Source organism: Mirounga leonina, unplaced genomic scaffold, assembly GCF_011800145.1.
Source record: "Mirounga leonina isolate KUSES-001 unplaced genomic scaffold, KU_Mleo_1.0 Mir_99, whole genome shotgun sequence".
Classification (NCBI taxonomy): domain Eukaryota; kingdom Metazoa; phylum Chordata; class Mammalia; order Carnivora; family Phocidae; genus Mirounga; species Mirounga leonina.
This window is the reverse complement of record NW_023270971.1, coordinates 6,748,127-6,892,305: the sequence shown is the minus strand read 5'-3', so window position 1 is coordinate 6,892,305 and position 144,179 is coordinate 6,748,127. Positions and strand designations below refer to the sequence as shown.

At 43.9% G+C, this 144,179-nt stretch overlaps 4 protein-coding genes and 2 pseudogenes across 8 annotated transcripts in view; 2 read left to right on the top strand and 4 right to left on the bottom strand.

Moving 5' to 3' along the window:
• The window catches only part of LOC118006793 (proton-coupled amino acid transporter 1), a 63,229-nt gene extending 56,518 nt beyond the window's left edge, over window positions 1-6,711 (bottom strand). For all 4 annotated transcript variants that reach the window (XM_034999561.1, XM_034999563.1, XM_034999564.1 and 1 more), the window contains exon 1: window positions 6,585-6,711. The gene's annotated coding sequence lies outside the window, so the exon portion shown is untranslated. The remainder of the gene's footprint in view (window positions 1-6,584) is intronic.
• A 52,857-nt stretch (window positions 6,712-59,568) lies between these two features.
• SLC36A2 (solute carrier family 36 member 2) lies at window positions 59,569-86,212 on the top strand. The gene is made up of 11 exons (XM_034999510.1): window positions 59,569-59,613; window positions 60,213-60,419; window positions 63,420-63,510; window positions 64,079-64,167; window positions 64,689-64,784; window positions 70,141-70,225; window positions 73,035-73,253; window positions 74,844-74,942; window positions 79,906-80,072; window positions 82,027-82,196; window positions 85,301-86,212. The coding sequence occupies exons 2-11, from the start codon at window positions 60,256-60,258 to the stop codon at window positions 85,570-85,572; spliced, it is 1,452 nt and encodes a 483-aa protein (XP_034855401.1). The 5' UTR covers window positions 59,569-59,613; window positions 60,213-60,255; the 3' UTR covers window positions 85,573-86,212.
• LOC118006745 lies at window positions 65,284-67,235 on the bottom strand (annotated as a pseudogene). Its single transcript, XR_004678177.1, has one exon. The product of XR_004678177.1 is annotated as a DAZ-associated protein 2-like (transcript).
• A 4,579-nt stretch (window positions 86,213-90,791) lies between the features above and the next one.
• On the top strand, window positions 90,792-114,799 carry SLC36A3 (solute carrier family 36 member 3). Its single transcript, XM_034999542.1, has 10 exons — window positions 90,792-90,931; window positions 93,971-94,061; window positions 96,466-96,554; window positions 99,402-99,497; window positions 104,292-104,376; window positions 105,318-105,536; window positions 107,824-107,922; window positions 108,302-108,468; window positions 111,255-111,424; window positions 114,531-114,799. The coding sequence occupies exons 1-10, from the start codon at window positions 90,792-90,794 to the stop codon at window positions 114,797-114,799; spliced, it is 1,425 nt and encodes a 474-aa protein (XP_034855433.1).
• LOC118006826 lies at window positions 99,813-104,077 on the bottom strand (annotated as a pseudogene).
• Window positions 114,800-118,463: 3,664 nt separating the features above from the next.
• Window positions 118,464-140,340, bottom strand: LOC118006823 (ganglioside GM2 activator-like). The gene is made up of 5 exons (XM_034999640.1): window positions 140,057-140,340; window positions 134,678-134,830; window positions 128,537-128,719; window positions 127,999-128,183; window positions 118,464-118,757 (listed from the first exon to the last, which is right to left on the bottom strand). The coding sequence occupies exons 1-4, from the start codon at window positions 140,144-140,146 to the stop codon at window positions 128,028-128,030; spliced, it is 582 nt and encodes a 193-aa protein (XP_034855531.1). The 5' UTR covers window positions 140,147-140,340; the 3' UTR covers window positions 118,464-118,757; window positions 127,999-128,027.
• Between the last annotated feature and the right edge of the window lie 3,839 nt (window positions 140,341-144,179).

Below are 144,179 nucleotides of genomic sequence, written 5' to 3'. Positions count from 1 at the left end.
TGCGTGGGATGAGTGGGGGAAGATGCAGACAGGTGCTTCCAGGAAGCCTTCTCTGTGTCTTTGGTTGGGAGTAACTATCCCCTCCTTTGAGCTGATTTCTTTGAACACTGAACAACAGTTATATTGTATCTATGCCCATCTTCCCCAGGAGTCAAGCTCTCAGAGGATGAGAACCTGACTAGTCCTCACCACATCTTACTTTTCTCCTGCATGCATTAGAAAAAGGACCTTGTTGCATTCAAAAAATCCCCTCCAAATCATCCAATTCTGCTCAGATTCCCCATCAGGTTCCAGAGCCAAGAGATGACTTCCTCTCTCTCTCTCCACCATGACCTCTGGCCCATCCTGTACTCTTTGGAGGTCACCAGTGACCCTCTTCCCTGACCCCAGGACTCTTATCTTGCAATAAGCCAGAATTGCAAGCAGCTCAAAGAGCAGGAGCATGAGAGGGCTCACCACTGGCCCTCATTTCAATCCTTCCCCTCCAGACTCTTCTTTTTTATTTTTATGGATTTGCCAACTTTGTAAAGATGGTGAAAGAAGAAACCCTTTCTGTTGTGTGCTGGGGAAGGATGGTGAGGGTATTGTCTCCAGGGTGGACTTTCTCAGTAATGTTACTACAGAAAAGAGAAGAACAACTTCTCTGAGCCACATGATAAGGATACATTTTGGGAGGTCTGTAAGCTCCCAGAATCCTAGACACTATTACTAAAAGAGCCTTCAGAGGTCACTCGAAACTGATCATTTTACAAATAAAGAATCAACCCCCAAAATGATGAAGGAACCTGCTCTGCTACAGGCAGGTAGCAGCAAAGCAGTAAACATAGATCCTGCTGCCCTGCCTGAACCTGGAAACATCTACTAAAGGCACTGCCACTTGCAATGAGGGAATATTGTAACGAGAGAGAGCCAACTTCCTACCCTCCAAGAATCTGCAATCAAGGGAGGAAAGCAAAGTACATGTATCTTAAAAATTACCAAAAAAGTCCTCCTGACACTTGGCAGACGGGCACAACTGCCTGCCTATAAGCAGGCTCTCTCTCCCCCAGCATGCAGCTGAAGCCCACCATAAATCTGCTGCGCTGTCTCAAATACCTGGTGAGGAGACAGGATCTCTGTGGGTCATCACAATCCTGCCCAACCCCCAACACTAGCTGCCAGAGGATAGCTCTGTGCTGAAGGCTCCCATGGGTCAAGTCCCAGGGGATTCTTTGGAAACTGGCCCTACTCTGGCCCCTAAGTGATCCAGGGTATCTCATTTTCCCCCACCAACCATAATGAAGAGTGGACCCACATAATCCCACAGGGAAAGTGCCTGGCAGAAAGCCAGTAAAGGCTCTGGAAGTCCCAGAGAGGATGCTGCCCAGCTTCACTACCAGAGTGACTTTGCTAAATATCTAAAAGGGCATCATTTACTCACATGCTGGAAGGATTCAAAGAAGTCATCTAGTTCTGGGGGAATTAAACTCATAAGACGGCTAGGGGGAAAATATCTATAAAGTACCTTAATATGAACAGTTGAAAGCTGCTATCCAAGCAAAGCTAATAGGTCAGCATCTATGTATGTCAGAAGGCCTGGGTTCTGAGGCTGACTCTATCGCCAGTTTCTTTAGTAACAGGGAATAATTCTATTTACCCCAAATGTGCAGCAAGGGGTAAGGGACAATAAACTGAAAGACCTCTCAGCATCTCTCTAGTGCTAATATTCCAGGAATCAACTAATGTAATCATCTATGCAAACAACAGCTAATTTCTAGTATTTTCCAACATAGCAAAGTGTCTGAGGAATAGAGCCTTCCAGGTGAATCCTGCATATTACTGAGGGAGAAGGGACAGGATACAGGGACTGACAAATTCCCCTCCCCCTCCCCAACAACAAAGAAGCCACTCTATTGCTTACTTGGCCCAGGCACTCAATTTATTTCAAATACTGCAAAGAGGCTTCTTTACGTTGTGTATAAAAATTGAAGTTACCCCCAGCAGAATATTGCTAAGAAACTGCTCAAACAGAAGCTAAAATCTATAGATCCAAGGTCTGAGAAACAACTGCAGGATCCGGCAAATGTGGCTTGGCAACTGTATGCATGTTGAAAAGAAATAACAGTATTTATGAATGTTAGCTGATGATAAGCTCGACAGAAGTCAATGATTTAGTAACAGATACCAAATCAGCTAATTCTAGGTTGCACGAGGATGAGAACCACAGGTAGAATGACAGCACCGTTTGTTTTGCTCTGCATTATATTCTGTTCCAGTCAGTATACTATTAAGGGGATAATAAACTGTGGTGTAGCCAGGGCTCAGCACCAGCCTGAGGAGGGATGACTAGAGGCACTGAGAAGGTTCAAACTGGAGAACTGGCAACTTGGCAGGTATAAAAACTGCTTTTAAAAGCTGTCCTATGGATAAGACTTGTCCTGTGGGATGGCGAAGATGAGTCAGAAATAGGATCAGTAGGTGGAAAGTAGAGAGAGGCAGGTCTTTGGCTAGACATAGGAAACAGAGTAGTAGTTGCCTAGGGCTTGGGGTACGGAGTTAAAAAGAATTAGCAGGGGACACCTAAGGAATAGTTTCTTTTGGGGTGGTGAAAAGGTTCTAAAATTGATTGTGGTGATAGTTGCACATCTCTGTGAGTATACTAAAAGCCACTGAATTGTACATTTTAAATGGTTGAACTGTATGCCATGCCATGTGAATTATATCTCAATAAAACTGCTTTAAAAAACCAAACAGATTTCTCAGCCCAATCTGATTCAACCTAAGCATTTTTATTTTTAACCATCTTCCTAAATGATCTTGATTACAGGTGGATTTATAGGCACTAGAAAAATACATATGATCTTATTATGATAGGTACACCCCAGGCCTCATCTCCTACCAGAGTTCATGGATAGGTGATATTTGCAGACTGCAAGTGCCACCCATTATTCTGAAACAATTACACTGGGTTAGACTTTGGAACCCAAGGAAACAGCAAATTCTCTAGATGCATTTTTGTCTATCGCTGGAATTCCAAAGTCATGAACAAGGACACAGACTGTGTTGCTATGTGTGGTCTACAAGGAGGAAAGTGAAAATTTCTAACTTCCACATGATTTGTTTTTAAAGGGCATCAGATAAAAATCCATTTAACCTACCACAGAAGTACATTCCATAATTTGACTCCTGCCTAAAAGAGTCTGGTGAGAGGGCAGCCGCAAAGCAGCTGCTGATCTCAGCAGGCTCTGCACAGGAGGTGCTGACAAGACAAACACGCTCACTTTTTACACACAATCCTAAAACCCACTAAAATGTTAGTACCATGCATGACTTACAGAAGATCTAAAGCCCCAGCTTCTCATCAAAGGCGAGAAAACCAAGGCCCCAGCTGTTAAAGACATGGGATTAGAATACAACATACAAGATTCTCAGTCCATGCTTCTATCACACCATAAATTATCGATCCTCCCTGCAATCTCCCTTGGAACAAAACAGGGGCAAGATTAGGTGTGCAGGGGGAATTCCGCATGACAAAAAGTACATGAGTTCAGAGCTAGATGCAATTATCACTATAGAGAAGTTCAAGAGCAGGAAGTCAGAAAGTTCACTATGCGAGTGTGCAATTCTGCAGTTCTTCTCCATTTTATCACTCTGGAGAGCTGAGCCAGGTCCTCATCTTGGAAATGGTGGTCTATGTGCCATGAGCATCCCAGGAACACAGATAGATTCCTGACTTCACGGAATAGGGAAGCACAGAAGAGTATTTCGTACTATAGAGGGTCATTGAGAACTGGCCCTGGGTGTCAAGGCTTCCAAGAGAAATGTTTGGGAGAGAAAAGAAGAGATGGCACCAAATGCAACATCATGAGGTTTCTATTTTGGCACATTTAGAATGTCTCATCCATGGAACCCCACACCCATAAAACAGAGCTAGCTTTGTGTGCTTAGACCCAGTAAGGCCTAGCTGAAGGAGGGAGACTCAGGATTCCTCCAAGGTTTGGGTTGAGGTAAAAAGACTCTGTGTGAGTTTCCTCTGCGGAACAAAGAGAAAAGCTAGGCTAGATGTTAGTGGTCAGTCAGTCACACACTTCTGGAAGGGGTTATCAGAGCCAGGCCAGCCAAAGTAGAAACCAAAGTCCATTCACTCAGCCCAGTTCTAGGACCTTGCTTTCAGGTCAAGGTGGAAAGAAGAAATGTATCATTAACAGCACAATGACTCTTCAGCATCTGATCTTGGAAGAGATAGCAAGCATTTAAAGAATTGAAACACTCCCTGGGGAGGGGAGGAGGAATTAAAAAAACCACACACACAAGAGAAAGTAGTTGTCTGAGGCAAGGGGAAAAAATAAAGCAGTCACAAAAGTGGACACCCACTCTACTTGACATTCTACATGCTAACAAGTCCAGTCCTAGAATTTCACAAGAACCCTGAGTTGGAAGAAAACCTCAAACTTTATCTAGTCCAAAGCTTTACCCAACACAATAAACATAACCTATAACATTCCCAGATGTAATTGTCCAGTGACAATTACCTCCAGTGACAGGTTGTGTGCTGCAACATGAAAGAGCTCTTATTCTTTGAAAGTTCTTACGCTCACCCAAAAACTACTTCCCTTTGGCACTTGCATCCACTGGTCCTAGTTGTAGTCTCAGGAATACTGCAGAAGAAATGGAATCCGCCTTTAAAATAGACAAAGACAGCTCTGAGCAACTTCAAGCTGCCAGAGAGATGGGGCTGAATGAACAGCTACATGGTTTAAAGGGAAAATAAGAAATCAACAGCAGGCCATTATAACAGCATGGCACAATCAGAAAACAAAGGAAGAGAGACTTAATACCGGCAAAATAGCAGCCTCTTCTTCATACAGCCTCCACCCCACAGTCTCAAACTCAGAGCAAAAGACTGTCTTTTGTGTCCCCTTTACTTCCTCCACAAAAACATCTTTAAAGAAAACATACTCTAAATGTACAAGTTAATTACTGTAGACTAGGCTCTCAACAAGAGTCAAAGAGGGCCTTGATCGTGGTTAAAGTAATTAAAGACAGTCAAAATCATTTTCAGCTGTCAACATTTAGATTGGAATTAATACAGTGATAAGACGGAGGAGGATTTCATGGTAACCTAGAAATAAGTGAAGTAGGGAGGCTGCTTCCTGGACAACTGGATTAACCCTTGTCGAAAGGCGACAGTAATGTACACGGGGGGAAGCCCACTCGGATTAGAAGACAGAGCTAGAGGCACAGAATGTCAGAGCAGGAGAGGTCCTGAGGGATTCAACTCCATCATTGTACAGGCTGGGAAACCCAAACCCACTCGAGGATGGGAGTCACCCAAGGTTGCAAAGCAAGTGTCAGAGTTAGAACAAAATCTCCCAGTTCCCCAGTCTCGGTTCTTTCCATTACACCATGCCGCTATCTCATTTCAGCAAGCCTCAAATGACTGCATCCAAATAACCAATATTCCCCAAATGAGACAAGCAAGCTACAGAAAAACTAAAGCCCAGGGCTTGGGGCGCCTGGGTGGCTCAGTCGTTGGGCGTCTGCCTTCACTTCGGCTCAAGTCATGATCCCAGGGTCCTGGGATCGAGCCCCGCATCGGGCTCCCCGCTCAGCGGGAAGCCTGCTTCTCCCTCTCCCACTCCCCCTGCTTGTGTTCCCTCTCTTGCTGTGTCTCTCTCTGTCAAATAAATAAATAAATAATCTTTTAAAAATAAATAAATAAAGCCCAGGTCTTTACATTCTTCAGGTCAATGCCAGGGCTCTCCACAACTCCTGCTGGGAGCCACCTACCCTCCCAGGAGCATAATCCAATTCTTATTGCATATTTCAGCACCATTTACACAAAATAGCAGGGCGTTAGAAGCAAAACCTGCAGAGTGATGAGGCTGCAGAAAAAATCGTGAACATTGGAACAGGGAACCACACCCAGAGCCGAGCCAATCTGGGAGATGGAGAAAGCAGAGCTGAAAGAGGAAGCGCCAGAAGAGGAGAGGACGGGAAAAGGCTGCCTTTTCACATGTCAAGTTGTCCGCAGGAGGCAGTGTGCTGAAAAGCAAACAGCTGCTGGAGCTTGGGGAGACTTGGATTCTAGTCGCCCGGCTGCCACTAACTCACTGGGTGACCTTAGGCAAGCCCCGAGCCTCGATTTCCCCAACTGTCCTAGAAGGGGGTTGCACCAGGTGATTTCCCGGGAAGGGTCCCAGTTCTGGTGTTCTATGACCCAAAGACCCACTATTCGCAAGTCCCCAGCAGGGCTCCCCAGAGGGCGGGTGACTTGCCCGAGACGACTGGGCCCCTTTGGGAAGCGTGGAAGAAGCCTGGCTGGTCGTCTGGGTGACCTTCCCCATCTCGGTACCTCAGTTTCCCCACCTGTCAAACGGCGAGGAGAGCTCAAGGGAGACAGTGACTCCAGTTCGCCTCATCCCCGGAGGGGTGTCCGCATCTTACCGCGGCTGAGGCGGGGAAGCCGAGGAGACTCGGGCCCGCACCCCGAGCCGGTCAGTGCCTGCCCCGGAGCATCCGCTGCGCCCCACAGAAAGGCGACGTGGGTCCTGCCTGAGGCGGTGACTCGCCGCCAGCCCCGGCCCGTCAGCGCGAGGACTCACCGCTCGAGCTCCGGCTTGGGCTCCGCTCCGGCTCCGGCTCCCGCGGCAGCGCAGCCCACCGATCCTCGCCTCAGCGCGGAGCCCCAGCCATCCCCCTTAGCGGCCGGGGCCCGCGGCTTCCGGGCCCCGTCACGTGATCCCGTCGCCCCAGCCAGAGACCGGGTCACGTGTCCCCGCGCGCGCGGCAGCTCCCCTCCTGTCACGAAGCTCCGGAGCCCGGCGCCACAGCACCACCTGGCGACCTGCTGCTGCCACTGCAAGGCAGGGCCCTGCTCCGGGGACCCGGGACCTGGGGCCTGGGACAACTGAGCGCGGCCGGCGAGTCCCTTTAGCTCTGTCCCTCGAGCCCTGGGCTCCTATCTACACACGTCGTGTTTTCCTTAACACGTCGCGGGGAGCATATGTTGCTTTTATAATTTAAAAAAATACGTCTTTAAAAAATCACCTAGTCAGGTTTTTCGAAGCTTGCACGAACTCATTTGTGGTTGCTCCTGGAAATGGGACTGTGTGAGGTAAGGCAACATTATCTTTTTAATGCATTTAAAAATTTAAGTAACACTTTAAAATGGATGGCAACATTTCAGTATGTTTGAGGCGTATGTGTTATCTAGCCTTCTCTTGCTTCCTTCTCCCTGAATTTTCCCTTGAAAAATTATGTAACTAAAAAATAAATAAATAAAATAAAAATGATGTAATGGCTCACCCCCCAAAAAGAATAAACTACTGATACAGCTACAAAATGGATAAATCTTAAAATAATTATGCTGAGTAAAAGAAGTCAGAAAACATATTCCATTTAATTTCATATTCTAGAAGATGTTAAATAATCTTCAGTGACAGAAAACATATCAGTGGTGGCCTGGGAGTGGGTGGGGAGGTCAGGAGAGGAGAGATTATGAAAGGTCATAAGGAAACTTTACAAGTGACAAATATTTTCACTGCCTTGATTGTGGTGATGGTTTCACAAGTGAATATAGATTTTAAGTTATCAAATTATACACATTCAATACATGCAGTTTAAATAAATAAATAAAAATTTTAAAATATGCGTTAGTTTATTGTATATCAACTATACCTCCATAAAGCTGTTAAGATAATAAAAATTATATAATACATTAATATATTCTTAGTATTAGAGATGTTAGACAATATGTAAGTATATAAATAGTGAAAAATTCCCTTCTCCCAAATTCACTCTCTTCTCCAAAGAATTACAGTTACCAGCATATGAGTATTACTCTCCATACCCTATATTATGTATTTATAGAAATGTTTGTATATAGAGACATACAGAGATTTGTGGTGTTAAAATCTAGAATTATGAATAACAGTACTTACTGTTTTGCTTAAGACTTTTACTCTTCACTGTCCATACAGTCTAAATTATTTTATAAACAGACATTACTTTATATACATACATTTAAAATCTTTATATGTTCTATAACCTATGCATATGTTTTTAAAAATATACCCCAGTTGGTTCATTTCACCAAGGAAAGAGAAAAGAACGCAGGTTCATGCTCAGTTTAAAATAGGAAGGGCAGGGGCGCCTGGGTGGCTCAGTCGTTAAGCGTCTGCCTTCGGCTCAGGTCATGATCCCAGGGTCCTGGGATCGAGCCCCACATTGGGCTCCAGGCTTCGCGGGAAGCCTGCTTCTCCCTCTCCCACTCCCCCTGCTTGTGTTCCCTCTCTCTCTGTGTCTCTGTCAAAAAAATGAATAAAATCTTTAAAAAAAATAAAAATAAAAAAATAAAATAGGAAGGGCAGTGAGCTCATCCCATCCCTGGAAGAACCCACCAGTTCATTGCTAAGTGCCAGGAACTGTGCTTGGAATGCTTCTGAGCACATATCACCTCCAGGCCTTGAATTTCATTGATTCTATGGCTCTTTCTAAAATCTTAGTAAAGAAAGCCAAATCTTATGAGAACCACAGAACTCCCTGTTGGAATTACTGATGCAAGTGGGAATTTGCCTTCCCCAATTTGCTCCTGGGGTGCATTGACTATAATAAGGATTTTTTCTTATACCTGGTCACCACACTCTTACTGGAGATACCCTTGAAAAAAGGTTGCATCATTTTCAGATACTGTTTAGATTCTATCAACCTTATCATTATGCAGTCCTAATTGGAAATTAACACAATTTTATCTCCTTCCAACTATACAAATCTCCACCTCTGCTTCCACAGTTTACTCAGAAATACAAATAAAGATTTTCTATTCAATATGGATACAAAAATAAGCACTTTGACTCTTTTACTCTTAGAAAACTATGCAAAAGCAAAAAGGAAAAACTTTGAAAACTCTATTTTCAGCAAAGGTAGAAGATAGAATCCACAGGTACCAAAACACGTGTAAGGGCTAAAAAAAGCAGCTGAGATCAGATAGAAGCTATGAAGGAGAATGGAAAAGAAACTCAAAGAGAAGTAAAGGGACCCAGTGGGGGCAGATCTCAGAAACGTTCCAGTGAAAACACTCTTCCTGAAGACAAAGAGCTCACTTAGAGCTGCGTGGCTGTATTTTTTTGTTTACAACAATGCACATGGAAACAGTTCAGCAAAAGCTCTCCTGAATCTGGTTTGGATTAGGGAAGCCAAGAAGATGAGGATGACAAGAATCACAGGGATGAGCCATATTTACAAGAAGTAATTGTTCTGTGGCACCAGAACATAAAAGACTGGAAATACACTTGCTGGTGAGGATGTAAAGCAACTGGAAGTCTCATCAGCTGCTGGTGGGAGTGTACAATGATGCAACCACTTTGGAAGACTGTTTGACAGTTTTCTTTTTTCATGAAGTTAAACACATAACTCTCCTGTGATCCAGCAATTCCACTCCTAGGTATTCACCCAGGAAAAATCAAGATGTTTGTCCACACCAGGGCCATGGACTAGGGTGAGGCAAGCAAAATGCTTCAAGTGGGAAATTTAATGAGGCACTCACTTTCAGGGTTCTACAAGTGCAGGGTTGGCACTTACATGAACCCAAGAGTGAGTGCCTCCTTAAATTTTGTGACCTCGGCTTCTTGGCTTGCCTCACCTTCATCCAGGCTGTTGTCCATACAGACTTGTATTTTCACAGCAGACAGCTCAATAAAGCTAAATTAGTAACAACCCATATATTTACCAATAGGTGAATTGATAAACAAACGATGGCATATAGAGCAGAAAGGAACCATTGATATACGCAAAAATGTGGATGAATCTCATTATGTTAAATGGAAGAAGCCAGACACAAAAAACTGCACACTATATGATTCGATTTATATAAATTTATAGAATGAGCAAAACCGAGTCCAGTGACAGAAAGTTGAACAATGGTTGCTTGGGATGTGTCAGGTGGGGATTGGCTGCAAAGAGACACAGAGAGCTTTCTGGAGTGATGCTAATATTCTATATATTGACTGGGATGCTGGTTATGTGGGTTTATACACATGTCAAAAGCCATTACCTGGAATATTAAATATGTTAACTTGATTGTAAATAAATTGTACCCCTTAAGGTTAATTTTAAAATGTTAAAGAGATTATCAGACATCCAAGGAAAGTCTCTAAGATATAATTATCAAATGCGCAAACCCATGAAGCACTTTGGAGGAGACTGTGCAAAAAACAAACGCACAACCAAATACCCTCAGAAAGATAAGACGGTGCAATCATGACATAAGAACAACAGCAAAAAATGTTGCTTTTAAAAAATATTCTGAGGGGAAAAAACAGCTCTTGGAAGTTAAAAATGTAATGACAAAAATGAAGAATCAAGTGGAAGAGTAAGAACATAAGGATAAGGAATTTTGTTATTTTTCATTAATAAATATTTATTATCTATATGCCGGGCAGCGGGAATAGAACAGTGAACAAAAGAGACAAAAATCCCTGCCCTTGTGAAGCTTACATTTGAGTGAGTGGAGATAGACAACACAAATAAATAAGTAATATGCATATCGTGTCAGCAGGTGTATCTGTTATGGAGAAAAATCAGGAAAGTGGGAGAGGGAGTCTGGGGGCAGAGAGGGGGGATTGCAGTCTCTTTAAACAGTCAGGGAAGATACCCCTGAGAGGTGGTACCTAAACAAAGTCCTAAAGTAGGTGAGGAAACAAACCCTGTGCATTTCTTGAGAAGAGCATTCTGGGCAGAGAGAATAGCATGTGCTAAGGCCCCAGGAGGGAATGTGCCTAGCCTATTTGAAAAATTAAAAGGAGGTCAGTGTGCATGATACTATATATAGAAAACCCTAAAGCTTCCACCAAAAAACTACTAGAACTGATAAATGAATTCAGTAAGGTCACAGGACACAAAATCAATATACAGAAATCTGTTGTATTTCTATACACTAATAATAAGTAGCAAAAAGAGGGGCGCCTGGGTGGCTCAGTCGTTAAGCGTCTGCCTTCGGCTCAGGTCATGATCCCAGGGTCTTGGGATCGAGCCCCGCATCGGGCTCCCTGCTCGGCGGGAAGCCTGCTCTCCCTCTCCCGCTCCCCCTGCTTCTCCCTCTCCCACTCCCCCTGCTGTGTTCCTTCTCTCGCTTTGTCTGTCTCTGTCAAATAAATAAATAAAATTCTTAAAAAAAAAAATAAGTAGCAAAAAGAGAAATTAAGAAAATGATCCCATTTACAATAGCACCAAAAAGAATAAAATACCTAGTAATAAACTTAACCAAGGAGATGAAAGACCTTTACTCTGAAAACTATAAAACATTGGTGAAAGATATTAAAGACGACACCAAGAAACAGAAAACCATTCCATGCTCATGGATTGGGAGAACAAATATCGCTATTTGTTCCTATAAAAATACCAACAGTATTTTTCACAGAACTAGAACAAAAAATCCTAAAACCCAAGACTTGCATGGAATCACAAAAGATCTCAAATAGCCAGAATAATCTTAAAAGGAAGAACAAAACTGGAGGTATCACAATCCCAGTCTTCAAGATGTACTACAAAGCTGTAGTAATTAAGACAGTTGGTACCGGCACAGACACATCATTCAATGGAACAGAATAAAGAGCCCAGAAATATACCCAAGATTATATGGTCAACTAATCTATGACAAAGGAGGCAAGAATATCCAATGGGGAAAAGATAGACTCTTCAACAAGTGGTGCTGGAAAACTGGACAGCTACACGTAAAAGAATGAAACTGGACTGCTTTCTTACACAAACATAAACTCAAACTGGATTAACGACCTAAATGTGAGACCTGAAACCATAAAAATCCTAGACGAGAGCACAGGCAGTCATTTCTGACATCGGCTGTAGCAATATTTTTCCAGTTATGTCTCCTGATGTGAGAGAAATAAAAGCAAAAATCAACTATTAGGACTACATCAAAATAAAAAACTTCTGCACAGCATGGGAAACAGTCAACAGAACTAAAAGATGACCTACTGAATGGGAGAAGATATTTGCAAATGATATGTTCAATAAGGGGTTAGTATCTGAAATATATAAAGAACTTAATCAGCTCAACACCATTTTAAAAATCCAATTTAAAAATGGGCAGAAAACATGAACAGACAAATCTCCAAAGAAGACATACAGATGGCCCACAGACACATGAAAATATGCTCAACATCACTCATCATCAGGGAAATGCAAATCAAAACCACAATGAGATATCACCTCACAGTGGTCAGAAAGGCCCAAATCAAAAACACAAGAAACAACTATTGGCGAGAATGTGGGGAAAGTGGAACCCTCGTGTGCTGTTGTTAGGAATGCAAACTGGTGCATCCATTGTGGAAAGTCTCCTCAAAAATTAAAAATAGAATTACCGTGTGATCCAGTAATTCCACTATGGGTATTTACCCAAAGAATACAAAAACACTAATTTGAAAAGACATATGCAGCCCTATGTTTATTACAACATAATTTCCAGCAGCCAAATTGTGGTAGCAGCCCAAGTGTCCATTGACAGATGAACGGATAAAGAAGGTGTGATATATATGTGGAATATAATATGGAATATTACTCAGCCATGAAAAAGAATGAAATCTTGCCATTTGTGGCAACGTGGATGGATCTAGAGGATATAATGCTAAGTGAAATAAGCCAGAGAAAGACAGGCACCATTATGATGATTTCACTCATATGTGCAATTTAAGAAACAAAACAAATGAACAAAGAAAAAAAAAAAGAGAGGCAAACCAAGAATTTTTAACAACAGAGAACAAACTGATAGTTACCAGAGGGGAGGTAGGTGAGGTCATGTGTGAAATAGGTGAAGGGTATTAAGAGTACACTTACCATGATGAGCACTGAGTCATGTGTGCAAGTGTTGAATCTCTACACTGTATACCTGAGCCTAATAATGTACTCAGTGTACATTAAATATACTGGAATTAAATAAATACAAGGGGGTCAGTGTGGCTGTAGCAGAGTATGCTGTCGGAAAAGAAGTAAATTATGTAAGAACAAGAACAGTGGGTGAAAACTCTGTAGAGCTCTGTGAGCCATTTTAAGGACTTCGGCTTTTACTCTGAGTGGGATGGGAAGATATTAGAGGAGTCTGAGCAGAGGAATGCTGTGCTCTGACTTGGGTTTAGAAGGACGCTCTGTCTACTGGGCTGATATAGGCAAGGGCAGAAAGGGGAGACCAGTCAGGAGGCAGTTGCTATAATCCGGAACAAGAGTATGATGATTTAACAAGAATAACCACAGTGGAGGAGGTGAGAAGTGGTCAGTTTCTGAAAATATTTTTATGGTAGATTGGAAAAGCCAAATGTCGATGGATAGGAAATGGAGTATGAGAGAGGGGAGACAAATACTTTGGCCTGAGCCACAGGAAGAATGGAGCCGCCTTCTACCAGACCAGGAAGATAATAGCAAGAGCAGGCCTCTAGGGATCAGTGAGTCCAGTCCTTCATCCTTTGGTGGAGAAACTGAGGCCCAGAGAGAAGAAAGATACACCCAGAGTCACACACACGTCATGTGTCTCTTCACTCCAGCTTCCGAGCCCTTGGCCCCCTGTATGAGCCCTTGTATGAGGTATACAAGAGGGAAAAAATAACAGAGAATGATCACGTTTTGTTAAGAAAAATAAAACAGGGTGCATATATACACAACGCAGTCTGTATGCAAATCTGAATTACATGAATTTAAGATAGTGGGATGTAAAAATAGTAGTAAAGTTCCACTTCATATGCAGAATTTACAACATTAGTATCCCACCCAAATCTAATATTTCACAAAGTATCTCATAATAGCCAGACTAATGCTCAGAAGGAAGCTATGAAGTGCATTATGCTATTACTACTACACACTGGCCACTTTGGCTGACACACAGAGGTGCCCACCCACTTCTGTGAAATCCACAGAGAAATGCCACTGGTCACATGGAACCTCTGTGGGTGGTGTGGGTAATTATTAGCTGTAGTATAAGCATTCATCATCAGTGTAATTTAAAATATTCTGTAAGCCATAACAATACAATTCAAGGATTCATTAAGTGGCACAAGTGCTGAAAATTAATTTTAAAATCCTTAATTTGGGTATGGATATTAGAAGAGATAAAATTCCTATAACAGAGGCCAAACACCATCATGACATGATATGCTGATGACTAAGGAGAGTGCATCCCCTAAAGTAAAGGAGGAACAGAGCGGAAATGAGAAGCAGCAATTAAAGCAAGGACCCTGCTAAGGAAACAAATATCAGCTCAAGTACATAGGAAAAGTGCTGGTGCCTGATCGACACACTGTAATATGCCTCTTGGCCAAGCTATTATGCTTTTTTTTTTTGTCTTAATGATCTGAAAGGCAGGAATGATGATAAGATGTTTACCCCTAATATTTCTGTGGTAAGCCAAGTATGTTTAAAGAAGAAAAATATGCCACAAAGCTAAAAGACTTATGTACTCTGGAGTCCCAGAGAAAAATTGTGTGAGCTCGTCAGAAGCCCCTCCTGTGAAGCCAACACAGCAAATTCTGCCGGCACGGAACTGGGAGTTATATGTGAAAAGATGGCAAGGGGTACATCAGTCTGACAACCTGAATTAACCAGCGGGATTACAATGGCAGAAGCATCAATCACGTGAGTGAGCCCCAGCTATATTCATTGCAGCCAAATGCTGCTCACACAGGAGGGCATCACAGGAATAGACTTTAAACTAATTGTCTTAATGTAAGGAAGACTTTCCCAATGGTGTGCGATGGCCAGTGGGTACCGTAAGTGGGTTATATGGTGCTGAGATACTGATCCTCTTGCCCCTTGAAGCAACCAGGCAGGTCCTAAGGCCGCTGGAGCTCCTGAGACAGTTACCTCTAGCTATAAGCAGGCTTGTTCTTTTATCCTGAGGATCTATAAAACGCTATCATTTTTTACATGTGTTATGATATAAAAAAGATTGGGAAACCCTGGTGAAGTAGGGTGTTGATATCATTTGAAATGGAGACACTTTTGAGAATGAAAGGGGCTGTATTCATATTTGTATCAGGACAGTAGGCATATAGTGGGACTATTCCAGAGAAACTGGGATGTATGGTGGAGTGGGCGGAATAATGGCCCCCAGACATGTCCACATCCTCATCTGCACAACCTGAGAATATATGACCTTGGATAGCAAAAAGGACTTTGCTGATGAGATTAAATTAAGGATCTGGAGGTGAGGAGATTATCCTGGATTGTCTGGGTGGATCTAGTGTAATTACAAGGGTTCTTAAAGGAGGGAGGCAGGAAGGTCAGAGAAGAGAGAAGATGCTATTCTAATGGCTTTGGAGATGGAGGAAGGAGCTACAGGCCAAGGGAATGTGGGAGGCCTCTAGAAGCTGGGAAAACAAGGAAGCGGACTCTTCCTGGAGCCTCCAGAAAGAACAGAGCCTTGCCAACATTGATTTTAGGACTTCTGTCCTCCAGAACTATATGAGAAGAAGTTTATGTTGTTTTAATCCGCTGTGTTTGTGATAATTTGTTGCAACAGCAAAAGGAAGCCAATACAAATATTTATAATTTACAATACGTTTATATTTATGTTTATATAATTTTAAGTTACAAAGGTAAGTAATAACTAAAACAGGTATAAATTTTCATCTAACATCATATTGATAAGTTGAAAAATATCATTAAAGTATATTGCATAGAGAGATGGAAAACTAAAGAACTGGAACAAAAAAACTGATTTAAAAAAGTTTAGCCCCAGAAAGAGGGACTCTGCATGGAGAGGGTTAGATATGGAGACTCTAGTTTTTTATTATAAATCTTTTGGTTAAAAAATTAACAGTTTAACCCCGGGCATGTATATTTTATTTTGAGTATTAGTTTGTTTTTTTTTTTAAGATTTTATTTATTTATTTGAGACAGAGAGAATGAGAGACAGAGAGCATGAGAGGGAGGAGGGTCAGAGGGAGAAGCAGACTCCCTGCCGAGCAGGGAGCCCGATGCGGGACTCGATCCAGGGACTTGATCCAGGGACTCCAGGATCATGACCTGAGCCGAAGGCAGTCACTTAACCAACTGAGCCACCCAGGCGCCCCTTGAGTATTAGTTTTTAAAGTAAGACTGTGTTGGGGGAAGCCTCCAAGAGCTTATTGGGCTCAGGTTCTCCAAAGCTATAGCCCCCACCCTTACCTGCTTACAGATTCCACCTCACCCACAGACCCTCCCCTAACCTTTTACTCAGCCAACAGCTTCCTTGGCACAAGACAGGGCCAACTGGTAGGTTCTCCTGAAATAAGGCAGGAGAAAGCACTGCTGGATGAGGAATGTTCCCAGGCCCAAGCACTTTAAGAGATTTGGAGCAAACCCTCAAGCCCCATCTGTAGGGCAGGCAGACCTTGGGTTTACCTCACAATGCTAACAAAGGACCTGGGAGAGCTTAGAAAAGAGAAGGGTGTCCTGTTGCCACTGAAAAAGCACTGATGTAGGAGCCCAAAGGAAAAGGCTGAGGCCAGCTCTGCCATTGACTAGCAAGTCCCTTTCGGTCTGGGCTTCAGCTTCTCACTAATGAAATGAATAGGGGAAGGAAATTCATCTCCTAAATCCTCCAGCTTGTGAGTCCTTTACCCTGCTTCAGTTGTCTTCCACCTTCCAAAGATGACTGGGCGGGTCCTAAGTCGGCCACAGAATCATCATATATCACACCTCAGAGTTTCAGAGTTCTTTGAGATGGTCTGCTGCAACCCACTCATTTTACACATGGGAAATCAGCCCCAGAGAGACAAAGTTATTTATTCATGGTTACACTTGGTAACAAGTGTGAGAACCTCTAGGTTCTCCTATGACTCCTCACTTGTACCCTAGGGTTCCATGGTTATCATTTGCCATATGAAGGCACAGAATGGTACCTGTTTAATATGCAAACAAATTGTATCTGAGTTTTTAAAAAAATCCCATATAAGATGCCATTATGGAAAAAAACATAGCAATAACTGTATATAAAAGATGAGTGGTTATATTAGTTTTCTGTTGCTGTGTAGTAAATTACCACAAGCTTAGTGGCTTAAAATAACATACATTTATTGTCTCATGGTTCTGTGGGTCAGGAGTTCATGCATGGCTTAACTGGGTCCTCTGCTTACAGGGATCACATGGCTGCAGGCAGGTGTTAGCTGGGCTGCATTTTCTTTTTTTTTTAAAGATTTTATTTATTTATTTGACAGAGAGAGACACAGCGAGAGAGGGAACACAAGCAGGGGGAGTGGGAGAGGGAGAAGCAGGCTTCCCACCGAGCAGGGAGCCCGATGCAGAAGGCAGACGCTTAATGACTGAGCCACCCAGGTGCCCCATGGGCTGCATTTTCATCTGGAGGCACAACTGGAAATGATTCTTCCTCCAAGCTCACTCAGGTTGTTGGCACATTTAATTTACTTGCTATTATAGGACTGAAGGCCCCAGCCTCTCATTGGCCATTAGCTTCTTGCTGGCCCTCAGCACCTAGCCACCTAGCCACTCCTAACATTGCCACTTCCCTGAAGCCAGCTAGACTTTGAGGCCTCTAGAGAGAGTCTGCTAGTAAGAGAAAAATCATATATGACATAATGTAATCATGAAAGTGACATTCCATCACCTTTGCCACATTCTATTGGTCAGAAGCAAGCACAGGTCCCACCCACACTCAAGAGGAGATACACAAGAGCACAAATACCGTATCAAGAGAGGTGGCACCTTAGAGTTTATCCACCAGATAGATAAGTGTAAAGAGGACTGAAATTTCTACTTCTACTTAAATTAAGTGTAAAAAGAACTGAAATTTTAACTCCTGCTAAGACAAAAAGAGAACTAAGGTTGAGCCATTGGATTTTGGAACAGGAGGTATTGTTACCCTTGACAAGAATAGTTTCAGTGAGTAATAAGGACCAAAGCTTGCCACAGTAGATTCAGGAGAATGGAAAATGAGAAATTGGAAAATGAGTAGAGAGAACTTTTTCAAGGAGTTTTGCTATGAAAGAGAACAGAGAGATGAGAGAAAAGTTACTCTATTATGTTTATATGTTCATTGGAACAATGCAATAGGAAGGGGAATTTTAATGGTCCGAGAGAGGGAAGGATCATGGCAAGAGCAAACCTCTTGGGTAAGTAAGGGAAAGGGGATGAGATCAGTGTTCAAGGTAAAGAGACTTAAGACAGATGAGGACGGCTCTTCTATTTTCAAAAAAAGCCTGGTAGACCCTCAACTCTATGGTCAACTAATCTTTGACAAAGCAGGAAAGAATGTCCAATGGAAAAAAGACAGTCTCTTCAACAAATGGTGTTGGGAAAATTGGACAGCCACATGCAGAAGAGTGAAACTGGACCATTTCCTTACACCACACACAAAAATAGACCAAAATGGTTGAAAGACCTAAATGTGAGACAGGAGTCCATCAAAATCCTAAAGGAGAACACAGGCAGCAACCTCTTTGACCTCAGCCGCAGCAACTTCTTCCTAGAAACATCGCCAAAGGCAAGGGAAGCAAGGGCAAAAATGAACTATTAGGACTTCATCAAGATAAAAAGCTTTTGCACAGCAAAAGAAACAGTCAAAAAAAACAAAAGACAACTGACAGAATGGGAGAAGATATTTGCAAATATCAGATAAAGGGCTAGTATCCAAAATCTATAAAGAACTTATCAAACTCAACACCCAAAGAACAAAGAATCCAATCAAGAAATGGGCAGAAGACATGAACAGACATTTTTCCAAAGAAGACATCCAAATGGCCAACAGACACATGAAAAAGTGCTCAACATCTCTTGGCATCAGGGAAATCCAAATCAAAACCTCAATGAGATACCACCTCACACCAGTCAGAACAGCTAAAATTAACAAGTCAGGAAACAACAGATGTTGGTGGGGATGCGGAGAAAGGGGAACCCTCCTACACTGTTGGTGGGAATGCAAGCTGGTGCAACCACTCTGGAAAACGGTATGGAGATTCCTCAAAAAGTTGAAAATAGAGCTACCCTACGACCTAGCAATTGCACTACTGGGTATTTAGCCCAAAGATACAAATGTAGGGATTCAAAGGGGTACATGCACCCCGATGTTTATAGCAGCAATGTCCACAGTAGTCAAACTGTGGAAAGAGCCAATATGTCCATCGATAGATGAATGAATAAAGAAGATGTGATATATATATACAATGGAATATTATGCAGCCATCAAAAGGAATGAGATCTTCCATTTGCAATGATGTGGATGGAACTGGAGGGTGTTATGCTGAGCGAAATAAGTCAATCAGAGAAAGACATGTATCATATGACCTCACTGATATGAGGAATTCTTAATCTCAGGAAACAAACTGAGGGTTGCTGGAGTCGGGGGTGGGTGGGAGGGATGGTGTGGCTGGGTGATAGACATTGGGGAGGGTATGTGCTATGGTGACTGCTGTGAATTGTGCAGGACTGTTGAATCACAGATCTGTACCTCTGAAACAAATAATGCGATATATGTTAAGAAAAAAGAAAAGGAAGAAGAAGATAGCAGGAAGGGAAGAATTGGGGGGGAATCGGAGGGGGAGACAAACCATGAGAGACAATGGACCCTGAAAAACAAACTGAGGGTTCTAGAGGGGAGAGGGGTGGGAGGATGGGTTAGCCTGGTGATGGGTATTAGAGAGGGCACATTCCGCATGGAGCACTGGGTGTTATGCACAAACAATGAATCATGGAACACTACATCAAAAACTAATGATGTAATGTATGGTGATTAACATAACAATAAAAAATTAAAAAAAAAAAAGCCTGGTATATGGAGTCAGAAATAGGTCAGTGGTTAGATTTAACAGCCAGAGGATAAGGAAGTTTTTTTCTGATTGTTTCTATTTCCTCAATGAAGTAAGAACAATGTCAACACCTGAGAGTCATGGAGGTTTGAATCAAGAGAAGAGAAATAGTCTTCCTGAAGAATGGGAGAGCAACATGAACAAGACAAGTTATAGATTTGCCCAGCGGTGCTAGGACCCACCTGAGGCTTGTGTTCATAAATTTAAGATGCAACCAGTTGTCAAATCTGTGTATTTTTCTCTTGACACATTCAACTGCTTGGGTACAGTCTCAAAGTAGAGACAAAGGTGCATCTAACCAGTGTTAGATGTGTTATGGCTTTGAAAGTTAGGCACAATACAAAGAGAGGGACAAGAGGGGTGTGAGAGTATAGCAGAAGTGACAGAAGTGACTGTCTAATCACTGGATAAAAATGGGAGTGAGGATACGAGGGGCCGAGCTGCAGATAGGTAGCAGAACAGTCCTGGTACACTAGAGGCCCTGATAATAAAGATCTGGTACAGTCTGCAAACTAGTGGACAGAAGATGGACCAATAGGAGTTTGTAAGCCACCCAGAGAACAGGATGCTTGCAGTAGAAATTTTGAAGGTGGTGAAATCTTTGGTGATGACAAAGTCTAGGGTATGATGAGGGCAGTGGGTGTCTAAGGCAGGGTGGAAGGTAAACTATTTAGAAGCAGTGACCTGCAGAGGAAGTAGTGACCTCAGGAGAGCCACATTTTAATTAGAGCAAAGAGGTGAAAAGAACACTGCCACGCAGGGGACTTCCCTCTTCCTCAGGAAAACCTTTGCTGACCCCTTTGCAAGAGTATCTGCTTTATTACATATAAGTCTTCAGAGCACTGACTATAGTTGAAATTTTTTACTTATTTATGAGAAGCCCTGATAAATATTCATGATGTCCAACTAAGCTCATGGAAAGCAGGCACCACACTCCCTGGAACAAGTGGGTGCTCAGCATCAAGCAAAGTGCCTGGCACATGCGTACTCAACCAGTATTGGTGGCAGGAAGGAAGAAGGAAAAGAACATACTCTTAGAGCAACTGTGAGGATTCTCTGTATGAGTGGAAGAGCAGTGTATTCATCCACCCATTCATGTCTTTGGTCTTTTGTTCTTCCTAAGGAGCAGAGAGCCTGCATCACTCCAGGCCATGGGGATGGAGCTGTATTTAGGTTCCTGAGGCTGCTAAGTCTCAAGCAGCCAAAAGCTGGGTCTTGCTGCTCCTACATGCCAAAGCTGTTCTTGCTCAAGCTTCTGCCAAAGTCATGGAGGCTCCTAACCCCACACCCACAACAGTGTTTGGAGCTAAAGAGTGAGGTGTTCACCTACCTGGGGCTGGGGGCACTTCCACCAGCAGCCAGTCCCTGAATGGTGCAGCCCAAGGAATGCCCCTGGGGCTCCCAGGCAGGGCTCAGCAACTCTCCCACCAGGGCCCCTGTTGTCTGGAGGAGGTCAATAGGATCTTGTAAGTGTCTTTCCTCCCCAACAGGAGCTCTTGGGGCTAGGATCTTGTACCTTGAGACTTTTGTGGGAATTCTTTCCTTCTTTTCAGTAGTTCAAAGAATCTAAATCTGAGCTCTTCTCCATTTCTGACAGGCAAAGAGAGATGTAGAGAAGTTGTGTTAGGAGCAAAGATAATGTACCTTGATGATAATGCTTCTAATTATAAGCATAACTTTTTAAGGATCCTTTCATTCAACATTATTGAGGACCCAGGCATCGTGGGGTTACAACAATGAACATGAGACACTATTATGTCCCTGCCTCTAAGGCTCTCAGAGTTCACGGAGAAAGACATAGCTGAAATCCCAGAGAGAATGGCATGAGTGAAGTCGGTGTTCTACAAGGGTTCAGAAGAGAAAGGTATTCTTTCCATATGGTGAAAACAGGGAAGTTTTGTGTTAGAGGTAGCATCTAAGGTACTCTTTGGAGAAATGGTGTTGCCAGGGAGGACACTGAAGAAGACAGACCAAGCCTTTGTCAGCAGAATCAAAGAATCTCAGGTTTGACTTTGATCTGAGTCTGTAGAACATTGTGGAAATGAGCACCAGTTTTGGAGTCAGAAAAAACTTACTCCAAATCCCAGCTCTGCCACTTACTAGCTGTGTAACCTGGGACAAGTTACTAAACCTGTCTTAGCCTCAACTTTCTGATCTGTCAAATGGGGATAACAATAGTTTCTACTTCAGATGATTGTTGTTAAGGCCCAGTTAAGTTGAGCCATGCAAAGCACTTAACACAGTGCCTGGCACATAGTAATTGTTTGCTGAAAAGGTTAGGTAATTGTAGCATGGGTCTGACTGGCTGCCCAGACAGTGAGCAGCCTAAGGAGAGTGACCAGGCCTCAATTACTTCTGAATCCTCCCAATCTTATTACTGGGCACAAGGAGCCAGTAAAGATTTGTAAAATGAATGATGGGACAGAGGAGACATCCTCTTTATCAATCTCTTAAATTGCAGGTGAGGGAAGGTTGTTAGGGGAATGAGTATGGTTGAGTCTTAGAAGGAGTTTTAAAGAAGACTGTGTTCGTGCCAAAGATTTTTTAAGAAGATAAAATATCATCTGTCCTTTAAGGCACTGGTCTGCCTGAGGTTTGTCTCTAGTAGGGTTTGAGCATTGGCTGTAGTAGGAACAATTCAGGCATTTTATGTGAGGGAAGAGAATGTTGAGCGAGATGACCTCTAAGGTTGCCAGACGACCTGTGCTAAGACCACAGAAAAATGCGTTCACTCCCTTCCCAGCTCTGCTATTCCCACAGTAGCTGTGTGACCTTGGGCAAGCTCTTGTGAGAATAAATCCTATTGCTTTTGCAGTTGTTGAACAGATACATGACGCATTGGATATAAAGCATTGTGTGGGTAGCACTTACACCTGGGATTTCTCCCTCAGATCCTGTGCAGGACAGGTCTGAGTCTGGTGCTGGCTTCCCATGGGTCTTCTGTCACAACTTGACCCATTTTTATGAGATCACAAGGAAGGTGGAGGAAATGTTCTTTATCACTTGTCCCCAGAACACCCCAAGTCAAGATCAGGCCTCCTGTCCTGGAACCCTGAGTACAATTAGATCCAGAGTCAGCCTCTGTGCCAAGGAAACAAGAATGAACAATGGATCCAGGAGAGTCACTGCACATCAAACTCACGTCTGCTTGTGCCAGCCAGGGCCTGGAGACATAGCCTAGAGAGTGAGGTAGGAGCTAGGCCACCCCCTGCTCCCACCAGCATCACCTCACCTGACTCAGGAAACCGGAGGCAGTGCCAGGTAGAGACCAGGCACTGAGTTCCCAACACAAGGTCTGTTCTATTGGCCCACAAGCTGCACAGGGTGGGGTGGGTTACAAATCCTAGCCTCATCTCCCACTTTTTTTTTTTTTTTACAATGGTTAGCTTAATTTTATTTGCAGTTATCAGAAGCACAAATATATATAGCCATCTGGTATTTTATGAGTTTCCAGTGTTCTGATGGAGCCCATGACAGAAGGGGTTAGGCCCCTTCTTTATCCTATTCCTCCTTTCCTCCTGGCCACTTAACTGCTCCAGCTCTGGTCTACTCTCTGTAGTGTCTTATTTCGGTCCACATGAGACTGACTAGTTATATACTCATATCAATAATAATATCAAACTGCAGAATTCATAATCCCTCTGTATACATTTCTTAAATATGCAGGCTTTTTGTTTTGTTTTATTTTGTTTTAATAGACTTTATTTTTTTACAGCGGTTTTAAGCTCATAGCAGTATTGAGCAGAAAGTACAGAGTTCCTCTATAACCCCACCACAACAGATTCTCAGTCTCTCCGCTGTCAGCATCCCCCACCAGAGTTACCATGTGTTACAATGGATGAATCCACATTGACCCATCATTGTCACCCCAAATCCATAGATTACATTAGGGTTCACTCTTGGTGTTGTATGTTCTATGGGTTTGAACAAATGTATGACAGGTGTCCAACACTGTGTTGTCTCACAGAATAATATCACTGTGTTAGAAACCCTCTGTGCTCTACCTAACCCTCCCTCCCCTCACCCCTAGCAAACAATGATCTTTTTATTGTCCCCTTAGTTTTACCTTTTCCAGAATGTCATATAGTTGGAATCATACAGTAACTAACCTTCTCATGTTGGCTTATTTCACTTAGTAATATACATTTAAGTTTCTCCCATGTCTTTTATGGTTTGATAGCTCATTTCTTTTAAAGATTTATTTATTTTTTAGAGAGAGAGTGCACAAGCAGGGGGCGGGGCAGAGGGAGAGAATCCCAAGCAGACTCCCTGCTAAGTGGGGAGCCTGATGTGGGCTTAATCCCAGGACCCTGAGATCATGATCTGAGCTGAAATTACTAGCCAGATGCTTAACCGACTGAGCTACCCAGGTGCCCCAATAGCTCATTTCTTAATAGTGCTGAATAATTTTCCATTATCTGTATATACCACAGTTTATCTATTCACCTATTGGAGGACATCATGGTTGCTTCCAAGTTTTGGCAATTATGAATAAAGCTGCTATAAGTATCCATGTATAGATCTTCGTGTTGACATAAATTGCAACTCATTTGAGTAAATACCAAGAAACATGATTGCTGAATCATATGTTAAGAATATGTTTAGTTTTAATGAATCATGGAACACCACATCAAAAACTAATGATGTGCTGTATGGTGACTAACATAACATAATAAAACTCAAAACTGAAAAAAGCATAAAAAGCAAATACCAAAAAAAAAAAAAAAGAATATGTTTAGTTTTGTGAGAAACTGCCAAACTGCATTCCAAAGTGGCTGTACTGCTTTGCACTCCCACCAGCAATGAGTGAGAGTTCCTATTTTCCACATCCTTGCTAACATTTGATGTTGTCAGTGTTCTGGATTTTGACCATTCTAATAGGGGTGCAGTGGTATCTCCATGTTGTTTAAATTTGCAGTTCCTTGATGATATAAGATGTGGAGCATCTTTTGTTTGCTCATTTGCCTGCTGTGTATGTTTCTTGGTGGAGGTGTCTGTTCAGGTCTTTTGCCCATTTTTTAATTGGGTGGTTCTTTTTGTTGTTGTTGAGTTTTTTTAAAAGATTTTTTATTTATTTATCTGAGAGAGAGAATGGGAGACAGAGAGCATGAGAGGGGGAGGATCAGAGGGAGAAGCAGACTCCCCGCTGAGCAGGGAGTCCGACGCGGGACTCGATCCCGGGACTCCAGGATCATGACCTGAGCCGAAGGCAGTTGCTTAACCAACTGAGCCACCCAGGTGCCCCTTGTTGTTGAGTTTTAATGGAGGTAACAGTCCTTTTTCCATTATATCTTTTGCAAATATTTTCTCCCAATCTGTGGCTTGTCTTCCCATTCTCTTGACAAATCCACTTTGGGGGTACTTCAGTGGCTCAGTCAGTCAAGTGTTCAACTCTTGATTTCAACTTAGATCATGATCTCAGTGTTGTGAGATCAAGCCCCATTTTAGGCTCCATGCTGGGCATGGAGCCGGCTTAGGATTGTCTCTCTCCTTCTCCCTCTGCCCCTTCCCACCCACACATGCTCTCTCTCTCAAAAAAAAAAAAAAAAAAAAAAAATCCATTTTTGTCCTGTGTTTTCATCCTAACATACCTACTCAACTCTATTCCTTCTGTTCACACCCCCATCTCCAGCTAGGTCCTGTCAGCCTGCTAGTGATAGGCCTCGTGGCCATGCACTGCAGTGGGTGTCCTGGCAACCGTGCCCACCACTTCTGCCACAAGTGAGAGCCTTCAAACCTCCTCGTGAACAAGACTTCCTTTGCTTTAGTTCCACTGCCATGTTTTGCCCAGTGTCCTGCCACCTTTCTTTATGTGCATTCCAGAACAAGGCCACTCAATCATGCCCCACCAGCCAGGAACTTACTCAGTTTTTCTCTTTGCAGTTCTATCACAAAAGTAGTGTCCTTTTTTTCACTTTCCACACACAATTTTAAAAATAATACTAAGTATGCTGTTTAAACTCATTTTTAAAAACCTATTTATACATATAACATTTATAAATTATTGTATATAATGTTTACAAATACATAGAAAAGGTCTGGGTTTGAGCACACCAAACTGTTACAAGTAGCTACTTTTGAGGAAAGAAGTAAGGAGAATTAAATTGGGATGAGGCAGGGGAGGATATGAATAGGGATGTTCCTTTTTTCTTTACATATTTCTATTCTATTTAACCTTTTTATAATAGGCATTCATCACTGCTGTATTTTTTAATTAAATGGAAAGCCAGTCGTATTCCTTGTTATAGTTCCCTGAAATTCTGATAAGCCCATAGGAGTATGAGCCCCTGTACTCCTGGTAAAAATCATTGCACCAAGGGGTAGCATGCATGAGCATCTTCATCACTAGCACAAAGACCAGCAATTTGTGTGCTCTCAAGGAAGCAGCAGGGCATAAAAGGAAATCACTGTGGTGGGAGCCAGGACACATGAGGTCAGGTCTTGACGCTGCCCCAGCTCACTGTGTGACTTTGGACATGTGCCCTGCCCCCTCTGGGACTAAGTGTCCCCATGCATTCAGTGAGCACATGTGACTCATCAATCCACTTGGCCAACAGCTCCAGGAGGATGGCGCCCTGTGTCTCTTATTCGACAACATGTACCCTAGTGCCTTGCACAGCTGCAAACACTCAGTGGCTACTCACTAAATGTTTAGTGAGTTGTAAATGATTTTTGGAACCCTTCAGGGAAAACGAGGAGGCAGAGTGGGCACCAGTGGGTGTTGGTACCCATCATTTCTGCCATACATCTACCATTCATCTTTCCATTCAGCTTTGTGCTAAAGAAAGACCTGCCTTGCTTTCTTCCCACAATATACTTCTGAACCCAACAAAGACCCATTTCCTGTGCTCTCTCCCTTAGACTTAATGAGCCCTTTATGAACCATGGGGGTATGATGAGGCGGCACTGGCGGCCAGCCTCTGTATCTGACTCTGGGACCATGGCCCCTGGGGGAGGTACCTTGTCTTTTCCTTGCCTGGAATGGGGTAGGATGGTGAGTCCCATTGAGGTCCCAGAGAGCTTCTGGCCCAATGTTGATATCTGTCCCTCTGGAAACATATACCTAATTAATATCAACACTTTGGGATGTCCTAAAGCAGTTCTCAAAGTTGGTCCCCAATCCAGCTGCTGCATCAGTGTCACCTGGAAACTTGTTAGAAATGCACATTTTTTTGGCCCCATCCCAGACCTACTAGTCAGAAACTCTGGGGATGGGGCCCAGCAATTTATTTTAACAAGACCTTCAGATACTTCTGATGCACGTGAAATTTTGAGAAACTCAGCCCTAAAGAAATGACTGTGCTGTGTTGACTGTAGAAAGCTTCTAGGAGCAAATTAATATATAAAAAATTGACATTTCCCGTGTTTAACTGGAGAATTTTCTTCAATCCTAAAAGGAAGATAGCAATGGAACAATAACCAAGACTCAAGGCTTGCACATGGGTCCAGATGGATTCTTATAGGTTCCGAGCCAGGAGCTTCTAGAACCCAGTCCCCTAAAAGTACAGATGGAGAAACTGAACCTTCAAGACAGGGAACAACTTGCCCAAGGGTACACAGTGAATCATAACAGACTGAAAACCACAACTCTAGGCAAACGTGTTATATATAAATGCTGTCAGCTCTTAGTGCTCCCAGGAAAAAGAATAACTGCTAATTACTCTGAGTGTAGATGAACTGATTCTTGGTGGCTAGAGTTTGGAGTCACCTGTCTTGGCAGCGAGGGAACATTCTGAGAGCAGAGCTATATTGCCTTTGCCAGCTTTTCTTCCTCCCCCTCATCCCACTGCCCACTATTCCATAGTCATTGGAATTCAAAAGTTTAAATGATGAAGCTGTTGGATACTGCTTTCACAGTGTGAAATAAATCACTCTCAATTCAGTGGATGTTATGCTGGTGTAAAACCTTTACTGGCAATCATTTGTAAGAAATACATTTTGATATCCCATTTTGATGTAATTGTGATTTGGGGTACTCTGTGAACTTCTTTATTCAATGCTATTGGTTCTGTAAATCGGGAACTTGGATAAACAGAAAGAGCACGGGTGCAAGGCAAGCTGGGACCAGGGTGTAGGATATGGGTGGTTGGAGACCCTCCATCTCCAATGGCTGCAGTAACCAGGGCTCAGAAACTAGAAGGTGCATGTAAGCAGAAAGGGGTCAGGCTGAGGAGGCCTTGGGCGAGTCTGAGATGGCTCATGACCCTGAACATCAGGGGATGCCAGCCAGCACACAATGACTCAAAGCCAGATGGACTCCATCTACTTTCTAGAAGGTAAGTCCATTCACTGAGAAATCAGGGTCCCATTCACTCATTAATTCATTCACTCACTCACTGAACAAGTATCAGCTGAGTACCCACTCTAGACCCAGGCACCATGCTAGGTGCTAAGGAGACAAGGGTGAATAATACAGCTATGATCCCTACATTGATGGAGTTTTATGATCTATCAGTAGAGATTGAAAATAAATAAGAAAAGAAGTATAATTATGAATTAGGATAAGAGTTATAGGGGGTTGGGGAAAACCTGTCTAAAGAGGTGAGGTTTAAGCTAAGATCTAAAGCACAAGTAAAAGCAACCACTTGAAGAGGTGTGGGAAGAGCTTCCTTAGGGAATGGTATTGCGAATGGCCATGAAGTGGGAAGAGCTCAGAGTCCAGAAGCTGGCGAAGCATTCCGAGGAGGAAGAGATATAGAAGGAAAGAATAGAAAGGCAGTCAGGAGCCACTCATGTGTCAGAATGTTATTTCAAGAGCAGAGAAAAGCCCCATCTTTAAGCAGAGGGGCATGATAGAACCAATAAATTTTGCGGGGGAAGATTTTATTTATTTATTTGTCAGGGAGCATGTGCACAATCAGGGGGAGTGGCAGGCAGAGGGAGAAGCAGGCTCCCCACTGAGCAAGGAGCCCAATGTGGGACTCGATCCCAGGACTCTGGGATCATGACCTGAGCCGAAGGCAGATGCTGAAACAATTGAGCCACCCAGGTATCCCTAGAATCAATAAATTTTTAAAAGACCACTGGAGCTGCTGTGTGGAGCACAGATTGGAGGGATAAAGTGGAAGCAGATTCATTCCATGGGAGAAGGGATGGCCCATACTGAGCAAGTGTTCAGTGTCCAAGTCAAGTCAGTTGGAATTTGCAGGGGGACAGAGACTTCCTTCTCCAAGCACATGAGATTGGATAGCAGGTTTTGGGATAGGGAGGCCAAGGCAGGTCCTCTTGACTCCATAACTATGTGGACACAAAGGTTCTGGCTGAAAACATACCTGGACACAGGTGTAATGAGCCTGCCAGGGTCATTCCTGTCCCTTCTGGAGCTGGAGGAGGTTTGAGGCTGCTGCAAGACTTCCTTGCCATGGCTGTAGGGAAGCAAGGGCTCCCACGTAGGAGAGGTGAGGCAGGGGCGGATAACACAGCACATTAGGTGGCCCCATATTCTCTCTGCCTTCCTTCTTTTTATAACAAATAATCTCCTCCCAACACCCGGGTACATCGTGTTCTTCTTCCTGGTTGTGGATCACCTGGGCTTCTGTGCTTTCCTTCTGTTTCTGACAGATAACTGTAAGCAGGCAGAGCCCTGGAACAGAAACACAGATGGCAAGAGATAGCCCAGCTTAAGTTTGAGCAGCTTTCTCCAAATCAACCAAGTTAGTGAAAGCTTCAACAATTCAGCCTTTGCTTTGGAATTTCCAGGTCCCTACCTCAGAGCAGCGACAGATAAAACCAAGCACACCTTGAAAATATTCAAGGTCGTTCTCTTGGGGAGGATATTTTTCTAAACACCTTAATCTGGCTCACAAGACTCTGGGTCACCTGGCACTCACCTACCCTCCAGCCTGATCTTCCACTTCTCTTCTATATGTGCCGTATGCTCCAACACAGCTGTGCTATCTACTGTTCCCAAATATATCCTGTCTTTTCCCACCCCTGAGTCTTTACTTATGCTATTCTTCCCACATGCAATGTCCTTCCTCCTCCACACATCTCCAGGCATCTTAATCACACCCATCCTCCTCTGGGTATCAGTCCCTGATCCACACAGCAGAATTGCTACCTTATTTTTCCCTTCTCATTTCAACTATATACATCTATATATATAGATATGTATATAGCTTCCCTTAAATATAGTTCTCTGTCCACATTCCTTTTTTTTTTTTTAAGATTTTATTTATTTATTTATTTGAGACAGAGAGAATGAGAGAGAGAGAGCACATGAGAGGGGGGAGGGTCAGAGGCAGAAGCAGGCTCCCTGCCGAGCAGGGAGCCCGATGCGGGACTCGATCCCGGGACTCCAGGATCATGACCTGAGCCAAAGGCAGTCGCTTAACCAACTGAGCCACCCAGGCGCCCTCCACATTCCTTTTTTATAACTAGCTTGTGAGTTCACTGAGATTAGGATATTTCCTCTGGAACTATTAAAACAAAGTATCTGCTCATAAATATTTGTTAGGTGTGTATTTTCAGTACATAGTTCTTCAGGCCCTAGTGGTGAAACAAACTCAAGTGATATAGCTTGCCATAATGGCAGGCTACAAGGTACTGTGTACATTTAGGTCTCACTTTTGTAAATATCTATGTCTGCCTGTGTATATCTACAAATGTCTAACTATATGTAGTATCTACTCTAAAATAGTAACAGCAGTCACCTCTCTGAGATGAACCTACAGGTGTATCTCTTATCTTCATTTTTATATTTTTAAAGATTTTATTCATTTATTTGTTAGAGACACAGAGAGAGAGAACACAAGCAGGGGGAGCGGCAGGCAGAGGGAGAAGCAGGATCCCCACTGAGCAAGGAGCCCGATGATTCGGGACTCGATCCCAGGACCCCGGGATCATGACCCAAGCTGAAGGCAAACGCTTAACCAACTGAGCCACTCAGGCATCCCTTATCTTCATTTTTAAAACATTATGATTGATTTTATCCCGTCAGAACACAAAACCAGCACAGCTCTTTCGTAAACAAAATCAAACCATAATATAAACATTATTGAATTAAAGATCCCTATAAATCTCTCCCCTGCAAAAACACACCATTAAAAGTTATATGAATTGTTTTTCAAGTTTTTTTATGAATATTCAAATATCCTATGTAGTAATCATTCTTTTCAAACTATGATATTGATCTGCCATTTACTTTTCTTTCTTGCTTAATGATACATCCTAAATTCATCACAGATGGTTTATTTACCAAGTCCTTATTGACATTTGGGTTATGTCTATTTTAGTTTATGTTACTATAAACAAGACAGAATCTCTAGAGATAATTTTGCTTTCTTTGTTTTCTAAATTTTTAACCACAAGTATTTTCTATCATCATAAAACAAAACCTTTGTTTAAAAAAATGAAGTATCTGGGCCACCTCTCTGTCTCTGTTCAGAATTTCATTAAATGCTCTCTTTCAATTCATTCATTCAACAAATAGGTATTGACTATCAACCATGGGCTGGTCACTGTGCTGACAACACAGCCCTGAGCAAACTGGACACCTACCTTCTAGTGGGGGAAGATCAACATTTAGCCATACTAAGCCAGTGTAAAATCACAGCTTGTGATAAACCCCATTGAGGAAATGGGCTAGGGGCTCTCATCTAGTTGAGAGGCCTGATCTAGTTTGCCGAGCATTGTGTCTGAAGGCCGAGCGATCACTAAGAGAAGGTTGAGAGAGAAGGGAAATGTTCTACAAAGGAAACCTCCTCCAGGGGCTTGGCCCTTCCGAGGGCTGAAGATTGGCAGGAAAGGCCGGAGGGCGTGGGGGCGGGGACTGGCAGGTCTAGCTGAGGTTTACGTCATCCTTTCTTATCTGTAGGCTATCCAACAGCCAATCGGACCACAAGCGACTACGGGACACTGCGCCGGAGCTTCCCACGCCCACCGTGGACGCCCGCATCTGCGCAGTGGGGGCACTCCCTTCTCCCGGCGCTGCAGGTGTTCGTCCAGAACTTCCCTGGCCTTCGGACCTTCTCGGTGCTGGCCAACGTTCTCATACTTGGAATCCTTCTCCTCATCTTCCAGCACCTCTCCCAGGCAGGTTCCCCAGCCCAGGCCTTCCTCTTGCTAGATGTGTCTTGTGGGGGTGGGGGTGTGGGCGTGCGCACATGCAGGTGCACACACAGGTGTGTGTGGAACAAAAGTCTGGAAACACCGTCCAGACTATAAATGATTTCCTCTGCAGGAGGAAATTTCAGGTTGGGATGTGTTTTTTGTGTCTGCACTGTTTGCCATGTATACAGGATCGTCTCTTAGAACATTTTTTCCACTGTTTTCTTAAGAAAACTCCTCTTAATTTTTTTTTAAGCCCAAACTGCACAGAACGAATGCATTTCTCTGCTCCAACTTTTCTGTACTCTGTTTATATAGGTAACATTTACATTTATGTCCCCAAACTCAATATAACAGATTTAACCAAACAATCTGTGAGAAAAGTCTTGAGGCATTTCTTATGGTGTTTTATATTGCAGACACAATCAAATGTTAGAATCCCACACAGCTCAAAAAGCAGAACAAGTGTCCACAAAGAGGATATGGAAGATGCTACTGTAAATAAAGCAACTTTCTGTAACAGCCACATTAGTTTGTGCTGAATATCACATTGTAAGCATTTATAGCCATAGTTTATTGCTTACATATAAACATTTTACTGAGTTTTACTTATATTTCAAAAATTGGTTGTGTGTTTGGCGCCGATGTGTCATGTGACATAAATTTTCCCATTCAAAATAATAGGAACTTGATCATCAGCATGTTTGCACAGAACATGAAATTTTAGGAGCAGATTACTGATACCAGAAAGGGTGTCTCCACCCCCACCCCCCCACAGCAAATAGGCATTTTGTCATCAGGGAGAAACTGTAATAAGGACTCTTATTCAACTCAACTAAAAGTAATTGGGGGGAAAGGAGAGTATAGGAGAAAGATCCTACAGGGAACTTCCATGGAACAGCCAGGCCCCAAGAAAGATCCCAAGGCAGTCATGCTTTGGGAGTAGCACAAACCCAGGAGTCAGGCCACATCAGGGCTTCTGATGCCTCTGCTCAGGTTGGCTCTGTGTATTGGCTTTCTTTCTCTTGATGTGAACCAGCTCTGTCCACAGATCTTAAATTATAGATTTTACCATTTTGGGCACCAGAAGGAAACAAATCTGAGTTCTAGCTGATCCCAAAAATCCAGGGGAGGAATTCACTGGTCAGCTTGGGTCAGGCGCCACCCCTGAACCTATTAACTGTAGTGGGGGGAAGCACTCATAGAAACTATAACTGATACAAAGGGTTCAGGCCACTTCAGAATGTGGAAGGAGGGTTGCTGAACAGATATCCCATAGATACCTTTGACAACCTTGAAGAAAGAAAAAGGAAATGAAGAATAAAGATTGAGTATAGTCCATCCCTAGCCTTCAACTTTGCTCATCCACAAGGCATAAAACCTTCCCCCAGACATCCAGCATGTGTAGGGCCAATCAAGGAATGGCCTGAAATGTGGATTTGAGTCCTAGCTTTGCAACTCACAAGCCATGTGACCCTGAAGAAGTCATGCTTTAAAATCAAGCTAATAGTTCTTACCTTGTTAGGCTCCTGTGTAAAGCTACTTTGTGAAAACCCAGTGGTTCTCAGACAGGCAACAGAGCAAGTTTAGAGGGTTCAGGTATAGACTCTAGAGCAGCGGTTCTTAAGCAGGGGCAATTTGCCCCCCAGGGGACATTTGGCAACTCACGGAGACATTTTTGGATGTCACAACTGGGACGGTTCTGTCTACTGGCAGCTAGTAGATAGAAACCAGGGATGCTGTTAAACATCTGGCAGTGCTCAGGACAAGTGACCTGAATTCTATTTATAGCTCCCCCATTTCAACTTTGACAAGTTATCTCACTTTTTTGTGCCTCAGTTTTTCCATCTGGGAAATGGGACTGATACTAGTAGCCATTCTCCTAAGGATGTTCTGAGGGTCAAACAGATTAAGAGATGTGAAGAGCTTGGGCCCCTGTCTGGAACTTAGTAAGTACCACTAAAAATGTAAGCTGTTACCTCCCCCAAACCTGGCTAAGCAGCAGAATCACCTTGCAGTCTTGTTTAATTACAGATTCCCAGGCCCTCCTTTAGTTGTAGTGGATCTGAATCTTTGGAATTAGAGCCCAGGAATCTTTGGGGTTTTTGGTTTTTGTTTTTTGTTTTTAATTACCCAGCTGATTTTGATGATGGGCCAAGCATTGGGGTGACTGCTCTGAAGCATTGCTATGCCCAGTTGGGACCAGAAGCATCAGCAGCCTCTCAGAGCAGGGCCGCGCAAACTCCAGTGTGCATACAAACCACCTGGGGACCTTGTTACAGTGCAGGTTCTGATTCAGGAGATCTGAGTGGGGCCTGAGACTCCGTAGTCCTAACAAGCTCCCAGGTGGGGAGGTGAGGCCAATGCTGCCGGTCCTCTGACCACACTCTGAGTCACAAAGCTCCAAAGCACTTTATATACATGCATGTTATGGTGTCTGAGCCCTATAGTAGACTCAAAGCCTGTCGAATTCCAATCAGGACTGAGCTCAGATAGCTGCCACTGTTTCTTTTTTTCAGTAGCCAAAAGCAAGGTAAGGAAAGGATACTGCACGTGAACTCCAGATGGTCTCTATCTCCTGTGGAACACCCCCACTCCCCAAGCCTGAACAACAGTGGAAGCCCCTACTCACCTCTTCAGGTCACCCTGGCTGGAAGGTCTCTCTGTTTCCAGAAAGAATAAAGTACCTTCAGAGGTTCCTGGAGACCATTTGCTGTAAATAACCTAGAGATCATCTTGTTTATAAGTGGATTTTTAAGGTGTTCCTTTTCATGGCTGGTGTCTCTTGAAGAACATTGTTCTTAAGCTGTCAGGCCTCACCAGACTCTAGGATTCTGTGTTCTTACAGAGTCAGAGATAGGACTGGACTGAATGATCATTTAATTCATTGGTTTTTCTTTCTTTTTTTTTTAAAGATTTTATTTATTTATTTGAGAGAGAGAATGAGAGAGAGAGAACACATGAGAGGGGGGAGGGTCAGAGGGAGAAGCAGACCCCCCGCTGAGCAAGGAGCCCGATACGGGACCCGATCCCGGGACTCCAGGATCATGACCCGAGCCGAAGGCAGTCACCCAACCAACTGAGCCACCCAGGTGCCCTCTTTTTTTTTTTTTTTTAATTTTATTTATTTATTTGAGAGAGAGAGAATGAGAGAGAGCACATGAGAGGGGTTAGGGTCAGAGGGAAAAGCAGATTCCCTGCCGAGCGGGGAGCCCGATGCGGGACTCGATCCAGGGACTCCAGGATCATGACCTGAGCCGAAGGCAGTCGCTTAACCAACTGAGCCACCCAGGCGCCCTAATTCATTGTTTTTTCAAAACATGTTTCCATACCTCTGGTGTTGTATGTGTCATGAGTTTAGCGGGGAGAGGGTTAGGTGATATTTGTTCTCTTCTACTTAAAGCAATGTAGAATTGCATTATAATACTTCTTTTTAAAACCAATTTTGTTTTAAAACATTGACTTACTGAGAAAAATTATATAGGTGGAGCACACATATGATAAATGACTGAAGACATGCTGTTTTATTTCAACTTCCTTGCTTTATGGAAGGAGAAACCAAAGCTAGAGAGGTCCCAAGCCTGGATTTTCTTATCCTTAAAATGAAGATAATAATCCCTACTCTGTAGGGTCATGGTGAGAATTAAACAGTACATTTAAAGAATTTAGCCCCATACCTGGCCCCTCATAAAGACTTGAGAAATATTAGCGGCTCACATATGTGTTAGAGAGGTACCTTCTTCATAGGAGCACTTCTCGGAGCCTCAGGCTCACCGTCTGTATAATTAAGGCATCAGATCAGAGGGCTTGGCATCTATGGCTTCCCAACTCCCTCGTTCTCTCACTGACCCCAGGTTATTGGTTCCAGAGAATGGCTGAGGGCAGAAGGCCAACCTCTACCCCCACTCCACCCAGTTCCCCAGCACACTTTACACATGTAGATAATGAGGCCCACACACTAGCCTGGTGATTTCTGTCCTAGAACTCCGCCTCCCCCACTTACTCTCAATTCTTCCTGAGTTTCCTACTGCCTCTGTCCTCTTAAAGTCCATCCGCCAAGGATTTGGGTCAGCAGAAGGTTGAACACACTGTAGAACTTTGCAGGCTGGCTCTCTGTGTGCTGGATTTCCATTGTGTTTTCTCAAGGCTGGTTTGATCATAACCATTATCATTCCCCCTGCCCCTCCTGGGTTTCTCTGTCAGGAAATCCCAGATCCCTAGTGGCAATCTGGAAGACCTACCCTTTGTTCTTCAGGACAGCCATCTTTGTTTTCGAAGGTATTGGGGTGGTAAGGTTGGAGATGGCATGAGGATCCCCACCCCCAATGAGAGTGAGGAAGCAGGGTAGTCCAGGTGAAGGGTACTGGCTATGGAGCTGACAGACATGGGTTTGAGACTGGCTTCATCTTTTCAAGCTGTATGATCCTGGACAAGCTATTTAATACCTCTGTGAGCCTCAGTATCCTCATCTGTAAAATGGGTTTATAATACCTACGAAGCAAGGATGTTGTAAGGGCTCAATGACATAATGTAGGTAAAATAGCATGTTGTTGGTACAAAGTAAGTCACTATCATTATTTTGTTTCACCAGTCCTTCACCAAGTGTGGGTGAGAGAATACTAACATGCTAGAGAAAAATATTTGACAGAAAGCTGTGGAATGTTAGGCAAATCTTCTCTTTTCAATGAGCCTTGTTTTACCCATCTGTAAAATAGGAGAACTGGAAACCTCTTTATGACAATCCCAGCCAACAAGTCACCCTACTTAAACACATGGTCTTCATATTAAAAATTTACTATTTACTTTGCTATGTCCTTCATCCTCACTTTGGGTCCTGGAGATATTTTAATACAGCCTGAGAAAAATTACTAAAAAAACCAGCACTACAAGGAATTTAGCAATGGTATTCAAATATATTTTTTATCCTGAGAACCCTGTGAATGAAATCACAAGAGGAACACAGTATTTAATACAAACCAGTTACCTCACATACCTCAGAAAAAAATTATACACATACACGCATACTTATATCCATGTGTGGGGATATATATGTCCCACATCCGCATATAGAGAGAAGTAAATAGTAAATGTGCTAAACTTTGGGGCATCTGGTGAAGATTTATATGGGTAGGGTATAAGGCTATATTCTTGCAACTTTTCCACAAGCCTAAAATACTTCCAAATAAGTAAAGAGACAGATCAGAATTTTATCCCCAGCTTGAAGTGGTGCTCACATCCATACACAGGTCATGAAACCAGGGACTAGAAGCGATGAGGCTTGTCTGAGCACATAAGGCTCTGAAATTCCAAAGCCAAGGCTCAAGCCCTCACCTTCCAGCCTACAGATCAATGCATTTCTCCTCTCAGATGCTGCTTCTGATCTTCCTCTTTTCAAACAGTTTCCCTGTTAGTTCTCCTTTGACAGGAGTGTCACTGGGTCTCCCTGCCGCCGACTCCGCCACCGTTCCCTCCCTCCCTACACACACACACACACACACACACACACGAGTAAGACTTCCTGAGCTGATGTCCCCATGTTACTACTCGGAGACACAGAATCACAGATCACAGACAGCTGGAGCTGGATTAAAGCATGACTGTGTATAGATTTTTCTAGACGCTAACACCACAAATTAGGAAACATTTCCTCAGTACAATCTGTATTCTTTTTCTATCCTTCGGTCAGGAGTTGTTGCATATTATGGTGTGTAAGGTAGTCTCCCCTCTACACTCCAAGCAAAAGGAATCCAAAATTATCCTGCAGGCCATACACCTGTTCTTGCTGGAAGGTCACCTTCCAGATGTGAAATTAGGGATGGTGCTCCCCCTGGTGGGCTGTGTGCAGAAGCACAACTCCCGCAAAGACACCAGCTCCTGTATTGTGAGGTTTTCAGTAATGGCAATCATCATCATCATCATCCATGGGCCACAAAGCTGCTCAGAGGTGGAGCCTTTCCTGAGTATGAAAGAGGACACTCAAGTATGGATGGCTGGACTAGAAGACATTTAAGGTCTTTTCAGTAACTGATACTGTTATAATTCAGTAGTTCCTTGTACGTAGTGGTGCCATGTCTTTGAGTTTGTTTTTCTCTCTCAAGCTTTATGATGGCTGAGATGAAGGAATTTAGAATAATAAACAGTGGTAAATGGGGTCTCTACATAAATGGGGACCACTGTGCAATTATGGCCCCTCTGTTCACAGGTTTTGTCTCTGGAAAACAAGATGCAGAACCATGCTCAGTTTCCATTCATCCTATATGGAGGGATGTTCGAGATCACCACCCTGGACAAAAGCCTAGGGGCCTTGGGCTACCTCAAGTTTGGGGCCACCACCCAGGCAAGCATCACCCTCAATCTCTCCAACTGCCGGTGAGTGAGTTTAGGCTTCAGAGCCAAAAGGATGATGTGCAGGGTGGGACTGGCCTAGTTTCCCCTTATCAGAGGGGAGTAGCAAGAGCATGAATGTGGATTGGGTCTTCAGTGTGGAGAAGAGATGCCAGGAAACTGCACCGTGGAGAGAGGTGGACTGGGTTCTGGATTATGGTGTGTAGATCTGGATTCTGAATTCTTGTCCAGCGCAGCCATTAATTCTCCTATGTTCTGGACAGGATATTTTCCTCTTCCTATATACTCCAGTTTCCCCATCTACCCAACACAGGGATTAGACTAAATGCTTTCTAAGTGTCCTCCCAACTTTGACCGATGTATTAACCAGATCTCTTTCATTTGCAAGTGGTTGAAAACCAATCCAGTCTGGCCTAAGTTTTAAAAAAAGAAAAGAGAAGTCCATGCATATATCTAACTTTAGGCACAGCTAGATCCAGCTGTTTAAGTAGCATCAGCAGGACTTTGTCTTCATCTCTCAGTTTGTGTTCCTCTGCATGGACTTTATCAAATAGACTTTTCAATGCAGTATACAGTGGCAGATAACTGCTGACAGCCTCTCGGTGACAGGCCATTCTCCCATCAGCCCCATGTAAAGAGAATTTCTCTTTTCCAAAAGGGCCATAAAATCCTTGGAATGAATTCTGATCCCTGCAGCTGGTGTCATATGTCCATTCTGAACCAATGCTATGGCCGGTAGATGAAATTTGCTAATTGGCTGGCCGGGATCCTGTGCCTTGCTGGAGTGGGGTCAGGAGCACCCTGAACCTAGCGGACTGAGAGTGAGGACGAGGTAACCCCTGCTTACTGATGGGGTGCTGGCTGCTGGGTCAGTTAATCCAACCGAGGCGCATTAACACAGATCAGAATTGTGGTCAAATCTGAGGACCATAGATTATTTGATAGACATTCTTACAACTTCTTAGTAAGCCAGAGAAGGTATCATTACAAAGTTGGTAAATGGGATATCACTAGAGGGTGGTTAACAGCTTCTTTTCCATTTTGCTCACCATCTTGACTTCCCGGAAGTACTCAGGTTCTCAGGTACATAGACCCCCTCTTGGATTCTGCTCCCTGCTTTATATCCTTACATTGACATCCTCAGGAATATTCTATGTAAGTTTAAATAAAGAGCTTAGCACAGTGATGGTCACATAGAAGCGACTCAATAAATTTTCATTATTATCTTCCCCTGTAAATACAATCCCATACATGAGATTCCCTTTAAAAAAAAAAAATCTAGAGGCGCCTGGGTGGCTCAGTCGTTAAGCATCTGCCTTCGGCTCAGGTCATGATCCCAGGGTCCTGGGATCGAGCCCCGCATCGGGCTTCCTGCTTGGCAGGAAGCCTGCTTCTCCCTCTCCCACTCCCCCTGCTTGTGTTCCCTCTCTCGCTGTGTCTCTCTCTGTCAAATAAATAAATAAAATATTAAAAAAAAAACCTAAACCAAGATACATTTTTTTCCCTTGTGTGTGACCTCTTAATTGACTTTTGGCTACTGTAAGTTACGGGCCTAAAGAACAGAAATTAAGGGATGCCTGGGTGGCTCAGTCAGTTAAGCGTCCAACTATTGATTTCAGCTCAGGTCATTATCTCAGGGTCTTGAGATCAAGCCCACCCCCAGCCCCCTGCTCTGTGCTGGGTGTGGAGCCTGCTTAAAATTTTCTCCCTCTCCCTCTGCCCCCACCCTCGCCTGCACTCTAAAAAAAAAAAAAAAAACAAAACAGAAATTCACATGCTTAATTTAATGTATAAGTAATAAAAATTTAGAAACATCTGATGTGATAGCTTGGATTTCATTTTGAATGAGTAATTCACACTCATTGTTAATACAATGGCGAAGAAAGAATACAGGTATTTACTAAGTGCTTCCCAAGCGGTTTACAGACATGATCTCATTCGTCCTTAACATAGCCCCATCTGCCAGGGGAGACGACAATACCGGGTCAAGGAGTCCTGACACCATTTGGCCACATTCCCTAGCCTCGTGGAAAGGCTGACACACACACAACCAATTCGTATTCCGTGTGAAAGGCTCTGGAACCTGGACGAAGACCAAGTGTTAGGAGAACTCAAAAGGACAGTGAATCCTGACCAAGGAACAGAGAGGCTTCACAGGGGCCTTTGACACTTGAACAATGAGCAGGAATGTGACGGATTAGGAATGGAGGAAAAGGCATCCCTGGTGGAGGGAACAACATATGCAGAGGCACCGATGGCTGACAGTATGTCTCACGCTCAGCGGGATAGCTCTCGTTGTCTGGTACGGTTGCAGCGTTGAGCATGGGGCGTGGGGGCCGAGGCAGGGACTGTTTGAGATGATGCGGTGGGAAATTGCACTCGAAATATGGGCTTTTAATCCCAGGCTCGGGTTTGACAGTCTTTCTTATGGGCGATAAGATACTATTAAGGTCTTTTTGAGCATTATAGTAACATAATCACTCATCTCTTCTTTGTCTTATGTCCACTAAAAGGTAGTGCTTTTTTTTTTTCTATTCTTGATAAAAAGGAGTCCCATGTGTTTAATATTTTATGATCAGAGGCCATCAGATCCAGCCTCTCCCTGCCTTTTAGCAGGTACAGAGTATATCCCCATTTTACAGATGAGGCCAGTGAAGTTCAAGGAAGTAAAGTGACCTTGATAGTTAATGATAGAGGATGAGTTAGGATTTAGAGCTCCTGCAACTCTACCTAGTTTTTTGAACATCCACATCATAACTCTGACCTCATGCAAATTTGATTATGAAAGAGGGAGAGTGTGCTATTTTTAAAGGGCTGACCATTTCACCCATCATCCCCACTCATTGGATAGATGTCCCTGAAGGAGGTGAGATGGGAAATGTGAATCCACCACTTTCTCTGTAGGTCTTGGTCCCTTTGTGCCTTTCATAGACTGAGGCTCTTTGCTGCTCTTTCTTGAGTAGGACTTTAGGGCCTAGATAGATGTGTATAACCTTTTATACTATATTGCCTCTAAACACATTGCTGTATTTTAGGGTGTTTAAGGGATTATTCAGGGTGATTTTGACAATTCCCCATTTCTGCCCCTCACTCTGGCAAAACTGGTTTCCCTGCTGTCCTTAAGCAGGTTCTCCAGAGGCTGCTGGTATCTACAGATAGATCTTTTCTGATCCCCTTTGCCTTCCAAAGGTTGTACCAGTATGTCAAGTTCCTCTCCTTGGGCAGTATCTGCCTCATACCCCTGCAGCTCTGTGTCCCTGTGGAGATCATCATGCCCTTCACTGAAGCACTGGGCCTTCATGGTAGACCCGGGCACCCTCACTGCTGTGGTCTGTCCTGACATGTGAGTAAAAGGCAGGGAACCTCACAGGCCCCAAAAGTTTCCAGAAGTCAGGCTCCCAGGGCCTCCCAGGGCAATATAAAATTTCAGGCAGAGTATATGTTTGTGGAATTAAGCCAAACCTAAGGGGAGCTTTGGTGGTAAGAAACAGAATACAACTCTGGACAACTTAAGCTAAAACAAAGGGATTTGGAAGTAGCTCACAGAGTCAAAGGAAAAGCTACAGAAGCAAACCTTGAAGAAGACAGAAACCAGGGAGAGCCTGAGATTAAAGTCAGAGGAATTAAGAGAATGCCTCTGGGATCAATTTCCTCCAACTCTTCAATTCTTGTGCTCTCTGCGTAAGATGCAAATTCTATGGAAATCAAGTTCAATCACACAGGCCCACTCATTGGGTGAAGGAGATTGGGGCATTCAGATTGACAGTGCCTCCAAGACCCCCTTCCAGTGAGAGAGGGATGGCATTCAAAGCAAAAATAGGGTTCTGATTATCCTTACAACTTTCTCTCCGATGCATGGGGGTTATTTAGAAGTGTGTTGTTCACTTTGCAAATATTTGGTGGTTTTTCAGCTATCTTTCCATTACTGATTTCTTTAATTCCATTTTTGTCAGAGAACATTCTTTCTGTATGATTCCAATATGTGGGTTTGTTTTATGGCCGAGAATATAGTTTATCAGGGTCTGTGCTCCATGTGCACTTGAAAAGAATGTGTATTCTGCCGGTGTTAAATGGGACACTCTATAAATATTAAGTAGGTCAACTTGACTGATGGTGTTGTTCAGGTCTTATATTTCCTTATTGGTTTTCCACCTTCTTATTCTGTTAATTACCAGGAGAGGAGTATTGAAGTCTCCAAATACTCTTGTGGATTTTTATATTCTTTCAAATCCATCAGTTTTGGCTTCATATATTTGGGAGCTTCATTGTTAGATATGTGCTCATTTACATCATTTGGATTTGTCTTGATGAATTGACCCTTTCATCACTGTATGATGTCTCTCTTTATCTCTGACAATATTCCTTGTCCAGAATCTACTTTGTCTTTTTTTTTTTAAGATTTTAATTTATTTATTTGACAGAGAGAGAGACAGCGAGAGAGGGAACACAAGCAGGGGGAGTGGGAGAGGGAGAAGCAGGCTTCCCACTGAGCAGGGAGCCAGACGCGGGGCTCGATTCCAGGACCCTGAGATCATGACCTGAGCCGAAGGCAGACACTTAACGACTGAGCCACCCAGGTGCCCCTACTTTGTCTAATATTAACACAGCCCCTCCAGGTTTCTTCAAGTTAGTATTTGCATGGAATACATTTTCCCCCGTAATTTTAACAGATTAATGTCTTATAATTTAAATATATTAAATAAATAAATTATGTTTACCTCTTCCAACTTTTTTAGGTTTTATAATATACATCTTTAATTAATCACAGGGTATTTTCAAGTAATATTATACCATTTCATGTGTAGTGTAAGAATCTTTCAGCAGTGTACCACCAAGTCCTTCCTCCCATTTTTGTGCTGTTTTTGCCATGTATTTGTTTTTATATATGCTATAAACCCATAATATGTTACTACTGTTTTTGCTTTAAGCCAAGGATAGCCACTTTTTCTTAAGAGGCCTGATGGTAAATATTTTAGGCTTTCAGCCCATATAGCCTGTAGCACAACTACTTAACTCTGCCATTATAGCTGAGAGCTGCCACAGATAATACATAAACTAATAGGCATGGCTGTGTTCCAATAAAAGCTTACTCATGAAGATAGCCCACAGACCATAGTTAGCTGATCCCTGCTTTAGATAATCCAGTCTCTTTAAAAATAAGGAAAAAATAAACTTTTGTATTCACCTTTCCTTTAACTATTTCCAAAGATCTTTATTTCTTTTCGTAGATCCATAACTGCCTGTCATCATATTCCTTCTTCCTGAAGAATATCCTTTAACACTTCTTATAGCACAGATCCACTGGTAATGAATTATCTGTTTTTGCTTGTCTTTATTTCTCCTTCATTTTTTTTTAAGATTTTATTTATTTATTTATTTGAGAGAGTGAGAATGAGAGAGAGAGAGAGCACATGAGAGGGGGAAGGTCAGAGGGAGAAGCAGACTCCCTGCTGAGCAGGGAGCCTGACATGGGACTCGATCCCGGGACTCCAGGATCATGACCTGAGCTGAAGGCAGTCGCTTAACCAACTGAGCCACCCAGGCACCCTCTCCTTCATTTTTGAAAAATATTTTCTCTGAGTTGAGAGTGTTTATGTGTTAGCACTTTCAAGATGTCTTTTGTGTCTTTTGTTTTGTATGATTTCTGATGAGGATGCTACATTTCTTACATTTCTTCCTCGGTAGATACATGTCTTATTCCCCTGGCTGCTTTCAGGCTTTCTCTTTATTTTTGTTTTTTATTAGTTTGAATATGATGTGTCTAGGTGAGTGAGAGTGTATGTAGGGGGTGGAGGGATGTTGGTGTTTATCCTATTCTGTTTTGGTGATTCTTTCTGAATTTCTTGATTTGTAGTTTTATGTCTTATTTTATGAAAATTCTTGGCCATTATTTCTTCAAATATTTCTTTTGCCACATTCTTTCTTCTCCCTCTGGGATTCCAATTACTGATATGTTAGACTGTTTTATATTGTCTTATGCTCTTTGATGTTCCAGGTTTTTCTTCACACTCTTTTTTTCTGTTTGTATTTCAATTTGGGTAATTTTCATTGACCTATCCTCAAGTTCACAGACTCTTTCCTTGGCTCTCCTGAGTCTACTGCTAATCCTATCAAAAGAATTCTTAATATCCTATCAAAAATTCTTCATAGCATTTTTTTTTTTACTATTTTTATAGTTTCCATCTCTCCACTGAATTCTCCATTTTTTCACACCTTTTGTCCAAATCAGTTTCAGAAATGCCATGAAGTACTCAGAAATGGTCATGTTCTCAATTCTTTTGGCCTTCTGGAATGGTGGGGAGCAGTCTTGGAGCTGAATCAGTTTGTGAAAGCAGCCTTTTGTAGAGGACAACCAGGACAACCACCTAGGGATTCTCCGCTAGAGTCGCAGAATCTCAGAATTCTAGAAGCTTATCAGCTTGGAATCTTGAAGCTAGGGTTCAAAAAAAATTCATAGGATTTTAGAGTTGAACTTTAGAACTTGAATACCTCCCGGGAAGGGCGTTCACCGGCTCACAAGGCAGCTGAGTTCAAGGGAAGATGCTGTCCTCCTTCAGGCGGATTGATGATGTTAATGCACCACTAGAGGGAGGTCAGTCCCTGATCAGAGTGTCACAGTCACAACAAAAGTAGGATCTCCCCTCTCCCTGACCTTCACCCCCACATATACCAGGAATGGCATAGCCACTGATAGGAAGAAGAAAATCTAAGGAATATCAATAAACACTTGTCTTCTTTAAAGTGTTATATAATGTTACTGGATATGGAGTCTTAGTTCCTTCTCAAAAGGAAGGGATAAAAAACAAGACTATGCCCTAACCTTCTTGAACATCTCTTTTTCTTAAATTTGCTTTTCCAAATCTTTGTTGATAGTTGGAACCAATAATAAGACAGATTATTAACTAGAGGTTATTTTAACCTCACTAAGCCTCAATGATCTCTCTCTAAAGTGGAATCCATTTCTGTTCTGTTTCCTTTTTAGGCTTTAAAATACCATAATGAGGGCGCCTGGGTGGCTCAGTCGTGGGCGCCTGGGTGGCTCAGTTGTTCAGTGTCTGCCTTCAGCTCAGGTCATGATCCCAGGGTCCTGGGATCGAGCCCCACATCAGGCTCCCTCCTCGGTGGGAAGCCTGTTTCTCCCTCTCCCACTACCCCTGCTTGTGTTCCTGCTCTCACTGTGTCTCTCTCCATCAAATAAATAAATAAAATCTTTAAAATATATATAATAAAAAATTAAAAAATAAAATACCATAATATAACATTTAAAATGCTAATGATATATTAACTGAGAAAAACATATAGTAGGACAAGAATATTTTGCAGTGCCATTTGTAAAAAATGAATGTATGTGTGTGTGTGGATTGGTGAGGGTGTGTGTTTTGTATGTGTGTGTCCAAAGAGGGGGATAACAGTTGATCTCTAGGTGGCAGAATTGTGTATACACTTTCTATGTATATTTTCCAACTTTTCTACATTGAATATATTTTTTAGAAAACCAGATTACATAAAAACTCAAAAGTTCTGTACAAATATAAGAAATAATTGCTCTTGGTCCATACAGAGCCCCTCCCTGAATTGAATTTATTTATCTTCCCTCTTTACTTACACCAGTGATTCTCAGCTGGAGGTGATCCCTGCTCCCTTTTGCAACAAAAATAACGTATATGTGTATATGTAGGGTGTGTGTGTGTGTGTATATATGTATGTTTGGTATATGTGGTACATATATAGAATATATTCAGCCATAAAAATGGAGGAAGTCCTGCCCTTTATGAAAACGTGGATGGACCTTGAGGGCACTATGCTAACTGAAATAAGTCAGACAGAAAAAGAAAATACTCTGAGATCCCACCTATATGTGGAATCCAAGCAACAACAAAAAACAAACTTATCTAAAAAGAGATCAGATTTGTGGTTACCAGAAGCAGGGGGTGGGGAATTGAATGAAGGTTGTCAAAAGATACAGATTTCCAGTTTTAGGTAGGTGAGTACTGGGGATGTGATATACAGCATGGGGACCATAGATAACACTGCTGTGTGGTTGTATGTGAAAGCTGTTAAGAGTTAACAGCTTAATCCTGAGAGTTCTCATTACAAGGGAAAAAAATACTTTTTTCTTTTTGTATCTATATGAGATGATGAATTTTACTTATTGTGGTAATCATTTTATGATATATGTAAATCAAATCATTATGCCCTTTACCTTAAACTTATGTAATGTTATATGTCAATTATATTTCAGTAAAACAAAAAAAAAAAACAACCCACAAATATTCTGTAGTCATTTTGACTCAGAGGGCATTTTGTTATTAATACATCAAAACCCACAAACACCACCTTTTCTTTCCATGTGATGGTTGAAGAGACTTGTTTCTTTCCTCATTCCTGAGCGTGTCTCACTCCCAGGTATACCCCAGGGAGTACGGGAGAAAAGTATGGGGAAGACGAAATAAAGCTAAGGAACAGGGTGAGAAATATTTTCTACATAACTTGGTATTTTTACAAAATACCAGAAGTTTATTGATTTGTATTTCAGAGTTTATCAAATCGCAGCCTCAACATAGCCACATTGAAGTTGCCCCATGAAAATAACCTGTCCCTGTAAAGTGTTATTAGCAGGATGTGGTCTAGTGAAATGTTTTCTAATGCTCCGCCATGCTAAGATTCTGTTACTGTAGGTGTGTTCCCTCTAGGGCAATTGGAAATCAGGTGTCTTCTTCACCTGCAAATGCCATGGTCATCCTGATCCCCAAGCTGGACCCAGTCAGGTCCATGAACAGCAGTGCCCTGGTCCTCCTCATTCTACCCCTCCTAGAGATCACCACCTACTACTCAGAGAGGGTGAGCACCGTCATCATCACCAGGGACACCCTAATCAGCATCCTGGGCTTTGTGAGCTTTGTGGTAGGGACCTGCCAAGCCCCAGACAAGCTGATCCAGCCGGGAGACACTTTCACCTTTCCCAATTCCACTGGCACCATGGAAGAGTGACTAGTTTTCAACTTGACACTTCTCCCTTCAATCCTTAAACTAACATCTTAGCCTTGTTTGAGCAAAGATCCTCCTTTCATTGCTAATATCTATTTTTATGAGACCTCCATGGTGCTGGGCAGAAATGGGGTCAGAAGATCTGAGTTTTAATCCTGAGCTCTGTCGTTTACTCCCCCTGATCTGGGCCAGGCCACATACCCTCAGGTGCCTCAGTTTTACAAATGTGGTTAAAGAGTCTAGCAAAACCTACCTCAGAATGTTGTGGAAAACAAGTGAAGGTATGTGGACAAGCATACTTTGAAAAGATAAAGTGCTCTACCAATGTCAGTGATTCTTATTATTTTGCTGTTTCCTCCTCTGAGGGCCAGAGAGGCAGGAAGGGAACCTCCCTTTCTTCAAGCCAGGCTAACTTATCTCTTGTCCTAACAGCTGACAAGACACCGAACCGTGATCCAGGAGACCTGGTTGTAGCAACCCCAGGAGCAGGCACCATTGATCCAGGCTTGCTGCGGGCCAGGCAATGTACAAAATGCATCCCATACGATATCTTATTAAGTCATCCTCAGAACCCAATAAGGTAAATGGTATCTCCTCCATTTTATAAGAGAGAACACTTAGGTTCCAAGAGATTAGGTTATGGTCTAAGTTATACGGTTAGTAAGTGGCAGAACTAAAATTTAAACACTGGCCTAGGAGGCATTGAAGCCCATGCTCATAACCATTACACCCTGAAACTACCTCAGCTGTGTGACATAAGTGATTTTTCCCTGGGACTCAATTTCCCCATCTGTAAAATGGGACGGTTGGCTAGATCTCTGAGGGCCCATTCTAAACCATCTTTGCACACTTCAAAGTCTTCTTAACAAGAGGCTGGCCTCCACCTCTCCTGCCCCCAGTTGTTGGGGCCAGTTGTGGCCTTGCCTTCAGCCTTCTGTAGCCCCCTGACTGGTTGCTTTCCCTGAGCCTATCAAGTAGGGACAGAATGATAATGGGTTTGCAGCCACTGGTCACTTCAGCCAGATGAAGATGCAGCTGAGCACTAGTATAACATCTAAATAACATGAGCAGCATGATGAGCAGCAGTAGAGATGTAGGTTGAGTGGGATGGCCAGGAGAGATCTAGAACATTCACGGATGTTGTGCCCAAGTTAACCAACTCAGCAAAGTGTGGAAATGTTTGAAGCTGAAAGCATCGTGGTTTAAGCAGCTGTCATTGCTCTGGAGAAAGGACATCAGTTTGATATGTGTTTTAAAGTTCTAGGATTGGGCGCCTGGGTGGCTCAGTTGGTTAAGCGACTGCCTTCGGCTCAGGTCATGATCCTGGAGTCCCGGGATCGAGTCCCGCATTGGGCTCCCTGCTCAGCAGAGAGTCTGCCTCTCTTTCTGACCCTCCCCCCTCTCATACTCTTTCTCTCAAATAAATAAATAAAATCTTTAAAAAAAAAAAATAAAGTTCTAGGATTGAGTAATGTCACATATACTGTCTCTCACATGACTGCATTCGAATCACTCCTCAGTGATTGTAAAAATGTAGATTCCTAAATCAACCTTAGGGGGTGGGCCCAGGAATCAGTATGTTAACCAGTTTCCCAGGTGGTTGCCTGCCCACTGAAGCTTGAGGACCACTGCTCCAGTCAGTAATGGCTATTAGTTAGGTGGGAATGAAGGAAATTTCTCAGGGACCATGTAAAACAAGTCACAAAATTTAAGTTCTGATCCTATAAAATAGCAATGGATTTCTGGGAGTGGAAGAGTAAGAAGACGCAGAGTTCATGCTCAAAAAAGATCGATTGACTTAGGTCAGAGGTTGGCAAACATTTCCTATGAAGGGCCAGATAGCAAATACTTTAACCTTTGTGGGCCCCACAATCTCTGTCATAACTAAGCACCTCTGCTACTTAGTGTGAAAGCAACCATGGTCAGTATGTAAATGGAAGGACATGGCTGTGTTCCAATAAAACTTTATTTACAAAGACAGGCATCAGGATAGATTTGGCCAAAACAAAGTCATAGTTTACCAATCCCTGCTTTAGTTTGTCACAAAAGAGAGAAATCAAACAAGATCAGTAGCAATTCTTGGCATCCCACTCATCTTGTAAAAAAGTACAAGTCACTAAAGTCTCCTACTCTACAAAACCAGCAATGGAAGCTCCATCTCTCCCGTGTCAGAATACACACGCCACCTGGCTGGTGCTAGAATGTTCCTTTTAGTACAAAGAAGAGTGATGAGTTTTGTCCGCGGATACTGGCTGCCAACAATATTTCTCCTGCTGCCCACTACTGCCTATTATCACACAGCCATAAACTCCTTAGCTATGTGGGCCTGTGGCTAAAGCTGACCTAGGAACAGACCTTCTGTGGCTTTGTGAATGGAAGACCCAAATGAGGATTTTCTGGTTGTCCACCAACACATTTGTGGTCCTGTCACTAAATCTCTCTGGCCTTAAGTGGCTCATCTGTAACAAAGGGACTATAACCCCTCCCCTTCTTCCTCCCAGGTTTGTTGTTCACATCAACAGGATTCTGGATGGGTTACTTCCTAGAGAACTGCATAGCCCTGTCCCCACAGGAGCACCCTGCCTGGGTAAATATTAGCTGCCGGATCTCTCTTTTTTTCTTCCTTAATGATCCTCACCTTTCAACAAGGAATCACAAGCAGGTAGAGGGGAAAAGATACCTCTGAAGTTAAATTTGAGGAAGAAAATTGTCCCCAGTTTGGTAGCACATTTTTTACTGAATTTATAGCAGAGAACTAGGGCCAACAAGACAGGTTACCCACAACCTAAAACCCAGCAGTTGAGTTCACTATGGGAGGATTTTGTTGACCTGCTTCCTTCTTTGTCTTTGTCTGAGTAGATGGGAGAGTGGCTTGAAGCTAGACTTTAGTGAGTGCATTTCTCCTTGCAGAAGTGCAGGAGGAGAGCTGGTCCTGGAATTGCAGGGAAGAGACGGTGCAATACAGGCGTGTGCTACGTGTGGGACATGGCCCTCAAAACGGAAAGGAACGCAGAGGTCACCACCAGCACACAGCCCCTCTCCTCCTAGAGCTGATGGCTCCTGCTCGGCGGGGACGTGAGTACTCGACGGACTTCTCACTCCTCTGTTTTTCTTCCAGCACTTTATCAGGGCTGCCCTGTACTCTTAACATACCCTTTTTAAATTTTGAATTTTGTTGCAAAAATAACATGTATGTCTTTAAAAATTAAAGCACAGAAATTAAAACGTGAAGTTCCCACCCCTGCTTCTAGCCCTGTGTCTCCACTTACACGTCTACAGTGTAGGAGGAGCTATTATTAATTCTTCCAGACCTTTGCAAGCACATACACACATGGATGTGATATGTGTGTGTCTTAGTCCATGCACGAGGCTGTAGCAAAAACACCACTCACTAAGTGACTTCTAAACAACAGAACTTTGTTTTTTACACATCTGGAGGCTGGAAGTCCAAGATCAGGGTGGCGGCATGGTCAGCTGAGGGCCTTCTTCCAGGCTGCAGACTTCTCATTGTATCCTCATGTGGTGGAAGGGACAAGGGAGCTCTCTGGGGTCTCTTTTATAAGGACGCTAACCTCACTCAGGAGGGCTCCACCCTCATGACCTAATTAATCACCTCCCAAAGGCCTCACTTCCTAATACCATCACCTTGGGCATTAGGATTTCAACATATGAATTTTAGGGGGACACAAACACTCAGATCATAGCAGTGTGTGTGTGTGCATGTGTGTTTTCTATGTGTGGGTGGGTATTTGTGGTTGTATGTGTATGTGGCTTCTTATTTTTAGAAAAAAGGGATTATATTATACTTAGGTGAGCATTTCATATTTTGCAATAATATACCCTGAACATCCCTCCACGTTAGTATGTACGGATGTACTTGAATCTTTTTAGCAGCTGCAGCAACATTTTACTCAATAGAATCACAGTAGTTTATTGAATCATGATCCCCTTGATGTACTTGCGGGATGTCTCCGATCTTTGGCTGGTACAGATAATGTTATAGTAAACACCGTGGTGTACAGCCGTGTAAGCATCTCTGCAGGACAGATTCCTAGAAATTGAATTGCTGAGTTAAGGGGAATGTGCTTTTCAAAATTTCAGTAAATATGACCAAGTTAACTTCCAGTGCTATGTCAGTGTTATTTTAGTGTGCCTGTCTTTGATCAGTAGAGAGGTCTTACAATGCTGTCTCTTGCATTACAGCTCCTAATGTTCAAGTTTTATTTCTCCTTTGTGATGAGCATCTCTTTCTGCTGCCCAGCATCCATCCTCCCTTCTTCTGGTAGTTGTTCCCTGATTTCCTTTGGAAAAACACTTCTGCCACCCCCCATGTACATAGTTCTGAGGCTGACTCTGTCCCCCACTCCAGGGGTGAACAGATAACCCAATCCTGGGCCATCAGAGTTACAGTAGCTGGTTCAGGCCTGTGCGTGTGTTCCAGTCCGGCCAAAGCAGCTAGTGCCAGGACTATTTCTAGAGCGACTGAGAAAGAGGGGGAGTAGCCCGAGAATCATCCCTCCTTCCTGTCCTCCTACCAAAATAGAGTTCAATCCAGCAACCCCCAGCTCCAGCTGAGAGGTGGGGCCCCAGGTCCAGGGCAGAGTCAATCTCCCTGGGCCTGTTTCCCCATATATAAAATAAGGAGGTTAGACTCTGTTCTCCAAGGTCATTTTAGCTCATGTGATTCAGCACAGAGAAGCACAGGGACTTGTCTGAAGTGCAGGTATTTATCTAGGTAAAAGATCATTTCCTCCAGAACAGCTGTTCCGCAAACAAGACCTAATAAAATGAGGACATCATTTTATGATGAGAGTATTTACCCAAAGGAGTTGAAAACTTATGTTCACACAAAAACATCCACACAGATGTTTATAACAGGTGTATTCATAATGGCAGGAGTTTGGAAGCAATCAAAATGCCCTTCAGTAGGTGAATGGATAAATAAACTGTAGTACATCCAGATAGTGCAATATTATTCAGTGTTAAAAAGAAATGGGCTATCAAGCCATGAAAAGACATGGAGGAACCTTAAATAAATATCACTTGGGGGAAAGAAGCCAATCTGAAAAGGCTACATACTGAATGATTTCGATTACATGCATTCTGGGAAAAGCAAAACTATGGACACATAAAAAGATCAGGGGTTGCCAGGGGTTAGGGGGAGGGAGGCATGAATAGGCAGAGGATTTTTAGGACAGAAAAACTCTCCTGGATGATAATATAATGGTGGATACATGTCATTAAACATTTGTCCATACCCACAGAATGTACAACAACAAGACTAAACACTAATGTGAACTATGGATTTGGGGTGATAATGATGTGTCGCTGTAGGTTCATTGATTGTAACAAATGTACCCCCCTGGTGGGGGATGTTGATAGTGGGGATGGCTTGAAGCTGTGAGTATTTGGGGACAGGGGTTATAATAGGAACTCCACTTTTTACTCATTTTTTTTTTTTTAAGATTTTATTTATTTATTTATTTATTTGACAGAGAGAGACACAGCGAGAGAGGGAACACAAGCAGGGGGAGTAGGAGAGGGAGAAGCAGGCTTCCCGCTCAGCAGGGAGCCCGATGCGGGGTTTGATTCCAGGACCCTGGGATCACGAGACCTGAGCCGAAGGCTGATGTTTAACCGACTGAGCCACCCAGGCGCCCCTCTACTCAGTTTTACTGTGAACCTAAAACTACTCTAAAAAATAAAGTCTATTAATAATAATAAAAAATTTTAAGACAATATCAGGTTTAGGTAGGCAGTTCCTAAACTGAGAACCATATTTTAGGCTCTTTTCCTGGCTCTGTCCCAAACACAGTGGGTCTTTGTATATGATCATTTCCTCTCTCTGAGCCTCAGTTTCATGATCTATAGAATGAAGAAACTAGTCTGTGCTTCAGGTTGTACAATTCTGTGACATCTAAGATAAAAAAGGAAGGACAGAAGGAGAGAGAGGAAGAGAGAGAAACAGGCAGAAGATGAAAGGGGAGGTGGCAAGAGGAGGGAAAGGGGAAGGAAAATGGGACAAAACAACCACAGAGTCATCAAGTGGTAGATAAGGAACTAAGGAAGAAGGCAAGTTGAGCTTTGGGTAGATAGACAAGGAAAATGGGTTGGCCCAGAAGCCACATCTGAGTCTTTAGTCTTACCTGAATGAGAAAAGCTCTAATGCCCCAAGGGAGACTGTTACATTTATTTGATGAGCACTAAGTGAGAGGTAATTGTGTACACAACCATGTGCTAGGGACACTAGCCCAGCCAGGGAAAAGAAATGCCTAGATACGAACACTACAGCTTAAGGTTGGCGGTTTGCTTCTGAAGTCAGACAGATCCGGGTTTGGTGATTGGCTGGGTAAGGTAATCAGGTGAATAACGGCCTCAAAGATATCCAGGTCCAAATCCCAGAATCTGTGAATGCTCCTTTATATGGCACTTTGCAGACATGGTTAAATTAAGATACTCAAGATGAGATTATCCTGATTATCTCAGTGGCCCTAAATGAATCACAAGTATCCTTCTAAGAGAGAGGCAGAGGGAGATTTGATGACAGGCAGAAGAGAAGAAAAGCATGTGATAGAGGCTGAGTCAGAAAGAGAAGCCACCACATGAAGATGCAGGAAGGGCCAGGAGTCAAGGAAGGCAAGGAATGCAACTCTAGAAGCTGGAAAGACAAGGAAATGGATTCCCCTAGAGCCTTTGGAGGGCACGTGGCCCAGCTGACACCTTGACTTTAGCCCATTGAAACTGATTTTAGGCTGGCATTCAGAACTCTAAGAGCATAAGTTTGTGATGTTTTAAGCCACTAAGTTTGTGGCAATGTCTTAAGGCAGCCAAAGGAAACTAATATGGGCGGGGGTAAGGAACTTTACCTCTCCAAGCCTTATTCCCATCTGTTGACTATATAGGAACAATAACACATTCATTCATCGGATGTTTTTTGAGAGCCTACCATGGGCCAGCCCTAAGTACTGGGGACAGCAGGGGACCAAGGCCTTCCCACGTTCACGGAGCTGAACTTCTAGTGAGAGGAAGCGAGTACATAAGCAAGACAATTACAGATTGTGGGAAGCAACCTGAGGGTAAACGGTGAGTGTGGGACGCAGTAACTAGATGGCAGAGGGGGATCAGGGGAGGCCCTTGGAGGAGAAGAAACTCCAGCTAAGACCAGCAAGGCAAAATGCAGAGGGAACAGTGCAGGCACAGGGAGGAGCAAAAGGAGGAAAGGACAAGAGTTTTGGAGAACAGAAAGGCAGTTGGAGTGGCTGGGTGTCCTGTTCTAGAGAGAGGGACAAACAAGGGGAGGTTGTTGGGAGGGCAGCAGGGGCCAGAACATGCAGGGCCTTGTGAGCCATGGTGAGGATTCTATAGATTATATTTTCAGGGCATTCAAAGCAGTGGGAGGTTTTAGGCAGGGAATTGGCATCATCACTGCTACTGTGAGGACATAGATTTTTAGGTGGGGAAGAGGGAGGCAAGGAAACTCCCTAGGGTGCTCTTGCTGTCTTCCAAGTGAGAAGCGGTGCTGGCCTGGATGAGGGTGAGGACCATGAGGGTGAAGGACTGCTGTAAGCATTAAGTAACATAATGAGTGCTAAGTACCTGGCACCTAGGAAATGGCCAATAAGCGAAGCTCTCATTATGGTATTATTATTACCACCACCATCACCATCGTTATCATCATGAGCCATTGAAAACAAACTGGGCTGAACACAAGGCACACTGGGTAGGGTAGTGCGAGCAGAGCTGACACCTGCAGCCGGTGAAAGAGGCGCCATTGTATCCTCATTCCTGCCCACCAGAAGCCACTCCCTGAAGCCACTGACCTTCTCTCCCTCCCTGACCTGCCCGCCCCTGCAAGTTCAGAAACCTAGAATGTCTCAGAACCCACGCCCGCTGACACAAATACATTCTTAGGCCATCAAGGAGTTCTGAGGGATAGTTTTTAATGTTCAAAATGGCATGGTAAGGCTGGTGGACCTTTGGCGATTAGACCTGATACAGTATTATCATGAAAACTTACGGGATCATTGCCTGGGCCTTTGTCTGTCTGTCTGTCTCTCTCTCGCTCTACACACACACAGACACACACACACACACACCTCTCTCCATCTCCACCAGCACCCCAGCAACCCAAGCCCGGATCCTCCACCTCACTTAGACCGCAGTCACTTCTTGGAGGTCTCCCTGCCTCCTCTCTTGCTCTCGGGTGACCCATTCTCCACACAGATCTTGCAGAGCACACTTCAAATAACACCCAGACTCTTTACCATGACCTGCACGGCCCCCGCCTGCCTCTTCCCTCCTCTGGCCTCCGTCCCCTGCGCTCACACGACTCCCCGCCCTGGCCTCCTTTCAGCTGCTCAAACTCTCGGCCACCCCCTCCTCAGGGCCCCTTCCCTTACCAGCTCTGCCTGGAACACACTGCTAACTCCTCGCCTCACCCGTGTCCCATTTTCCCACAGCTGGCCCCTTCTTTTTGAAAAGTTCTTAGCTCCAATGCCACCTTCTCAAAAGTCCTTCCCTGACAGATTTACCTGAATTGCCTCTTCCCTCCCTGCCCCCCCTATCTTCCTTGACTGCACCATGCTCATTCCCTTCAAGGCACTGACCACAGTTTATGGTTATCTGCTGCTCCTTTATCACTAGACCGTGAGTCATCTGGCGGTTTGTCATGGACTGAATGTTTGGGTCCCCCAACATTCAGATTTTGAAGCCCTAACCCCCTGCCCCCCAGCATGGCTGTATTTGGAGATGGGGCCTCCAGCACAGTAGTTAAGGTTAAACGGGTCACAAGGGTGGGTTCCTGATCCAATAGGATTAATGTTCTTATTAAGAGACAGGGGAGGGGCACCTCTCTCTCCATGCACGCACACCCAGGAAGACCAGGGAGAACATAGGGAGAAGGAAGCTGTCTGCACGCCAGGGGGAGAGCTTTTCCCGAGAACTGAGCTGCCAGACCTTGGGACTTCCAGCCTGTAGAACAGTGAGGAAGTAAACGTGTGTGTTGAAGCTACCCAGCCTTTGGTATTTTGTCGTGTGGCTCTAGCTAAGACACAGGCATTTGTTTTCTTTGTTCGTTACCTTCTTCCCATTAGGGCGTAGCACTTGGCACATGGCAGGGGCTTGGTAAATACTGGTTAAATGAATGAATGAAACTTCTCTTCTGCACTGCGTTTCAAGGCGTCTGGGAAGTGGTGAAAGCAGCAGGGCTGGGAAATCAGGAGACCTAGACTGGGTCATAGTGCCATGGTACCACCATTAATTCACTGTGTCCCTTCCCTCTCTGGGCCTCAGTTTCCTGATTGGCAAGACAGTACAACTCAGCAAGATGACTTTTGAGTTCCCCCTAGTGATAAAATGGTATGAGAAAAACAGCTCCCCTAAGAGGCGCCGGGGTGGCTCAGTCGGCGACTCTTGATTTCAGCTCAGGTCATGATCTCAGGGTCGTGAGATCAAGCCCTGCTTTGGCCTCCATGCTTAGCAAGGAGACTGCTTGAGATTCTTTCTCTCTCCCTCTGCTCCTCCCCCAACTTGCACGTGCACGCGCGCGCTCTCTCTCTCTCAAAAAAAAAAAAAAAAATATAGCTAGTTCCCCTCTCTGGGGCACTGATGGTGATCTAGGCACTGCACTTGTCCCTTTTCTCTGTTGCTCCTCACTCCTGCCTGGAGAGGTACAGACGCCCTTGTCAGCATTTCACAGGCGAGGAACAACACCAAGGCCCAGAACAGTGACCTGCCAGAAAGGGGAGGAGTGCTTTCAGCATTAAAAACATTGTCCTTTATCCTGAGATTGTATCCTTCCAGCTTTTGGGGATTGAAATATTCTTTCTTTTAAGAAATGACCTTTTTTTTTTTTTTAAGATTTTATTTATTTGTCAGAGAGAGCACGTGAGAGAGAGAGAGAGGGAGAGGGAGAGAGAGGGAGGGGCAGAGGGAGTAGCAGACTCCACACTGAGCAAGTCAACCGATGCGGGGCTCAGCCGATGCAGGGCTCGATCCTGGGACTACAGGATCATGACCTGAGTCGAAAGCAGATGCTTAACTGACTGAGCCACCCAGGCGCCCCAAGAAATGACCCTTTTAAGATACTTAGAGAGAAAACTGAGAATTGGGACGTCTATGCCAATCTCTAAAGTTCATCTGGAAATTTGATAGCTGCATGAAATCCCAAAGTCTTCAACCACATAAATTATGTACCACATAAATTATTATTATTATTATTATTATTATTATTATTATTATTATGGAGTTTCTAGTATACATTAAGCATCATCAAGGCACACGGAGATAAACTATAGCTTCAGAGGCACGTTCCAAGAGGCCCGAATTCACATCAGAGCTCAGCCTCTAGTGCCTTAGGCAAGTCAAGTAACCCGCTTGAGCCTCATTTCCTCATCTGTAAAGGGGGGTGATAACAGTGCCTTCTTTGTAATGCACTTAGTCTTGAGTTAGCGCACAGAAGAGACTCACTACAGTGAGTTATGATTATCGCCACTGTTGTGCAGTCAGGGAGAGAGTCAGAGTAATCAGCCACAGGCTGGGAAGAGCTACCCCGGGGAACGAGGATGCGATGAATTCCCATCTGGGTAGGGGTTTCAGTGTTGCTTCTGGAGTCTCCAACTTCCTGCCTGAAGGAGTGCTTTGTGTTCCTTCCGCCAAGTTCTACACCTTCAGGCAAAGCACTTCCCAGCCTCTAGTCTATTAAAGGCGGGCAATGACTTTTACCCCATAGCACAGTGGAACTCGAACTCTGGCCAGTGTCAGAACCACCTGGAGAACTTGGTCAAAATGCAAAGGCCCAGATTCCCCATACTTCAGTGAGTCAGTGTCTCTCTGTGCCTTATCTCCTTCCCAGATGATTCTGATACACGCTAGCTTTCAGAAGAGCCATCAAAGAGTGAAAGAAACAAGGCCCTCAGTTTACTCTAAAGGGTCATAAAAGATGCTTATCATTATTTAAATCCCATTTGTTCCACCCACCAGGGCAATGGCAAGTGAGGAGGCTGTGCTCACGTAAGTGCCGTGGGTTCCGACACAAGGAAGGCTGGGCCTGCAGCTCAGTGGCCAGGGGGGGATGACAAGCACAGGCCCCAGGGTACTCAGTGTTTCAGAAGTCCCCTACAAACTAGCACCCATTTCACAAAGTTGGGAGAGAGAGAAGCAATACCTTTCCCAGGGTCACAGCAGCCTCATGGTAAGAGCCACAGCAGAACCAAGAGCTACAGATGCCTGGACCAGTGTTAAAGGGCTTGCTTTGGGGGCCCCCACCTGGATGGGGCCCTCTTGCCTGCTGACAGGTGGTATGGCAAGCTGGATGTCTGCAGGCAGTGCTCTGTGAGTTTCCTTGTGGCTGATGATGTCTGGGAAGGGCCCCAGCAAATTCTCATATTCCAGCAAAGGTCTGAAGATTAACTCAGGCTTCTCACAACCTGGGGAGGAAAACAGGACCTAGCCCCATATCTAAATATCTCAAGCTCCTTGACAATCTTGTTCATCCATCTTGTTGCCTAAGCGGGAACAAAGATCTGTTGGTGAGATGAGAGCTGAGATTAGAATCAAATTATAGAATCTCGTGCTGCGAATGAGCAGACCCGAGGATGAAGCCTGCCGCCCCACAGACCAGGAATGCTGCCACGTAATGCTGCCAGACGAGTGAAGAGAGGACGTTTCTTAAACCACAGCAAGTGTCTCAGTTGATTCAGGGCAAGAAACTCACAGGGTGGGGCCAGGATTCAAACCAGGAGGTCACTGTGGTGGTCACAGCCACAGGCTTCAGAGACAGAAAGATCTGGCTAGGGTAGATTTGGGGCTCTGCCAAAGATTAGCAGTGACCTCGGGCAAGCTATTCTATACCTCCCTAAGCCTCAGTTTCCACATCTGTAAAAACAGAATGACAATGCTACCCAGAGAAGTGGCCAGGCTTTTTGGAGCCTGAAGCTTATACCCCTTGGGTGGGGGTGGGGGGTGCCGATAAGGGGTGGAGAGGGCCTCTTTAAGAAAAGGAATACAAAATTACAAATTCAAAATTGCATACAGGACCTTGGAAGGGGTCCCACCTAAGGGAGGGGCCAGACAAATCTGTCTTGGATGCTACCAGTTAGCTGAGAGACCATTGGAGTAAAGCCCTTGGCACATGAGATGGTGGTATGAAGAGTGGTCTGGCTTGACTAAAATGCTATAATTTTGAGGAAGGAGGAAATCTTGGCCCGTTCATCTGTCACTGAAGCAGAGATAATGACAGAGAATGAAACACTAGAGAAACCCCCGAAAGGCCTTCTTTAGCTGCAGAATTCTATCCTGAATATCACGTGCGACCTTAGGCAAATCACGTGCTTTTCTGGTGGCAGTGTCCTACCCAGTGAAATGTGGCTTGTACAATCTCTGCCCTTTTGCCAAAGAACCCCCACTGCTTTCTCCCTGGAGCCTCACGAAAGCTAAGAAGCAGCTAGAGGTGAGTGAGGGCTTGCTCCTTTCCCCCCCAACTTTTCCCAGGGAAGGGGATCTCCCGGAAGGATGCCTTATAACAGATGTCAGCCAGTGGGAAGTGGAGCCCCTGACCTGGGATGAATGAGGAGATGGGGTATGGAGGTATTCTCTTGGAGACAAAAATAGGGTATTAGTTAAAAAGCCTGCCGAGTTGGGCACTGGTCCCTACTCTATCACTTTCTAGCTGTGTGACCTTGGGCAGGTCCCTTGAGTCCAGAGTTTGATTTCCTCATTATTTAATTTATAGGATTAAATGAGAAAAAAAGGTAAAGCGCTCAGGAGAACGTCTGTCTCTTAGTGAAGTGCCTCCATACATGTTAGTTAAGAAAATGATGGGTATTGTAGTCACTGCTATTAGGTGAAGTGGATGACTCCCCTCTCAAACCCCTTCCTGCCTCTCCTGCTCCAGCTTCTCTTGCACAGAGCTTCTTCTCTGGCAGGAGGAGCATACTCTCCGAGGGAGGTAGGCGGGGCCTCATTCCAGCTCGGCCAGAGCGAGGCACAAGCTGCTTGCTGAGCTGGGGTTTGCACCTGACGGACACCTTCCTGCTTGCCTCCTTCCAGAGCAGGCCTCCTCAACACCCAGAGCCCTCTCTCGGAAGCAGTCATGCCTGTGACAAAGAGTGCTGGGGGCCCCCAGGGCACTGTTGACCTCAAACTGGACCTCAGGTCCCCTCCCAAAAGTGCCAAGAAGCTGCAAAACAAGGACTCCAGTTTCTGGGATGGACCCCCTTCCGAGTCACCAGGCTTAGAGAAGACCAAGGGCATAACGTGAGTGCTTTTTTCTGCCACCCCCATTTCTGCCTCCAAGCCTGCAAGCTTGCACTGACTAAAACCCTGGCGCGGCGTATCTGACCCCCATCCCATTATGAAGATGGGAAAACCAAGGTCAAAAAAAGTGCAGGCAGAGACTGAGTCAAGGTGAGAGCTTACAGGGGCAGGAGCAGAGACTCCAGAAAGCCCTAGGCTCTCATGGTCCCACACTCAACAGGTGCAGATGGGGACACTCAGGCCCACTTACCCCAGGCCACGCACTGGGTCATTGGCAGGATGGGCGCTGGAACCCAGTGCTGGCCCTAAGTCAGTTTTGTTGCTGGTCAGTCCTGATCATTGGCAGAATCCCTAACTTCTCCAAGGAGGTGAGATCTGAGCTTAAAACCTTGGCCTCACTGACAACCAGGCATTGACTCCTCTCTGCCTCCTTCCTCCAGTTACTCTGGCCTCGCCTTGGGCCTGAACTTCAACTGTGAGGACATCAAAAGCACAGCATGTGGAAGACTTTTCTCCCACCTCCCTGGGGTGTGTGTGGGGGTTGGGGAGGCTTGCAAACCATGGCCAGGAAGGGTCTGCAGAAGGAGTTTAGGTGGGGGAGCCACGCTACGGGCGGGGCTCAGCAGCCTCCGCCTGCACCGCTCGAGCAGAGAGGCCAGTTTACTTAGGACATGTGGGTGGGTGGCCTGCTGGAGCGTGCTGCTCCTTTAAGAAGAAAATGCGGACAGCACTGGTATGGTAGAGAGAACACCTGCACTCAACTAGTGATCTGCACCTTCCCTTCCCCCAGCCTCGGTGTCCCCCAGATGCAAAACAGGGGTAAACAGATGGCAATGCGAATTTAAAGAGGCTGCCTGTGGGCATTACATCTGTTGGGTGGGGATGTGCAGTTAGGAGGGAGATGTTACCACAAGGGCAGGCGAAGTTCTGTTGGTCAGCGCCAGGATGGCCCCGACAGGGTTCGGTTGCCCCCAGGGACTAGTCCTGGGGGCTGTGAGTTGCTGACACTGAGAATGAACTCTCCAGGCCTTGGGGCCATCCACTGAGGAGCAGGGCTATTTCTCGATCAGAGGCCTGGGGGGAACCGAATAGCTCTCGTGTCCTAAACTGACAACGTGGTTTGGTGGCAATTTCAACTACTTAAGAATCAGACATAAAGCATGAGAGAACTAGAGGGGCCCTCCCGGTTTGGAGCAGAAGAGAAGTAAGTTGGGCAAGCATGGAACTCGGGTCAGCTCACCTGGGTCCAGATGCCCATTTAGCTGCTAACTGGCTCAAGCAAGTGCAGAACTCTCTACCCCAGTTTCTCCTCTGTGAAATGAGATTTCACTCCTCCCAGGATGGCTGCAAAGGTGATTTGTGCATAAAGCCCCCAAACACAGCACCCTTAAAAGCTGGCCACTGCGAATACCTTGAAGGTCCAAGGTCACCAGAGGAGTTGGGGCTAGAACACCGATGTCCTGCCTCCCAGCCCAGTGCTGTGCCCAGCTCACCACACTAAGTTTTTACGTTTGGCTGCATGGCCCAAAGTTAAATTCTGATTTCTTAAGTCCTTTGGTTAGAAATTTCTAAAGTGACCTGTTGACCCTTTCCTTGTTGCAAAACAAGCCCATTATTGGAGGGCCGTAGGGCACAAGTGCTTGCTCAGCGATGTTGACACCCACAGGGAGAGAGAAGGGCGCGCGATTCTCCGCCCACTTTCTCCCTCAATTGTTCTCTTTAACCCATAACAAATCAATGGGCCGATGGGCTGATCCTTCTGAAAGCTAGAGGATCTAGGGATTAACATAAAGATAAGGGTGGTTGGGGCAATTCTTTCAAAATATCATTCCTCCCAACATTTACAGAGGCTCAGCAAAGTAGACCTGTTGCCCAAGATGACACAGCTAGTTAAGTGGTGGCCTTGGGATTTAATCTCTGGTTCGTCCAACCTCAGAGACCAGGCTCCTTCCAGAATACCTCTGGTGCCCCTCACAGTCAGTGTCCTCACTGAAAGGCTCACCCGGGGAATTTCCAGTGTTTCAAAAGTTGTGGATGTGAACCCAACACTCACCTTGGTCGAACCTGGTCCAGGTACAAAGAGGTATAGTAATAAGTTGTTCTGTAATTCATCAACACAGAGGGTACCTGCCTGGAACTTATCCCTGAAGGTGCCCTTCAGACCACCTTCCCATCTGTCTTAAAGAGGGGGTCTCAGTTTTTATTTTTGTTTTTTTGGAGGGTGGGAAGAGACCTGCCTTTCCCCAGCTTGAGGTCCTGGCCTGAGGGCCCAAAAAATTCCTCTGGAGCCCAATCCCCAAATGACCCTGTCTCAACAGATCCCATCTGGGGACCCAAGTCATCTGACCTATTTAATTCAGAAGTCACCATGAAGTGTCTAAAGTGTCTTTGCTGCTGGCCCTTTTCCCTTTTCTCTGAGTGTATCCTGTCTCACCTACTAGTTTTATGACCTTGGGCCATCCCCTTTCTGAGCTTCCATTTCCTTCGTTACAAAATGGGATTTTTCCTTTTATATATCTCTCTCGACCTATTACCAGGAGGTGGTCCAGTAGAAATGGGGTGAAGAACAGGGACTCTGAGGCATTTCTGGTTTCAAATCCCGACTCCCCAGTATATCTTTGGACAAGTTATTTAAAAAAAAAAATCTCTATGCCTCAGTTTCCTCATCAGCAAAATAAAGGCAATAACCTACTTCCTAATCTTGACGAGAGGATTAAATGAGGTAATACGGGTAAAGTACTTAGCATAGTATCTATTATATAGTAAATATTAGCATGGCATATATTGAGTGTTAGCTGCTAAAACCAGGACAGGCAAACTGAAATGGTTGGTCACCCTACAGGAGACCCAGAGGTGCCGATCAAGGTCACAGGGACTGAGAGATGGCCAGGAGCCCACCTATCCAGCTGAACTCAGGTGTTGGCATGCTGTGAGGGAATGCTGGTTGGACCTCCTCACCTTCACGCACCTACACCCTTATGTCTCTTTCCTCTCCTTTAGAGCGTTCCAGACCTTGGTTCACCTGGTGAAAGGCAACATGGGTACAGGGATCCTCGGGCTACCCCTGGCTGTGAAGAATGCGGGCATCCTGGTAAGAGGGGCTGCTGCAGGTGGGGCCAGCATGGCCGAGTTGTAGCAGGGAAGTAGGAGGAGAGCCTCTCAGAGTTTATAATGGCTTACAAGAAGCAGTCTTTCTAGGAGGCAGCTTGGTCCAGACTTGGAGTCTAGATATCTAGCCAGGGTTTGAGTTCCGGCTCTGCCACAGACATTGAGTGGCCCTGGCAGGTCATTTGTCCCTTCCCTGGGGCTCAGTTTTTCCTTTGGAGAATGCAGGGGTTGGATGATGATGAGTTTTCCTCTTGTGCCCTGTGAGGCACTAGTCCTCAGGGACACCTCAGAGGCCACTATGGGTCAGAATCCTGAGTCCCCCACTCCCACCACAGCACCCATTGTAATTGCTTTATGTACTTTGTTGGAGTACTACTTGAGACTATATTTGAAAGAATAGGTATTGCTGCCAAAAAGGACTTGCAAAGCAGTTTGCTAGAAAGCTCCTTGAGTGCCAAATGGTATCTGTGCTACCAAATCTGTCCTTGCATGTTCTTCATAAATCCATTCTCTTCTCTCTCCCCACTTCCCTTGGCTCCCCCTTCCCTCAGATGGGCCCGCTCAGTTTGCTGGCCATGGGCTTCATCGCTTGCCACTGTATGCACATCCTGGTCAGGTGTGCCCAGCGCTTCTGCCACAGGTGAGGAAAACAGCATCCTCGTGTCGATTGCTTTGGTACTTGGTTCTCAGGGATGTCCCAGAAACATCCTACATGAAACAAGAGCTTACTTCTTTCTTCCAACAAGGCTAAGAAAAAGAGAAAAAGCATTTGGGATAGGGACCTAAGATGAGGCTCTGCCATGTGACTCATTAGGTGATCTCAGTCAGGCCACTGTGATGATCTGCTTGGCTCCTCTGTAAATTGGGCATAAACAATCCATGCCTAACCCTGCCTCAGAGAATTGTGATGAGAACCCATTGGGATCATGGATACGAAAACTGCTGTGCCCATGTGAGGTGTGCTTTATTGCCCTGCTTATATAGGAACCACCCCACAGGAAATACTGCCAGGTGTCTAAGTCTGAACTAGAACTTGGGTCTCTGCCCCAGTGTTCTTTCTACTCCCCTGGGTCCTGCCTTGCTGTGTGTCTCCTGACTTTTTAGTACAGGATCTGAGGTTAAACCCTCTCTTGGTAACTCTGTGTGCACTTTCTCCTACAGGCTTAACAAGCCCTTCATGGATTATGGCGACACGGTGATGCACGGCCTGGAAGCCAGCCCCAGTGCCTGGCTCCAGACCCATGCCCACTGGGGAAGGTACCTTGTTCTTGCTCTGCTGGAAGTGGAGTGAGCTACTGGAGGTGGAAATGCGGCTTTCAGGGATGCCTTCTTCCCTGGAAAGCTGACTCGTGTGGCACAGAATGTTGGGCTTTCCACAGGGAAGGGGTTCACTGGCAACCTTCCTGACCCAGCCCCCCTCCTTGTATACCTCCAGTGACAGCATGCTCATTCCTTGTTATGCAGCTTTAATATTATTGACTTATTTATGAAACTGTATTTATCCTGTTGTACTATGTACCAGGCCCTGGAAATACTGTGGGGAACAAGGCAAACAGGCTTTGCTCTCACAGAGCCCATAATCCAGTGGGAAAGACAAGCATTACACAGTTTAGGAGATAGTCATTCATAACCACTAGGATGAGTGTGATGAAGGAAGGAAATACTAGTTGCTACTGAGCAGGTAAGGTGATGTGTGTGGGCTCATGTGGTCTTCCTAGGTTGGAACAGTTGAGATGAACCCTGAAGGAAGGAATTCTTTTTTTTTTTTTTTTTTTTTTTGAGGTGTAATGCAACTTCATCACTTTATTCAAATCTTCAAAATAGTCTTTATTCTACATTTTTAGTATAAAAAATCCACAAGTTAAGTGCACCACAGTGTCGAGAGAGACATACAACGCTGAACTTCCATAACAGTCAATGGTACAGTCAAGCATCACATGGACAGAACACAAAATTTAGATGAACTGAAATTATAAAATAAGATAAAATCCAATTTCAGAAAACAAAAATCAAAATATTAAGGATCCCTGAAATATTCTTAACCCTAATGAGATTTCACTGGACTCAAGTCATTTTGTAGTGAGGGATTCATAACATGACCCCATTAACCCAGCTGAGGAATTCTCAAGAGCCATGAGGGCTTACATCAGGTACTCTGACAATCAACAGTAACCAATTTTTGGATGGGAAAACTTCCCCTAATTTGGCTCTGACGTCATCAGGCTTTTGAAATGCATCCTCCTCCTTGCCCCCACATTTTAAACAAACCTGTTTATAGTACAGTTTGCATTGATACCCTTTGTTCAAATAGAGCTCTGTTTTTCTGGCACCGAAGCAAATTGGGGTTTGGTTCATGGATAAAGAAACAACCTATGAGGAGGGTCCAAGAGGCACCCTCCACTTTTGCCTGAGGAGATGCAAAAGCAGAAGTAATGGGGCCTGTGCTTGGGGCACAGAGGGGGTTTCAGAGGATCCTTGTGAAAGATCAGTTAAAAGATGGCAAGTGGGACAAGTGCAAGGAGAGAAGGGAGTTAGTCTGACTGGCTTTCTGTCCTGCACCATTGATTCAATGGAGATTGGCGGGAAGGAACTGGAAGAGACTAGAGGTGAGGGTGGGACATGGGGCAAAGGATGGAAAGGAGGGAAAGGCAGACAACTAATGCGTTTCATTTATAACAAGTAATAGAAATCAAAGACTTAAAGGAGATTAAAGACCAATCAGAATAATTTGGCAACTTTAATTCTTAGGAAGATCAAAGTTCCCTCCAAACCTAATTTGATGTTTTATTAACTAAGAGCAAAGACCAGTATGGTACAGTATTACTCCAGAGGAATTAAAGGAAGATCCTTAGGGCTGCTTTACCCACATTCATTTTATGAATGGATGCCTCCCCTACCTCAAAATGCTTTAAGGAGGTACTGCTACCATTACATGGTTCCTTATTAAGTTTGAAAAGTGCCTGAAAGTTTGGGCACCAGAAAGACACCCCAACAACATGTGTCTAAACTGCAACTTCAGGTTAATAGGACTAAAGCAGTTACATTGTGAGAAGTGCTGAAGGTATGTGATGTCTTTCCCGTCACAGAGGCGGCCTTGGTTCTTCACCAGATGGTGTAGCCACCATCTGAGCCACCCATGAAGAAGCTTCCCTTCCGCTGAGTTACGAGGACATTGGCTCCCTGCATGGCTGCAAGCTGAGCAGCATTGGGAGGGCATCCAGGGGGTGGAGGAGGAATGTTGCCAGCGGTAGCCCCAGCTCGAAATCTGGCACCTGCATCATACCCTCCTTCCACCAGCACTGCTGAACCAGGTGGATAGATGGCACCAACTGGATAATAAGCCATAGGGATTGTGGAATCTAAAGGTCCAACAGCCACAGATTAGGCCATGGGAAGGTACAGTGAGGCGCCAGGAAATGCAGCTGACATGGTGGGGACTGTGGCAGCCCCTGGGTGCACAAAGCTCGGACGGTAGAGCTCTGAGTAGGCAGGTGGAGCATCAGTATAGGGTGGAGCCTGAGGAAGATGCAAGGTCTGAGGGTACACTGGATTCCCAGGAGGCTGCACAGGGTAGGTTGGCTGCGTTGGATATTGACCTTTGCTGTTCATGGTGGCTGCTGGTCCGGTTCGGCTCGGCGTCGCGGACGGTTATTTTTTTCGTCCTCTTCCTGTTCGTAGTCACTTCCGTGTCCGGAAGGAATTCTTAAGAATAAGGAATTACCTAGGGGAAAGTGGGCAGCCTGGATGGCCTTCCAGGAAGATGGAAGAACAGAGCATGAAGGTCTGAAGCAAGATGGAATGCGTGACAGTTTCAAGGTACAGAACGACAGGGAGCTTGAGGGCATAGTCAAGGAGATGAGGCTGAAGAAGAATCCAGGGGTCCAAGCAAACTGTACACTTTAGACCCTCCTAAAGGTTTTTGTTTTTTTCTTTAAAACAACAAGGAAGCCACTGGAGGGTTTTAATCAGGCAAGTGATCATACTTGTATTGTTTAAAGATCTCTCTGGCTTCTGTTAGGAGAATACATGGTAAGTGAGCAATCGTAGATTAGGTCACACCCAGGGAGGGGGCTATTGGCAACATCCAGGCAGATAGCAATGACACCTGGGACCAAGCTGGTAGCAGTGGGGATGGAGAAAAGTGAATTTGGTTATGCTTTGGATCCCAGGACTGTGGGAAAAAGAAAAGTCAAGGTTGACTCAGATTTCTGATGACTTTTAGTTTAGACAAGTTGGGTTTGAGGTTCAAGTGGAGATGTCAAGTGGGTAGTGATATGTATAGGTTTGAACCTATCTTCATGCAGGACATACAGAACTGACGTCATCAGCCATGAAGCCAGGAAGCAGAAGACGTCCCTTAGGGAGAGAGTTTATAGTAAGAAAAGTGTATTTTAGAAAAGGCACACACACACACAAGACCTTAAGGACACTTTGCTGAACTGACGTCCTCCTCCTGCAAACTGCTGCCTTTTGCTTTCCGGACTGACACAGAACAAGTCAACCCCCTCCATCCTCGGTACTTGGAACTAAATCTGCTCTTTTGTCTTTGTTTTCAGGCCTGTGCCCACTCCATCTGCCTACTCTTTTCTGAGTACCATCTAGGTCAAAGTCTCTCTTGAATCGTGATACTCTGAACCATTACAGCCCTGCTGTGTGCCCTCTCACGAAATGTAGTTTGCAGAGCATCATGGCTCTGGCACCTCCCTTGGCCCAAAGCCCATTCACATACTGAATCAATAAATTGAGCCTCTGAGCAGACGAAGAAGGCTTTGGGACGATAACCAGTATTTTCCCAGTGTGTGACCCAAGAGGAGGCTTTGCCTGTCCCTTACTCCTCAAATCCTTCTACCCATCGTTGGACATAGAAAGCAGCTTTTCCTGCTCTTTTTAGGGACCTTGCTCCACTAATCATCTCCTCTCCTATAACTTGAACTTCTTTTTGGATCTGTGGGCTCTTCTTCTCAACAATTAAATGCATTCATGTGTCTCCATCTTAAAAAATAGTAATATAAACTCATGAAGTTTCCTGGACCTCACACCGTCCTTTAGCCGCTATCCAATCTTCTGTTCAGCAGCTGCTTATTCGACAGATATCTATTGAATACCTGCAGTGTGTCAGGATGTGTCATGGCAATGGGTCTACAATGATGACCAGAATGGGCACCATCAAGACTGGAGCTCACACTTAGTTCTGTGAAAGAACAGCACACCCTCTGACTTTACTTCCATTCATCTGGTTCACACCTCTTCCGTGGGTCACCTGGCTTTTCTGTCCTTAGACTTCTGTTGAAGGTCTTTCCACCAATGTCCTAAAAGACCTCCTTATTGCACCTTCTTTGCCCTAGAGAACCTCTCAACAGTGTGGGTACAATGAACTATTCTCTTCTCCAGATGTTTTCTCCTCCCTTGGCTTCTATTAAACCCTTCCCCCGCCCCTAGTTTCCCACCTACCTCTCTGGCCAGTCCTTGGCTTTCATTGCAGGCTCCTTTGTTCCTGTCTTCCCTTTAAATGTTGGTGTTCTCTAGGGTTGGAACACCATCTTCTCTTCTTCTCCCTCTGCACACTCCCCAACACTGACCTGCCTTCCCAAGGCTTTATCCATTTCTGACAAATCAATGTTCCAGACCCTCGTACACAGTCGTCTCCTGAATGTCTCCTATAGGAGCCCTCAGCCTCAACAATTCAGATACTGAATGTGTCACTTCTTTACCTTCCCCTAAAACCTGTTCCTTCCTTCCAGTTCATTTCGTTGTCCTAGCCAAAGCCTGTAGGAACCTTTGATCATTGCCTTTCCCTTTCCCCCACATGTTAGTGGTGACCAAGTTCGGTTAAGTTCTAGCTCCCTAGTATCTCTTAAATTGCTTTCATTCTCTCCTCCTAATGACTTTTGTCCAGGCTGCTGGACACCTCTGTTGTTTTAAGAATCTGCTATGCGGCCTACCCATCCTGAGTCTTGCCCCCTCCAGTGGATTCCCCACAGCCAGAGAAATCTGCCTAATCCCTCTGCTGAAATGCTTTCCTCACTCCTCTCCATGTTCTCCTCCTCGTCTTTTTAAAAATTTCTTTCTTCCCCTTCCCAAGGGACTCCTCCTCAGGTATTGGTTTTTCTATGAAGGCTATCTGCTCTATAATTAGGATAAAATATCCTTTTCACTGTGGCTCTTAGTGCCATATTCTTTTTTGGTCACTAATCTATGAACCACTCGAGGAGGGGACCATGTGTTATTTGTATTTCCTCAGAGCCTAATACGGTGTCTGGCACATGGTAGAACAAATTTTCATGTTAATGATAGCTAATAAAAATGGTGTGCTTACTTCCCTACATCAATTAGTATCAATTATGAGAAATGCCGCAGAGCCAGGTGTGGGGGGAGGTTCCCAACCATAAATAATTCCTCCACTTGCTGAGCTGGGAGTGTGAGGGTGGTTGAGAAACACTTTTTTTTTTTTTTAAAGAACTGTTGTTACCTCACTTCTTACTGCCCCATTGGTGATTGTGTTAGCAGAAGCAAGGGTGCTGGTACAGGGTCACCAACCCCTGGGGACAGAAATAGAAATGACAAACCAACTCTTCTTTTATAACATGTTTTCTTTCTCTCTCCTCTCTTCCAGGAATATCGTGAGCTTCTTCCTTATAGTCACCCAGCTGGGCTTCTGCTGTGTGTACATTGTGTTTCTGGCTGATAATTTAAAACAGGTAGAGTCGTCTAGAGAAGGTGGAAAGGGAAAGGACATGGAAAAGGAGGGTCCTCTGTGAGTTGTTCAGCAATTGTGGCTTCTTCTTTTGGGCTCCTAGTGTCCTCAACAGTACAATAAAGGAAGTTAAACTAGATGTTATGAAAGAATCCAGACTTCCCCAGTTTGCCTATCTGTTCTACAAGTGGTTACCTTTTCCAGTATCTTGGACCTTTTCGCAAAGCCGGTCTCTAAAACTGAGCTGGAAGAAACCTTGGATTTTTGTCAGTTGTCCTGCCTTGGAGTTTAATCATCCTTAACTCTCCTAAGACTGATATGGCTCTTTTTAGATGATACTTAATCTTTGGACCATCTTTATCTACCTTTAGCTGTTTAACCTCTGGTTTAACAGTGGTCTCCAGGAAGTTGTTTTGATCTAGCCCAGAAATTATCTTGTAGCAATTTAAGCAAAATATTGTAGGTAATGACAAAGGCCATCCTTAGTCAATCAGTGAGCTTAAAAAAGAAATTATTCTTTAGGGCTCTCTTTTTTTTTCCCCCGCTTATAGTAATAACCAGAAATTTAGAAATGTAAAGAAATTAGAAGGAAAAAAATAGCATGCATTCAGAGTTAGCTGCTATTCTATGTTAGGAACAGGGAGTATTATATATGCTTTCTCCCATTTAATTCTCTCTGTGGCCTTATCACTATAGGTACTGTGGTTATTCCTATTTTGCAGATGAGAAAACTGAAGCTATAAACTCTATAATGTATAGAAGATCACAGAGCCAAGGTTAAAAATCCAGGCCTTTTCAACATCAGAGCTCAAGTTCTTGAACACTATGCTATATTACTTTTCAAAATGAAACAAAATTGGGGCACCTGGGTGGCCCAGATGGGTAAACATCTGACTCTTGATCTCAGCTCATGTCTTGATCTCAGGGTCGTGAGTCAAACCCCACATTGGGCTCCATGCTGGGCATGGAGCCTACTTAAAAAGTTAAGAAGAAAGGAAGGAAGGAAGGAAGAAAGAAAAAATGATTATTAATTCAACCACTCGTGGTTATTATTTTAAGTTGGTATTAACTGGTTAGCATTTTGTAATGTCCTTACATTTTTTTTTTGTCCTTACATTTTTTAATGTAATTTTTACCAGCTTCATAATATTTAATCATACAGATTGGCCAGGACATAGTCTTCTCTTGTTGGATATTTTATTTGTTTCCTTTTGTTTTTCTACTATAATCCGTGGAGGTCTTTGTACACCCCTTTATTTTTTTGGCATATATTCCTTAAAGTAAAATTACTGGGTCAAAGAGTTTGATTGTGGGGTGCCTGGGTGGCTTAGTCGTTAAGCGTCTGCCTTCAGCTCAGGTCATGATCCCAGGGTTCTGGGATTGAGCCCCGGGTCGGGCTCCATGCTAGGCAGGAAGCCTGCTTCTCCTTCTCCCACTTCCCCTGCTTGTGTTCCTGCTCTTTCTATCTCTCTTTGTCAAATAAATAAATATAATCTTTAAAAACAAACAAACAACAACAAAAACAAAGTGTTTGATTGTTTGAAGGCTCTTAAACATGGCCGGATTGCCACTTGGAAATCAATCAGCTATCAACAGAACATTATCATCTGTCTAGAGATAAGGCAAGCATTCTCTCTAAGAGTTTGCAGGCTAAGTAGGATGTGTTCTAAAACAAACAGGTTAGCTCTCAATATATTTTGGTGCTGGGTCAGGACACCACCAAAAACTCTCTGAAGGCAGGGCCGCTTCATGGTGAACTTAAGGGGCAAAAATGTGCGGGGGCAGGAAAGATCATTGCAGCAAGAGAAAGCTCCCTTGCAGAGATGCATCTGAGCTGGGTGTTGAAGGACAGGTTCGAGAAGAAGGGGTGGCAGCCAAGAAGGGAGGAGTGAACACTGGAGGCAGGAATGTACAGGCCTGGCTCCGGAGAGGCAATAAAATTGGTTGTAGAAGGTGTGGACTTTGGGAGAGGAAGAGCCTTCAAGGTTGAATGGGGCCCATGATGGAGGGCCATGAATGCCTGCTAATGTTTCAAATACTTTTCCTATTGAAAGGAATCAGAAGGTGAGGAATCAGAAAAAAAATAAGACTTAATGGTTCATTTAAGTAATCTTGGTATGTTAAGTGAAAAGGAGATTTCAAAATAAGAGTATATGCTGCGATTGCAATCTTGTAAAAAAAAAAAAAAGATGAGTATAATACATGTAATTTGTGATATGGTATAGAAAATGCATAGATGAATATATTCCAGGACATCACCCTGGCTACCAATGCGTACTGAGATCATCATTGTTTTTACATCTTCTTCTTGCCTCATATTCTAGTCTCTAATTGTTCTGCAGTGGATTGTTCCGCAATGTTCCGCAATACTGCTTGCACAGTAAGACTACCCATTAAGTCAGGCTGATTCTGAACAAGGGTAGTACCATCCCTCTCCTCCCCCTCCCCCCTGACTTTGCCAGGGGGTGTTTGTACTGTGTGCAGGGGGGTGTTTCTTGTTTGTCACAGTGATTGGGGGATGCAAATAGCTCTTATTGGGTGGGGTCCAGGGATGCTAAATGTCCTGCAGTGAATGGTCCAGTCCTCATAAGGAATAATTCTCTCACTCAAATGACAGTGTGAGTCTGATTGAGAAACAGTAAGTGATGAGTTTTTTGGTTATAAGCAAAAGAAACTCTGACTAACTCATTGTGAGGCCCTGGCGTGTGAGACATGCTTTTTGTGAGGGAGTTTATGGGCCAGGCACTAAGCAAATCCTGTGGCCAGTAGATGTATTGAATCTTCCCCTCTTGCTTTTCCTGTTCCTTCCTCAGGTAGTGGAAGCAGTTAATGGGACCACCAACAACTGCCATTACAACGAGACAGTGTTTCTCACGCCCACCATGGACTCGCGACTCTACATGCTCTCCTTCCTGCCCTTCCTGGTGCTGCTGGTCCTCATCCGGAACCTCCGGGTCTTGACCATCTTCTCTTTGTTGGCCAACATCAGTATGCTGGTTAGCTTGATCATCATCACCCAGTACATCGTCCAGGTTAGTGCACACGACGCACCCGACTCCTCCAGTGAGCAAAGCCTCACTGTCAATACTAGACTGATACCTACCTAGGGCCAGCCCTGAGGGTAGGTGTGTACCTCACTCTTCAGCCTCGTGCCGTTGTACCATTATTTCCACAAAGATGTCTCTGTGCCATCTCATTCTTCTGCATAGGTCCTCTTTTATGTTGCTGCTCCAGTCCTTGTCAAATTCTGGCCTTTGAAAAAAATGTTGCTTTGCAAGGAAAACATCTTGATGGGTGAACCACAGACCATTCCTGTAATGGTTGTATAGCAGCGAAGGGCAAATGAAAAGCAGGATCTCCTACAAAGCTGAAACTTACCAATTCCCTATAGTCTTACATCCTCTAGGCTGCAATTCCAGGTGTCCAAAATTACCCATAGGAACTCAAGAGAAAAAAATAATAATACTTAGTCACAAAGGCATAGTCTCAGAAGACCACAAGCAAATATATCACAGTGCAAATTACAACGCCTTCAAGGTTGAGTTGTGGATATTGATTTTCCCTCAATATCCTACTTTTCTATCCTTTCTAATGTTTATTTACTGGACAAGACTACATAGAAATTTAAACCCAGAAGGCCCTTGACATATCTCTCATATCATTCAGATATTTTTATATTTCAGAAGTCACATGAAAAGTTACTGTGTCCATGGAATTTAGTAAAAATTACATATTAGTCAAGTATTTTAGGATAACTACAAATAGGTCTTATCTTCCTTAAGGCAACATCGATAAATTCTACAAAATTGAATTTCCTAATAAGATAGCTACCTTTGATTCATTTTTGGACCATTCTTGAAGTTGCGCAATTAGAGAAATGGCTCTGTAATTATTGTCACATTCAGGTCACAGGGTACATAAGATATTTTTTCCACATACTTTCTTTCCCTTCAGTTTATAGCTCATTGAAGAAAGGGGGACTTTCATATCTAACGAATTACTCTGGGCTCCCAAGAATATCACTAACTACAGTCAACAGCAATTTCTGTCACCCATAATCACTGGTACATTCCAATTGTCCGTGGGCACTTCAGGCAGGTACCAACCTGTGATGCATGAGATTTTCTTTTGGAGGATTCTGGTAAACCGTATTCCCCCCATGAGGTATTCAGTACTTGGACAATACCTCAATGTTTCTGTCCTCTGGCTCTTCGGTGTTGTATGTGTTAAAATCAACTTTGATGCCTACTTCCTTTTGAAGTTTTCCGAATTTCTTGACATTCCTTTTTTTTTTTTTTAATTTAGGTCTACTCTCAGAATACTCCCCTTTTATTTTTATTTTATTTATTTATTTATTTTAAAGATTTTATTTATTTATTTGACAGAGAGAGACTTAGCGAGAGCAGGAACACAAGCAGGGGGAGTGGGAGAGGGAGAAGCAGGCTCCCCGCAGAGCAGGGAGCCTGATGTGGGACTTGATCCCAGGACCCTGGGATCATGACCTGAGCCGAAGGCAGACGCTTAAGGACTGAGCCACTCAGCCGCCCCAGAATACTCCCCTTTTAAATGAACTGAAACGTGCTCTGAGAATTAAGGTCTTACTACATTTCTCTCTCCTGTAGGAAATTCCAGACCCCAGCCGGTTGCCACTGATAGCAAGTTGGAAGACCTACCCTCTTTTCTTTGGAACAGCCATCTTTTCATTTGAAAGCATTGGTGTGGTAAGGTTTGCATTGGGGTGATCTTTCCCCCGTGCTGTGGGTGGCCTTTTGAACAGGATCCAGGAACTCTAGGTTTCTGGGTTTCTGTGTGCACACAGGGGAGAGTAACCTCTTGTCCCAATACATCTATTAAACATTTATCTTCATACCAACATGTGTTTCCTAATCTTTTAAAATCAAGACAAGTGGAGGCATACAATTTACAGGATTTAATGAAACAAACAAAAGGAGTTTTAAGCTGGGAAGTACTATATATTTACAATGGATTATTACATAGTTTGTGTTTCCACACTTGAGGAAGGATAGTGCTGTGTATGTGATGTTATTTTACTTTAAATTTGCATACAGTACAATTCACTTCGGTGGGAGGAGTGTATACATTTCTGTAAGTTTTGGAAATGCATAGAATCATAGATAGGCCACAATCAGGATACAGAACAGCTCCCTCACCACCAAAAACTCCCTTGTGCTGTCCCATTGTAGTCAGCTCCTCACCTCCCACTAACCCCTGGCAACCACCTTCTGTTCTCTGTCTCTATTGTTCTGTCTTTTCCAGAATGTCATATACCTGGGATCATGCAGTATGTAACCTGTTGAGACTGCATGTAAGATCACCTATGTTGTTGCATGCATCATAACTCCTTGCTTTCCATTGCTGAACACCTGCTGAACAGGCAGCACCAGGATTTTTTTATCAGTTCACCTGCTGAAGAACAGGTTGTTTCTAGTTTTCGACAATTATGAATAATGCTGCTATAAGCAAGCATTTGTGTACAGGATTTTATGTGAACATAATGTTTTCATTTCTCTAGGAGTAGATTTGCTAGTCACATATTAATGTATGTTGTTTAACTTTATAACAAACTGCTACACAGGTTTTCATAATGGCTGTACCATTTTGCTTTCCCACTGGAATGGATGAACATTCCAGTTGCTCTCATCGTCGCTAGTTCTTGTATGTCCTGTCGGCATTTTTTTATTCTGCCATTCTAATAGGTTCATAGTAGTGTTTGATTGTGATTTAATTTGCATTTTATTAATGACCAGTGATTTTGAGCATCATTTTGTGGGCTTGTCATCTGTATATCCTCTTTGGTGAAGTATCTGTTCCAATCTTTTGCAAACTTTTAAAAAAACTGAGCTGTTGAGTTTTAAGAATTCTTTATATATTACAAATACAAGTCCTTTATTAGATATATAATTCCAAATATTTTCTGTAGTCTGTAGCTTATCTTTTCATTCTCTTAACAGTGCCTTTCACAGAGCAAAAGTTTTAAATTTGATGAAGTCCAGTATATCAAAATTTTCATTTTATAAACACTTTTAGTGTTTTATCTAAAAACACTTTGCCTAACCCAAGTTCACAAAGATTTCCTCCTGTATTCTTCTAAATATTTTATAGTTTTCATTGTACATTTAGATCTATGATCCATTCTGAGTTAATTTTTGATAAAAGTGTTTGTATGTTGGGGTTCTTTTTTTAATAGGATACCCAATTGTTCCAGCATCATCTGTTGAAAAGACTGCCCATTTTCCATTGAATTGCCTTTGCATCTTTGTAAAAAACGTAACATTATTGTCTTTCAATCCATGAACATGGAATGTCTTTCCATTTATTTGGGTCTTCTTTCATTTCTTTAAACAATGCTTTGATGCTTCACATCATTCCCACACATTCACAACTTAGGGCAGAGCCCAGCACTTCACTTACAGATTTAGGGGATCACTTTCTCCAGCATCCTCCTATCCATGTTTTCTTGCACAGTCACCAGCTTCCAGGGGCTTCTTTTTCTGATTCTCTGGCTAGAAAGCCAGAGTTATAGCCTCCCTATAGTGCTATGCACTTCCTGTGACTGAGTCTGACTGGGGTTAAGCACTGAGAGAAAAGAGAGAAGGAAAAACTAAAATAAAAATGAATGAATGAATGAATGAATGAATGAATGAATGAATGAACGAACGAACTAACAGCGATTCCTTCCAGGGCCTGCTTCATAGACATGCAACTTATGCAGTTACGTAGGGACCTGTCTTTGGAAGGATCCTATTCATGGTTTAATGCTCTGCTTTCATCATCTTGAAATTCTTGATTTTTGAACAAGAAGCATGCAAATGAAAATTCTTTTTGCATAGGACCCTATAAATCATGTAGCAGAGCTGATTTATCCCCACATTCTTTGGACTCCCAAACCCCGTTTCCTAGTTCTTTTGCTCAAAGAGAAAAATTTGTGTCAGATTTTTAGGTGCCTGCGTGACCACCACAGTCACTGATAACACCAGGATGCTGCTTTGTGACTTGCCTTGGAAGTGTGGTCTTGAGAGAGTAAAAAAGGGGCCCCCTCCATACTGTCTGTCCCACAGAGGCCTCTGCTTTATGTCTTCTGGCCAGAAAGAGGGTTTCTCTTGGACTTTTTTCTGTCTCCATCTACTGCATAGGATTCTAGGATTTGAGGTCCTCTTGAGTCTAAATTGGGAGATACAGGAAGAAAAAAAATCAAGAAACCCAGTACCATAATGGTCATTTTTACTGGTTTTGATCAATCCATGTGCTATTTTGTACTTTTCAGAGTCCATGGATAGTTGTTTTATGTATTCTGTCCAGGGCTTTTAGTTTTAATCAGTAAGAGAGCTATGGTGGAATGTGCCTACACCATCTTAATGGAAGTAGAAGCACTTTATATTTAGAATTCTGGATACTCATGGCAAAAAGCAGAGTGCGATGGTTGAACAAATGATTCTGGAAGCAGAATATGCTGGAATCTTACTTTGGCCATGGATTACTCTCTGCACTCTAATTCCCCACTAAATGATGGTAGTGATTGTTCAGTAAGTATTGAACACCTACTATGTGCTAATGATGGTTAGTATCAGAGTTCACATTAGCTCTAGAAACTTCTAGCCCAGTCTCTGAACTTTCCGAAGAGCCTAAGCCCTGAAGGGGAAAGGGACTTGAGCCAGGTCACCAGCTGGGAACACCTGCAGTTGTGGCTAAAGCCTGGTGCTACTTCCAGAGACCTTAGCACTTTATGTAAATTTATCAATTTATCAATTTGATTGATTGTGGGAAGGAGAGAAGAAGAAAGCCAGCTACCGAGTAAAAAAGGTAATTTTTAGCCTGGAGAATTTATGCAGCGAATATGTATTGCAGGGTGTGAAAGCTCAGGTTGGATCATTCACTCTCCACATAATCCCCCCAGACATTTTCCTGAGCACCAGCTGCTACTAGGAACCTGCCTTTAATCTGGAAGAAGGTGGAAAGGCACAGTGATGACCTTGACATGGCATTCCCCTCAAGCATTTCCATTGCATGGGGTTGAGATGCATATAGGACAAAAAAGGAGTTAACAGTACAAGGGAGTAGATGCCCAGGTCCTACTGAGTAATAAATATATCCAATGCTGGAGAGTGGGGAGAAGCAAGTACTTGAACTTTGGAAGACAGCCCCAGTCTGCAGCCTCACTCTGCAACTTTCAAGTGTTGTAACTTGGGGCAAGTTACTCCATCTTCAGAGTCTTGTTTTCCTCATCTGTAAAATAAGAAATATACAAGCACCATCTTCATAGAGATGTAGTCTTCACAGTATTAAAAAATAAAAACAGTTGACATTTACTAAGCCTTTACTGTATGCCATTATGGTGCTCATATAAATCTCAAAAAACCTGCAATAGGTGAGTTTTCAGATAAACTGAGGCACAGATCAGCCTAATGATGCATGCAAAGTGTGCTTTAGTCCATGGCCTGATCAAAGAGAAGGAGAAGGTGGAGGGGGGGCTCTCAGCTGATAGAAGCCTAAGAAGGGATTTATGGGATGAGAGGCCAGAAGGTTGGTTCCAAAAACAGAAGTGACCTTCGGATGCCCAGCAGGCTCCAGGTAGTCTGTCTCAACTTGGATTCTCTCAGAGCCAGGTATACATCTGGGGAAGAAGGATCCAGAGAACATGGTGTGTAGGGAAATGTCCTGCTGGGGAACCAGGAACCTCCAGTCCCAGCTCTGCCACAGTCTGCTGTGTAAACCTGAGTCGCAGCCTTCCCATCTGAACAGAGAGCAGCGAATGCACTAGAATTGGAAGTCTCAAACTCAAATGCCTTTAGAAGGCAATGTGAGTGAAGAAACCAGGTATATGTCCGTGTGAGGGGGAGAGGTGGGACTGGTGAATGGAACAAGAATAGTGTGCCCAAAGGCATTCGCCTTCAATTGTCTAAAAGGCAATGCTGGCCAAACAAAATGCATCTGCTGGCCAGATCAGGCTGCCCCAGGGGCTGAGTTCCTTGATCTGCACAACCTGAAGAAGGGCCCTTCCAGCTCTGATGATCCAGGGCTCATCTTGTGACTCTAGACCTTCCTTCCTTTCTTCCCTTTTTTCTCATTTATTGTGGTAAAATATACCTAACATAAAATTTATCATCTTAACCATTTTTAAGCATACAGTTCAGTGACGTTAAGTACATTCACATTATTGTGCAACCATCACCACCATCTATCTTTTGGTCTTGCAAAACTGGAACTCTGTACCCATTGAACAATAACTGTTCATTTGCCCCTCCGTGAGTCCCTGGAAACCACCATCCTACTTTTTGACTCTCTGAATTTGACAACTTCAGGTACTTCATGTAAATGGGATCATGCAGTATGTATCATTTTGTGACTGGCTTATTTCACTCAGCGCAATGACCTCAAGATTTATCCATGTTATGGCATGGGTCAGAATTTCCTTCTTTTTTTAAGGCTGAGTAATATCTATTGTATGTATATCATCTTTGTTTATCCATTTATCCATCAGTGGACATTTGGGTTGCTTCCACCTTTTGGCTATTGTAAATGATGCTGCTATGAACATAGTTGTACAAATATCTATTCAAGTCCCTACTTCCAGTTTTTTTGTGATATACTCAGAAGTGGCATGCCTTTCTTTTGTTCATGTTCCTCTTTCTCCTTCTGTCTTTTTACACTATGATCCTTCTGTAGGTTCTGCCCCTGGAAAACAAGATGAAGGATGCCCGCCGCTTCCCAGCCATCCTGTCTCTGGGAATGTCCATCATCACTGCCTTGTACATCGGCATCGGATCTCTGGGCTACCTGCGGTTTGGAAATGACATTAAGGCCAGCATAACCCTTAACCTACCCAACTGCTGGTAACTTCACAGGCCCCCAGGTGGTGGGCACTCAGGGCCGGGTGGGAATGTGTGGGTGACTGCCTCGCTTCCATAGATGGCAAACTAAGGTCTAGAGAGCCTCCACAGTGACAGGCAGAGCTGTAATTAGAACCCTGGGCTCCTGAAGGAGGAGGAGCTCCTCCTTCAATAGCCTGCCATGTTGAATGAAGCCTTAATAGCTTAGGATGAAGAAGGACATGATTTAGGAAGAGAGAGAAGTGACAGTTCTTGGTCACCTAAGGAGAGAAGGGAGGGGCCCTCAGGGAGAACAAGAGGCAGAGAGAGGAGTTGGTGGGTGGCAACAGTCATCTCTGATTACATTTCCTGAGGCCTGTGCTACAAGTCTTGCTTGCCACAGACAAGGGTGCACATCCTCCAAGTTAGAGTAGCTAGGATAAAAAAGTAGTAAAACAAGAACCAATTTGGGAAGACCACTGTAAAAACTCTATGTTCAAGTGCACCTAATTCATGCAACAGTTAGCTGATCCAGACTTCAACAGTACCATATTTAAATAGACACATGAACCCATATTGCGTTGTGCAGCGCTCTCCCACACGGAGGCATGTCATTAATTATAGGATGCCTGTCTTTTTAAGGGTCACTTGGAGGCTTAATTTGCCTAAGTGGGGCTCCTTTCCCAAGGTGGTAAATGTCATTCATCAAGCATTTACTGCATGCCAATTATGTGCAGTTATCAGTCTAGACATACACGGGCATGGAGGGTACTGATGGAGTAGGCTGTGATCTTGAACTTCACTACCTTCCCCAGCTCATGATCCAGTGACAATGGGGGAGGAATAGTGTATATACACAAATGGAACAGAACAAGGAGCCCTCCAGAGTAGCAAAGAGGCTCTGGGGACTTCTGAGGAAAGAAATCCATCCGAATGAGAATCTTTGTGTGCAACAAGACAACTCTGTCCAGACAAGGACAACTCTGCCATTCATGGGCACAAGTCCTCGCTGCACCACCTCCTAGCTGGTGGTCATGGACAATTTACCTAACCTCTCTGACACTCAGTGTCTTCATCTATAAAGTGGAGTTACCATGGGGATTAAGTTGGGCATGCAGTATACCTCAAAAGATGGGGCAGATGGAAATGGACTAAAGTGGTGTTTCAGACAGCAGGACTAGTGTGAGCAAGAAACTCAGAAATGTGCAAGTTAATCTTTCTAAGGAATGGCTCCCCAGCCCCCATATACATACAGGTTTACTAAACGTGTGAGATGCAGCTACCACATTAGTGGAATCAAGGAAAAAGTCCTATCTCCATAGGTCAAAAAAGGCTTTGGTAAAACTCCACACCCCCCATCACACCCTGTCTCTGCACCTCGTCCAATGCCTGCAAGTAACCCTGCCTCTCCTTTTGCCTCCCAACCCCCACGCAACCCTGTTTGTAGACTGCTTCCTTCCCCAAGGATTCAGGACTCTGCAGTTCTCTCAACCTACTAGAAGCATGTGCTGGGGGCCTGTTATGTGCCATGAGCTCTGGGGGGAATCCAGAGAATTGCTAAGGACTGACATTAGATCACAAGGGACTAACATGTTTTAGACTCAGGTTTTTTGGTCTTCACTACTTACCACTGTGTCTCCCTAGGCAAAGCAGCTGGCCTAAGCCTCTAGTTCCTCAAATCTAAAATTTACCTTCAAGTGGTACTGGTTTGTGAAGGGGTTACGTGTAGCCACGCTCAAGATTCTTTTTCTTTAGAGATGACCCCCGGTTGCCATTTGGATCCGTGATCCCTCACTCTGTTTTCACCACGTGCTCTGCTGTGACTCCCTCTTGGCTTTGGGAAGTCCCCTGCCCATCATTTTCAGACAAGGAGACTGGAGCCCAAGGGGCGATTCCACCATCAGAGGTTAATATTTCCAGGAGGCCAGGTGCCTGAGCGTGGTGGCCTTAGGGAGCATTGCTGTGGTTTGTCCTGCAGGCTGTACCAGTCAGTCAAGCTGCTGTATGTCGTTGGGATCCTGTGCACCTACGCCCTGCAGTTTTATGTCCCTGCAGAAATCATCATCCCCTTTGCCACCTCGCAGGTATCAAAGCGCTGGGCACTGCCTCTGGACTTGTCTATCCGCCTCGCCATGGTCTGCCTGACATGTGAGTACAAGGCTGAGCGAAATGTTGCTCTTTTCCTGAGGCTGTCAGGAATCCGCCAGATGGTGAAGGATAGTCCTGATAACCAGCATTGACTGAGCTCCATTTGTGTCTCAAAGACTGCACTAAAGCTTTACGAGTGTAACTCATGTAAGCCTCGGGGACAAACTAATTCTTCTATGTACCTAATTAGTCGGATTCACAGGTGTCCAGCCTGAGGGAGTGACACAGCTGGTTGAACAATAATCATAATGATAATACCTGATATTTATTAAATACCTACTGTGTACCAGCCACTGTGTTCTTTTAGGCCGTATTTCATAGTATTTCATTCAGCCCTGCAGGAACTCTTAGGAGGTAGGACTATGATAAACTTTCCTTTTCAAATGAGAAAACTGAAGCAGAGAGCGATAAGTAACTGGTCAGGAAGTGCCAGAGCTTGGATTTGAATCCACATCATCTAAGTCCAGAGTCAGCACCCTTCACCTCCGAGGCAGAGGTCAGTGGCCAGTGAGTCTAATCTAACAGCAGAGGTGTGTTTTTGAGCCTCAGAGTGTTGTATAAACTTGTGCCAACATTTAAAACGTCCAAGATCTCACATACAAATCCAGATTTCTAACGTTTTCAATTAAAATGCTTTGGCAAGCCTAGGATCACATTCCCCACTGGCAGCAGTGAGCTGGACTTGCCCCCTAGGCTTCAGCTGGCCCCGCTCACCCCCTCACAGTCCTCCTTATGCCCCAGGCCCCATAATCCAGGGCACCCCATTTGTGCAAGTGTTTTAGCAGGGGTGAAGGAGAAGATAGAGATTTCCTGCACAGAGTGTCGTGTTCCCCAGCTGTCCCTAGCTCCTTTTAATTGTGATTCTAGGACTTCCTCAGGGAGATTCTTTTTTTTTTAAGATTTTATTTGACAGAGAGCACAAGCAGGGGGAGCAGCAGAAAGAGGGAGAGGGAGAAGCAGGCTCCCCACTGAGCAGGGAGCCCAATGTGGGGCTCGATCCCAGGCCCCCGGGATCAGGACCTGAGCCAAGGGCAGCCGCCTAACCAACTGAACCACCCAGGTGCCCCCCTCAGGGAGATTCTTGCTTCTTGCTGCACTAGATCAACCCATGCAGTTCAATGGACACCAGTTTTCTTTCTTTGAAATGATTTGTTCCCAGTTTAGCCCAGGAAGCAGGGACACTGCCATTCGGAATCTTAAGAGACTCCAGAGAGATCAAGGCATTTGTCCTAAATGTGAAGATAATAATCCCTGAAGCCTACAGCTTCTGCATGCACTGCCCCAATCCAGACAAATGCGGAAATAAATTGAAATAACAAACTTTTCTGAGTTATATTATATTATAGTGCTTTATATTAACTCAGTTATCTTGGGGCATATAAATGAGTTTAAAACTTGAACACCATTTGCAGTGTGAACCATAACACCTAAAAGGATAGATAGCATTTATCCCCATTTTGCAGAGGAGGAAACAAGCTGTGGAGGAGATAGGGACCTAACCCAAGGCCACACAAGGGGAAGCCAGAATCCTGCCTCCCAGACCTGTTTTGGTTTGTTTTTGTTTTTTTTTTTTAAGATTTTATTTATTTGCGAGAGAGACAATGAGAGACAGAGAGCATGAGAGGGAGGAGGGTCAGAGGGAGAAGCAGACTCCCCGCTGAGCAGGGAGCCCGATGCGGGACTCGATCCCAGGACTCCAGGATCATGACCTGAGCCGAAGGCAGTCGCCCAACCAACTGAGCCACCCAGGCGCCCGACCTGTTTTGGTTTTGATATACCACACTCCTCCTCCACAGGAGGCCTGGGAGAGGCTTCTGGGCCTTCTTGGTGAGTCTTCCAACAAGTCAAATAAAAAATGTGGAAGGCCAGGCCTATAAAGCATCCTAGTAAAAAATAGATAATTTCAAAATCTTTAGCTTCTAGTGTTTGTTGTTTTCTAACATGTATGTAAAACCTGGAGAAGACATTCTTTTAATGAGACCCTGCGATCTTGTTCCAACTGAAGACCCCTTTCTCCTATAAATAATTTCACATTCTAATCATTTGCAAGTAAGAGGTGCATGTAGTCATGTTCATTATTAAAATGTTAGCTCTATAAAGGCTTTTTTTTTTTTTAGTTTTTGTATCTTCCGTACATTGATGTGTCCCAAACAGATGGGACAGTTCCCAGCACCGTTATTTAATGTTATTTATTAAGTTAGAGCTTAATCGTTGTCTTTTTAAAAAGATTATTTATTTGAGGGGCGGGGGAGATCAGAGGGAGAGGGACAAGCCGACTGCTGTTGAACAGGGAGGCCAATGTGGGGCTGGATCCCACAACCCCAAGACACAACCTGAGCTGAAACCAAGAGTTGGACACCAACCGACTGAGCCCGCCAAGCACCCCTTAATCATTGTTGAATAATGTGGGGATTTGAAGTGCGCCTCAGTGGCATAAAAATTATTTTAAGCTAAAAACATCTGAACAAACAGCAGCTACAGGGAGGGGAAAAATAAATCCTTATCTGAACTTCCTTTGCTGAATTAAGCAGGACCTTCTGACAAAGTACAGCCTCCATAAATCCCCTCTCTGGAAGGTTTTCTGCCAGAAAGGAGACTAACCATCATCACAGACTAATTCCCTATATAAACTCTCTGAACTCATAACTTCCACTTGTTCTTACATATGCTCTTTTTGCCCCCTCCTTTCCCCTTATGAAATGGGCATGTGAACCCCTATCTTTGGCTGTTCTGGGAGCCAGCTCCTCTGAAGGCTCCCTAGCCCTAAGCAAACTGTCTTTTGTCGTGTTAATTTTGTCTACTGTCAGTAAATCCCCAGCCCCTCCTTGCCCCCCCCATCATTGAACCTATAGTAGGCAGAGGGAAGATTTCTCTTCCCAACAATATGAATGCTTATTTTGGAAAAATGATTAGGAGACACACCAGATTTTTAATTCATAGCCACTAGTGACGTGATTGGAGTATTATAGGACTTTCAGTGTTTTCCTTATGTAACTAAAATCGAGAAACAACTGGTTTATGTTTTAAGAAAAGGATTCTAAAACCAAGCTTGGGAAGCTTGACTAAGTCCTGAAGATCCATATATCCCGTATCCTCTCCCACAGGTACCTTGGCCATCCTTATCCCCCGCCTGGACCTGGTCCTCTCCCTGGTGGGCTCCATGAGCAGCAGTGCCCTGGCCCTCATCATCCCGCCCCTCCTGGAGATCACCACCTACTACTCAGAGGGCATGAGCCCCCTCACCATCGCCAAGGACGCCCTGATCAGCATCCTGGGCTTCGTGGGCTTTGTGGTGGGGACCTACCAGGCCCTGGACGAGCTGATCCTCTCGGGACAACCCCTCACCTTTTCCAACTCCACCGTTTTTATTCAGTGAGAATGGCACTGCACCTTATCCACCAGCACCTGACTTTCGCTGGTATGGATATCTTGTGTATGCTTTATCTTTATTTTGCCTCTTTATCTTTTTTCTGGGCCAAGTCATGGTGAAGCAAGCAAGGACTCACCAGCTACAGGGTCTAGATGGTAATTTACAGATTTGTTTTTAATTACTTTTCTTTCCATCTCTAGCTTTCCCTTAAGTTGAGAGTCTCCCATGGAAGGCTCTTGATTCATCCAACTTCTTGGCAATTGACAAGGTGGATTTTGTACCTTGAGTGGTGCTATGCAAGAAGAGGCCACCGGGGGGAAACCAAGTGACAGCAACGGGCAGAAGGAGGTGCAGCTGGCTAATGCTGACCCTGAGCTGGTAGACAAAGGGTTTCAAAGAGCATAGACTAGGGGACATAACCTATAATCCAACAAGGAATACACAGCTCCTATGACAAAATAGTTACGGCAAAGAGGTCCAATGTGAGCTGCAACACTCAGAAAGGAGCCATCATATTTAAGTCAAGGGCAATAAACTTTCTAAATCACTGGATAAAGTTTTAGCCCAGTTCGGAGATGCCAGCAGCAGATAGGAGGTGTGGATGTAGATGTGTCAGTGGCAGGGGGGAGGGGAGTGGACAATACCATTACAGTATCTGACATTTACCTCTTAATTCTTGCAACAAGCATTCTACCTACTGTGTGTCAAGCATAGTTAAAGGTCCTTAGAGTAAGTTGCAAAAATGGCCACAAATTCCTCTTGACAATGTGACTGTGTAGCTCCTCTCAACAAGAGGTGAAATCTATGTCTCTACCCCTTGAATCTGGTCTTGCCTTCATGACTTATTTGGACCAATGGGACTTTAGTAAATGTGATGCAAGCAGAGGTTTGGTGATAGCTTGTGCATCAGGACTTTCATTTCTCGCTATGCTGTGGAGCCATGACCATCAGGTGAAGAAGCCTGAGCTAGCCTACTGGAGGATGAGAGGCCATGTGGAGCAGAAGCGAATCGTCCCAGTTGAACCCATCCCTCAGATCAACCAGCCTGCCAACTTCAAGACACATGAGGGAAGCCTCCTAGACCAAACCCAGCCCCAGCCAGGCTGACCCAGATCCTAAGAATTGCCCCGATGATCCACAGAATTGTGAGAAATAATAAATGTGGTTTTAAGCCATAAAGTGTGGGAGTTTTTATGCAGCAAAAGTTAACTGATACTCACTCTAAAGGAGATATACCAATGAGAAAAGCATCTCTGTCCTCAAAAGCTAGTTCACTATCCACTGGGGAAGAATTACAGGTAATCAACTAAGTCGATAGCATCATTGGTCCTTTTAAGGGCAAAGGGACGCTGACTGCTCTGGAGTACTGAGTATGGCTTTCCACAGGTGGCGCCATTGACCTGGATTTCGAGTAGAACTTGGGTCTCCTGACACTGAATCTTGCCCTCCTTCCACTCCGACCTGCTTCCTTGACAGTCCTGGCCTTTTCTCATGTCTGAGCTTGGCTGGCAGCAGGAGCCAGCCAACCTGAAACACCATCTCAACCTTCCAGGTAGTGTTTGCTCCTTCCTCCCTAAAATCACTAAAATTAGGAAAGTGCCCCCAAATAACCGAGTAGATATATAGGGCAGATCTATAATCTCAGGGGAGAGAGTTTCACATCATACTTCCTGTAATTTATGGGAATGCCCCATGCTTGTTTCTGCCTCCATTTTAAGAGAATATTTGAAGAAGCCCTTTCCTGCTTATTTTCAACCATGAGCCTTCCTGTATGGCCTAGGGAAGATGTTGGGGGAGAGTGTCTGTCCCAGTTCCTAAATCCTGGTCTGCTCCTTTTGTGTGTTACTTTCTACCTGCTAGACTTCAAGGAGGTACTTCATGCTCACCAGCCCTGCTCAGGTAAGAGAAGGGCCAGCAGACCGCACCCAGATCCCCTAGACTGCAGAGTACCTGCTGGGAGTCAGGGCACTCATAGCCTATGCAGTGGTCCACAGCCCACCCGACCAGAGAGCTGGCTGATCATTTCCCCCCCTGCACTTCTGTTTCATCAGCAGACCCAAAGCACTTCCACTGAGGGGCTCAGAGCTGTGGCAAAGCTTTCTTTCTCTCTCTGTGCTTGCCTCTCCCGCCATATTCCTCCATCGCCCCAACCAGGCTTGCTCAGTTTAAGATTGTCCTCCGTTATTAAAAAATGGTCACAGTCATTGCCAGGGACTAGCCCCTACCATGTAAGATGCTCAGGTCAATCTTATCATTTAGACTAATCTGGCTAAAGTTCAATTTTGGGAAGAAAAAAATAAATTTAGTAACATAGATGTAACTAAGAAAAGTAAGCTGGGGAGACTCATTAGTAATTGTCAGCAACACTAAAGAATACCAATTGCTGGAATTGTGTTTGAGTGGCGAGGGTATTAAATTTTGTTGTTTGTTTCACACACACACACACACATACACACACACACACCCTCCCCATCCCAACTGATTCTTTAACTTTTGGAGCTTGCTCTTGAATCAAGAATCATAGAAAATCCTTTCTTACTTCCCTCACCAAGCACTTACTGTGTTTTGCATGGGGTCTCACTTAATCCTTACAACAGTGCTGGGAGATATGTCCTGTCATTGTCCCTATTTTCAGATAAGGAAACAGGCTGAGACATAGGAATTAAGTGGCTGATGATCAAACATGTAGTTGGGCTCAGGACTCAACAGTTGTGCACCAACACCCTTCACTTTGTAGGGCCCAAGAGGGACCTCGAAGGGTGATGGTCAAAGTGAAAAAGAGGAAACTGTGTCCAGTGAAATAAGCCAGTCACAAAAAGACAAATAATGCATTATTCCAGTTTTATGAGGTACCTGGGGTAGTAAGACTCCTAGAAACATAGAATGGTGGGGATGGGCTGGAGAGAGGAGCAGGCAGCGGTTTAATGGGGAAAGAGGTTCAGTTTTGTGAGAAGAAAAAAGGGCTGGAGGTTAGTCGCACAACACTGGGGATTACTTAACATTACTGAACTGTACACTTAAAAATGGTTAAGATGATCGATTTTACGTTATGCATAACACAATTATTTTTATTACACGGTAAGTCGCACATCCAGATGTTCACAGTTGTCCTCCCTGGATGGTGGGGAGATTTACTATAATCTTTCACTGTTAGATTACATGTGTAGTGTCATCTTCCTACTTTCCACTCGAGTGCGGACTCCTTGAAAGTGTTCATTGCTAAGCCTGCAGTGCCTAACATGGAGTAGACATTCACTAGAAAGTATTAAAGCGGTGAATAAATGCAGTGGGGGAGGGGAAACTCTTTCCAACGTGAGGAAAAGCCCTTGGGGCATCAGAGGAAGGAGAGGTCTCATTGGACATTCGGAGGAAGGAAGTGGCCCTTGGAGCAGATTTTGCAGCAGTACTGAGTTGACATGGGCAGCACGTGGCTCCCATAATCTTCATAAGTGGCCTGTCTAGACCATCCCAAATGAACATGCGGGCCAAGTACGGTATGCCCAGGCTTGCTCTGCAAAATGCACTTCAAGACAAGGCTTGTGCGCGCCAACGCCATCCTTCCCTTTACGTGAAAGTTCTTGGCGTCATCTTGACCCCTCCCTCTCTTCTATAACCCACCTCTCATCTGTCCATCAGCACATCCTCTTGGCTTTATCTTTTAAAGGTACCCAGACTTCAGGCGCTTCTCACCAGCTCTTTAGCTACCACCCTGGTCTAAACCACTGTTGACAGGCACCCAGCTCATCACAGTGGTCTCCTAATTATCTCCCCGAGTTGGCCCTTGCCCTCCTTCAGTCTGCTCCCAACCAAATGGCCCTGAGAGGTCCTGTTAAAATGCAAGGCATGTCACTTCTCTTCTCAACCCCTCCGTGATTCCTCATCTCAGGGTAAAAATTAAAGGCATTACAGTGGCCTATAAGATCTTACCCATCCCATTCCATCCCTCTTCCATTACTTCTACTTACATTAACTGTACCTCTAGTGTGACCATGTAATTTATCATCCAAACTAGGACAATTTTGGTAATGAAAGAGGCACTATTGGTAATTATGCCAGGGCAGTAAACACACACCAGCACAGTCCTGGGCAAACCAGATATGTATCCACTCTACTCATCTCCCCTCTCCTTTGTGCATGCTGAGCCAGCCACATGGCCTTATTACCATCCCCAAAATGTCCAGGCCCTCTTCTCCCTCAGGACCTTTGCACTTACTGTTCCCTCTGCTTTAAGTTTCTTACCCAAGACATACACGAGACATGCTCCCTCATCCCATTCAGCCCTTTACCCAGATGTCACTTTCTCAGTGAGGCTCTCTCTGACCACCCCATCTAGGATTGCAGCGCCCCCCCACAAGCCAGCACTTCCCATTCCCCTTTATTCCTTTATTTTTCTCTATAGTACTTACTACCAACTAACATAACTTGACATATTTGTTTATTGTCTGTCTCCTCACTAGATGTAGTTCCATGAGGGTAGAGATTGTAGTAAGTTTCTCCCCTAATGTATTCCCAGTAGGGAGAACACTGTCTAGTATATCTTAGGTGCTCAATAGATAGTTGTTGAATAAATGATTTTTTTTAAAAGTTTACTTTTACTCTCTTCCACGTAGGTACAGAACATACGCCCTTCCTGTGTGGGAATTCTGAGCAGGTAGCACCTGAACTGGGCTTAAAAGCCACTCTTGACCCAGGGAAGGTGGTGGCCGATCAGTCTCGGTTGGGCCACACCTGCATCCTGGGATTCTGTAGCACCTTATTGGCCGAGCAGCCTTCATTGTGAGGTAGCTCTGGCCTCTTCCTCAGAGATAGACAAGCACTGAACCTGGCCCCACGTCCAGGCACCAGGACCTGCAGTCCAATGGTGACTTCCTCCTCCCAGTCACACTGTTCCCTGTGCCCTACAGCACTTAGGGCTGACCTGGGAGGGACTGGAAGCCCAGGTGAGTCTTGGCCTGTGGCCGACCAGTTCTGAGGGGCACTGAGGGTCATGCTGAGACTCTCCTAAGTCCTCCAAAAGCCAGGTGAGGCACAGTCAACATCAGCTTCCTCTGCCACCAGCGCTTCACTGATTCACACATTTGGGCTTCAGTCTGGGTCAGGCACCCTCGAGAAACAGGAACCAGCATCTTGGGCCTGCAGCCCTAGTTTCTCTGGAGAAAAACTCATGGGAGGCTGGTTCAAGGCTGTTATAGGCCTTCACCCTGAGCTGGCACCACCTACCCACCATGTTGAAGACGTCACTGCTCGGAAAGGACTTCAACAGTGAGCCCGGCTCCTTGGACGACAGGTCCAAGTCATTCTCGGAGAGTAGGGGCAGCTTAGCTTCAGAGAACATCCATCCTGCTGAGGAAGCCAGTGGATTATCGTAAGTGGCCGCACTGCCCTTCCCGACCTGAGGCCAAGCGCCGCTGCCTTCACAGCCCTGGGCCACATCAGCCTACTTCTCTCTTCCTAACACCTCTAGCCCCGGACTGAACAGGAGATGCATGGAGGAAAAATGAAAGCCAAATCTAAGAAGGTTGATTCATGTGGCTCTGGGTATTATTACACTTGTCTCCCAGTTTTTGCAGAGAACCCAGAGTAGCCATCCCAACATGAACTTGGTTCTAGGAACGATTTTTATCATAGGCTGGCCATGTGCTCTTCCACAGTTTGAGGCTGCTTTCCTCTCTTTCTGCATCTGCTATTATTCATTCTCTCTCCTTCCCTCCCTCCTTCCTACAAACCCACCCAGGAAACAACACCTGCTAGCCCCATTTCCCTACTTTTACTGCTGTAAACTCAGACACATGGAACTTTTTCTTAGAACTTTATTGCCAATTAGACTATTATCCAGTAATGAGATCAGATAATAGCCTTGGGCATAATGAGATTGTAAATGACAATAGCCAGTGTCAATAAGGATGTCAGGGAATGCCCTCGGTCATGTCCTTTTAGGAAGAATGAAACTGGTACCTTTCCAAATGGCGATGTTGTAATGTATGTCAAATCCTAACACCTATTTATATAAAACATACAAATACTTACTTGGCATATGCTTCCTTTGAAAGTACACACATACACACACACACAGAGCTTGGGGGTGAGAAAATTGGGAGACCGAGAGGGAGAGAGATTTATATTCACTAATAAGGTTTTTTGGTTCTTGTTTTTATTTTACTTTTTGAATTTCATACTGTGTGTTACTTAGTATTTTTTAAGTATAGATGTAAATAAATATATCCTTTGATCAATAAATACCACTTCTAGGAATTTTTTCCTAATGAAATAATAACACAGGTATGCATGATAATTTTACTGAAGCACTGGTTATAATATTGATGATTTGGAAACAATAAGACATTATTTAAATAAAGTATGGTACACACATGCAGTAGAATGCAATATGGCCATTACAAGTGATGAAGGAAATCTGTGGAAAATGTGTAGGACATACTATTCATAAAGAAAATTAATTTAGGATACAGTACTATAATGGTCCTGCATGTTTAAAAGTGTGTACCTTCAAAAACAAACAGAAATGCCCAGAGGAATGCTAGTCAAAATGTTAACAGTGGTTATTTCCAATTAGTGGAATTTTGGTATTTTGTTTTACAATGGCAATGTATCATTTCTCAAAGAAAAATTAAAAAAAATTTTTTTTTTAATCCCAACATGTATTTTCCTCTCCAAGGCCCTGATCTATAATGCTGTTAGCTAGGGCATCTGGTTTCTCCAAAAGTTGATCTCACCTTTGCCAAGAGATCTGATTCAACTTGGATAAGATGGTGCTGAAGGCAAGAAGTAAGGAATGGAAGGACAGAGGGCAGGAAGGGGGGAGAAGAGCACATCTGTTGGAGAAATTGCTACTAAGAAATGACAAAACATAAAAAGTAGTATTTTGTTTTTTTGCTTTGACATGTTTTCCAATAATTACAGTTATCAAGAAATAAAAGTCATAAAAATGTCCTCTTGGAAGTGAAAGGACAATAGGTGCCCCCCCCACCATCCTCAGGTGAATAGACCAAATTAATGAAGAAGCAAGAAGTCAGGGGGGTCCCAAGGGCCTACCCTGTTCTTTCAGCCCCAACCCTTTCCCAGGTCAGTATTGAATTGTAAAATTGGACACAGCCCTAACTCCCTAACCGATGGGACAAAGACGTGGAGACTGAGCACGGTCTCTAAGGGACTCACTCTGTGACCGAGGCAGGCTGCCTCTAGACAGTTCTAAGACTGCACAAGGAGGTACCTGCAATGGCCTCCTCAAGGTGCCTTTTATTCCAAGAGGAGGGGACACCTCTACCTGCTTCAGCAGCCCTTACTTGCCTTTTTTTCTATCAGCCCAGCTCGGCTTCCCCTTCAAGGGGGCCCTTCTAGCAGGTGAGCACCATAAGTTCAGACCAAAGGTGGTAGTGATGCTGCTGATAAAGAGGATGGTGATGATGGTGGCGATGGTCACATCTTAGAAGCACTTCATGATACCAAGATTCGTCATGTTAATACCCCTTGTGATTCTTACCACTTCCCTGGAAGTAAGGGCAAGAATTATTCCCTTTTTCTCTCTCTTTCTTGGCAGATGAAGAAACAGAAGATGTAAGCAGCTAAGGGTCTTTCCAAAGTAGTGACCAAACTTCATAGGTTAATGGCAGAGCTAGAACTCAGAACTCAGTGCTCCTTACCTCTGAGTTCATTGCTCTTACACTCAGCTTTTCATTTCAGTTCCTTCTTGATTCTCTTCTCATGATCCTGTCCCACCTTCTCATTCCCAATGGATGGGTAGTGCCTGGGCAGAAGCTGCCAGCACAGGCATGGAGAGTGTTTAGAACCCTGGTACCCAGCGCCCAGCCAGGCATGTAGTAAGCATGCTGTATGCACAGTAACAATTGTTATTAAATTGTAACCCATGCAGAGCATGGAATAATTCATGGAATGTTGGTTGAGTAAATGGATAGAGTGAACTTACAGTAAATACTCCATATGTCAGGAGAAGTTATGCTTTTTCTAGTGAGTGAAATTAACAAATGACCTGGCATCAATAATTACTCTAGAAATTGAGAAAATTACTATCAGGTTTTTTTCATTGTTCATCTAAACGCTAAGCAGCTAATAGGTCTCAATAAATATTATGTGAGTGAATAAGTTGTGAAAGAGATCACTGGATGAATCAATGCATAAGCTGCTTCTAGGGAGTTATCCAGAATGGTAGCAATTGTGAATCTTTTCATTAGAGCCTATTGAGTGTTAAATATTTGTTGGGTCACCTAAACTAGCACCAGCCCTGCATCAGATATTCCAGGGTCCACTTTATCTGTCTTTGTTCCTCTTCTGAACAGAGGGTGCTGGAGATGCTGGAAGGAACCTGAGCTTTGGGTCACCTTTCCCATCCACTAACATAACCTCTTGTCTCCCTACTCTCCTCCTACAGGATCATGCAAACGTTGATCCATTTATTGAAATGCAACATTGGCACAGGGCTCCTGGGGCTTCCCCTGGCCATGAAAAATGCCGGCTTATTGGTGAGAGGAACCTGTGCAATGGAAACTAGGTTTACCCATTTGGGGGGAAAAGGGAAAGAGGTAGTAGGCCCCTAAGGCCTCTGCACTGTTTATCAGTGGGCAATTTGGGGGTACCCTCTGCAATAGGAAATGTGCCTCTCAGCATCCATCCTGTGGAGCCAGCCTGGAGCCAAATGGAGTGTTTCTAGAGGGGACAGGCCATTACTCTTATTCCCCCCCAGTTTTATTGAGATATAAATGACAGACAGTACTTTAAGTTGTACCACACCTTTATATTGAGATGTGAATGACATACATGAGCTTAAGGTGTACCACATAACGACTTGGTATACACATATTGCAAAATGATTACCACAATAAGTTTGGTTAACATCCGTATCTTCATATACACATATATAATTTATCATATACTTCGCAACTTTCAGGCTGTATTTAACTCTGGTCATCATGTTGTACCTGTTTATCCATAACTGCAATTTTGTACCTCTTGACCCCCTTCATCCAATTCCCCCACCCCACCACTGTTCTTAAAGACCCACCATACTCACATACTGATGCGCAATCCACTTTGCCACAGTCCTCCCCACTCCCTAGAACTGTCCCCAGCCCATTTCACTCATTTACCTTAGCAGCCTGGTCCCTGCAGACATGTGAGTGCTGGCTCTTGTTTCAAACCCTGAGGTTGACTGAGAAAGTGGCTGGAAAGAGGAGGATAGTGAAGGCCTCGCCAGTCCCCTGACACCCAGCTTCATCCCATCTCTGTCTCTTGGCTTCTGCTCTTTCTTCTCCCTTGTTTCTGTCTTTTGAAATATGCCTCCTTGGTGAAACTTTACTGTTTCCTACTAAAATTAATGCCAACTTCCCCTTGTGTTTTTCTAGAACTTATATCTACCGCACCCAGAATTCTTACAAAGATGAGACATAATTTTTTAGAATACCTACCTTCCTCACTTACCTGAAAGCCCTGAGGGCAGGAACTCTCTGATGTATTTTTACACCTCCTCACAATACCTGCTGTAGAGACTGACACAAAGGAAGTCCCAATTCATGTCTATTGAATTGAATTCATGCCAAATATATGACTTCCATTTAGATGATGCTAATTTCTCCTTCTCTCCAGGCCTCATAAGTGGCCCGCATGTCAAAAGAAGGCATATCAAGACTCTGGCTTCTTCTGACGTGACTTGTAATCTGTAGCAGTTCCGACCCACAGATGAGACTCTCCCCCTTTGAAGTCCTCAGGGTTCTAGAACCTCTGAAGAGTATTATTACCACATGGCCCTCAGCCATGTGATATTTGCTGTTGAAGATAGCTCTGTTATCCTCTGATTTTTGCTCCCTAAGAGTCATTCGATGATTTCTCTGCCCTCCATCTCCCACCAGAACTTCTGACCATGACTCATTTGAGAAATACATACTGAGCACCTACTATGTGCATTCTTAGGCCCTGGGGATATAGAAGTAAACAAGATCAAAAGAAGTCTCTGTTATATGGAGGCTATGTTCTAGTGAAATCTAGTGGTGCTCTTGATCTCTCATTTGTTACTTTGTGATAATGTTACATCAGGTCACATCTATAAAGGCACAGGTGTCCAGCACAGAGGAGGTGAGGGAGTCCCTCTTTACTCTATGCCCCTCTAATGATATCTGAGAGATTAGGATTAATAAAGAGTTCTGTTTTTTAATCTCATCACACAAAAAAATGGAACCTGTGTGAGGATAAGATAGTTTTATTAGTTTGACTGCAGTATAAGCATTTCACTATGTATATGTATGTCAAATTGTCATGTTGTACACCTTAAATATATACAATCTTTAAAAAATAATAGGGTTAATGACAAATTAGACATGCTAGAGCAATGATACTCAACTGGGGACAATTTTGCACACACACCTCCCAAGACATTTACAGTGTCTAGAGGCATTCTCAGCTGTCACAACTTATGGGGAGAAGGAGTGCCGCTGACCCTTGAATAGAGGCCAAGGCATATGCTAAACATCCTACAATGCACAAGAGGGCCTCCACAACAAAGAATCATCTGGTCCAAAATTTCACTAAAGCCCCCGTTGGCAACTCTATGCTAGAGGAAGAGAACCAAGTCCTAAGAGAAACCTTGGTCTTCAAGTATCTTGGAGGAGGTGAGGGCTGGGGTGTGAAGAAGGAAAGAGGGATCTAGAAGGCAGAACCCAAGGCAGATGAGGAAAGACATGGGCTATCTGTGGAGGTAGTGGGAAGAAGGGCATTCCAACTAGACTGTCTAGGGACACAAGGACATTCAGGCAAGGACCTCCATCCCAGAGGCAGCTTTATGATGAGAGGGGCCCTAGCACCCAGACTGGGAGAGGGCCAGTTATGGGAATGATCAGTGTATGGCTCACTGTCCCCACTCTCTTTCCCCTCCAGGTGGGTCCTATTAGCCTGCTGGCCATTGGGATCCTCACTGTGCACTGCATGGTCATCCTGTTGAACTGCGCCCATCATCTCAGTCAGAGGTGAGAATCCTGCCTCTCTCTCCCCCCAGTGCCAGTCCCCATCTGTGCTGAGTTTCCTTTGGCCACTGACCCGATTAACCAGCCACTTCTCCAGCCACCTCACCTACTGCTCTAGATTCTATAGAGATGGTGGAGAGGGAGATACAATTGCAACTGGAAACTCCTAGGTCCCGGCACAACTCTGCTAACCTGCTGAATGACTTTGTCAAGTTCCTGCACCCCCTGACCCTAAATATCTGTACCTGGAAAGATCAAAAGTGATAAAAGGTGCAAGCATGCTTTATAAACTGCCATGAGTATGCGAGATACTTAGGATGTCCTTCTTTCCCTCTTATCTCCCCACACCCACCCTCCCCCTAACTCCAAGACACGTACCTTGTAAGGGTAATTTGTCCCAGGTAAACCGTCTCTGGGACAATTTAGTAAAAGCAAAAAACATATAGTTGAAATGAATAATTCACAGTGGCTCCAGTCATTAATAAAGCATACATACAATACTCAATGTTTCCATATTTGAAACTCCAGCCCAAAGAAAAAAAAATTCCCAAAAGGGAAGACAAATGCAATGAAGACAAACAATGCTGAGAGTTTCATATTTACAAACCAACAATTCATGGATGATTAGTAATTCCTTACAGCCAACTGCCTGGTGGCTCTCTATCTGCAACACTTAGCTGCTCCCAAGGCATGCAAACCAAAAGGGGTCCTTGTAGATATGCAGAGACTTCTCATAGGTCAAAGTAGAGATAGTAACTGAAACTCCTCATAAAGCCAAATTATCAAACCCAAACTGGTGTGTTTGGAGTATACATCAGTCACACCTAACTTGTAGGGCACTTTCCAGCTCGCAAAACACTTTTAAGAGCATTTACTTATTCAACAATTAAATTTTTTGCGCAATTACATGTGCAAGGTACATGGCCAGAGCTTTACAAGCCACCTTTTATTTACTCCTTACAGTAAACTTTTACGGCAGGCATTATTATTATCCCCATATTACACATGAGTAAACTGACACCTAGGTGAATTAAATGCCTTGCTCAGGGTCACACAGCTAGGAAGTGGCAAAGCTGGTATTCAAAGGCCTGTGGGACCCACTCCAACCATTCTGCAAATCTTCTCTCCCTTCACACCTGCTGGGACAATTATATCACCTTGTAGGTTTCTAATACCTAAGCCATTCCTGATAAGCCTTTTCCTGATTTTTTTTTTTTAAGATTTTATTTATTCTGGGGCACCTGGGTGGCTCAGTTGGTTGGGCGACTGCCTTCGGCTCAGGTCATGATCTTGGAGTCCCAGACCCTACCCCGGCTTGTGCACTCTCTCTCTCACTCTCTCTCAAATAAATAAATAAAATCTTTTAAAAAGTAAATTAAAAAATAAAGATTTTATTTATTTGAGAGAGAGAGAGCATGAAGGGTTGGAGGGGGCAGAGGGAGAAGCAGACTCCCCACTGAGCAGGGAGCCCGATGCGGGGCTCTATTCCAGGACCCTGCAATCATGAACTGAGCCAAAGGCAGACACGTAACCAACTGAGCCACCCAGGCGCCCGCTGATTTTTTTTTTTACTCATTTTTTCATTTTTTTTTCTAAGTTTACAGACTGATGGCCTAAGAGCTTTGCAGTTTTTGTTTTGTTTTGTTTTAGCCTATGTTTACAAACCTGGAGATTTCACATTAGGGAAAAAATCAAACTCTACCTTCTCCTTGCCAGTTAGACAATCTGGCACCTCTGGGGTCTCATTCCTTCATTGCTCAGGGGGAACCGAATCCCGGTCGATCCCTCTTAGAACAGAATGTGTACCAGGGGCTTGCCATGGTCTCCACTCTTCCCCTTTCTGTAGTACACCAGCCCCTCTCCCCATATCACTGATACCTGACTGGCCCCATAGCTTTTGAATTTGTAACCCTCAGACTAATAAATTTGCCACTCCTATGCAACATGACCTCATTTATATGGGAGTGCCAAGCACAATGAACAATAATAAAAATAGAAGGATTATGCTCTGTTTCCAGTGGCATCTCCACATTCATCGGTCACTGGCTCCCCCACCAAACCCAGACAGTATGTGAAAAACACTGAGGCTCAAGAGTCTAAAGAGATTTGCTCAAGGTTTCTCAGTCATCTGAGGGGGGGAGGGCGTGTTAGGATTTAAACCCAAGACCCAAGTCTGGGTCTCCTTCCCTCTCCCAGCTACTCCCCTCAGTCATGCAGTTAGCAGCAGGGATCCGTCCCTCGGCCACCCACTGCTGCTCCCACCGCCCACAGATGGTTCCTCAGTAGGGCCTTCCCTGCCCTTAGGAAGGGCCATCTAGGGCAGAAGGACAAGACAGACGGCAACTTGGGTGTCACATCCTACAGGGGTGCTGGGCAGAAGCCTAAGTGCCACGTTTGCATGGGACCTTGTCTGAGGCAGGCCTCTCGAATGTTCCAACTCCCTCAGCAGTGGGAGGGAGGGAATAAAGTCCAGAAAAGACCATCGCTGGCTTGGTCATACTCACACCCCCTCTTCTACTTCCTCCCCTGACTTGGTTTGCACACCTCACACCTTTCATGACCCCTCTTTCCTGGTTTGTAGACTTAGGTCAATGCAAAGCTACTGTTTCCTTAAAAATCTTTTTTCACTTAAATATTAGTGTTCAAGAAGACAACTACAAAAAAGAAAAAAAGGCAGTCCTTCTGAAAGTTGTGAAAGTGTATTATAAAATATCTTGTTAATACCATTGCTAGAAAATTTCCAGAACATTCCATGCTAACAAACAAATATATAATAATTACTCACTTTGAGAGTAAAGACTACCTTTAACAAAAATCCTTTAAGTTATACACTGCTTGCCCTTTCCCTAGATCGCAAAAGACTTTTGTGAACTACGGAGAGGCCATGATGTACAGCCTGGAAACCTGCCCAAACGCCTGGCTGAGGACCCACTCGGTGTGGGGCAGGTAGTACTCATAGAATTTGTAGCAGTAGTGGTGGGAGTGAGTAGTAAGAACAATAATAATCCTCACCTGATCTTCCTTTGTTCCGAGTTACACAGGGTTAAGTGAATATGTTGTTACTACAAACCATCAAACAGTACAGAGATTCTCCTCTGATCTCTCCATCCCCATCCCACTCTTCATCCAATAAGTAACCACTGATACCTAGTTAGTAAATATTCTTCTGGACTATGTCTCTGCATGTACATGAATATATGTGTGTGAGTAGAAATACAGATTTCATTTTGCATTTTCTTGTACACTAATTCAGATTTTTTTTTGAAATTTGCTCTTTCATCTAGCAATTTGTCTCTAATTTCTTTCCACACTGGGACATAGAGATCTACCTACTTTTTTTGTCATTTAATAAAAATATGGGATTTATTAGTCAACCCACAGTCACAATACAATCACTATAGATTTCCCCTTCTGTATTCATCCCACCAAATGCAAAACAGAGCCCTGTGGCAGTCTGACTTTCTTCATGTGAATCACCACCTTGGGTCACTCCTTTGTCAGTGGAAGCCCCTTTTTTAGTATCACAGTTCAGAGTGACAGAATTTGAATCTTCTTTCTCAGAAGTACATATCACTGGCTGTGGAATGACACACAGAATGACTGGAACATCCAGGTGGTAGAAAATTTTCAAATTTAAGCAAGGTCCGTCCAATGGTGCTTTTCTATGTGATAGTGGTACATTGTATCCAGTGCTTCTGGGGGGGAGTCACCCCTCCGAAGATATACAGGGGTTTCCCCACAACCTCAGCTGAGTGCGCAGCACAGCCTATGGGAGGTGCCCCAGTGGGACTTAGCTTCTGCCACTTCATGTCATTTTTACCAGTGCAATGGACATTATCATAGAATTTGTCCCCTGCCAAGCCTCCGTGGATGAAGAGCTTTGTCCCCTGCTGACGCCATCACATGACCATGCCAGAGGGATGGAGGTTTTCCAAGTGTCTGTCTGTGACCAGGTCAGAGTGTCTGTGTCAAACACATGCAGCTTCTCACCTTGGATGGGCTGGGCACCTCTCTCTCCACCCACAAAGACATACAACTGGTTTCTAATGGCTGCAGATGATGTGTGGAATGTTCTTAGGGGTGGTGGGGGATGCTCACCTCTGGCATGGTCCAAAGTCCTAGTTTCAGGATTCAGAACTTGTAGGCAATTTCAGTCTCCTGACTAGTCAACACCTCCAAATACCCAGGTGCTATGAGGTGCATAAGAGGAAATGGAGGGGCACCTGGGTGGCTCAGTAGTTAAGTGTCTGCCTTCGGCTCAGGTCATGGTCCCAGGGTCCTGGGATCGAGCCCCGCATCGGGCTCCCTGCTCTGCGGGAAGCCTGCTTCTCCCTCTTCCACCCCCCCCCCAACCTCCGCTTGTGTTCCCTCTCTCACTGTGTCTCTCTCTGTCAAATAAATAAATAAAATCTTTAAAAAAAAAAAAAAAAAGAGGAAGTGGAGCTGGCATGCTTGTAATGGGGTAAGAGGCCCTCCAGGGTGGCTAAATCCCACTGGTGTGTTCCTGGACCTGTGGTGTGCACATCTGAGAAGCTCTTGCTTAGATCTGCCCCCCCAACAATGAAGACCTTCCCTCTCTTGGCATCACCAACTGGGGGTGAATATGAGCAACTGTGGCCCACCCGAGCACAGGAGCTATCTCGGGGGCGGGGGGGCGGGTATGGTCAAGGTGTACCATGTTGCTTTCTTGGGCTTGTATCCAGGCTCCAAGACTGGCAGCAGCTTCATGGTGTCTTGTGGCAGCTTAGGATGGTGCCGGGCTTACCTGATTATTTGTTAAGGCTCACGATGTTCCTCAGTGGGGACATGTGCCATAGTTTCATTTAAGCCTTCCCTTAATGATGAGCATTCAGGCTGCTCCCTTGCTTGATAAAAAGTGCCTGGTATACAAGATGCTTTTCTGTGTCTTAGCTCCTCTGATCATCTACTTGACTTTGTAGATAGGCAGGGAGGGTCTTTATCGTCCTGGAAATATGAGATGACCAAGGCTCATAAGGGAAAAAAATAACATGTCCACAAACAGCTATAGATAGCGGTTGCACAGAAACTCGACCCAAACCTGCCATTTTAGCCTTTCCCAGCAGAGCCCTTCAGGAGGTAGTGAGTCAGTATTGTGGCTGCCAAGATCCCTTCTGCAGGTCCTCTCTTGGGACTCTCAGTAGGTCATCGCTCTCTTGATCAGGAGACACTCTGATTATCAGACAGGTGAGGTCATGGGGCAGTAATAATGAATGACTCACAAATGCTCATCCTTTCTCACCAAGGTTTGTTTCTGACGACTCCTGAATAAAACTTTAGGGTAAGAAGCATCCTTAGAGACCACCGTATCCATGCCTAGTCAATGGAGAAATATAAAGCCCAGATAGGACAATAAAGCTGCCCAGTGTTACACAGGAATTGAGTGGCAGAGCAAGAACTAGAATCCTGAACATCTAGCTCGCACCCATTACATTGTACCATTTCTTGAGAGGCCCAGTAACTGAAAAAGAGTTGCGAACATATTTTAAACAATGATTTGTTATTTTTAGTGTGCTAAGGGATACCTGGGAGCTTGATGTAGGCAACAATCATCAATGGATGCTCAAGCTTCTAGGTGAAAGGTCATTGGGAAACTTTATAAAGGAAGACAACACTGACACCACCTGACCCCAGGTATTAATCATAGCATCTCATGTCTAGACATGGGATAGCCAGACACGATGTGTCTTATAATGGGATACAGTAGGGAGTACAGAGTATCACCCCAGAAATATCCTTGCCAGAAAGATAAATAGAGAACCTCAATTAGTGAAGCTGCTAGATCTAATATCAGTTTAGAGGAAAGACGGGGGATAGAGAAACACATTAACTGCCATTATGAAGAAGTCATCAACCAAATCTAGGAAGTGGGACATACTATAGGGTAAATTATCTGGTATCTTCAACACCCCCTAAAAAGTTAAAAGTTGCAAGGGAAAAAAAAGAAAGCAGAGCAAGGGGAATGTAGCCGTTTTAAAAACTTAAGAGATGTAATAGAAATAACAAAATGCAGTGTATAGACTTATTTAGAAACTAGCAGTAAAATAGATATTTTTAAGACAATTAGAGAAATCTGAATATGGACTATTATTAAATGATATAAAGAAATTATTACTAATTTTGCAAGGGATGATAATGGCATGTTGGATATATTATATATATATAGTAAGTCCTTATCCATTAGAGTTGCGTATGGAATTATTTACAGATGAAGTGCCTTAAATTCTCTAGTTTGCTACAAATACTCCAACAAATAAGCATATGTGTGGTAGGGGTAAAGGGATAGATAGAAGAGGACTGGCAAAAAGTTAATAATTGTTGAAGCTGCAATTGGCAGATGAGGAGTCATGGATTGTTGTCATTGCTTTTGTATATGTTTGAAAATTTCCATAATAGAGAAACCATCTCTATTCTGGTCTCACATGATACCAAGCTTCTGATTTGATAGGCTGACTTCAGGAATCTGTATTTCTTGCATAAACCTCAGGTAATCTTAATGCAAGTGGTACTGCAAACCAACTTTGAAAACCACTGATCTAAGGCCATACTACCCTGAATGCACTCAATCTCGTCTAAACTGATCTAAGTAGAGGAACATATTTTTGTTCCCTTAAACAACAAATGCATCTCCAAATTTGGGACAATTGAAGAATTCAAAAGAATAATGACAATAATAGAGTATAATATACTAAATTTTAAAAATCAATGTGAGGGGTTTTTTTGCAATACCAAAAAAGAGGAAGAATATATCCTTCTTAAATGCCAACTGATAAATTTAGAAAAAAATGCCAGATAGAATGAGAAAACCATCACCCTGTCACTGATGAAATAACCGATTCAGACAAGGATCACCAATGAATGTTAAAACCCTCGGTTGGAGAGAAGCAGAATATTCATACATCTCAAAGCTTTACTTCCAGATTTTAACAAGGGAAATGTGCACTTGCAATGGAGTCATCTGACAGTCATAATCACAGTGGGGCCAGGGGACACCATGGGCCTCCCAATGTGATGGAAAAAGTACCAAATATCACCTGTGTGGTATGCTTGCCAAATATACTTACCTGAATCTAAGCATGAGGAAGCAATCATCCAAGTCCACAGTGTGGGATATTCTACAAGACAATTGGCCTGAATTCTTCCCCAAAAGCCAATATCATGGAAAACCAAAGAATGCAGGTGTTCACAGGGCTGGTCTACGTGGATAAAGACTAGGGACATAGCCACACGCAATATATAAACCTTGATTAGATCGTGAATCCAAAAAATAAATAACAGTATGAAAGATATATTTGAGACAATTGGGTTATTTAAAATATGGACTATATATTTGAGGACATTGAAGTTGCTATTCTGGATATCATAGTCTCAAGAGGGATATGCTGAGGGAGTTAAGGCTGAAGTATTATGAAATCTGCAATTGACTTTCAAGTGGTTCTGAAAAAGAATGCATGTGTGTGTAGATGAATACATACATTCATATACACATACATATTTATATAATGCACTTAGGGCCAAAAGTTAACAATTGGCATATTTAGTTAAAGGACATATGGATGTTAATTATACCAACTATTTCTGTGGGCTTGAAATTTTTCAAAATAAAAAAATGTAGCAAAGTATTAAAAATAATAACAGAAATAATCATTTCAAAAAATAAAAATAAATACATTTTAAAAAGGTAATTTGTTTTCTCCCTCTGTCTCTTCTTTTCCTGTTCAGGTACACGGTCAACTTCTTATTAATCACCACCCAACTGGGATTCTGCAGCGTTTATTTTATGTTTATGGCAGACAACTTACAACAGGTGAAGAGGATTCTTCTGGGCAGAGTGGGAGAAAAACAGACATCCCACTGCTAGGGCTGCATTAGCAAAAGTATAGTGTTCAGATCTGGGAGGAGATGGTTTCATTTGTCATTCCTGATCAGACTACTTAGGAGTTCTCTCAGTCCTGGAAATCACTTGTTAAAAAAGAGGATTATTGAGAAGCCAAAGCAACATCTGAGGAGTGTAGCCAGGATGGAAAGAGAGGCTTGCAATCCTGTCCAATCAGAAATAATTGCGAATTTTTAACCTGAAAAGTGTTGGTGAGATTCACTTTAGGTATCTCAGGGTTGTCACATAGAAGATGACTAACTACATATGAGACAAACAAGCTGCAATCTTGCCCTCATTGCATTCCCAAGAGGCATTATGAATCAATCATAGCATTCTTTCTTGGCTTCATGGAATAGAGGGAGCATAATTGGTTTTGTGCATTCAAACAGCTAGAACTATGGCAAGTGTTGTAGATGAAATATTCAAGCAGATAGATTTTGCTCAGTATTCAGAGCTTTCTAACTTTTAGGGCTATCTAAAGTTAGAGAAGATATTCTTGTGTAATCAACTTCCATTCTCTGAGTATATGAAAGGAAACCATTTGACAGAGAAGAGGTTGGGTTAGATGACAAAAGGAGATTTTAAGATTCTAAGGGTTTCTTATTGTCACAGTCTTGGGCACCACAGTTGGGGTTACCAGATTTGGCAAAAAAAAAAAAAAAAAAATACATACAACACCCAGTTAAATTGGAATTTCAGATACACAGCAAATATATGTATTTTTTTACTATGTGTATGTCCTATGGAATATTTGAGACATACTTTTCTAAAAAGTCACTTGATAATTATCAGAAAAAGAAACTTAACTGGGCCTTTTGTATTTAATCTGACAACTCTAACTACACTGCCCCTCATTATGTCTACATCAGATGGTGGAAGAAGCCCACATGACCTCCAACAACTGCCAACCCAGGAAGATCCTGGTACTGACCCCCATCCTGAACATCCGCTTTTACATGCTGACAATCCTGCCCTTCCTGGTCCTACTGGTGTTTATCCAGAACCTCAGGATGCTGTCCATCTTCTCAACGCTGGCCAACGTCACCACCCTGGGAAGCATGGCTCTGATCTTTGAGTATATCATACAGGTCTGTGCCTGAAACTGACGGCAGAAGGGGTTCTGAGACACCTGGGGAAGGTTAGTATCATTATGGGCAGGTGAAGGTGAGGAAGGTCACCTGCTCTGAGCAGCCCCTGCTAAAGTGACATCTGTGAATGCTTCAGCCCCACAAGCTATAAGAGCTAGTCGACATCATCATCATCATCGTCACTCTGGATAACAGTGAGTCATTTGACAATTAGTTATTGAATACCTTCTGTGATCCAGGCATGGTGTAAGGCACTGAGATTCGGTGGTAGGTGAAACTGGTGGCATATCTGCTCTCACGGGGGTCACATTCATTCGGGAGGATAAACCTCAACTAATAACCGACAAAAGGTTGACAAGGGATACATGTATGATAAAGAATTTTTATTTACTTGGTGTCAAGTTCTTAACATATATTAACTCACTGAATCTTTCCAGTGATACTATTTTATATGTTTTATATTTTGTAAGTACTCAGCTTATAGACAAGGAAACTGATAAACAGAAAGTAATTTTTACACTAATTCCCACCAGTTTGCCTCCCAAGCCCATGCTTTGTTATTATCACAGGCCCTGAAATTCTACCATTATAGCTTAATTTCTTTGAATCTGAAAGTCTTTGGGGCTTTATTAGTTTCCTGTTGCTACTGTAACAAATTATCACAAATCTAGCCTTTTAAAGCAACACAAATTTATCTTACAGTCCTGGAGGTCTCACTGGGATAAAATCAAGGTATCAGCAGGGCTGGGTTTCTTTCTGGAAGCTTACGTGAAGAATCTGTTTTCTTGCCTGCTCCAGCTTCTTCTACTGCCCACATGTCTTGGCTTATGGCCACCTTCCATCTCCGAAGTCAACAATGCAAGGCTGAGTCTTTCCCACACCACCATCTCTCTAGTTCTCTCTTCTGATCCCCTCTTCCACTTTTAAAGACCCTTGTTCCTACATTGGACCCACCCAGATGACCCATGATAGTCTCCCTCTTTTAAGGTCAGCTGATTAGCAACCTGAATTCAGTCTGAAAACTTAATTCTCCCTTGCCATGTAACATAACATATTCACAGGTTCCAGGGACTAGGACATGGACATCTTTGGGAAAGAGCCATTATTCTGCCCACCACAGGAGTCTATTAAAATAACCATTCTCTCTGCATGCTGTAGTAGAAGTGATGAAAAAGAGGCGTTGGAGAATGGGAAGACAGGAGACCTCAATTCTCATCCGGGCTGGGCCACCACCTTGCAGAGTAGCCTTAAGCAACTCCCTTCTCCTCCCTGGGTCCCACTTTGCCCACATGTAAAGATGAGGTAAATCAAAATGTGCTAAATACATGCAATGCATTCCTTAAGAAGGAATGAACTTCTGATCTATGTGGCAACATGAATGAACCTTTAAAGACATTGTGCTCAGCGAAATAAGCCAGTCACAAAAGGACAGGGATTATATGATTCCACTTATATGAGGTACCTAGAGTTGACAAATTCATAGAAACAGTGTAAAATAGGAGTGACCAGGAGTGGGATAATAAAGAGTTATTATTTCATGAATACAAAGTTTTAATTTGGGAGGATGAAAAAGTTCTGGAGATGGGTGGTGGTGAGGGTTGTACATGAGTGAGAATGTACTCAAAGCCACTGAATTGTACACTTAAAAATGTTTAAAATGGTAAATTTTATGCTATGTGTAATTTACCACAATAAAAAGAAAGAACTTTTTTTTTTATTTTTTTAAAGATTTATTTATTTGAGAGAGAGAGAGAGAAAGCACAAATGGGGGAGGGGCAGAGGACGAGGGAGAGAGTCTCAAACAGACACCCCACTGAGCATGGAGCCCAATGTGGGGTTCGATTGCAGGACCCTGAGTTCATGGCCTGAGTCGAAATCAAGAGTTGGATGCTTGGGCACCTGGGTGGCTCAGCTGGTTGGGCATCTGCCTTCAGCTCAGGTCATGATCCTGGGGTCCTGGGATCCAGCCCCACATCGGGCTCCCTGTTGGGCGGGGAACCTACTTCTCCCTCTCCCACTGCTGCTCCCCATGGTCATGCTCTCTCTCTCTGTCAAATAAATATATAAAATCTCGAAAAAAAAAAAAAAAGAATTGGATGCTTAACCTGAGCCACCCAGGCGCCCCAAGAACTTTTTTAAAGATAAGAAGGCTGATTTAGCTCTAGCTATATCACAGGTGCTCATGACACCCATGATGGCAGGTGTGGCCCAGCTTTCTACCAGGAAAAGTTTGAGGATGACTCCTATACCATGGCAAAACCAATGCCCTTCTTCTACTTCCTTTCAGGAGATTCCAGATCCCAGCAGCCTCCCCTTGATGGCAAGCTGGAAGACCTTCTTGCTGTTCTTTGGTACAGCCATCTTCACATTTGAAGGCGTTGGTATGGTAAGATGGATGTGGGATTTGCGTGAATGGTCTCTGGTGCCCTCCGGGGAAGCCAGTTGTTCCAGATGTCTTAAAGTATTTATGAAAAGTGCAGGATATGATCTTCTCCTGGTGGAAAGGAAAATCAGGACTCGTCCTGGGCACCAACTGCTCCATGCACCACACTAAGCCTTGAAGACTGAGTGCGAATGTACTCATTAGTCCAGCCGGAGTAGGGCACCCCTGGCAAAAGAGAGTGGAAGAAAATAAAAAGGAGTGTGGCCCTTCCTGACCCTGGGCCACCCTGAGAAGGACGTCTGTGCCTGAGGGGGAAGCCTGCTTCTTCATGAGGAGCCACACTTCTGACTACCTCGTCTTTCTCAACCTCCTTCACCTTTAGGTTCTGCCTCTCAAAAATCAGATGAAGCATCCACAACAGTTTTCTTTTGTTCTGTACTTGGGGATGTCCCTTGTCATCATCCTCTACATCTGCCTGGGAACACTGGGCTACATGAAGTTTGGGTCCAACACCCAGGCCAGCATCACCCTCAACTTGCCCAATTGCTGGTACGTCCCTGCCTGCCTGGGGTGACGAGGGGAGTAGAGTCACGGGATCTGAGCCTGAGCAACAGAATGTGGCATTCCCTTGGGTTGTCACTAGCACCATATATTAACTGCCAATATTGTTATGATGATAACAGGTAGGTTTGATAATCCAGGCATTGTGCATTACCTGGTTAAGCTCTCACAATAGCCCTATGAGTCAGCATGATTATTATCAAGTCCATTCACTAGATGAGGAAGTTGCTATTTGGAGAAGCTCTGTGGAGCTTTCTCAGCTCACCTTGTTTGTGAGGAGCTGGAACTTGACACTGAACCTGTCTGACTCTATGGTTCAGAGACCCTAAAACAGAATGATCTGGGAGTGTTTGGGAAACACAAACAGCAACAACAAAAAGTATAACACCAGAATAATGATCGCGAGTCCTGCAGATGGACCACTCCTTAGGCCCCAGTTCCAGAAATGGACCTAGGCTGCCACTGTTATGCCCCAGTTGGAATTTAGTTTGAAATTCTTACATTTGATCATTCATTCACTTGCTCGTCCCCTCCTTCATCCAGCTAATGTTTTCGGGGCCGGTTCGCAGCGCTCATCGAGTATTAGCTTTTGTCATTATGCTGGTAGTATACGGAGTGCACTGCGACTAAGCAATCAGTAGAGCCAAGTGTTGAAGAGCACAGGTTCTCAAGCTAGCTAAAGGCATTTGCATCCTGGTTCTTACGTGACCTTGGACAAGCAGCCTAATCTTGCAGACCTCATTTCCATCGTCAGTAGAATGGGGATAATACTAATGCCTATGTATATAGGCTTGGTTATGCTCCAGTAATAAACAACTCCAAAATCTCAATGGCTGAACACACACAAACGCTTAATTCTGTGCTCATGCTACATGCCCGTTATGGGGTGGCCGGGGCTCGACTCCGCACCATCCCCACTCAAGGACACAGAATGATGACAGCCGCTCCCTCAAATGTTGCCATGGCAGAGAGTGCAGTGAATCATGCCCTTCACCATGAAGCTGCTAAAGGTTTGCTGGGAAGTGACATACATCTCCTCTGCTTGCAATCCATTGGTCAAAGCAAGTCCCATGGCCACATCCCACTCCAAAGGGCAAGGAAGTGAAAATCTACCATTGCCTGGAAGAACAGGAAGTATTAATGAACATCGTAAATAAATGGCTGTTGCATTGTCTGGGGGCGGGGGGGCGGTGATTGTGAGGATTAACTGCTTTAATATATATATAGTGCTTTGAAAAGTGTCTGGGACAGGGGCGCCTGGGTGGCTCAGTTGGTTAAGCATCCCACTCTCTACTCAGGTCTTGATCTCAGGGTCATGAGTTGAAGACCCACGTTGGGCTCCATGCTGGGTGTGGAGCCCACTTAAAAAAAGAAAAGAAAAGTGCCTGGCACATAGTAAGTAGTCATTGAGTATTAGCTATTGTCATTGTTAGGTCTCCCCACAGCCTTATTCTTTCAGAGGTGAGTAGAGTGGTAGGGTATGCATTTCCCACAAGGCCACAGCTATAAAATGAGAAAAATACCACCAGCCCCACCCACCTCATTGTGTTGTGGTAATGACTAGGTGGGGTAATAATGTGGAATTTCTTTGAAGTCATAACTTACTTTATGCAAGTAAGATATCATTCTAATATGCTCTTCCTATTCCGGGCCATTCAGGCTGCCATTAGCTACCTTGGGCAGGGCACTTTTCTTATGGGAGCCTCAGCTGGAAAACGTGGGCATCAGGTACCATGAGAACTGCACATCTGCTCTGAACTTGGCTGGCCACCAGATTCCCCAGAGGAGCCTTAGACAAATACCCCTTCCCAGTAAGAAAAAGACCAACAACCCAAGGAAGAAATGGGCATGAGCACACAGTTCACAGGCAGATTTTTTAAATGGCATTTTATATATTTGAAAAAATACTTTGTTTCCCTCATAATAACAGAAATGCCAGAAAAAAACAGAATGACAGAGACCAACACATTTTCACACATTGTGTTTTGATAAGGATGTGGGGAAGCAAGCATTCCAATATGCTCGGACAACAAAGGGGAAATATGTCAGTAGCTAACCAAAGTTTAAATCACATATACTTTTAGCCAGCATTTTTACCTCTCAGGTTGTATGCTAAATGTGCATAGATATCTGTGTAATGGATATATTTTGTAGCATCGTTTACTAGCAAAAGACTGGGAATAATCTAAATATCCATTAATTGGGGACTGGTCAAAAAAATTATAGTGTATCTATGCAATTGGAATACCAAGCATCTATTAAACAGAGGAGCCAAATCTATGTGCACAGATAAGAAACAATGTCCAAGAAGTATTTAATGAACAGAAACGGAGCTCAGCAGTGTGTACAGGATGCTACAGTGTGTGTGTAGTATACCTACATTTGGTATAAGCCTTTATATACACTGGTTATTTCTGAAAGGGCTACAGGAAAATTCTTAGAGCAGCTGCCTATGGAAAGAAGAATGGGAATCAAGGGTCAGAGGAAAGCTTTTCACTGTATGACTTTTGAACCAGGAATTTTACTCTATACAGATAGAACTTTTTAGAAAGTAAAAGAATAAAAGGCACAGATGCCTGAGCCACAGACCTACTGAATCAGAATCTCCAGGAATGTGCACTTTTAATGAGTGTCCCAGGTGGCCCTGATGGCAGGTCAGGCCTGAGCAAGTGCTGTACCTCAGGGGTAGGGACCAACTTCTGAGCAATGATGAATCCTGACTGGCCCTGCCCAGGAGCCACGTCAAATTTCACATCCTATCCGTCTGTCTGCAGGCTGTACCAGTCGGTCAAGCTGATGTACTCCATCGGCATCTTCTTCACCTATGCCCTCCAGTTCCACGTCCCAGCCGAGATCATCATCCCCTTCGTCATCTCCCAGGGGTCAGAGAGCTGGACACTGTTTATAGACCTGTCTGTCCGCACAGCCTTGGTCTGTCTGACTTGTGAGTAGGATAAAAGGGCACTCGTCGCCCAAAGCTGTGGCTGCTAGTCACATGGGCATCTACCCCGCTATCATTGGCTCAGCCACTTACCTTCTTTGTGACCTTGGGCAAGATACTTCACCTCCCTGAACCTCAACTTTCCACCTGAAAAATGGGCTTACACATGGAAAGTATCCATTGGCTGGTTTATGGGAGGAAGAAGTACCATTCATTCAGCCATATTCCTACGTTCCTCCTGGGCGCCAGGTGCCCTACTGGCATTGCCTTATACTCATGACAGCCTAGCGACGTAATATTACCAACTGGAGGAACGACGGTCCAGAGAGTTTAGGTAACACGCTCAAATCATACAGCTGCTAAGTGTCAGAGCTGGGAATTGAGCACAGGCTGTAGAGCACCTAAGCCTGTTTTCCATCGTGTGCCATATTCCTTCCTATTATAAATTAAGATCGAGTCCCTTATCATAAAGTGGCCTTAAACTGTAGGAGAAAACAAGGGGCTGATTTGTTAAAGCCTTGGCGATCATTTTTTGGATGCAATCTTTTCTCCTCTCCTCTTGCCATCTTCCTTCCTTAATGCTTCCTTCATTCACTGATTCACTCGTTCATTCTACATTAGGCACTGTTGTAGATGTTTGGGAAACATGAACAGGGCTGGGGACTTTTTTCTCTGAAGCATGTCCAGAGAAAGAACATCAGAAAAGGTGACTCATGAGGAAAGAGGGAAAGAACTAGGGACGTTTTGCCTGGAGAAGCAAAGGCAACTTCTCTATCTGTCCTCAAACACCTGTGGTATATTGTGCAAGAGAGAGAGAAAATTTAGTCTTAAAGATTCCAGGAGTTTAAAGTTGAGGAAATGCAGTTTCAGTTCAAGGTCTGGAGAAAGTGCGTAATTGTTGGAGCCTTTCAGCAGAAGAATATGCTATCAGATGTTATGCTTCACATAAATGGATTTCTAGAAGCAGAAACAACACACCTGCTGGTTTAAGGTATTACAGAGTTTCCGGTCTGTACCAAGACATTAGGGACCTGTAGCTCTATTGTTTTGAGATCATTCCTAATAGGAAGGGTCTAAGTTGAAGAGAAAAACTGAGTAGTTCAGGCCACTTGAGGTCAGGGAAGGCAGTGCTAGACAGAGCTGACCATCTAATGAGAGGCCCTGTTTCTGTTATATGCCGGATGACCACTTCCTCCTCCTTTTTTCAGCTGTCAATTCCATTATCCTTCATTCATTCAACAGTCATTTGTTGAGCACCTACTGTATGCCTGGCATTGGGCTAGGCACTGGGGATACAATAATGAATAATAAAGAAGACATGTTGAGTAAGAAATATATGCAAGGAAATAATTACAACACATTGTGATGAACGTTAAGATGGTACCTAATGATGTACCATATGATGGTTCAGATAAGAAGAGGATGCTCTGAGAGCACATTAGAAGGTCCTATACTTTAGCTGAGGCCAGATCAGGGAGTCCTCTTCAGTGGAATGATATTTCAGTTAAGACCTAAGAGATAAGGGCGCCTGAGTGGCTCAGTTGTTTGAGCATCTGCCTTCAGTTCAGGTCATGATCCCAGGGTTCTGGGATGGAGCCCTGAGTCAGGCTCCCTGCTCAGCAATGAGTCTGTTTTTCTCTCTCCCTCTGCCCCTCTGCCTGCTTGTGCTCTTTCTCTCTTTCTTTCTCTCTCTCCCAAATAAATAAATAAATATTTTTTAAAATGACCTAAGAGATAAGTAGAAGGTAGATGGAGGAATGAAAAATGTACCACATGTAGGAAGCAGGCTGTGCACAGATCAGAGGCAAGTACTTACGTATGGCCTCTTTGGAGAACTAAAAGCAGTGGGGAGGGATAAGACATGAGGCCAGAGGACCTGGCAGGGCCCAAGTTGTCAGAGACATTGTGCTTAGGAGATCTGGAAATGGGGAGCCATGGAAGGTCTGTGAGCAATGGGTTGGCATCACCAGATAGGATCTTTCTAGAGAACTCCTCCAGTCTAACTTGCATTATAGTTTTCCTTTAAAATATTTTCTCTGCCCTGTCAGTGTGAGGTCTCCTGGAGAATAGACAGATTCTCTGTGCCTTGTCCAGTAAGCAATTTATTAAATATCTGAGAAGGGAAAGCTGTGGACAGGACCATCCCATCAGAGGGGTGACAAATTCTCAACTGCGAGAGTTGATGAGTCTCTCTCATTCTCTGATTAGATGTGCTGCAGCAATTTCAGAAAGAGGTGAGGTTTTCTTCAAATCCAGCAAGCTAGTATGAGTGCTTTCCAGGACAGTTTTTCCCTAATTTGTTCATAGGAAAATCATACCGTTGTGCAAAGTGAAATCACATAAGTGGTATAGTTATTCATTCATACATTATTGAAATTGGACTCCCCTGGACAATTCATAATGTATGTTCATCATCTGTATAAAAGATGGAGACTTAAGAAAATGGTGTTTAGAAGAAACGGGGAGGGAGCAGCCTATTGCTGTCTTCATGTTTATGTTCTTTTTAATTACCAGGATCGTTCTAGGAGTAGCAAAACACATAGTTGAGATTCTGACAAAAAAACCATCTCTCATTTTTTATTCATTCTTGCTTCTCGATGGTGGCTGTATCTTGTAGAGTAGTACAGATTCACAGTGGATTCAGTGTCTGAGTAAGAGCACCTATGATGTACAAGGTCTTTCATATATAAGGGAGGCAGCATAGTAGAGTTGAAAGAGCCTTAGACAGGCATTTCAATGGATTCTCACCTCAGAGAATGTGTGACCTTGGCCACATCCCATTCCCTCTAGAGCTCTAGATTCTCCCATCTCTTTAATGAGAAGGTGATAATAGATAGGTGGTAGAGGAGCCTTTCTAATAACCATTATATGAGAAAAACCCAATAGATAAGACATAAAAGGAGAGCATCTATATTGGCCTTTAAAACAGAGAGCGGAATCCAGAACCACAGTGCCTGACCTACTGCTCACATCTGCATTGGGACTCTTTCCCACATTTCCAAAATGGTCTGGCATCTGTGGGATTATAAGGCCACAAGGAAGTGGTTGGTTTCTGAACTTCCTTGCTGCAGAAACAATCAGTGATTCTAAATTTCTTCTCTCTCTGCAGGTGTCTCAGCCATCCTCATCCCCCGCCTGGACCTGGTCATCTCCTTTGTGGGCTCCGTGAGCAGCAGTGCCCTGGCCCTCATCATCCCACCCCTCCTGGAGCTCATCACCTTTTATGCTGAAGACATGAGCTATGTCACTGTTGCAAAGGACATCATGATCAGTATCCTGGGCCTTTTGGGGTGTGTATTTGGAACATACCAAGCCCTCTATGAGTTGATCCAACCCATCAACCATTCCATAGCCAACTCCACAGGTGTCTATGCATAATTATCTATTTTTATTCTAATAGTTCTCCCTTCCTCCCATCCCCAACTTGACTGCCATTGTGGATGTTATATACATTCATCAAACCCCAACATCTCTATATTAATTAGCGGCTTCTTTATCTTTCCAAGAGAAATGTACATGACACAAGTCAGTACTCATACCTCTCAGACTATGCCTTTTTTGGTTTTGGATTTCTTCGGAGGTCTTTTGTACCTATGAACCAAAACCACATTCAACTATTTGTACCATCAGCCTCATTTACTGGGAAAAGGGATGCCATTTGCCCATGATATCTCTGGAAACAGACCAAGCATAAATGTAAATGTAAAAGCAATTTTTTTCTCTATTCTACAGTTGCTTCTCTTAAAGCATAGGATTTAGAGAAGTATATGTTGGGCAAGTGAGGTTTTCTATTCGAATATTCTTCTAAGTGGAAGAGTCACAGAAAGAACAAAAAGAGAACTTAGCAGTAATTTTATCCAACCATTTGGCTCTGCCACTAATTTCCTATGGGATCTTGGGCAAGTTCTTCCCTCTCTCTGTCTCAGTTTTCCCATCTATGAAATGAGGGACTGGAAGAATTGGTTTGTTAAGGATTCATCTAGATCTAACATTCTGAAAGTGAATTACACTGATTTCAAATATTAAACCAAGAAATTAATTTATCCTTTAACCACATGTGAGAAAATCAAAGTGTTTGCCATCTAGCAAGCCACAGTATTGCCCTGGAGATATGGGCCTACCAGAAGTAGGGTAAGGGATACAAACATATTTCTTAGCAATCTGTTATTATGGTGACTTCCCTACCTAGAAGGACATTACCTCTTTCTCTCTCTTTTTTCTCTCATATCTCAAGGCCACTTAGAGCTATTTAGGCTGAAGAGGCTGTGCGATTTGTGTGAGAGAGGATTTCATCATGTGCAAGGACTACTGACCTACTTAAAAAAATTATACTGAGTTTTGGGAAGGGTTTTGAAAAACAGACAATCTTGTACTCTGCAGTTGGGAGTATACATTGTAATGGCTTTTCTGAGGGATACTTAGTGGCCCTCTGACCCACTAATCCTGGGAATTTATCCTAAGAATATTTTGTGTTTGCAGAAGTTTATGCAAAAGGAGAGCTTGTATTTTTTATAATATTAAAAAGTTGGAAACATCCAACATTAGGTTAAATTATGACTCATCCAAAATAAAATGGTGTGATGCCCCCACACACTGCAAAAATGCATCTATTGATAGGTAAATACATTTGTGATTGATCAGTAGGAAAAAGCTGGTTTATTAAAAACGTGAACCAAAACTAGACAAAGACAGTATGAGAAAATAAAGCTACAGATCAAAATCTTTCATGGATATACATGTAAAAATTGTAAACAAAATTTTAGCAATTCAACAATATATTAAAAGGGTAATACATCATTGCAGAATGGGATTTATCCTAGGAATACAGGGTTGGTTTAATATTTGAAATCAGTGTAATTCACCATTATTAACAAACTAAAAAAAGAAATAAATAATCATCTCAATAGACACAGAAAAGCATTTGGCAAAATCCAACATCTACTCCTCATATAAAACTCTCAGCAACTAGGAATAGAAGGGAAATTTCACAACTGGTAAAAAGCATCTATGAATACATATAGCTAATGTCATACTTGATGGAAAAAATTGAATGCTTTTCCTGTAAGAAAGATCAGAAGCAAATCAGAGCATTTCTATCTGATACTGTGTCAGATATCTAGACAATTAAATTAGGCAAGAAAAAGAAATAAATGGCATCCAGATCAGAAAGGAAGAAAGAACTGTCTTTATGAAGATGGCATGATACCAATGTAGAAAACCCAATGGAATCTACAAAAAAGCTACTACTAATTGGTTTACAATGCTTCAGGACACAAGGTCAATATACAAAATCCAATTGTATTTCTCTGTACTAGCTGAGAACAATCAGAAATTGCACTTATAATTGCATCAAAAATATGCAATAATGGGGGATAAATCTGATGAAAGATACGAAACACCTGTTAAAGACTATCATATATAATCTTTATAAAGACAATAATATATTGCTAAAAGAAATTGATGCCTAAATAAATGGAGAGATATACCTTGTTCATGACTCAGAAGACTCTTTGTGGTTAAGGTATCAATTCTCACCAAAATCAGCAGGCTTTTTTTTTTTTAATAAGCTGACTAGCTGATTCTAAAATTCATATGAAAATGTAAAGGACCTAGAATGGCCAAGATATCTTTGAAAAAGAAGAACAAAAATCGAGGGCTAACACTGATTTCAAGAATTATAACAAAGCTATAATAACCAAAACTGCATGGTGTTGGTGCCAAGATAGACAAGTAGATGAATAGACCAGAATAGAGCCCGGAATAAATTCTACCCATATGTGGGCAACTGATTTTTGACAAAGACGCAGAGGCAAAGTAGTGGGGAAAGGATTGACTTTTCAAGAAATGGAGCTACAAAAATTGGATATCAATATGCAAAAAAAAAAAAAAAAAGATCCATACTTTATATTTATTAATCAACTCAAAATAGACCTATGGATCTTAGGCCTAAATATAAAACCTAAAACTATAAAATTTTTAGAAGAAATCATAGGAGAAAAATTTTGTGACCTTGGGTTAAGCAAAGATTTCTTAAATACAACACCCAAAGCACAATCCATTAAAGAACAAATCACTAAAGTAGACTTCATCAAAATTAGAACTTTTGCTCTTCAAAAGACACTGTTGAAAGGATGGAAGGAAAAGCCACAGTCTGAGAGAAAATCTTTGCAAAGTTGTCTATTGAAACACTCATACCCAGAATACATGAAGAACTCTCAAAGTCCAGTGATAAGGAAACAACTTATTTTTTTAATAGGCAAAGGTTTGAATAGACCCAGTACCAAAGAAGATATATGGATGGTAAATAAGCATATAAGAATATGTTCAACATCATTAGTAATTAGGGAAATCCAAATAAAAGCCATAATGAGATACTACTTTATATCTAAAATTTAAAAGATTGACCATACTAGTGTTGGCAAAGATGTGGAGGAACTGGAACTCCCATAAAAGAAAAGGAAGCATATACCTATAAAAAGACTTGTACATAAATGTTCATGGTAGCTTTATCATAGTAGATAATATGCAACCTGTTCTGTAGGGACAGAAAGCAAATCTGGTTTCTGAAAGGAGAAGGAGTGGGTAGAGTGAGTGGGAGATATTACAAAGGGGCATGAGGAAACTTTTGGATGTTACGGATAATGTCTTCTCAATTTTTATTGTGAGGATGGTTTCCCAGGGGTGTGTATATATTTCAAAACTTACCAATTATACACTTTAGATATGTGCAGTTTAATATTAACTATACCTCAATACAGCTGTTAAAAATGTGAAGGATGATTCCATTTTGGTTCTTTTTAAAAAAGAGGTCATTTGCATATAGTCGAGCAATTTTGAAGGGTATCAGAACATAAAATGTTATGGGAATTTTCACCAAGTTGGTTGAGTTAGGAGTGAAATTTTATGCTTTTTTTTTTTTTTTTTTTTTGCTTGCCTGTGTTATTGTATTTTTAACAGTAATGTATTGACTTTACAGCTAAAGAAACTTCATGTGAGGGGAAATTTTAATGATGATTTGTTTCACTATAATGGAAAAACAATGTTAAAAAAACTTTTTATTTTTAACCCATATGGGAAAGTATGTAAAGCATAAATGTACAGTATAGTGGCAGACGAGAATTCTACCACTGAACCACCAAGGCCCCACAAATGTACAGTATAGTGAATACTTATAAGTAATGTCACTTTTCAACCTCTCCTTCTATAACATGATTGATGCTATGGAACACCAGGAATCCCAGCTGGAGTTAGGAGAGTTCTCATCCTCTGTGCGTCATCATCCATTTACCAATGGTCAGATGTCAAGCAACAAGCTCTTGGAGGAGATGTGAAGTAGCTATGAAAGAGAGGGAGGTAGAGAGAAGCATCCTATCACTAGATAAGAAAACTATAAGCCAATAATAAAATCTTTGCCCTTTTGAGACCCAGACCACAAGCGTGGAGAAAGTGAGGCTTTGGGGAATATATGGAAGCCTTCCTATAGGATATAGCGCAAGAAAATGCAGGAAAGACAGTGTGGTTTATGACTTTGGGGTAGGGGATGGTCATACACCTTGTTGAGATTCTAATGGAAGCCATAGATCCTCGTTCATAAAATTCACATATACGCACACATGCTAAGTTTTACATGCAATTTGAGGAACAATCACAAAGTCCATGAAGTTAATAGACCCTGGGTTGCAAAAGAACCTCTGGAAAAAGAAATGCAAGAATCTCTGCTTCTCATAACATTGAACAATCTACAGATAGTGGATAGCCAACCTTGGCACAAAGGTTTGCATGCAAAATAAAGCAATGCAAAATCAAATTAGGGAGGTAAGCCACCAGACAATGAACGTCAGGCACCATGTGACTGGCGCGACACACGCTATCTGAATCCAACCTGCATTCTGAAGATCGCTGATAGGACCCAAATTGGCCATTCCAGTTGCAACAGTGTAAGCTGAATTCTCTACTGCTATGTGCTTCCTTGGCAAAAACTGGGACCTGGTAGCTGGAATAGAGATATTTTAGAGGATACTGAGGATGGAGGGGGATTCCTGCCCCCGCCCCAGGACCTTCAGAAATATTTCCCATTGCAGTTCTCTGCTGGACAAATGTGATCTGTCTTAAAATGATAGAGCTGGACTACGATTGGGGCGTAGAGTGGAATGAGACACAAAATCATTTTAAGGAGAGGCTTAATTTGGATCTTCAGCAAGTCCACTGAAAGAAGTAGAAATAAGAGAACTGGGATTGCTACAGAACTCAAGTTGAGATTGCTAAAGCAACACAAGCCCTGCCTGGGTGGGTGGGGGTGGCGGGCAGCAGAAGTCACCCATGTGAAATGGAGGCATTCAGAGTTGACTCCAAGTGGACATTAGTGACACAAGTGCAACAGTTTATAAGCCACAGTGCCCCTGGCAATGAGACTGAAAGGCAAATTCCTAAGGATGCACAAGATTTGCTCTTGGCAAATAATGTCCAGGCTGACTTAAACCTACATAGGAGGGCCTCGAGCAAGTCCCTGAGTTCAAAGATTAAAAAAATGGGTGAGGGGGCAGAACTTCTGCCTGGTATGCCAATACCACTTAAAAGTGAAATTGAGGGGATATGACTCTTGAAAGAGAAAATCTTTAGGAGGACTCCAACTTAAGAAGCTGGACTTACAGGTCAGGGAGGTTAGGTAAGCTACCAGACAAGGAACGTCAGGCGCCATGTGATGGGTACAATGTACGCTGGCTGATTGCAATCAGCACTCTGAAGATCACCGATAGGACCCAAACTGATCAGTCTAGTTGCAACAATGGAGGATAAATTCTCTGCTGTCTGTGCTGCTCTGGCAAAAACTGGGACCCAGTTACAAGGCCCTGGGTGATCTGGTCCCTCCCCACCTCTCCAGCTTCTTCCTGCACCAGCAGCACCTTCTCCTTCCAGTCTTAACGGCCCTCAGGCAATTCCCTAAAAGCACCATGTTCCCCCTTGCTGCAGAGCTTCCACATACACTATTCCTCTCTCTCTTTCCCTGATTCATTCCTCCTCATGTCTCAGATGTCAGCTCCCACTTCCTCAAAAAACCCTCTCTGACTTCATGCACCGACCCAGACTCTGCAGTTCCCAGGAACTTCTATTTTGTAACCCACCACAGTTGCGGTATTTATTTGCATACATGTTTATCTCCCTTCCTGGACTGAAGTTGCATGAGAGCTAGCTCATACCCTTTTTGTCCCTCAAAATGGAAACTTCAGCAATATATTTTTACAACTTTTTATTTTGAAAAAACTTTAAGGTGGCAAAAATAATACAGAGTTCCCAATATACCTTTCACCTACTTTCACTAACGTTAACATCTTACAGAACCCGAATACAATGATCAAAGCCAAGTAATTAACATTGGTGAAATCCTGTTCCTGGGCCTTTTTCTAATCCAGCAACCAATTCAAGAGCCCACAGTTTCTTTATTCTCTCCAATCTGTGACCGTTCCTCAGTCTTTCCTTATTGTTCATGGCCCCACACTTTTGAAGAATACTGGCCACTTATTTTGTACTGGTCTCTCAATTTGGGTTTGTCTCCTCTTTCCTCCTCACTGAGGTTAACCCATTTTTGACAAGACCACAGAAGTCTCATTGTGTTTTATCAGTGCATGATATCAGGAGGTGCACATGATCAATGTCTTATTACTAGTGATGTTAACTTGGTGATGTGCATTTGGTTAAGATGGCACCTGCCAGTTTTCTCACCATAGTGACTATTTTCCCCTTTGCAGTTGATATCTTGTAAGGAAATACCTTGAAACCATGAAAATCCTATTTTGTTTTGTTTTGTTTTGTTTTAGAGAGAGAGAAAGGGTGCAAGCACACAAGCTGGGATGGGGAGAGTAGGAGGAGATAGGGAGAGCAGAGGGAGAGACAGAACCTCAAGCAGACTCCCTGCTGAGTGTGGAGCCCAATGGGGGGCTTGATTTCATGACCCTGAGATCATGATCTGAGCCAAAATCAAGAGTTGGTCGCTGAACCGACTGAGCCACCCAGCTGCCCTGCAAAATCCTGTTTTTAATCATATTTTGACCCAATAATTTTAGCATTCATAGGTGATTTTTTTTCTCTTCCTGACATTCCTTCTACATTTAACTGGTATTCTATTGTGTATGGACTCATGGATTTTTTTTTTTTATTCTGTGGATTAGAATACATTATTGTCATTATTTATTTTATTGCTCAAAATGTCCAAGTTTGGCTATTGAGAGCTCCTTCAAGTTGGCTCCTATGTCCTTTCAGTATGCCCCCATGATCTCATTATCCACAATATATTTTTTTCAATCCTTCAATTCCAAATATTTTCAGAATTTCTAACCCCTACTCCTGTGAAAAACAGATTGACTAATTCAAGTCCAATATTTGTGTGCAGATCCATTGGTCTTTAGCTGTATAGTATCCCATCAAAATACTGTAACATCAGTTAGTTATATTTCTTATCACCTCCTTCAATGTGGTTACATTCCTCATTTGAAATACCATTCATTATTGTTTGTATTTCATATTGAATTCCCCTCATCTCCTGGATGATCTTAATCATGTTCTGGGTATGAGGAACATTATTGTGGTTCTAAGAGTCACAATTACAAAAAAAGATATACTCAGAAGTGTCCCACCCCCTTCGTCCTCTACACCCTGTTATCATTTCCCCTTTTTTCCACATTATTCCTACCTAACCTCTGTAAATAACTAATCTCACTAGTCCTGTCTCATCTTTACAAATAAGCAAATGCACGTATATTTATTTATACCCACCCCTTCTGTCTTACATGAAAAGTAGCACATTACACTTCTCGGCACTTTGCTTTGCACTTAACGCTATACCCTGGAAATAACTCTATATCAATTCAAAGATCTTCCTCCTTCTTTTTTTTTTATTATTATTAACATATAATGTATTATTTGTTTCAGGGGTACAGGTCCGTGATTCATCAGTCTTACACAATACACAGCGCTCACCACAACACGTCCCCTCCCCAATGTCCATCACCCAGCCACCCCATCCCTCCCACCCACCTCCACTCCAGCAACCCTGTTTGTTTCCTGAGATTAAGAGTCTCTTATGGTTTGTCTCCCTCTCTGGTTTTGTCTTGTTTCATTTTTCCCTCCCTTACCCTATGATCCTCTGTGTTGTTTCTTAAATTCCACGTATGAATGAGATCATATGATAATTGTCTTTCTCTGGTTGACTTATTTCCCTTAGCACAATACCCTCTAGTTCCATATATGTCGTTGCAAATGGCAAGATTTCTTTTTTTTTTTTACGCCTGAGTAGTATTCCATTGTATATATATATATCACATCTTCTTTATCCATTCATCTCTTGATGGACATCTAGGCTCTTTCCATAGTTTGGCTACTGTGGACATTGCTGCTATGAACATGGGGGGCAGGTGCCCCTTTGGATCACTACATTTGTATCTTTAGGGTAAATACCCAGTAATGCAATTGCTGGGACATAGGGTAGCTCTATTTTCAACTTTTTGAGGAACCTCCATACTGTTTTCCAGAATGGCTACAACAGCTTGCATTCCCACCAACAGTGTAGGACGGTTCCCCTTTCTCCACATCCTCACCAACATCTTGTTATTTCCTGGCTTGTTCATTTTAGCCATTCTGACTGGTGTGAAGTGGTATCTCATTGTGGTTTCGATTTGTATTTTTCCCTGATGCCCAGTGATGTGGAGCATTTTTCATGTGTCTGTTGGCCACTTGTATGTCTTCTTTGCAGAAATGTCTGTTCATGTCTTCTGCCCAGTTCTTGATTGGATTATTTGTTCCTTCAGTGTTGAGTTTTATAAGTTCTTTATAGATTTTGGATACTAGCCCTTTATCTGATATGTCATTTGCAAATATATTCTCGCATTCTGTCAGTTGTCTTTTGGTTTTGTTGACTGTTTCCTTTGCTGTGCAAAAGCTTTTTATCGTGATGAAGTCCCAGTAGTTCATTTTTACCCTTGCTTCCCTTGCCTTTGGCGATGTGTCCAGAAAGAAGTTGCTGCGGCTGAGGTCAAAGAGGTTGCTGCCTGTGTTCTCCTCAAGGATTTTGATGGATTCCTGTCTCACATTTAGGTCTTTCATCCATTTTGAGTCTATTTTTGTGTATGGTGTAAGGAAATGGTCCAGTTTCATTCTTCTGCATGTGGCTGTCCAGTTTTCCCAAAACCATTTGTTGAAGAGACTGTCTTTTTTCCATTGGATATTCTTTCCTGCTTTGTGGAAGATTAGTTGACCATAGAGATGAGAGTCCATTTCTGAGTTCTCTATTCTGTTCCATTGATCTATGTGTCTGTTTTTGTGACAGTACCATACTGTCTTGATGATCACAGCTTCCGGAATTGTGATGACACCAGCTTTGCTTTGCTTTTTCAACATTCCTCTGGCTATTCGGGGTGTTTTCTGGTTCCATACAAATTTTAGGATTATTTGTTCCAGCTCTGTGAAAAAAGGTGATGGTATTTTTATAGGGATTGCATTAAATGTGTAGATTGCTTTAGGTAGCATAGACATTTTCACAATATTTGTTCTTCCAATCCATGAGCATGGAACGTTTTTCCATTTCTTTGTGTCTTCCTCAATTTCTTTCATGAGTATTCTATAGTTCTCTGAGTACAGATCCTTTGCCTCTTTGGTTAGGCTTATTCCTAGGTATCTTATGGTTTGGGATGCAATTGTAAATGGGATCGACTCCTTAACTTTCTTCTGTTGTTGTTGGTGTATAGGAATGCAACTGATTTCTGTGCATTGATTTTATATCCTGCCACTTTATTGAGTTCCTGTATGAGTTCTAGCAGTTTTGGGGTGGAGTCTTTTGGGTTTTCCACATAAAATATCATATCATCTGTGAAGAGTGAGAATTTGACATCTTTGCCAATTCGGATGCCTTTTCTTTTTATTGTCTGATTGCTGAGGCTAGGACTTCTAGTACTATGTTGAACAGCAGTGGTGATAGTGGACATCCCTGCCGTGTTCCTGACCTTAGGGGAAAAGCCCTGTTTTTCCCCATTGAGCATTCTCAATATTCGCTTTGGGTTTTTCATAGATGGCTTTTATGATATTGAGGTATGTATCCTCTATCCCTACACTGTGAAGAGTTTTAATCAAGAAGGGATGCTGTACTTTGTTGAATGTTTTTTCTGCATCTATTGAGAGTATCATATGGTTCTTGTCCTTTCTTTTATTTATGTAGTGTATCATATTGATTGATTTGCAGATATTGAACCAACCTTGCAGCCCAGGAATAAAATCCACTTGGTTGTGGTGAATAATCCTTTTAATGTACTGTTGGATCCTACTGGCTAGTATCTTGGTGAGAATTTTTGCATCCGTGTTCATCAGGGCTATTGGTCTGTAATACTCCTTTTTGGTGGGGTCTTTGTCTGGTTTTGGAATCAAGGTAATGCTGGCCTCATAGAAAGAGTTGGAAGTTTTCCTTCTGTTTCTATTTTTTGGAACAGTTTCCAAAGAACAGGTATTAATTCTTCTTTCAATGTTTGGTAGAATTCCCCTGGGAAGCCATCTGGCCCTGGGCTCTTGTTTGTCGGGATATTTTTGATGACTGCTTCAATTTCCTTGCTGGTTATGAGTCTGTTCAGGTTTTCTATTTCTTCCTGGTTCAGTTTTGGTAGTTTATACATCTCTAGGAATGCATCCAGTTCTTCCAGATTATCTAATTTGTTGTTCAGCCACTTTGTTTTTGGTTTTTTTTTAAGATTTTATTTATTTATTTGACAGAGAGACACAGTGAGAGAGGGAACACAAGCAGGGGGAATGGGAGAGGGAGAAGCAGGATTCCCACTAAGCAGAGAGCCCGATGTGGGGCTTGATCCCAGGACCCCGGGATCATGACCTGAGCCAAAGGCAGACACTTAACGACTGAGCCACTCAGGTGCCCCTATTCAGTCACTTTCTTTTAGACGTTTACATTTCCAGTCTTTACAATCACAATGCTGCAATGAATAATCACATGTGGGCATATTTTTGTATTGTTGGCAGTGTAACTTCAGAGGAAATCCCAGTAGTAGAGTGTTGGCTCAAAGAGTAAGTGTTTTTGAAGTTTGGTTAGGTAGGTACTGACAAATTCTTGTCAAGAATTGTACCACTTTGCATTCCCACCAGCTGTGTAGGAATGCCTGTCTTCCTAAAGCCTTGCCTAGCAGTGTGGTTGTATTTCCATTGTTCACCAGTCTGAGACGTGACGTTCTCTCTATTGTTTCAATTGACATTTCTCTAATCATGGGTAAGTGTGTACATTTGTCATGTTTAAGGGCCATTTTTACATCTTAGTGTGAGTATGTGTGGGAGAAAGAGAGGAGAGTTGTCTTTTCTCAATTTTTCTATCAGGTTTTTAGTCCCTTCAATGTTTCATTCTTTATATAGTAGAAATATTAACACTTTGTCTATGATATGTGCTGTAAATGTTTTCTTCCAGTATTTTGACTTTATGGTATTTCTTAAGTGACTTTTTTTTTTTTAATGTAGCCAAACGTATCAGTCTTTTATCACCTCTAGATTTTTCACCTATGTTTTCTTTTAGTACTTGTATGGTTTCATTTTCTGACATTTAGACCCTGGATCCATTTGGAGTTTATTCTGCATATGGTGTGAAGAACGAATCTAATTTCAACTTTTTCTAAATGGCTTTCCAGTTGGCTCAGTACCATTCCTTAAAAAGTCTATTTTGCCTGTGATTTGAAATTTTTCACCCCCTCCTCAGTGACACCGGGGGGAACATTGGACCCAAGAGCCTGGCATGACATGGAAAGATACACCGAGCTAATGAGATTCCATTATAGGATACGAACTGAGAACAACTGTGAGAATCAGGTCAAAAAAGCAAAAGGGGAAAAGGCTGGCATGGTCACAGAGCAATAGGAAAGCAAAAAAGCAAACCAAGGACACTGTACGGCGATGAGGCCAAATGAAGCAGGGATAACAAGCAGCTCACAAGGAGGGACAGTCCCTGGAATCACCTCGGCTCATCTGTGCCACCCACAACAAAACTTTCCAGCAGGAACAGCCCACCATGAACAAGCTCCAAAAACCCCAAGATGGACAAATATGCAGCCAAGACAAAGGAGGAATTCTCAGCAAGTCAAAAAGCTTTATTGCCATTCCAGGCTTCAAATGAGCCCAGAAACTGGGGGCAATCCATGGGTCAGTAGGCTGTCATGGAGGATGGGACAATGGACAAACCCAGGCACCTGATGTGAGTCCACCCCTCTTCGTGGGATCCTTGCTCCACAGAGGAGCTGCTGGTGGATTCCAACTCTTCAGTGTTTGCCCCATTCACCCCAATAACACTCTTAGGCTGGGGCAGGCAGCTTCGTGATCCCTGCAGCTCACATCTCTGAGAGGCTGCCTCCCCCTCCTCGAGCCCTGGAAGAGCCTGCTCCGTGGGTCAGATACTATGGATTTGGCCCTAGGGAGGGAGAAACGGCACTGGAGGAGTTGTCTCAAGACCAAAAGGACAAGGAATGCATGTTCTTACGTCAGAGGTCGCAAACTGGCCACACTGGGCCAGATTTCCCCACTGACAAGTCTGTTTGGCCCTTTTGGCCTGCACAGTGTTTTAAAAAATAATTAGTTGCCAATATTTAAAAACTATAAGATTTCATATAAAAGTCTGGATTTCCAAGGAAAAACAATGGAGACTGTTTGGTAATATTGGGCCCACAACATTCTCATGTGGCACCAACTGCCAGAGCACTACAGAAAGTGCCCCCAAGGGCTGAACGCACCCTCTCTAACTCAGTTCAGGCCCCATATTCCCTGCTAATATTACCAAGCTCAAGCCTGGACATCAGCTGCCTTGTAACAGTGGATATGAGCTGCTATACAAAGGGGGGAAAAAAGACACGCCTGGAAGCAATAGGTTCCTTGTGGTCTTCCTCACTCGTTTGGGTCTTGTGCTTGGCCCAGAAGGCGCCTGAGTTTGTAAACCACCTTAAATACATAGAGCATTCTTACATACATCTCCTAGTGAAGCCCTCCACCACATGCCCTACCTCCCCAGGATACGCTAGGCCCCACTGTTCATGGGGCAAATCTAGAAAAGAATACTGAATTAATCATAAAAGTTAATGGAGGAATAGACTAAGATGAACTACTTCAGTCCCTTCATCGTAAGAGGGACCTGGAGTAAAACAAAAACTATTAATACTCTCATTCTGCTTTTAAGTCAGTGACCAAAAAAAAAAAATTTTTTAAGAAAATCATGAAGGTACTTCAGGAAACCAAGATTGGGTCAGTCTGAACTTGGGGTCACAAAATATATTCGTCCCATTCCTTGATTATTTAGAAAATGAGTTAAGCTCTTAGAAAATCACAGGTTTGACGAGGAAAATGAAGCAGCCGGCCTGGCAGTTGTCGTGGGCTATCAAGAACTGCCGAGCTCCTCCCTAGGTTAGGGCTGCCTGCCCATGCCTAAAACGTAGGTGGCACAAAAGGATTTTCAGTGAGGGAAGTGGCATCATTGAAGAAAGGAGCTTGAAGGGGGAGAGAGAGTCAGAATTTGACCTTGGCAAATGCAAGACAGAAGAAGAGGGACATCTTCCTCATACCCCTTCATTCTGCTGTGGCTGGTGCCACATTATTTGCCCTTCAGAGAGGCAGAGATCTTGATACAGCCCAGGCGTTTCCCACCACTGCTGAGGATGCTCTTGATGCGGTAGGACCCAGAGGTGAGCCAGCTGGGCAGCTCCATGCTGGGCAGGGTGAACTCAGTCTTGGGCAGTGCATAGATGCCCTATGGGAAAACCAATGGATCACAATCAGTGGGACCCTACTGATAGGACTCTCCTGGAACTCTCCTGTAAGACTGCAGTCATGAACTGCCCCTCCTCCCACTCTCCCGAGAGCTACGTGAGATTAGAGATCGCCGGAGGCCTACAGAGCATGGAATGTTACAGCTCACAGGCACGGGAGGGCACACTGCAGTTCAAGTCTCCCAGTTCACAGATGGATAAACCAAGGCCCTCCAAACATAAGCAATTTGGGATAGATCACACCAATTTACAGCCACAGACATCCAGATCTGCAGAAGGAGAATGCAAGACCCCAGTCTTTACTCCAGCCACTCCTTCCCTACTAAGTACTTACTACTTTGATGGGACAGTGGCAGGGAAGCCCATAGGTGTGCAGGGGCTCTGGGCAGGGCTGTCCAGGGGGAATGAAAGCACCAAGTATTTGGCAGAAGTCTTCATAGGTGCAGCTACCAATTTGTTCCACACATGGGACTTTGACCCAGAAGCTGGCCACTTCCTTCTCTATAGTTAATTCCAGCTGGTGAGAAAGAGTTTGACACAGTATGAATTCCAAGGCAAACATGCCAGACCCTCTACATCTCCAAAAGGTCAGCATTTTATTTTAATCACAGAATTTTTCATCAGATGGGGTCTTGGAGATACTCTGATCCAGAAGAGACAACATTGTGGCACAGACCACAATGGTACCTTTTCCTGTGCCCAGGGCAGGTATTAATCATTGCTGTGATTTTTTCCCCCCCTTCACTGAACCACAGTCTTAGAATTCTTTAGGTAGTCACTACCATCGGTGGAAGCTAACACTGGATTTGAAATGCACTTGTCTAACTGCTAACTGGCTAACTAGTGTCGCTTCCTAGACTTCCCTTCTCAGTCCAATCTTGGCTTCAGAGCCCTTGTCTGTGTAGGACCTCAGCTACTGCCAGCCAATTGGAGCAGAAACCCATTTTCTATCCTTGGATCAAATTTCCTATCAAACACAGAATTTATTTTTTTTAAAGATTTTTTAATTTATTTACTTGAGAGACAGTGAGAACAAGAGAGATCACAGAGAGAGAGGGAGCAGCAGACTCACCACTGAGCAGAGAGCCTGATGTGGGGACTCGATCCCAGGACCCTGAGATCACGACCTGAGCCAAAGGCAGACGCTTAACCGACTAAGCCACCCAGGTACCCCAAGACAGAATTTAAAACAATAGGAATTTATAGGGAGGTCACTTTGGGATTGATATAAAGCAAGATCTTCTTAACTCAGCTGGGGAAGCCACTGAAGGAGCTCTACATCCAGAGAGAAGCTGGACGAGAAGATCTATGATGTGCTTCACACCTCCAGCTGCCATGATGCTATTCCTATTCTAGAGATTGCAGCTGACCCAGAAGTGGCCAGGATCTCAAGGGGGACGGTCCCAGCTGTGCCTGGTGTGTGCCAGGCATTCACTAAGTGAGTTGTCTCTCTTGACCATGTTCGTGCCCTCAACCCCCCAAAATGTATCAAGGGAAAACAGTAGGAAAGGGCAGGAGGACGTTAGCTCACTGGAGCATCTGATTCCTTGTGGGTGTTATGCGGGAAACCACAATTTTAAGACCCCTTTCGGTTCTGACATCCTAGCAATTCCATGTTTCCCAGCCTCCAGGCTCACTTGATTTAGGACTCTTGTGTTTAAGAGACAAATCCTGGATGGGCGCTTATTCCCCCCAGAGCCTGCTGGGCTTGGGCTGGTTCCCCAGGTTGTGGACTTAGTCTTCCAACCACCCTAGATGTCAGGATCCAGGCCCAGGAGGAAGGGAGACATCAGTGTACTCTGGATCCTGAGTGGACAAACTCAAATTGCCTCCCTTGCTGACCTCATCCCGCTCTGCTGACACACACAGTATCCCCCACCCCCACCCCCATTCACACACAGTCCCCTCCCAGTTCTCCTCTCTGCTCTCCTGCCAAGCCTGCTCCAGGCCCTTTGCCTAGGAAGAGTCACAGGGCCTGGATTGGAAAGCTATTCCTGACAGTTCCTAGTATTGTGCCCTTGCCTGGAGCTACTTCTCTCAGTTTCCATTCCCTTATCTCCAAAAGCAGGATATGCCTACCTCTCTCATAAGATCCCATCAGTGAGATAGTGCCTATAAAACACTTGGCACTGTGCCTGAAATCCAAACATTAATTCCTGCAGGACTATCTGTCCTACCTTCTCCCTCAGCCAATACCGTCTCCCCTCCCCTTGTTTCACCAATATCCCCAGGAAAATGGTTGAGTTGGTTATGCCCTGAGCAGAAACACCCAGATGAGGGGACCAGTGGGGGCCAAGTCCTGTCTGGGGTCCATCCATCAGGCTGGAAGCCTGTGGGAGCTGTATCTACCAGAAGGAGCCATGCCTCCCCCACCCAGGACAAGCACAGCATCAGAGGTGCTCAGTGGGGGTGCACAGAGCATAAGGCAACAGGCACTTTTGAGGTAGCAGCCATGCCTACCATTCGGGGACTGCAAACTATGGCTCTTTTCCCAGCCCTTGTTCTCAACCTACTTGCTCCTATGGCTCAGGAAAGCAAACAAGGCTGGATAATAAGGTACCGTCAATCTCTCTAGCCCAAGACTTCGGGGCAGTTAGGTAGCTCGATTTAAATAAACTTCTGTCATGGGACCTATCCCGACAGCAAGACAGAGGCACTGACAGGTAATCAAGGCAGGAGCCCTGCACCTGCCAGGGCCTGTAAGCAAGTCCCTTTCCCATCAGTTCTCCGCTCCTCCATCCTGACAATGGAATATTTGGATCTCATGATCTCAAAGACACCTACCTGTTCTGACATCCTAGGAGTAAAGATTTCTACAGGTTGAAATGATTTCTCTTGGCCTCTCCCACACAGAGAGGCACACAAAGGCTCTAGATAAAGATACACTAATAGCAACTGAAGGGGAGCCATGTGATGCATCGGGAAGGGGGATGTTATAAAGGTCACAGGCCTCAGGCAGGGGCACTGCAGGTACATGATTTTAGGGGGGAAAGAAGGCCAAACCATCAGGCCTGAAAGCCATGTCTAAAAGCCCCAAATAAGCGTATATGCCAAATAAAGCAGCAATTTGATTCCTGAGGATGGGAAAACCAGGGTCCCAGAGGCTGAAACTTGAGAGAGGGCCCACAGAAGGGAGTTATAAATTATGCCGAATCCTATGAAGCAAGGCAAAAGAGGAAAAGGGAGCTCCTGGGTAGCCCCAGTCTTGCCCATGGCACATGGAATCTGGGGCATCCAGCTTCTCAGCATTGCAGCTGAGGTTAAATCCATCCAAGTCCGAGACGAGACTCTGGATTAAAAAAATTACACTTCAGCAAGGTCAGAGGAAGAGAGGATGGGTTGGCTCTCCAGTGGCCTGGACACTTACTCTCCCCTCTGGGCCTCAGTAACAAGAGGTGGAAGCCATTGAGGCCTCCAGGCTCATATGGGGCTGGAGTCGGTACTGTCCCAAGGGGGTCTCTGCTGAGCAAGGGAGAGTTCTGGAGCACTCTCCTACAAACACACCAAGCACTAAGTCCACCTCCCTGCCTGAAAGAGTTCAGGAACAGGGAACTACACAACATAAGGACACCCGGCCTTGAATGTACTAATAACCTGTGGCCTGGGGCAGGTTGCACTCTTCTATGAGCCTCAGTGTCCCTTATCTGTAAAACGAGGTTAATCATTGTTTCTCCTACACAAGTGTTCCAAGGCTTTCATTTAATGGCTAATATGCACATTACCTGAAAAGTAAAAGAACTAAACCAAAAATATAGAGGAGAAAGGTAGGGGGAAGGGGAGGGGCAGAGGGAATCTGAGCAGTTTTTAAAAAGTGCAATGGCCAAATTTATGACAGGTAATTAAGTAATAGGATGGGGGGGTGTCCTTAATGGCCTTCAAAGAAGCCAAGAAAAGCAGGCTGGGGACAGAAGGAGATTGCCAGTTTTTTCCTTCCAAGTCAGATGCACAGTGTCATGGAAAAGCCAGCGTTTTACATAACAGTGGCAGGAGAGCACCTGCCAGAGAGCCCTGCACCCCAGACTCAGCAGAAGGAGCAGGGAAATGGCATTTGTGTCACCCTGCTAGATTATCAGCTGAAGTTTGGCTAAAGAAAATGCAATGATCTCGCCCGGAGAAGATCTGGAAGGAGGTACCGAGGAAGGCAGGCCCGAGAGTGGTCCACACACATCCGGGGCTTCTGTCCGGGTCCCAGGGGCGGCAGGAAAAGACTGACACTAACTGAACTATTAACAAGAGTTAACATGTTCTGAGCAGGTCTTGTGGGCCAGGTCCTGTGCAAAGCACTCTCCACATTATTAACCCAGTAATTGTCCACCAGCAACCTACGAGGTAGAGGCTGTAATTCGGCCAGGCTGAAGGGTAGTTACAGGGATAGATTCCAAATCAGAAACCTTTTAAAGAATCAGAATAAAACTGGTGCCAGAATAGATCTGCATCGGGATAAGCTGAAGGGCATGTAAGAATATGCTATAAAGGCAGCAATTCAAAGTAGTGAGAAGAAGTACAGTGTGTATGGTGTTACAATAGACATATGAAAAGCCTTTATTGTTCTGTTGAAAAGCATGTAAATAGCCACCCCAAAAGAAGAAAACAGACATGATCAAACTGTCCAATCCCAAAGTATATACAAAAGGCAACAGAATTAATGAAAAGACGTCAAACCTCACTAGGGATGACATATAATGGTGGAAAACATTATTGGAAAATGCTCAGAATCATCAAATGTGTGAAAAAAGCAAATCTGTTGCTGGCACATCTGTTGGAGAGGATACATGGGTTCAAATATCTGGAGGCACTCTGGCAATCTGTATCTAAAGACCTAAAAAGGCTGTGACTAGATAATCAGAGAAGGACAAAAAGATACATTACAAGGATAATTTTAGCAAAGGTGTTTCTAACAGCCAAAAAATAAAGCCAAACAGACAAAAAACTACCACAGAAACAAACTAAATGGCAATAGATTTGTTAAGTGCACCAGGACAGATCTACAACAGAATATTTCTGCCATTAAAAAGAATCAGGTAGGGCGCCTGGGTGGCTCAGTCGTTAAGCGTCTGCCTTCGGCTCAGGTCATGATCCCAGGGTCCTGGGATCGAGTCCCACATCGGGCTCCCTGCTCGGCAGGAAGCCTGCTTCTCCCTCTCCCACTCCTCCTGCTTGTTTTCCTGCTCTCGCTATCTCTCTCTCTGTCAAATAAATAAATAAAATCTTAAAAAAAAAAAAAAAAAAGAATCAGGTAGGGGCGCCTGGGTGGCTCAGTCGTTAAGCGTCTGCCTTCGGCTCAGGTCATGATCCCAGGGTCCCAGGATCGAGTCCCATGTCCGGCTCTCTGCTCAGCGGGGAGCCTGCTTCTCCCTCTCCCTCTGCTGCTCCCCCTGCCTATGCTCTCTCTCTGTCAAATAAATAAATGAAATCTTAAAAAAAAAAAATTAGGTAGGGGCGCCTGGGTGGCTCAGTTGGTTAAGCGACTGCCTTCGGCTCAGGTCATGATCCTGGAGTCCCGGGATCGAGTCCCGCATCGGGCTCCCTGCTCAGTGGGGAGTCTGCTTCTCCCTCTGACCCTCCTCCCTCTCATGCTCTCTGTCTCTCATTCTCTCTCTCTCAAATAAATAAATAAATCTTTAAAAAAAAAAAATTAGGTAGATTGCTGCCAAATGCGATAGAATGAGGTACAGAGCCTATAAGATGATGCCAAAAAAAAGCAAGTTTAATAGCACATGCCATAAAAACCCACTAGTGTAAATGTACATATATTTACAAATGTAGAAAACATTCTGACAATTATGTAAATAGCTAACAATAACTATCTCCTGAGGAGTCACATTGCAGGACATTTACAAGGAGCACTGCTTTTTTTTTCATACCTATCCATTCAAAATTAATATGTGTGTTATATGTGATTGCATGGGGGACAGTTCCAGAGCCTCGCCTACCAAATGTTAAAAGTGCTTACCCCTGGGCGCCTGGGTGGCTCAGTTGGTTAAGCGACTGCCTTCGGCTCAGGTCATGATCCTGGAGTCCCTGGATCGAGTCCCGCATCGGGCTCCCTGCTCGGCAGGGAGTCTGCTTCTCCCTCTGACCCTCCCCCCTCTCATGTGCTCTCTCTCATTCTCTCTCTCTCAAATAAATAAATAAAAAATCTTAAAAAAAAAAAAAAGTGCTTACCCCTTATCACTGGGTAGTAAGATTTCAGATGATACATTTCTCCCCCGCCTTCTGACAATTGGTGATTTCTAAAGTGACTACATGGTATTTACTAAGTGATGTGTCTGTTTTATAATTAACAACAGCATCACAACACTGCCCAACTGGAGCTGTTAGACAGTTGACGAATCTATGCATCCTTTGCTGCTCTGGGAAATCCCGGATCGCAAAATCACTCACAGGCTGAACACACATCCCTGAGGGCCCCTGCCAGCTGGCCCTGGCACCTTCCCTCCAGCACCTCCCCAACCCTACCCATGCCCAGGCTTACCTTCTGAGGACTACTGAGGGGGACACCGATCTGGACCTCGGCGCTGAGAGTCATGTTCCCAGGAAAGGCAATGGGGTCAGGTTCCAGAGTCAGGCTTTTGAGCAGCACAGGGTCCGTCTCGTCATCGCAGTTCTCCCAGTAAAAGCTATCCAGCTGGGACGGCCAAGGAAAAATCCGGCAGAAAGAAAAGAAACATTGACAAAAGGAACGCTCACGGGTCAGAAGCACCAACAGAACAGGCTACTGATGGTGTGACACTGGGCGAGGTACCTCCGCCCCTCCCCTGAGCTTTATCTGCAACTCTGTATCTGGAAGCCCGGGATAACACTTATGGTACCCATTTCCTAGGTAGTACTATACTAAAAGCCTCCAAAGACATAATCTCCCAAAAGTGTGCTGTAAACTATAGAGCACAATATACCAGACCTTGAGCTTCAAAACAGGTGACTAACCACATCGCCCTTGGTAGGTACCTTCTCTGATCTCCCACCCCCGGCCCCCTCCCTCTCTCTAGCCAGTCCTGTATCTCCTTAAAGGGAAGCTCCTGGAGGATTCACCTTTGCAGCCCCATGCCCAGGACCTTATTCATGTCACACCTCATGCCCAATCCAGGGCCAGGAATAAAAGGAAACTTAACACAGTGGGAAACCCCACCCTCAAGGGGTATGCAATCAGCCTGGGGAGGGAATAGGACACATGTCGAGAGACCCCCAGTGGGGCGCTTGTTGATGAACCCCAGTGAACAAGCTTCCCCAATCCTAACCAGTGCTTCCTGCCTCCCATCCCATTGCCCATGCCCTGCCCAATCTGAATCATCACCTTCCTCACCTCTGCTGAGCTACTTCCTCTTCTTCCTCCACATCCCCCAGAGGTCTCCGGATTCCACCATCCCCCCTCTGGCTACACAAGACCACTGACTCCCCATTCCCACAGAACCCTGCCTAGTTGTCTATGTCTATGTATCGTGCAGACTCTGCCCACCCACTCACCCCTTTCCCAGCCCCCTGAAGGCCATCTAAGACACACTTTAGGCACTCCCACCATGCACACCCCATCTTAGAAGGAAAACCGGCCAGCTCCACATCCCCAAGCTGACCCCATCGTCAACACAGCCAACTGGCTGAAAGGAAACACGTAACCCAAGCTAGGCTGACAGATTCTCTCTGCCTCTGGGAAATGGAGGTTGAGGCAAAAATCACTTAGAGAACTTTGTGCTGTCATTGGGTCATAACCTTTGGGATGAGGCCAGAACACCTAGACCTGAGACTCATGACCAAGCCAAAGTTTGAGAAGAGACAAGAACTAAGAGCTCTGCTGGTCTCTGGAAGAGAGAACAGAAATGTCCCCTCCCCACCCCCACTCCTGTCTAAATAGGCAGTACGGGGTAGCAGTGAAAGGCATGACTCTGAGACAGATACAGGGTAAAGCAGAGCTTTAGTCAACAAGCATGGCTCAGCCACCTTATCACATGATTCTATAGGCCAGTTTCCCCTTTGGCACCCCAAGTTCCACATCTTTGGAGTGAAGGCTTTATACTTTCCTCTTAGGGTGATTGTGAGGATGAGAGCGTGCATGAGAGCGTGCAAGCTCCTAAAACAATGCCAGGCCCAAAGAATGGGCTGGCTCACAGAATGAAAGCCACTATATGGCCCAGCCTCCACTTCCTGCCATTAGCTCCATGAGATTCCTTGTATACCTGGAGTAAACTTCCCTTTACTTGAGCTTCTTAGAATGGGTTTTTGTCCCTTGGAATGAAATGTCATGCCATGAGTAAGAAAAACAGAATGGGGTCTGATTCATGCCCGCATGCCCCACAGCCCCTTACACAGGGTAGGTACCAATAAATGTTTCCTTCAGTATTCATCCCACAAATATTTAGGGAGCAATGATCACGGGCCCTGGGCTAAGTCTGTGTTAACAGTGGTAAACAATTTGAAATGTTCTTGCCCTGCCTTGAGGAGCTTAGAGTCTAATGCCAATAAATATTACCCACCATGATTTCTGAGTGCCAGAAAAGAAATGCACAGAGGTCACGTTGAGAGTAATAAAGGGCTTACTTAAATAAGGTGGTAAGGAAATGATACTTAAGCTGGACTTCTGCAGGATGAGGAGTCAGCCATGTAAGTACAGAGAGTAAGAATGTTCTCTCTAGGCAGACAACATGGGCAAAGGCCCTGTGGTAAGAAGCTCAGCTGGTCTGGGCACTACAAGAAGGCTATTGGGCTAGGTGTAGCAGATGACTGACACGGATGAGGCTGGAGAGGTGGCAAGGTCATTTAATGTATGACCTCATAGGTCACAATTGGGACCCTGGATTTACTATAATGCAATGGAATCCCACTGCAAGAGAGTGCCACGCTCTGGTTTATGGTTGAGAATGGACTGGAGAGGGACAAGTCTGGAAGGGGGAGACCAGTTCGGAGGCCACTGTCAAATGAAAGAAGGCCTGGACCTAAGAGCTGGGCTGGAGGGATGGTAGGAGGACTAGCTATTTTCTGGGGCTGCTTTCACAGATTGTAAGGCAACCTGTTTCACATCGAGGACTCATTCCAGGCTGGGGCAGGTATCCCGAGTGTCCTGTTGGAGATGAAGAATTCCCTCCCTTCTCCTAAGCTCCTTTCCTTCAGGCCCTGGGGGAGGCATAACAATGCGGTTTCCCAGTGCCCGACTAGAGGTTTCTGTGGCAATGATTTCTACAGCTGGGTCCAGCCTCGTCTGGAAACAGAGGCATGAAGGATTAGCAATGCCCACTGCGGGCCAGACCTGGCACAGGAGTTCCTCTTATCTGTGCAGGATACGTCCCAAGACCCCCAGTGGATGCCTGAAACCACAGATAGCACTGAACCCTATATATTCTATGGGGGTTTTTTCTATGCATACTTTTTTTATACTTACCTATGATCAAGTTTAATTTATAAATTGGGCACAGTAAGAGATTAACAACCATAACTAATACAAAATAGAACAATTATAATGTACTATAATAAAAGTTTTGTGAATGTGGCCTCTCTCTCTCAAAATATCTTACTATACTGCACTCACCCTTTTTCTTGTTGATGATGTAAGTCGAGAAAGTGCCCATCTGATGAAGTAAGGAAAGGGAATGATGCAGGCATTGTGATAGAACGTTAGGCTACTATTAACCTTCCGATGACGTCAGAAGGAAGATCATCTGCTTCCAGACTGGGCTTCCATGCCACAGAGAGCAAAACCACGGATAAGGGGGAGACCACTGTATTTACCATCCCCAATAGAGGCCAACACGTGGGAAGATGCAACATAGGGCAGAGGGGAAAGGCACAGCTCTGGAGGCAAAAATATGGGTATACATCACAGACCTGGGTTCCAATCACACCTCAGCCACTCGTACCAGCTGAGACCATGGGTGAAGTTACCCTCTTGAGGTTCAGTTTCCTCATCTATTAAATGGGCACAATTATATCTTCTCACAGGGCTACTGGGAAAAAGAGAAGTCTGTACAGAAAATACAGGTCATCACTCCTCAAGACTGTCAAACCATGAAAACACAAGACTGGGAAGCTGTCACAGACCAGAGGAGGCTGGGGAGACCTCATGACAAATGCACTGTGGTGCCCTGGACTGGATCCTGGAACAGAAAGAGGACATTCGTGGGAAAACTGGTAAAATCCAAATAAAATTTAGAGTTTAGTTCATGGTGATGAACCAATGTTAGTTTCTCAGTTTGGACAAACACACAATGGTAATAGAAGATGTTAACATTAGGGGAAACGGGGTGAGGAGTATATGAGAATTCTATACTATCTCTGCAACTTTTCTGTAAATCTAAAATTATTCCCCCAGGGACGCCTGGGTGGCTTGGTTGGTTAAGCATCTGCCTTCAGCTCAGGTCATGATCTTAGGGTCCTGAGATCGAGTCCTGCATTGGGCTCCTTGCTCAGCGGGGAGTCTGCTTCTTCCTCTGCCTGACACTCCCCCTGCTGTGCTCTCTCTCCTGTTCTCTCTGACAAATAAATAAATAAAATCTTTAAAAAAAAATAAAAGTATTCCCCCAAAAAAGCTTATTAGAAGAAAAAGCACACAGCTCAACACATAGCACAGAGTATGTGCACAATAAATGACAGTCATTATACAGTGTCACAGAGCCTATTAAGCACCTACTATATGCTTAGCACAGGATTAGACATTCTCCCCGCTGTCTAATGCTGGCCACAGCCCGGTGACTGGTTAATGCTAGAAAAGGAAATAAAACTCAAGTTTTTAGATGCTTAAATGCTCACTATCACCCCACTGCCTTTATCTGGACCAGGGTCTCAGGCACAGGGCTCTGAATAACCATGAGCCCAGAAAAAACAAAGTAAAGTACCTCTTGCTGTACAATGGTAGGTGCGCCTGTATCCTCTAGGGGCCTGAGCGAGGTGGGTGAACTCTATGATGTCTCAGGGCCTCCCCAAAACTGCTGATCTATCTAAAGCCTTCTGGTCTGGGAGGGCATCCATGGCCAAGACATATAAGAGAATGGGGATGTAGGGCAAGTTGGAGCTCGAGCCAGACTCCACCTCACAGTGGTCAGCCTGGAGCCAAGAGAAACATTCTCAACCTGCCTTTCTCAGCCCGGTGACACGAGACTGGTTAATGCTAGAAAAGGAAATACAACGCAAATTTCCAGATGCTTCTGATGCCCATATGCACCTGAGAAAGGCAGGTTGATATCATCATGCATATTTTACAGATGAGGAGACCATCTGCATCTTGCCCACAGCTATGCAGCAAAGAGGCAATGGAACCAGGCTTCTTCTGGTCTTAGAATGACAGAACTTCCCTTTTCCAAGGGTCTGGAGCATGGGGTGAGTGAAAAGTGAAGGAGGAAGCTGGAGACTCTTCGTGGCCTGTAACTAGAAGCAGTGGGTCACAGGGCTGGATCTCAATCACCAGAAGAACAAGCCTCTCAAACCCACCCACCCATCAGGACAAGCTGAGCCACAGATCAGTACAGAAGGGGAAGGGATGGGTGCCAGGCCTTTTTATGGGAGGTGGAAGGGGGGGCTGGTAAACAAGGCTGAGTCTCTGGGCCTGGGAGCAGTTCCTTAGCCTTGCAGTTCTGCCAAATTTCACTCAGATGTTCAGAAAGAAGAGGACAAGAGAGTAGAGACCTGAGGGAGATTAACCCTTCCCCAAAAGTCTGGAGCAGACAAGGCCTAATAGCCCACCCTCACTATACTGATGAGTTAACCGAAACTCAGAGACAGAAAAGGACCCACTCAGAGTCCCACAGTTAGTGACTTTGGGAGGCTCTGGTGAAGAGAAGGAATTCTAGAAAGCGGGGTAGCCACCCCCATAATCCCACCCCAACTGGGCCGGCAAACTGGAAGCAGCCACCGAAAGGAGAGGGGGGCTCACCTGATTCAGATGGACGCGTGCACGGGCCGCAGGGCCGGCGAGGAGCAGGCCCAAGGCCATCAGGAGCGGAGCCTGCATCTCCGGAATCATTTCGAGCAGTGGGGCTGCGCCGGATTACCAGGTCTGTGGCCGCGGCAGCGCCTTTAAATGCTTGCCTACGCTGGTTACGCAAAGCCGGTCATTGCTGTGCAAAACAGCACGGCCACTTCCAGGTTTGCTCCGCCCCGTGGGGGATGTGACATTTCAAGGCCTGGCGTCGCACAGACCTCTACCGACTCAGCCCGGCTGAGGCTCCGGCTTCAGCCCCTCCCTCTGGGCGTAGGCGTCAAGCCCCTCCCTGTGACCGGCGACCGCGGAGCCCGAGGATGAAAGGGGCGGGGCCGAGGGGCGGGGCCGGGGCGCGGGGGCGGGGAGGAGCTGCTGTTTCTAAACCCACGCAGGCGGTGACCGTCGCTGCCTGAAAAGCAGTTTGGTTTTCAGACCCGGGTGCGTTCTTTGAGCAAATGTCACGCTCCCTGTTCATAGTACGCTCTCCTGTATCCGTGTTACGAATCACTGTGTCTTTTTAATGATTATAATCATAATTGTAATAACCGAGAGTAAGTGCTTTAATGCATGCTAAGCACTGTTAAACACCTATGAGGGAATCTATTTTTTTTGCCCCTTCTTAACACTGAGGAAAACACACACGGCGAGGTTAGCTTTGCCAAGGGCACAAAGCTTATAGAGCCCGCAGCCAAGATTTTGTTAAGCTATAATGCTTTGTAGTTGAGTTTTGCTTTTTAGAAAAAACAATAGGGATATTATTCCTGCCAAATCACCACTAGATTGTAAACCCCGCAAGGGGTGGCACTAACATGTGCTTAGGACCTGACACATAATAAGCAATCAATCTTGGTTGCATAAATGAACGCATGAGTAAAATTTAAAACTTACCTAATCATCTTTTTTATATACAATTTTTTTAATTTTGGAATTAATTTTAGATTTACAGAAAAATTGCAAAACTAGTACAGAATGCTACCAATTTCCCCATTGTTAACATTAAGATATCAGGGTATTTTTATCAATTGGTGTAATGAGCACTGGGTGTTATAGGCAACCAAAGAATCACTAAACTCTACTACATGTTAACTAATTGACTTTTTTTAAAATCTTATTTTAAAAGCATTGTTGTATTTTTTGGGTGCCTGGGTGGTTCAGTTGTTAAGCATCTGCCTTTGGCTCAGGTCATGATCCCAGGACCCAGGGATCGAGCCTCTCATCGGGCTCCCTACTCTGCGGGGAGCCTGCTTCTCCCTCTCCCACTCCCCCTGCTTGTGTTCCCTGTCTCGCTGTGTATCTCTCTGTCAAATAAATAAAATCTTAAAAAAAAAACAAATTGTTGTTGTATTTTTTTAATTTTTAAACATTTTTTATTTAAATTCAGTTAATTAACATAATGTATTATTGGTTTCAGAGGTGCAGGCCTGTGATTGATTCATCAGTCTTACATAATACCCAGTGCTCATTACATCACATGCCCTCCTTAATGTCCATCACTCAGTTACCCCATCCTTACACCCTCCTCCCCTCCAGCAACCGTCTTATGTTAACATTAGGGGAACATTATCACATGATTCTATAGGCCAGTTTCCCCTTTGGCACCCCAATTTCCACATCTTTGGAGTGAAGGCTTTATACTTTCCTCTTAGGAGGAAACCATAAGAAAAATTCTTAGGTTTCTTATGGTTAAGAGTCTCTTATGGTTTGTCTCCCTCTCTGGTTTGTCTCCCTCTCTGGTTTCGTCTTGTTTTTTTTTTTTTTTCCTCTGTTCCCCTATGATCCTCTGTTTTGTTTCTTGAGTTCTATATATCAGTGATATCATGTGATAATTGTCTTTCTCCGAATGACTTATTTCGCTTAGCACAATACCCTCTAGTTCCATCCCATGTCGTTGCAAATGGCAAGATTTCATTTTTTTGATGGCCGAATAGTAGTCCATTGTATATATATACCATATCTTTTTTATCCATTCATCTGTAGGTGGACATCTGGGCTCTTTCCATAGTTTGGCAATTGTGGATGTTGCTGCTATAAACATTGGGGTGCACATGCCCCTTCGGATCACTACATTTGTATCTTTGTGGTAAATACCCAGTGGTGCAAATGCTGGGACATAGGGTAGCTCTGTTTTCAACTTTTTGAGGAATCTCCATACTGTTTTCCAGAATGGCTACACCAGCTTGCATTCCCACAGACAGTGTAGGGAAGTTCCCCTTTCTCTGCATCCTCGCCAACATCTGTCATTTCCTGACTTGTTCATTTTAGCCATTCTGACCGGTGTGAGGTGGTATCTCATTGTGGTTTTGATTTGTATTTTCCTGATGCCGAGTGACGTGGAACATTTTTTCATGTGTCTGTTGGCCATTTGTATGTCTTCGTTGCAGACATACCTGTTCGTGTCTTCTGCCCATTTCTTGATTGGATTATTTGTTCCTTGGGTGTTGAGTTTGATAAGTTCTTTATAGATTTTGGATACTTAGCCCTTTATCTGATATGTCATTTGCAAATATATTCTCGCATTCTGTCAGTTGTCTTTTGGTTTTGTTGACTGTTTCCTTTGCTGTGCAAAAGCTTTTTATCGTGATGAAGTCCCAATAGTTCATTTTTACCCTTGCTTCCCTTGCCTTTGGCGATGTGTCCAGAAAGAAGTTGCTGTGGCTGAGGTCAAAGAGGTTGCTGCCTGTGTTCTCTTCAAGGATTTTGACAGATTCCTGTCTCACATTTAGGGTCTTTCATCCATTTTGAGTCTATTTTTGTGTATGGTGTAAGGAAATGATCCAGTTTCATTCTTCTGCTTTTGGCTGTTCAATTTTCCCAAAACCATTTGTTGAAGAGACTGTCTTTTTTCCATTGGACATTCTTTCCTGCTTTGTGGAAGATTAGTTGACCATAGAGATGAGAGTCCATTTCTGAGTTCTCTATTCTGTTCCATTGATCTATGTGTCTGTTTTTGTGCCAGTACCATGCTGTCTTGATGATGACAGCTTTGTAATAGAGCTTGAAGTCCAGAATTGTGTTGCCACCATTTTTGGTTTCCTTTTTCAACATTCCTCTGGCTATTTGGGCCTTTTTCTGGTTTTATACAAATTTTAGGATTATTTGTTCCAGCTCTGTGAAAAAAGGTTATGGTATTTTGATAGGGATTGTATTGAATATGTAGATTGCTCTAGGTAGCATAGACATTTTCACAATCTTTGTTCTTCCAATCCATGAGCATGGAACATTTTTCCATTTCTTTGTGTCTTCCTCAATTTCTTTCATGAGTATTCTATAGTTTTCTGAGTACAGATCCTTTGCCTCTTTGGTTAGGTTTATTCCTAGGTAGCTTATGGTTTTGGATGCAATTGTAAATGGGATCGACTCCTTAATTTCTCTTTCTTCTGTCTCATTGTTAGTTTATAGGAATGCAACTGATTTCTGTGCATTGATTTTATATCCTGCCGCTTTGCTGAATTCCTGTATGAGTCCTAGCAATTTTGGGGTGGAGTCTTTTGGATTTTCCACATAAAGTGTTATGTCATCTGTGAAGAGTGAGAGTTTGACTTCTTTGCCAATTCAGATGCCTTTTATTTCCTTTTGTTGTCTGATTGCTGAGGCTAGGACTTCCAGTACTATGTTGAACAGCAGTGATGATAGTGGACATCCCTGTTGTGTTCCTGACCTTAGGGGAAAAGCTCTGTTTTTCCCCATTGAGAATGATATTTGCTGTGGGTTTTTCATAGATGGCTTTGAGGTATGTTCCCTCTATCCCTACACTGTGAAGAGTTTTAATCAAGAAGGGATGCTGTACTTTGTCAAATGTGTTTTCTGCATCTATTGAGAATATCATATAGTTCTGGTCCTTTCTTTTATTTATGTAGTGCATCACATTGATTGATTTGCGGATGTTGAACCAACCTTGCAGCCCAGGAATAAAACCCACTTGGTCGTGGTGAATAATCCTTTTAATGTACTGTTGGATCCTATTGGCTAGTATCTTGGTTAGAATTTTTGCATCCATGTTCATCAGGGCTATTGGTCTGTAATACTCCTTTTTGGTGGGGTCTTTGTCTGGTTTGGGGATCAAGGTAATGCTGGC

Bases quoted from the DNA above. Each gene is read 5' to 3' on its own strand.
- SLC36A2 (XM_034999510.1), top strand. From the start codon at position 60,256: ATGCCTGTGACAAAGAGTGCTGGGGGCCCCCAGGGCACTGTTGACCTC. The intron at 70,226-73,034 runs GTAGAGTCGTCT...TTCCTTCCTCAG, and splicing joins TGGCTGATAATTTAAAACAG to GTAGTGGAAGCAGTTAATGG. The intron at 82,197-85,300 runs GTGAGTACAAGG...CCTCTCCCACAG, and splicing joins CGCCATGGTCTGCCTGACAT to GTACCTTGGCCATCCTTATC.
- LOC118006823 (XM_034999640.1), bottom strand. From the start codon at position 140,146: ATGATTCCGGAGATGCAGGCTCCGCTCCTGATGGCCTTGGGCCTGCTC. The intron at 134,831-140,056 runs GTGAGCCCCCCT...TGGCCGTCCCAG, and splicing joins CACGCGTCCATCTGAATCAG to CTGGATAGCTTTTACTGGGA. The intron at 128,184-128,536 runs GTAAGTACTTAG...GTTTTCCCATAG, and splicing joins GCCACTGTCCCATCAAAGTA to GGCATCTATGCACTGCCCAA.
- SLC36A3 (XM_034999542.1), top strand. From the start codon at position 90,792: ATGTTGAAGACGTCACTGCTCGGAAAGGACTTCAACAGTGAGCCCGGC. The intron at 105,537-107,823 runs GTCTGTGCCTGA...ACTTCCTTTCAG, and splicing joins TCTTTGAGTATATCATACAG to GAGATTCCAGATCCCAGCAG. The intron at 107,923-108,301 runs GTAAGATGGATG...CTTCACCTTTAG, and splicing joins CATTTGAAGGCGTTGGTATG to GTTCTGCCTCTCAAAAATCA.